Genomic DNA, 115247 nt, shown 5'->3' with positions numbered 1-115247 from the left:
TGGGGGGCCCCGCGTCGCCGCCCCCTCACGGCAGAGCCCGTCGCAGACCGCCCGGTCACGGGGCTGGGAGCCGCTGCAGTGGCCCTCGGGTGCTGGCTTGCCCGGCCGGGAGTCGGCGCCTCCCGCGGGGCCGCCCCGTCCGGGCGCCTCTCCGGCGGGTGGTCGCTCGGTCTGGTTCCGTTGCAGGCCAATACGGCTGCTCAGCAGGCGGGTGCACCCCTGGACGCCCCCCCGCCACCAATTCGTGCTCCTCAAGTAATGGTGCCGGCTCACCTCAGGGTCCTCTCCCTATTTTTCCATGTCGGTGTGTGCCTTCTTTAGGGTTCCAGGACGTTTCTTGATAAGCCGACTCTTTGCGAGCATCCCTCCGGGGTCCGCTGGGATCAGCTGCTTTGTTCAACCCCACTCCGTGTCCAGCTTTATGCGTGCAGCACTGCGTTAGTCATTGTGTTCGCGGGGAAAAGGCAGAGGGGAAACGTAGATCAGTTTATTTCCAACATAGTTTCCATAATCTGAATATGCCACCCTTGCACAGCCACTTTTCCTGTAACTTTAGCTTTCATCCCCTCTCCCGATGATGTGTATACCCTTCCTGTGAAACCTGCAGTCTGTGCTAATCACTCTCACTGTCTGGGGCTATGGTGGTACAAACAAGCTGCTCATAGCAGCATAAATTGTAACTTGCATAATCAGTGTTTCAAGCAGATACTGGTTGAAGCAATATGCTTTTCCTCTTAGCATTCTGGTTGCTGGAAAGAATCATTGATTATCTTTTAAATAGTTAACACTGCTGATATGCTGTCCTTCAAAATGTTACATTGATAACTGAACAGCCTGATGCCAGCTATCGGAATACAGCATTGATCCACAGCTGGGAACTTTTTTAACATGGGACTGTCTGCCGCATAATTTAAAGAGGTAATAGGTTAAGTGCTCTGAAAAAGGGGGTAGAATTGTGCAGAGAAAGCACAGAACTACCTTACCTTCCAGTAAATTACAGATGGTCCTCACTGGCAGTTACACTGCATGGTCTGTGTTTTCTGGGAGAACAACTGGTTGAATACATATCTTCTAAACACATTATGTGTTTAAGAGCCTCTTTGTTAAACGGTTAATTTGTAACTATGGTGTTAGTGTTTTATTTGGGCTAGCAATGGGAAAAGAGTGAGTACTGGTGTTTCTCAAGTGCATCTGAGCACTGCTATTTGTTTCCCCAGTAGAAGATAATCCTCAGGAAAGGAAACAGTTCCTTGGTTCAAATCACATGTGCAAGTAGAGAGATCTGACTTCATGTTCTTGTCAGCTCTGAGGCTTGTATTTAAAATCTTCCCCATGCACGGGTGTGTGTGTGATGTGTGGGAAACCTTCATAGCACTTTACATGAAAGGCAGCACGCAGTCTAAAGCAAAGGTTTTCTGCACATCAGCAGAAAGATGAGAGCTTGTGATCTGTGTTGAATTGGTTCAGATTTGCAAAGTGTAAGTGCCTTTACAAAGCTACTGCAAATATCAGCTCTTGTAATGGTTTCTCAAATTCAGATTATTCTCTAATAGTAAGTTATATGCAGGTGTGAATGATGATAATCCTTAAACAAATTCACAGAACTTAATGGGGGGGCTTGCAGCTTTGATGCTCTCTGGCTGCTCAATGTGAAATTGCTTTCACCTGGAGACTGATAGCCTGCAACATGATCTGTAATCAGCCCCTGGATCTTAAAGGCTGGGTTAGGTTCATTCTTTGCACGGTTTCTTGCTTTATTTTGTAGTAGAACATTTTCTGTTTGTAACAAATTCCAACTGATTTGTGTTAGTAGTTCTTACAGTTTGTTGATCTTGGAAATTCACAATTGCATCTTCTATTTAGTGTGATTGTATTAAAGTGATCAGATGAACTGAAGAGGTGGATTTGAGAGAAAACTAAGAACAGCTCTTTTGGAAGACTGTCATTGAAATTAGTTATAGTATATATTTGAGCAAGAGGGGCTGCCAGTTTGACAGACTGAGACAAAGGGACTTATTCTGAAAAATTTGTGTGGTTGAGGAAGAGGATTGGTTCTGCTGCTTTCATTGGTTCAGCTTAAGGAACAGGAAAAAATCCTGTATGGTGTGTGTGTTGGAAAGAATAGGGGCAGGGGAATATAAAGTAGACGGAGCAGTGGGATATAGAAATTACTCTTCTAAATTTTCATTTCCTCATGGAAGAAAACCATGTAAAGGTGGTTTGGGTATTAAGAGATGCACAGCTGCAAGTCACCAGGAGTGAGTCTCCTGGTACTGCTCAGAACTGGCCCACACTGTAGCACTTGGTGCTGGGGAAACATTGATAAATTTAGAGTCTTGAAGCACTATAAAATCCACTGTGATGGGTTTTGGCAGTTTGTAAGAACTTGCAAAGTACAGAAACAGTGTTATTGTTCCATTAGGCACATGGTTTGTAGTGGTGAATGTTAACAGGAAAACTGTTCTGAGTAAGAGGAGACTGTAAAAATAAAGGCATAGGATGTTAGAAAAACAGTAATTTCTTTCATCCTCATTCTTAAAAGTAAAGAAGGGAGCTAAAAATTGGTAGCCAGAATTCTCAGAGACTGAAAGAACAATCTGTAAACACTTAAGGGACTTGGCAGACACAGGAAGATAAGAGGGAACCCCCTTAACAGCCTTCATCAGAATTCCCTGATGGGGCTCCTTCTCTCTGGCTGCTTCTCCCTAGGGGTCTGCATCTTATCTCACTGGCTTCCTTTCGTCTGTTTGCCTCTGACTAAGAGGCTTTGTCTTCTGGTTACTGGAAGTCTAATAATTTCTTTTGTCTCTTTCCTTCTTCCTTTTAAAAATACTATATTAAATGACTGTAATGTTTTGCAGATTATCTACATTGGTGAGATGGATTAATTGTATACTTGACTCATAAGTTATTTAGCAATAATGACATAGTAACTTGACTTGAAACAATGGTAATTTCATGGCAAATGCTCAAGGCGAATGTTGCCTTCTGGTGAAGAGCCACCTGCAATTTACCCCCTGTAAACATATGACACAAGTAAACTGTCTGTGCTAGTTTTTTCTGTGTCTTCTGTACAGTAAGTTGTCTAAAGTGAGTCTTTCAAAACAGTCATCTACCTCTTCCCTTAGCCTCCCCCCCTTGACTCTAGTTTGAGTCAGGTAATTACAGATCTGGGTTGAAGCCGTTCCAGGGAGTGATCAGAAAAGCCAAGACTTGCAGACTTGCTCCCGTCGTTCACTTATACCTTCACTTGTACCTTCACCTCACCCTTTCATGGCAAGGCTTTGTGGAACTCCTCAGCTATTGGTAACTGGCTGTTGGTGAGGAGGTCTGAGAGCCCCAGGGGCAATGGTGGTTGATATCTGAAGGGGACCTCTGCTTTCCCTTGCACAAATGCCGCTGTTCTTTGTGGTGCTATAAGAACGTTCTTGTTACATGTGGCTTTGGTGTGACAGTTTGGTGACTTTTACATTTTGATTTTAGTGCTAATCAAAACAGAGCAAACGGGAAGAGCTGAATCAAAGCTTCTTGTCTAAAAGAAAATGTAAGAGCTAACCAGTTTAGGCTCATTATGTCTTCATTTTATCCATGTGTGTTGAGAGGCAGCTTTCTAGTCCAGTGGTGGGCATCTTGAAAGAAGCAGAAAATCTGGATTTCAGGTAAAGGTTATTTAATTGCAGTGTTTTGCTACTAAAAGAGTGATAGTTAGGGGACTGTTGAGAGGTAAGTATTAAAGAACTCTCACAGAAGTAGAAATACTGTAGAGAAACTGACAAAAGCATAGGTGGTGAGCCAGGATTCTGGTAAAGAGAATGAACTAATATAATCTTCTGGTGTCTCAGAAAGAATAGTTATAAATGCTGTTCTGTCTGTGACATCTGTTTTGTGAAAGACAAAACTTACTTAGCAAAATGTGAGAATGCTGTTACTGACCTCTTGTCACAGTTTGTTAGTCCCAGAAAGTCAGACTGCCAAAGACAGTATGACAGTCAGTTAGTTGTTGTCTCACTTTTCCTGTTTAGTGAACATGTGTTTTTTTTTAAACCAAAGGGATTATGTGTTCCTGAAAAACGCCAGTCTTGTTTTTGCATCCACGTAGTAGCAGAAAGTGACAGGTTTTAGTTCTTACTCTGAAATGTTTTAGTGTGATACAACTTCCTTCTGCAGCTTTGAAACATCTAATGCAGTCAGTTTTGCCCTTTTGTTTAAACATTGAAAGGGAGGGAGAAAAATCACCTTAATGCCAATGATTATGGGAGGCGTGTGTAGCTTAGTAATGGACTCACACAAATGTCCTAGAACTTGGTTTTAGACATGCTGACTGTTCAGTGTTTTCGTTGCAGATGAGTCTGTACTGTAAGCCTTGGGTAGTCTGGATCAGCACATAAGTGGGCGGTCTGGAAGTGCCAAAGGTCTGATGTATACCAGCTTCAAGCACAGTTACCTGTGAGTGGAGTTAGTGATTATGTCTTGTGAAGCACAGGATACATGCCTACACACCGTATGTCTCTTGAGACACAGGACATAAAATGAAATCTGGGAAATGTGAAAACTTGTGAAGAAAATGTGTGTGTTGGTTGAAGCTGCCACCAGATTTCTCAAGGAGAGCTGAGAGTCTATGTTATAACTGATGGCCTAAGTTCGAGTACTCGGAGGAGCTCCTTTGAAGCAGTTGATACGGTTAACATCTAAATATTGCAGCATCCTTTGTACAGTGTGAAGTGTTAGTATGATTCACTGTAATAGGGAAGTCAGGACTCTAATCAGTAGAGTGAACTGGGGTCTCTGCAGGTGGCATTGTGTATTTTCTGCTTTAAAAACTGCAGTCGACGTAAAAATCAAGCACGTTCTCTTAAAGCACTTTCAGATGTCAGCCCTTTCACTTAGAACAATTCTTTGTACATAACTAAATATGATTTGAGTATTTATGTGGTCAGAATGGTAATGAAGTTCCTACACAACTGCGTTAAATGAGTGATTCTTTTGGCTGACATCCTGTAAACCATGTTACACTTACTGAGATGGCTGTCAGGCCTTCTGTAAACTTATGAGCATCGGCTGCCAGCAGATCTTATGAGGTGGTCTGGCTCTTGTCTTTAGACTTGTCCCTTTGCTGCCCTGTGAGGTGGCTGTTTGGGTCACGGTTCTCACAGCTGCTTTGTGCTGGAGATGGGATGCTATTGACCAGAGCTGCTGGAAGGACTTTTTGTTTTGTGATTGGTGTATTTTCTTCATCGTTAAGAGGAGTAAGAAATATAAAGTTATTCACTTACTACAGTTAGTTTAAAGCATATCTTATTATATGAATGTAATTCAAGTAGATATCAAGGAATCACTTTATCTACCTGAATTATGTTCAGCTGGACATAATGGATGAAGGTGCCTCAGCTGCTTCAGGATAAAGCCTGCTGGCTGAACTTGGTGCAAAAGAAAATCCCTGTACATTTGGCTCAGTCTAAAAGTCAATGCATTTTTCCCCACTGCAGAGTGGATTGTAGAATGAGATGGTTTTCCAAAGTTATTCTGGTTTGGCTACAGGATAGTTACAGTTTTCTGTAGATTAATTTATGGAATTGACTGAGACAGGGTGAGGTAAATATTTGTAGCACAGCTACTTTCAGATGCTTACAGTGGAATGAATCTGTGTCAGATATCTGAGGGTCATGGTTTCTGTTGGTCCCATAACCTGCAGTTTTGCTGGTTGTGTTTGAGCACAAAGTGTCTCTTGCTCTGGTATGTGCTGCTTTAATTATTCATAATATATACTGAGGTGCTAAAGGTTATCGTGCTATGCAAAAGTTACAGTGTACCCTGGAAAAATACTGAAGGATTATTCTTTTACAACCCTTTGCATGTTAAAGGGAAAAACCCCACACACCTTCATTAGATGATAATTTGCTTTTTTGGAAGTGCTGGACCTTGAGCCTTGTGTGGCTTCATCTCAGGGCAGAGGGGGAAGGTTGATAGTTTTTAAATGGATAGAGATGAGTTGCGCACTGACTGAATCTTTGTTTTTTTTCAAAGTGATAGATTCGAACTCATCCAGGGATTGAGTTATGTGCAGTGAAATAAACGAGTTTGTTCATGTCTAAGTATGAATGAGGTAGGGCATTGTATGCAATCTGGTTGGGGTTCTGGTTTCAGCTTTACTGAAAACTGATGGTGTGATCTTGAAGAGCCATGCTGTTTGGCTGTCTTGATTTGCCCTCTGCCCATTGTCTTGCTCATACACCAGAAAGCCAACCATATCCTGGGCTGCATCAAAAGGAGTGTGACCAGTGGGTCGAAGGAGGTGATCCTGCCCCTTTATTCTGCTCTCGTGAGACCTCACTTGGAGTATTGTGTACAGTTCTGGTGTCCTCAACATAAAAAGGACATGGATCTGTTGGAAGAAGTCCAGAGGAGGGCCACGAGAATGATCAGGGGACTGGAGCACCTCCCATATAAAGATCGGCTGAGAAAGTTGGGGCTGTTCAGCCTGGAGAAGAGAAGGCTGCATGGAGACCTCATAGCAGCCTTCCAGTATCTGAAGGGGGCCTATAGGGATGCTGGGGATGGACTCTTCATTAGGGACTGTAGTGATAGGACAAGGGGTAATGGGTTAAAACTTAAACAGGGGAAGTTTAGATTTGCTATAAGGAGGAAATTCTTTCCTGTTAGGGTGGTGAGGCACTGGAATAGGTTGCCCAGGGAAGCTGTGAATGCTCCATCCCTCGCTGTGTTCCAGGCCAGGTTGGAAGAGGCCTTGGGTGATATGGTTTAGTGTGAGGTGTCCCTGCCCATGGCGGGGGGGTTCAAACTTAATGATCTTAAGGTCCTTTCCAACCCTAACTATTCTATGATTCTATAAGTACTGCTTCTGTATGAATTGGTTCATTAATTTATTTACATTACAGAAGCACCTGAAGGCACCCTTCTAAGATTATATGCTGTTTAGCTAACTGGACTTGGGTTTGCTCTGTGAAAATACAATAATCCTAACAAATCGTTCCACCCACCTAATAAAGTAGGATGAAGCACATAATAGGAAAGGATTTAAAACTTTTAAATGGGGCTAAGTGGCAAAACAGTCAGAAGTAATCAGTAAGTAAAGTTTTGTGCGGTTAGAGTGTGTAAAAGAAAGGGAGGAATTTAAGGATGATGCGTGTCTGTTGAAAAAGCTGCTTAAGGAATGCCTTTCATGGGAGAAAACAGTAAGGTGCCATTACTCTCCCTATGATTTTTCACATTATCTTAAGAAAAAAATGAATAATCTTGTAAAATTACTTCACACAGTGAGCTACAATTCCAAAACATCCATTTTGGTTTTTAAGACTACTAGTTGGACTTTGGACATAAAAAGTGGTGTCATGACCTGTGTCTTAGTAGGGTGCTTTCCAGAGTACAGAAAGCAGGTTTCTCCTGCCCAAGGTCTTGAATGGAAAAGTCTCCCTTGATGTCCCAGTCCTGGTCTTGAAGTGACAGCACACTGTATCGAGGAGCAGTTGTTAAGAGCTTTTTGCCTGCTTCTGGCAGCAGTGGGGCTGCTTCTAGGTAGAGGCTTGGTGATATCCCTGGTTCTTGGCACTTTGAGAGCTGGCCCAGCATTATGGACTGTATACATGATAAGGCAGTTTTTGAATATATTGTCACTGAAATAAAATATTTTTTAGGTGTTTTTGTATCTGCCCCTGTTTTTCTTTCCATGCTAGTTAAGCCTTTCTGGCATGGTCTTTCTCAAAGAAGTCCACATCTCATTTGATAAAGTAGTCAGGCTTCCAAGATACACATTGTCTGGCCTGGTTTTCCCACTGACTGCCATTTATTTAGCCTGCAGCCAAAACTCTGTATGGTCCCTTTTCAAGCCTCAGCATAACTGGCTTCTACTCTGATACAGGTATGTTCTATAGAGACAAACTTATTGAGTTTGATTGGATTTCTAAATCTAATTTGTTTCCAAAGCTCAAAGTGAGGTGAATTAGAGATAGCTTATTATCTCTGATTTGGAAGAGGTGGAGAGAGCTCCCATCTGTATGCTCCCAAAATCATTACCTGGCTGTAGTCCATTGAAAGGTGCTTGAACTGCAGGCAGCCTGACAGACTAATAATTCATTATAACTAATTGCAGCAGGACTTCCCTGCTTAAGACTTCCTCTTAAGTAACTTTGCATAAACATTTTTCTGCAGCAGAGGTGCAGAGCAGATGTGTGTGACAGAGTGGTGCTAGCACAGAGCTTGGGTAGGGATGTGGTGAGATGTCTTCTGGGCTAATGAAAGCCATAATATGCCAGTTGTGCTGGAGTCAGACTGCTTTTGCTGAGAAAGTTTAATTACAGGTTATGACTTGAAATAAGCAGTTTCCATATGTGATGGCTTTGCTGACTGAAGCTTTCTTGGTTCTTTAACACTTAATGCACCATGTGCAGAGTTGATCCTCTAAAATTCTGCTTGCTGAAGAGGAAAACAGTGTCACTAATTCTTCACTGATTCCCCACAGGAAAGCAAAGAAAGTTGCCTTTTGTGAGAATGCTGTCAGCTCTTACACCTGGAAAAACTGCTGAAGCCAAGTGTGGAGGGCAATAGCAGTTTTGGTGCTGCAATGTTCTATAGTGTGATCCTCTGTGCACCAGTGCTCAGGAAAGCCAAAGTCACAGCGTGGAGTCAGGCACAGGTGTAAAGAAAGGCAGGTGAGCAAAACAAAGGTCTCCATAATCCTGAGGGCACACACCCTTTATGTATTGTCCCAGTGGACTGCTGAGTGGGATTGCTAACCATGATACAGACTGTTTTCTGAGTTGCTGTAGTGTGACACTCCTACTGTGCCAGCAATGGGGGAATGCTTGGTGATCGTAGCATACAGCTATACCTTGCAAACCTGACCCAAGGACTGAATTGAAACCTGTGCCGTGTGTTTGATGCTTCTTTCCATCCCAGTCATCTTACATTATTTAGCATCAAGTCAGCCACAACACATTGCTGTGCTCTGAGAGCCTTTAAATGCAGGCTTGAAGAGCTTGGTTTCTTTACTGCTTATACTGGCTTTTCATTCCACATCCCATAATGGTATTGTCACAGAAGTTTCCACTTGCTACTACATTAAAATTAAAAAAAAAAAAAAAAAGGTGAACTAGACAACTTGGTAGAATAAAAGTAGTAAGAATGGGGGAAGAATCGTAGCTGGTGGTTGTAAGAGATGTTAAAGCTTCCAGCTCCCAGCTCTACAGTGTGTGTGCATACAGGTCAGCCAACCTGGAAACTACTTCAAACAACCTGAGAAAGTTTGGCTTTTGCTGGGTAGGGCTGAACACCATCAGATTCAGCTCCTTTTGAACTTTGAAATTAGGGTTTGCTTCCAGTAGTTAGGTGGAAATGTGGGTTTGGTGGATCATAGATTTCTTCTGAAGAAATACAGATGTGTTTGAAAAGTAGTTAGTTTGTTGCATAAAGTTGCCATGACAATGGATTTAAAATGTGAAGTATAAGGTGTTGCCTCTCCTCTATTTAAGCAGGCTCCTGGGAGAATGAGGCTCGACAGTGCCCTCGTGTCCCTCCCGTCGCTCCTTTCCTTCCCCAGTGATTTATAAAAGGAATTATTTGGTTGCAGGGGACCAAAAGGAATTGACACAGAAGTGCTAAATGTTACTTTTTCTTAAATTCTTGAAATTCATGAAGTGCTATGGTCAAATAGAAAGAAATCCAAGCTAGCGCTTCCACTGTGAGAAGGACAAGAACTCCTCTGTTCATATACGCATTTAAGTGGGCTGATGGCTGTGCACCCGCACAGGGTGGCCCTTTCAGCAGGAGTGCATGCTACAAGAGCTCTACAATAGCTGTGAAGCCGTGGAGTGGGTACAAAAGGGTTGTTGTTTTTGTGGAAGATGAGGTTTGGAAGCAGAGGATGTAAATCCAGACAGAAGTAGGCTTTTTGGACTATCCATCTCAAAAGTAAATGGCTAAAAACGGTACAGCCGAGATACACTTTTTGCTTTGTGTGTGTGGGTGACAGTATCAGTCCACAGTTTGTAGGGGTTTTGAAGTGTTTTGCATGCTGCTTCCTGGGCTTTTAAAAGCTTTGATCTGCACTAGGTTTTATTTGTTGTTCAGATTTGTCAGAAGACTTAAGCTTGCAGAAACTCAATTTGTGTGGAGACTGGCATGTGCAATATGAACTCATTTCATGGCAGTCTCTCTTCATCCATTGCCTACTTTTACTGAAGGAAGCATTGAACAAGCTAATGTTCTGACTTGTTTCCTCAGTAGTAGGTCTTATGCAAAAAGAAATATGCAGAAAGGCAGCTTTTGATCACCTGCTTTCTCATCAGATGTACTACGAGCTGTAAAAACAAGCCATTTCAGTGATTTAGTATGGTGGAGCTTTAGGAGAGCTGTCTTGTTTTTGTTTGGTGTTTTTGTTCCGTACCTTAGATACAAACAGAGGTGTTGACTAGGTGCTGTGGTTGTAACTTTTGCTACACAAACCACACATGTTTTTTCTGCCATCTTCAGAGCTTCATAGTTCCATAGCACAGCTGGGAATTTAAGAGAAGTGCAGTTGAGCCAGCTGAACTGAACATGGGAAAACAAACATGGAAAAGAATGTGCTAGAGAATGAAAAAAGAGAATTACTTTCTAGACCCAAATGATGCTTTGCTAGGAAGCAGCTGTCTGGCATTCACAGATTAAACAGCCGCTTAGCTAACATGCATTGACAATGATAGCGTGTGCTCTGTTGTGCTTTGAGTGCATGAAAGGAGGATTTAACTCTCCCATGCTGAAAGCCATAAAAGTATCTGAAAGTGTGTGTTTACTGCTAACAAACATTTGAGCTTGCGTGTTGAATTCAGTACCTGATCTATGCTTTAATGACAATGCAGAGTTAATGGTGTTAATGATACTTGATAAGTCAAAAAGTGAAATAGTTGTATAAAATGACTCTTTTAACAAATGGATTTTGGCTATGAAGGTTTTATTAAATGCGTAGTTGTTTTTGAGCAATGTGGTGTATTCTGTGCTTTCATAGCCTCTTCTGAACGTAAAGACTTGTGTGGTCTTTTGTCTTGCAGCATTTCATGTGGAAGCCAGGAAGCCTGAAGGAGGCTGTGAAGCTAGTGGAATGATTCCCCATGTAACTGAAGCTATGTGAGTATTAGATGTTTGCTTACAGGATCACTTATCCAGCATCAACTCTTAAAACAGCGATTGCTTCTGGTTCAGCAGTTGCAGTGATCCTTTCGTGCCTCCCCAGAGGAAATCTGTGTGTATCTGCTCAAAGCTGGAAAAAGACAGGGCACCTATGATACTTCCAGCTATTGAAGAAGTCATGTATCCCTGTCCACTAAAAGGCAGATAATGTGTAGTGAAAAGTTGAGGCTGAGTTACGCTCTAGCAATGTTGTCTTTGCCTTTACTAGTGAACTGCTACTTTGGAAGGGATTTAATGGTTGGCTGAGCTGCGTCCCCTTTTGTTACGAGAGTTCCTAAATTTGTCTTTGATGGGTTCTTGAATCTGTGGAGGGTTTTTTTCCTCTTCTTTCTATACTTAATGTGTTTTGAAACTCATTGTAAATACCTTCTGATGCAACGCTTTATTAAATGGCATACTGCTCGCCTGTGTTTTGTTGTTCTCTGGATGTATCTGATAATTTCTATTACTACAGTAATGTTGGTCATAAAGGAAAAATACAGGGTGACTTAAATATTTCCTTTGCATCTTCTCTCCTTCTGCCAGCTCTCCCCCACTGCAGTGCTGCTGTTTTCAGTTGTGCCATGGCATGCTTGTATGACAGCAAATTATTACTGAGTTATTCGGTGTTTTGCTCCCTTCCAATCTTGGGTTGCATGTGATCTGGTCACTTGAAAAGGAGAAAAACTAATTCCTTTACAGCACTTAAAAAAAACAAACAAACCCATCCCCCAAAAGCCCTAAAAAACCCCAACCCAAGAAGCAAACCAAAAAGCCCTCCCCAAGCATAGCAAGGTCTTTTCAATCTTCTCTGGGTTTTATGTTTAATATGTTGGGCAATATAGTTCTACACATCCTTTGGTCTTAGATGGAGGCTCTTCTTTTCCTTGCCTTCTAGAAAGGAGCAGAGAGCATCATTGTCGATCTCTGCTTTGCAGTTCCTGTTATGTGGAAGATGGCCTCATGGGCTTCTTGGTGATTCATATTTACTGTAGGTTATTGCTCAATGCTTTTCTGAGTAACTCTTTGGGAGTACTGTATCCTGTAGCACTATGTTCCAACCTTAGCCCTCAATTTTGATCTTTTTTAGCAGAATGGCAGAACTAGGGATGAGCACTGCATTTGTGTCTCACAGTTCATGTTGTACTGTTACAGTAGTTTTGCTCCTGGGACATGATCCGTTTGGGAATTAGTGTTTTGTCACCAATCCAGTACAACCTTTGGGTACACGAGAACTTTATACTTGTAGTTCCTGATCCAGCTGGGAGAAACAGCTCTGCACATCCTTGTGCTCACTTAGCTGCAGTCAGCATGACCTAGACATGATGTTTGTTTTGCTTTGCAGTTAAATGAGTCGCTTTGTTCGCTTTCCTAAGAGTGCTTTTTTCATATTCCTTGAATGCTGAGTTCCATGCAGCTCCCTATGCTGCAACTGGATCCTCTCTCCAGCCTCCCTTAACAAAAGGGCCGACTTCTCCCACTTGTTTCTATCTCCTTCCGAGGCTCTTGTTCCTTTCAAGCCTTGAAACCTGAGTCATGTAGGAAGCGGAGGTGACTAGTAAGTGAAGTGGATCCAGCTCAGTGAAGGCATTTTGTAAGAGGGGAACTGATGGAGCGCCAGAAGATTTTTCTCTTACAAAACCAGATACATGCACAAGCTGCCAGCGGATGCAGTCTGACCTTTAATTTTTTTTAAGCAGGTTTTGCTATTTTTGGGGTAGAATGTTTCAAAGTATCTGGCACATGGCATCAAGTTTCGTGTAGTAGAAAAGTGAGGAATTGCAGCAGTTGTACTTCAGTATCTTCTATAGTGCTTGTTCCTAATGAGTAGGATTGTACTCTGAAAGCCTCCTCGTCAAGAAGGCAAGAACTCCGTTACTGCAGGGAAGAGCAGTGCTTGCAGAGCCCAGGCCGTGGCTGTTCAGGGGCAGCAGCCCGTTACTTGTAAGGCAAGTAGGCTGAAGTACAGAAAACATGCTTGTTAGAGGGGTATGCTGCAGGGGATGTGGTTAACTTGCACTCTATAGGTTAATGTTGTGCTCTCCAGTGGTTTTTGGAAACAGCTGTTGGGACACTTCCTCATACAGGTGTGTAGTAATGCTGGCTTACCTTCCCTCTGTGTACTGTAATGTTGTCTTTTCATGACAGCAAATGACAGTAAACCCCATCTGTTTCACCAGATTGGTGATGTCACTTTGTAGACTCAGATGTTAGATCATCATTAATACAAGCCATTGCTTAGGAAACTTGACAGCATGAGTCTCTTGCATTAGGAAAACTTAGGGGCAGAGTATATAAGTTAGTCTTGCAAACTGTCTTTCTAACCTTAAATGTGGATTCTTGAAGTGAATTGGATTAATCTCTGTCCATTATGTTGTGTGTGATTTGACTGCTGCCAGCTATTTTAAAGGATAGTACCTTTCACTAATAGGCAGCTATTCTTTAGCCTGTCCATAGGGAAAAGCTTTTTCCGAATCCCCAACAGCTAATAACTGCTGTTAAGTGTTTGAGCAGAAAGCTTCATAAACTAGCTATACTCTACTTTAAATTCTGCTACTGGTTTTTACTCAGGATTTCTTCATTCTGTCCCTTTACTTGCATGCTTCTGTCTGAAGGAAAACTTAGCCAACACAGTGCTTGATGCCTTGGAGAAATGGATGGAAGAACAAGGATTAATATAGATGGAGCATTTGAATTCTGATGAATTTAAAGGGGAGAATAAAAGAAGGCTGGTATCTGGGAGTTAATCTCTAAGCAGTAATTTACACTGCCTAATAATATCCTGTTTGTTTTGTGGTGTAATGAAGAAATGGTATAGACTGGAGATGATGCTGTTGCTCAGACGCATGGCAGCACAGGAACCAGTGCCAGGCTGTACTCTGCAATTCACAAAGAGCTATGAAGTACTAAGGACTGATAAAATTGATTTGGGGGTTGTTTATGTGGAAATGCATATTTTAATGAATCCGTTAAAGTACAAGTGAATAAGAAATTATTCTTGAATACAGTAAATTGAACTTTATTTGCCTATAAAAAATGATGCTGCAAAGTTCATGGTTAAAGCAGTTTGATGAAGGGATATGCCAGATATTTGTTTCTTCTGCTGCTTAAAGCTAGTTTTTTGTTAGTTTTGTTTGTGGGCTATGGGCTTAAGAAAAGGAATCGGGGAGGGGAAGCCAGGTAGTTGAAACCAGCATCTTGACAAAAAATACCTTTTCTTTGCTCATGAAACTGCATACGTGCTGTTTTGACAAAGCGGGTATAATGGCTGAGAGAAGATTGATGTTTGTAATCCTAATATCTGGAGAATTCATCTGCACTTGGTGCTGCTGTTCCAAGTCGATTTACAGCTTAAAATGGGGGTTTGATCTCAGAAGAATACAGAAAACCTGAAGTCTATTTTATTTTTTCATTGGTAATTTTATTCTCCTTTCTTGTTTTAGTTCTGTAACCTGGGAGCAGTAAACAAAGACAAGGCAAACCCAATTCTTACGTTTGAGGCTTTTGCCTAACTGACAGCAGAGATGAAATGCAAATAAGTGGGTAAAGGAGGAATATGATAAGCAATTGCTTTCTTGGAGTTGATGTTTCTGAGAAATGGACTGTCCATGGCGTGGCTGCATGCTGATAGGATAGTGTCAGTGTGTTAGCTTGGTTTTAAAAGGGATCATTTAAGAAACCTTTTCTGTGGGAAAAAATTCTTTTCCAAATATGCAAGACTTTAACATTATGATTTATAAAAACAGAAAATGATGAAATCATTTGGCATTTTAATTTTTTTTTTTTTTTAACTGAACTGGAATTGCTACTTCTTATCTGCATGGGTGTCTGTCTGAAGAGGTTCATTACAAAGGCCCCCTCCCTCTGTCTGTCTCCTTACCTGAAGGGAGGAACCCACTTGAAACAATGAGTAATTCCTAAATGCTATCTTGCATGGAAAGTGGAAAAAATCTAGATTACAGACTCTGTTTAAAAAAACCCAAACAAACCTACAACTCCCATCATCCCTGCTCCCCCTTGTCCTTGTTCCCCCTTCTTCCCCCCAGTTAAAACCAAACCCAACCTTCTCCAAAAAAAACCCTTTTTTTCCCATTTGCTGAAGCTACAGTCTAATGCTTAACTCTGCCAGGTCGTCCCATCACTGTCTCCACCCTCCCTCCCCTGCCTCCTCCCCCCTTACTTTGTTTCAGTGTGTTATATTCTATATATGAAATGCGGGTATACTTTTAAAAACCATTTCCTTTAGAATATTTCTAGTTTAGAGTAGCCTGTCTTGATGAAGCCTGTACATGAATCAACCTCTTTGTAACCTATGTTACAGTAAGAATTTTAGGAATTTCCTTTATTAGGACCCGTTAGTATACTGCAGCCACTGAGTGAGCTGCATTGATTTCTAGGTAAAACAGCCTGAAATTGCCTGAAATTTATGGCATATGCCAACCTTCTCTACACTACTCCTTTTCAGTACGCAAAACTTAAATATCCTGAAGTCGGTCTCTTACTGCTGAATGTTATCCCACATTCAATACTTACAATATTCTTTGTGGAAAAAACAGCAATTTGACTCTGAAACTGCTTTTCAGGTCAGTTGACTACCGCTAATGGCATGGTGAGATGTGTTGAAGAGCAGCCGCGAGGGTGTCTGACGGTAAGGGGACTGCTCTAGAAGCTGGGCTTGCAACATCATGGGCCAGTGTGTCACGAAGTGCAAGAATCCTTCTTCTACCCTTGGCAGCAAAAATGGGGAAAGGGAATCCGGCAGCAAGTCACACAGTAAAAGAAGTGCAGTCCACAAAGATGACCATGGTTCAGCTTGTGGGAAGTCTCCAGGAGATATACTTGTGAATGGGACAAAGAAAGCAGATGCTGCTGTGGAGTGCAGTCAGCCTTCAACGTTTTCTGGAGATATAAAGAAAGACCCTGTTACCAGCGCAGAAGAATCTTCACTACAAAGGATCGGGGAGTTATTTAGGAGATATAAGGATGAACGGGAAGATGCCATACTGGAAGAAGGAATGGAACGATTTTGCAATGATCTCTGTGTTGATCCCACTGAATTTAAAGTGCTAGTTTTGGCTTGGAAATTCCAGGCTGCTACCATGTGCAAATTTACAAGGTTAGTTCTTGTCGAACTTGTAATTATTTTCATATGTTAAAGTGTATCCTGTCATCTGTGTGTTGGAGAGGCAGCCTCATTAGCTTCACTTACCTATTTTTTCTAACACTAGTGTTTTGATCACATTAATTCCTACTGCTGAGAAGGTAAGCTTTGTATTGTCCTCTTTTCCCCTTCCCCTCACAGTGGGTTTCAGAACCAGAAGTGGTTTTGGACATTATGCTGCTAAAGAACAGTGTAATGAACTTCTGTAGATATGAATTTCTTCTTAATTTACCAAAACCAATTTTACTGTTTCCAGCATTATTTGGTGATGAGATTGGACACAAAAAATAATTTTTGCTTTAAAGTAATGTGAGGGTCCTTAATAATTGGTACCAGCTCTGTTCTCATCCTGTGAAGAATGACAGACTACTTCCAAAGAATTGTTCCTGCCCAACCAGTATTATACTTAATGTCTTTTCCCAAGAATAATCCTGTTGAAGTATAGAGAGGGAAGGAAATTGCAAGGGTTTTGACACTTGTAGCTATTTCATACTGGCTGACAAGTGACTGGTATTTAAAGTGCTGTCTGTCCCGGGCAAGGGGGTCAGTCAGTTGGCTGATAGCACATGTGGTCCTTCAGGAAACAGCAGAATGGCTAAAATTTATCAATAAAAACTGAAAAAACCCCAAACAAAAACCCTTCCAAAACTACAGCAGCCTTCCCCAGCTTGATTGTCGATACCCGGGTAAGAGCAAGATTTCCTACAGGGACTTGCTGAGAGAGAATGAATCTTTTATTTTCAGTAACTCTTCCTATTTTTACTCAGCTTGTAACTTTCAAAACTACTTCGGTGTTCTGAGCCTTGAAACAAGCCTTTGCTGTGCACTAAACACAACTTTTCCAGCACCTTGAGGGTCTGTGTGGACCCAGGAGGGTGTCAAATGGGTGAGTTACTCTGGAATGCAAATGTGGATTTAATGACTGCTGATGGGACAGGTATTTGCTAACCTGAATTGCAGGTGTAGTGTCTGTGATCCTGCACAACCACCGTGAGTTTTATTAACGTCATTTTGATTTTCTTGGAGAGGGCAAGTGTAGTGGTGAGAGGCTACCTTTGTCCAAGGGCACAATTGATTGATGCTAATTGACTTCTTTCATCAAGGAAAACAATGCTGTCTTCTGTTGCCAGAAAGCCAGACAGCAAAATCTTTCAAACCCCACCAGATGTGAGGGGTGTATGTGATTCCCCAGGCCACGAGGAACTGCCTGGAAATGCATCTCTTTCCACCAGCTCCATTGCCAAAATCCTTGTCCTGCCTGGGTTTGAGAGTACACCTTGTCTTACCCAGACAACCCTCTTCTGATTTGGCATAGCTGAATGGAGATGGAAAGTGTTCAGCACGTGAGGTCAGGGTGAAGTGCTCACACTAATTTCTCTTCTCTTGCCCAATAGGAAGGAGTTTTTTGAAGGCTGCAAAGCAATAAACGCAGACAGCATTGATGGCATTTGTGCAAGGTTCCCCAGCCTCCTAAACGAAGCCAAGCAGGAAGATAAATTCAAGGATCTCTATCGTTTCACCTTCCAGTTTGGCCTGGACTCTGAAGAAGGACAGAGGTCGCTACATCGGGAAATAGCCATTGCCCTTTGGAAATTAGTCTTCACCCAAAACAAGCCCCCTATTTTGGACCAGTGGTTACACTTCCTAGTCGAGAACCCCTCAGGAATCAAGGGAATCTCCCGGGACACGTGGAACATGTTTCTAAATTTTACTCAGGTGATTGGACCGGACCTTAGCAATTACAGTGAAGATGAGGCCTGGCCGAGTCTCTTCGATACCTTTGTGGAGTGGGAAATGGAGCGAAGGAAAAAAGAAGAGGAAACCAAATGTATTCTGTCTTCGGACACAGAGGCGGAACAGACTTAGCGGTGTCGAAGCAGCAGTGATGGAAGCAGCCTCTTGCCCTTCATAAAATGTAAACTCTGGATGTTTCTGGAAATTACCAAGGCTCCAGATTTTTCTACTTTACACCTTGTTCTGCCTTGTCTTTGAAAGGGCTCTAAAATGCTGTATCATGTTTTAGGCACTTTCTTAATTTTGGTTATTCCTTTTACTCTTGCCCTGAAATATTTGACCCTGGCTCCAAGTTAAGCATTTTGGGGTTGTTTTTTGTTTTGGTTTTTTTTAAGACTTCAGATTAGTATAAGTAAATCTGATATTTCTTGCACAATGTAGATCTTTTTCGTTAGGTTAAATTAACATTGCTAAATTATACAGTGCCAGATTTAAGTTTTTCATACCACATCCGTCAGGGCAGGTCTGTACTGTGTGTAGTGCTGTTTACATTGTTGATGTTTTAGGCTGTAATAATTTTAAGGTTTTCTACCAAGATGAACAGCAGTGTTAACTACAAATGCATTAATCTCCCCCGGTATAAGGTTCCAAACAACCAACAAAACCAACAGCCTTTTGTAATACGGCTAATTCCCATTTGAGCTCTTAGTGAATGAGTCCAGATCATTCCTTTTTTTTCTTATTTTGGAGTTTCAAACTAAATGTTGGGATTGTTTTACAAAATTACTGTACCTGTCAGTCAACTGAGTGGTAGATGACGATTTGTACCTAAATCTCTTACACATTGCATAATAAAAGAGCAGTACTACCTCAGTTTTATTGAAAGTGGACTTCTTGATGGACTTCCATTTTTCTCTGGAAGTTGTATTTTTGTGGTTACCTGAGACTATTTTTACTTGACTAAAAGAACCAAAGGTTCTGCTTCTTAAGTTTGCTATACATTGGCAGAAGCAACACACAAACCCTAAGTCTTCAAGGAAAACTGTGGTATAATTCTGCTTTAATTTGTTTGATTTATACCTAAAGTATTACCTTACTTGTCTGGCAAGCACAGTACTTCTATGTAAGGAACTATATTTTGCATTAATATTGACGAACCAATTTTTTAAAGCCTCTGTTTAATTGCTAAGGCGCAGTTAATACTGCACACTTCCTGGAGCAACAATATCGGCATCTGATGACAAAGTGAATTCTTAATGTGTTCTTAATGACAGCAGTGTAGATGAGTCATTTTTAGACTGATTTGATAATCTTTGGATAGGAGTCAATATATTATTTTACAATGCCTGTATTGGGACTATTTGCCTGTTGAAACTTGTGACTTAAAGGGAGTTTTATTAACACTGGTTGAAACTTTTTTTGGTTATTGATGCTACCTTTTATAATTTTAGTATGACAAGTTTTTTACACCTTTTGGTAAAAGGGATGGTTGCCAAGGCTTTCTGCAGAGCTAAGTGCTGGCTTAATGAATTTGATACATTTCCATTACACACCTTTTATTTTCAGAGCTGCATTTCAGGATCATAGAATGGCGTCTATTTAGAAAACCAAACCAAACCAAAGCCTGGACAGTCATCCATAGCATCTAATGGCATTTGTGATACCAGGGTTTTAAAGTTAAAGGGAATCAGATTTTAGGTGATGAGCATGTCACTGGCATGCTTTGCATGTCTGCTGTGCCCCAGAGGGGGTAGCAGAGAGAGGAGGATCTGCCTTCTGTCACTGGCTTTGCTGGTGTGCAGCCTATGCAATAGCTTGGGTCTGAGATCATAAATCACCAACAAAATGTGGGTATTGAAAACTGTTAAAAACCAAACCCACAAGCCACAGATAGCATCTCTTCCATCTAATAAAAGGAGAGTTTGGTCCATGCTGCTTCTGCAAGCTCTTGCTGGGACATGCATTAAGCTGTAGAAAATAAATGCAGCTGAGTCTGTCCCTTTGCAGGAGGGGAGCCCCAAACTTGCTGTGTTACAGGTAAATACACCCAAAGCTTTGTCCTTGCTACTATAACCTTACAAGCTACCATGGCCTAAGCACAGTTTGGCAGCAGAACTTTATTCCAAGTCGGTGAACAAAGCAGACCAAAGCACTTGTGCTGCTATAGGTGCATTTATGGTGAGACTTTTGCTGGTGCTGTTGTTTAAAAAAAGAAAAGCTCCCCAACAGAGGCTGCTTTGTTAGCCAAAGTTCCATATGGAGCCTGATTTAGTAAATGAAAACTGTATTTATAAGTTTGAGACTTCTCATTCAGCTATTAAATGCTTTGTTCATCTCTATTTTTTTCCTCTAAAGGTAATTTAAAATGTCCAGAGTGTGAAAACTGAGTATTCAGATGAATAGGCAGTGCATGCACGCACACACACCAGATCATGGCAGCAGCTGCTACTGAGGCGTGTGCTAAACTGCAGCAGCTCCAAAGGATGAGGGATGGAGTGCTTTAAGGCTGGCACTTATCTTGTGGCCTGAATGTGGATAGCAGTGAGGAAATCAATCTGAAACACATCAAGGCTGAGCCATTTTAGTGTAACAAACATAATACAGCTTCTTAAAGATGGTAGTGGTGAATATAGAGGAAAGGAAAATCTGATTTCCTCTTAGGGAAAAGACATACGATTTTCAGTGACTCAAGTCCCATGTACATGAGGCCAGCCTTGCTTTTGTTCTGCTGCTTTCAGCCTAGCAAGAGCAGCTCCACCGAATGGGTAGAATACTTGCAAAAATAGCCAAATGCTCTATCTAGCAAAGTACCATTTATTTTTAGCCTAACTTCAATGTTTTAATTGCCATCTACAGAATGCAAACCAGATCTGTATCAGTTTTATGTTCCTGAACCAGGAGCTGAAGATCCAACTCTTTGGCAGTGCTAACAGTGAGAGAGGGAGTCAGACATCCCTTGAATTGCCTGGTGATTGTATGACCCTAAACAAGACAAGACCGTACTCTGTAATGCCATGTGGGAGTGGGGGTTCTATATGGTTCTGAGAATATGCTTGTTTAATGGTTAAACTGTGAATATCTATGGAACAGGCCAAATACTTTCACTCTTCATTTTTTCTATACTTTACATCCTCCTTGTATAGGCACAGGACTGTAGTGAGCAGCCAATGAAATCCTTGGAACCATTGCAACTATTTAACTTTTTAATTATAGTATGTGTTAGGAAACCTTATGCATGTAGTGAATCTGCTGCAACTTGGGGTAAATAACTATAGAATACTATATCGTTAATTATAGTAATGTACTGGAAAACTGGTCTGACATCCACACTCTGTGGCATCTTACTGCCTTCCCTGATATGCAAGGAAATACAACTCCTGTAAACTTCAGTCCCTAGTAATAAAACACTGACCACCTGCACCGCATTATAGTTTGCAACACCTTTAGAATTTGGCTCCCAGAATGACTGGAGGCTCAGTTGTGCTAATTTTTACTTGTGAGTATTGCTGAGGTCAAGGCTATTGATTCGAGTACAGATTTGGAAGATTCCGCCCATAGCTGGCCATAAACCATGACTGAGGAAATTGAATGCTGAATTGTGAGTTTACTTGTTGCTGGTGCTATTCTGTATGGAGAATTACAGCTTTTTAATACTGTGCAATTGTAATGAAAGAACCACAGGAAAAATACATGGAGGTGTGGCAGAAAACTGGACACCTGTGGCAGTTGGGTGTGCTGAGCACTGGCTGCCCCCGGCTGGTATGGCAGATCTGCTCATGCATCAGCCTCTGAACCGTGATGGCTTTTCAGCCAATACATTGAAGAGTGTGAAACGAGTTCACTCTGCTCTGCTGATGGGTGACTTGAGGCTGGTTGCACACAGATGCAGCCCCCCCACCCAGGCAGGGTGGCTCTGAGGTGAGGGTTCAGAGCACTGGGGGCACAGCAGCTTTGCCTGTGTGACTTTTATTTCTCTCCTTGCATGTCTGTCAGAGCCTGAAGAACCCATGGATCCCAGAGCTAGTCTGTCACCTGTGGTTCCCAGGCATGGCTATGCATTGACTGACGACCTTAGTATTTTCCTGACACAACACAAGTATCTTCCTTACAGTTCTAATCCTTGTTTCCAAATAAAGCCCAGCAAAGTTAAAGAAACACGTAGTTTAACAGCCACCTCAGTCATGATGTAATTTGTTGGCTGAGACTACATCATTCCCATTCATCAGAAAATAATAGTCATTGTGAGCTTCTGGGTCTTGCAGCCTTGTGTTCTGCAGCGTGATCCTTTTTTAGAAGACTCTTGGTGAATTGGGTGCCTGGTTCTTCCCTTGAGCTCACTGTGCTCAAACTGTGTGCATGTGAATTTAGCCTTTTGTATTAAAAAGGAAGACGTTTAACCTGAAACTCAAAACTCTTCAGGGTAGTGTTTCAATATACAGCAAAACATTACATGTTTTCTCCATTAAGTATTGAAAGCTGAGTGTCTGCTTAAATCTTGTTGTGTGCGAACAGAACCACCAGTGTTAAAATTTTCTCTCTGGACTATTGGAGATTGCAGCTTTGGCTTTATATTGTCAACTGCAGTGAAATACATGAGATTGTAAGACAGAGGGAAGGCTGTAACTCCTTCACCATGAAGTACATAGGTATCTCTACCTCTTGTTCTTAGACTTGAATTGTTTGAGGTTACCATCCTTCTCTCCCAGGATTTAATGCCTGGATGAGTACTCTATTTTAATTGACCCAAATTAAGTATTATCTCTCTGCCATCCTTTTTGGTAAACTGCTTTTAATCCGCATGCTCCCTTTGAAAGGGAGCCAAGTCAAGCTGCAAGCAAGTGTTAGTCCTCCTGGGTGCTAGCTTTGGAGTGCCACAGAGTGACCAGCTGGGAGCTACTCTGCATGTGGCTCAGGGGTTTTATCACACACCCTCTCCCCTGGCCTGTACTGACAATACATTGGTGATGGAGCAGCTGCTCCCCAAGAGGGAGCCATCAGCTTTTTCCTTTGCCCTTGGAAAACTGTAGGAACCCACCTGATGCAGTGCCATGAGTGTATTTTTCTTTTAATTGGAAATGACTGTGTGTTTGTTCCGTGTTGGACTGGACCTGTAACATCCAGCAAAGATGGGAGCTGCAGGAGGCTGCACGCATCCTTTTCATCCCCAAGGTCATAATCTTGCTCAGGACAAAACCCATACACATGAGCAAAGCTGGAGTGTTCTCAAGTGTATTGGAGGTGCCAGAGTGGCTCCGTTGTGCTCATTAGTGTGTTCAGGTGGTGTCTGTCATGCAACACACCTGTGTTCCTTGTGTTCTTCCCCCAAAGAGAACTACACCACAGTTATGGTCACTGCAGATCCCAAGCAGATGCTGTGCTGTAGCAACTGTTGCCACAGGATTCTTCTTCCCGTTTGGGGGCTGCTTTCGGGATGTGACCTCTTGCACTATCTGTACAGGCACGTATTTCAAGGGAATGGGGGCTGTGTGAGACACTGGGAGGCTGAAGGTCCTAGTCCTGCTAACAGCTTGCCTTAAATCACTGAGGTTAGAGCAGTTCCTCACTACTATAGCAATCCTCGGCCTGTCTGTAGTTAGGTTTTAAAATCCAACAGGTTCTGGAGGTTTTACAGAGTTTTTAAATTATTTTTGAAAAGTTTCTATCTTTGCATAATTGCACTCTTGAGATGAGCCCTTTCTGAATAGCATTCACTTCACACGCAGGCGGAGGAACCATCCAGCTCCAGTGTTCTTGCTGTAAAGCGTTTCTTTTCCTCCCTGTAAATTATATTTGGACTACAGGTTGCCTACTGTTGAACCAGTGTGTTTACTTGAATGTTGCCACTGTATGCAGTTACAACTGCTGAGTCTTGCTCTTCTCTGGGCCCATGAGAGGGGGAGATGTGTGACCAGAGGTGGCAATCCCACACAGGTGGAGCTGAGGAGGTCTGGCTGCTGTTTTTGTACTCCCACATGTATTACACATTAGAGGACTTCACAGAATAGTGCTTAATATTTTGAAGTTGTGACTTTTTAAATCACACTAAACATATGTTATCTTTAAAGTAAGCTTGCTTTCTTAGCTATGAGTTTGAGAGAGTCCTTACTAAGGAAATGGGCTGGTAGGAATGGTCGGGGGGCCTTGTGCTGTTAAGTTGTTGAGTAACTTGAGTTCCAAGAGCTGTGGATACAATGGGCAGGGTTAGGTCCTGTCCCTGCACTGTTGGGGTTTGTGCTGGCTGGTCTTGAGGACATGAAACAACTGCACATCACTGACAGGATGTGTGGAGAAGGGTCAGCCTGGGGGAACTCGTTGATGCAGCTGGGTTTCTTGGAGGACTTGTTTGTGGATTTTGCGACCCCAACTTAGTCTTGACTCACCCTTTATAGAAGGAATGCATTTTGATAGTGTTTGCTCCCAGAGAAATAACTAGTTCTAACTAAGGAAATAGAATCAATCTCCCCATCCCTCAGTAAAGCAGCAAGCATGGATAGGATCAGATCTGCTGTTCTCTGCTGGGAGTGGGTTTTGTCTTTTCAGACTCACCCAAGAGATGACTCTGTATGATCCAGTTTTCTTGCTCTGGGAAACAATGAATGTGTTGCTTGTTGTGGAGCAGACCCGTGCTTCCTCTTTAAGGCAGCAGTTTCAGAGGTGCTGTGTAAATGTAATGCTTGAAAATGGCTGGAGTAAATTCTGTTTCATGTAGGGCCTTTTTTAAAGAGATGTGGCCAAATCTGTAAACCATGATGTAAAGTGGGAGAAGTTCAAGCCGATGCATCTCCTGCATCCCTTTGGGTTTGTAGTTTTACAGTTACTTTTCTTATGTGAAATTCTGCTCACCATTGTTGTCTGGAACAGAATGGAAACAGCATCTTCTAGAATGTGCAATCTAAGGCACAACGCAAATAGGTTGTAATGAGAAGGTTGTCTTTACTTGATAGCAATCCTGAGTGCAATGTTTTTGTCGTGTCCCTTTTGGAAGAAGAGCATTAAGTGCAGTCTGAGGTTTTTCTTTTAAGCAAAGCATTGGTTTGTCCATTACTGACTTCTTGTGGAATTTGTGCCAGATGTGTATTAAATATTTTGGTGCTTTTTCTAATCCAAGTTGCCATTCATTTACCTGTGAGACTATTGAACTTCTGTATATTTAAATGACCAACCCCTCAAAGAAAACAAAATAACCCTTCAGTCACAATGTATCCTGCCTACTGTAGCTTTGTAAATGTTCCAAAGCTTCTGGGTTTCCTGTATTCCAGTAAGGTCTGAGGGGAGGGAGAACAGCTACAGCAGTCTAATCCACTGGAAGGGGCATGTGCACGTTGCTCTGTGCATTACTGAACAAATGAGTAATGTTTGTGGTGTTTACATGACACGTTGGTGTTCACTTTTTTGTGCTCAAGCTTTGTACAAAATGTCTTATTTAAAGCCGAAGTCCTTTTTACATTTTCAATTAAAAGGGGACAAATTAATTATTTTTTCATGCCTATAAATAGGACTCTTGCCAGTTTTATTTGTCATCTCCAGCGTTTCTCAAGCAGGAATCCTGGATGCTTACTAAATTCTGCCTAGTCTTTGCAAGGAAGTGATCCCATCGCTTCTCAGTGCATGGAATGAAAGCTAGCTGGGGTTTTCCAGCTTTGCAGTGCAGATGTCTACAAGAAGGAGATGCTGGATGTGAGAAGCCTTAACACAGACGCGTGCTCTCACAGAGGGTGAGTGCTGGGGCAGGCCGGCACTCGGCCCCTTCCATGGAGCAGGGAGCCAATGGGGTGGGCAGTGCTGGGTGAGGGACTGGCTCCTTTCACATCCTGTGGTAGCACATGTTGATGCTATTCCCAGTTTGACAGCTGCAGCCAGGCTCACCTGGAGGGCATAAAGTGCCTTTTTAAAAGAAAAAAAAAATGGCTGCATTCATCTTTGTTAAGATTTCATTTCAGGAATTTTGGAGCCTTTAAGTTTACATGGGAACAACACTGACGTGTGCATCCACTACCCACTCAGTAGTGCTGGGCTAGCACTACATTTGCCTTTCTCCTTTCTCTCTCTTACCTCTGTTTTTGTCTGCTTCTCCACACAGCAACTCGCAGCTTCCACTCCATAAACTGCCAACTTGTGGGTGAAAAGTAGGAGGGTGTAAATATTGTATCAGCTGTATTTAATAATTTCTGGAATAATAACTACTTCAACTTTATCTCAGCCCATTCTATTTCATATCAAGAAATTCTTTGTCTCCTGTTCAAACCTTGTAACAAGCATTTCCTTTTTTTTTCCTGAGTGCCAAAAGGTCTCCCAGGCATCTTCCTGCTTGGAAATTCCCCATGTTAACAAGAGATGCTCCAGCAGCCTTTATTTGAGGTGGCAATGGCTGTAAAGCATAGGTCTGAAGTTGTCAGGTTGCAAACACCTCATCCTGCAGCTGGTTGTGCACTGTTACTGCAACTGCAGTTCCAGCGCCCTGCTGAAAGCACTGATGTGTGAAGCTCCCACAGACTGTGCTGTCCTTAACACAGCCCTTGCAACTTCTTTTTTCTTTTTTTTTTTTGTGTGTGAAGGGTATAGGGAGTGATGAGGGAGGGAGGATTAAGTGGAGATTGTCCAAGAAGTATGAATCACCAATTCCTCCTTTCCATGGACTAAGTACAATGCTTTCCCAGAAAGGAGGCCGTGACTGCTTCAGAAGCTGGCACACTGTGTTGCCAGAAATCCACACAATTCCTGAGGACAGCTGTCAACACTGAGCAGCTGCTGCAGGTACTGCATGAACTGAGCTTGCTGGTTTGCAGCCTGCAATGATTCAGTGAATACAGCCCAGCCTGTAAGATGGGCTTTTAAGCAACACTCCCCCCTGGCTTGTCCCCAGCTCTTCCCATGCCCTTGCCTACCTCACCTACTGCCAAAGGAAATGGCCATAGCAGGAAGGGTTAATGGAAAAAAGTTTTGTGCTTTAAGATGTTTTGAATAGCTTTTATTTTTAGACTTTGTAAAAGATACAGAGTGGAAGCCTATTGTTCTTATGGTAGGACAGCTTTACAAAGACATCAATATTTAAAGTAATTAAAAATATCTTAACAAAAGACTTTGCTTAAAAACTTGGCAGTCAGTGAGCACTCCTCCCTCCATCATCTTTTACTGCCATCAGACCAAGGCCAGGCTGTGCTCCGTGCCTGCTGCAACATAAATGAGGGGCGTCATTTCTGCTCAGGGTAGCCTTGATGCACACAATAAGCTTGCTGGTCTTAGTGGTGGGAAGCTGCAACCCTCAGAGGCAGCAGACTGGAAAAGCTATGTTTTTTTCCCCACTCAATAATTATTTGGCATTCTTTTTGATCAAGAAACCTCCCCTGGGCTGCCAGTCCTCTGGGAAACAGTCCTGTAGATAAGAAGCCTCTTCCAAGCCTGGGATGAAGAAACCTCCAAACCAGCCCAGCCAAGCAAACAAACAAACCAAAACCATACTCTTTAAAAAACCAAAGTTATTGGAAACTGAATAATTGGAGCAAATCACCCTAAGAGCAGCCCTCGGCACGCAACCTTGCTCAAACGGCTTGTCATTGCTGTTAAGCCTAAATATTCCTGTGGCTTGGGATGAATCTCCCTTTTTGGGGACACTGGTGCAGAGGGTAATATAGTATCAACGTTCTTCTCAGGAAGCTTTACAAAAGAGGGGAACCTGGCCTGGCTGCCTGGCCAGGCAGAAGAGATGCTGCCGAGCAGCCCTGCCTCCCTGCTCCTATTTCAGGGCATGTCTTTTGTCTCCACAAGGAATGGTACCCCTTCTGTTGAAGGGAAACTGAAGAAAACCAAGGGTAGATGTGACCTTTACTTGGCTGTCTGACCAGTGACACAGTAAGAGAATAGAAGACTGCTGAAGTAAGTATGTACTCGGCAACTAGGGCCTTGTCTAGGCAAGCTTTAACCTTGATGGTTAATAATTAAGCAGTCAATGACTGGCAGTTTGGGCTCCAGAGTGTGAAATGCAGGAAGCCCACCCTAGCTGCAAGCATCCCCAATATTAGTGCTGAAGCCCAACTCAACTCCAGGGCTTGTCCCTTCCTACAGAAGCTTATGGACTCACTGAAAGTGTTCTTTTTTCCCAGCAGTGTCCCTCACCTAAGAATGAGGGCATAAACCATCAGCTGTGGCTGAAGCACATCAGGGTACCATAGCACAACAGCTGGTAGGTGGGGCCTCAGTTGCAGCACTTGGGTCATTTTAAAAAACAACCACTCAAAAAACTGGCTGCTGTGGAAACTGCTGGGTTCTGGTGTAAAACTTACCTTTGCTGTTTATAGGGATGGAACATACAGCTGGGAAAGGCAGGTGAACTGAGAAGACCCGTGTAATTAATCAACACTGTGTACTTCAGCCTTGCTAATCTGGCCCATCTGCGACAAAAGTGGTTTCAGCAGAACTTACTGCTGAGGTTTTACTGGCCAAACATGAAAGTCAGACTGAAGAAGTACAACAGCTTCTTCAGGCCTTCTCTTAGGCTTTCACTTCCTTGTGCAGGGTTTTAATAGATTAAGATAAAACTATTTGGCTATGTATTTTCCTTGGCACTTTGCAAAATCAGTGGCAAGTTACCTGTTCACTCCAGGAAAGAGAACAACACACAGGGTATTATTCTGAAGACTTCTATAAAGCGTTTTGATATGATGGTCTAACTTCTTCACCTTCTTCTTTAGATCCTGCTCCTGCATAACAGAATATGAGCATTAAAATCCCCAATTCATCTGCAGATCTGTAGCAATCACACTTAAAAGCAGGTGTGGTGAGACTGACCTCAGGCAGTGTTGAGAGCAAAGAGGTGAGGACAGCAGTGATTCGGTTACTGCAACTAGATCTGCCCCCCCACCCCCACCCATATGGCTACACGACTAGTCACCTCTCCCTCTGACTCCCATACCACCTGTTACACCTGTACATAACTCCATCTGCTCTCAAGTGATAGCTTCAGCTCCTGTGTAGCATCACAGCTATGCTGGTTTTAAGGTCATACAGTACCCTGTAATATCTCACATGATATTACCTCTCCAAACTGCCTTGTGGGAGCTGATCCTTGGCAGCCTTTCTGCTCTCCTCTCACAAGGAGCCCCTCCTGCCATATGCAGCTCTACACCTAAATCTGCTCAAATTTATCACTCCTAGTTCTCAGGGCAGTACCTCCTCACTAAATGCAACGAACATCAGCACAGCCTTAAACTCACAGAGTCAGACAGTTGCTCCATCTTCTCATATAAGATGTGTCTTCCTTGCTTCCCATTGCTGTGATTCATTTGCCAAATCCATCTCCAGAGGTGACCTGAAGCAAGAGCATTCCTACTTCTTAGTTTGCTACCCTTCACAGTCCATCCATTTATAATTTCAAGGGCATCTGCAGCACTCTGTGATTCCTGGAATTCTGAAACACAAAGAGAAGAGGATGTGCTTTGGCAGGGATGTTGCTGCCCTGTTCCTTGGCACTGCAGGGCAGGGCTACAGATGTGGAGAAAAAGGGAGATAAGAAACTGAAATCACTGCAGCAAACATCCTCATTTTGCTACAGGTAAACATCAGACCATAGAACTGCCAGTTAACCACAACAGCACTCACCCAGGTTTCTGAGGTGATTACTTGTCTGTGTGGAGCTGCATAGTGGCCAGCCCTCACGCTGAGGTACTGGAGCCAATAAGCTATCCTGGAACTTACTCTGAAGTAAAATTCTAGCAGGTTCACACCTCCCCTTAAAATATTTAGCTGTAAACTGCTCCTCCAAACAATACCCCCTTTCACTGGAGTATTTTAAATACCATCACTTTGAGGACATATGACTGGCAGTAGTTCTTGCTCTGTCTCTGCAAAGTCCCAAGGGCTGCTAAATAAGCTTACTTGAAGGAAATAAGCAGGCTGTATGCGATGCTACTTACTGAGGAAACAGCAGTTCCTGTGCTTGCCACTCTGGAGGTCCTTTGGCAGGAACAGTATTTCCAGGTCTTTTAACTGGCTGAATTCTTCTTGCAAGTCCATCTCTGTTAATGACTTCTTTAGCCCCGCCACATAAATCACACCTTCATTTTCTACATCCAGTTCTAGTTCCTTTATCAAATCATCACAGTCAAGCATTGCTGCAGTGACAGGTCTCTGGACCTGGGGTGGATCCAGCAGGCACAAACATCAGCCCCAGCAGCTCTGTGTTCTGAGCTTCTACAGCAAATTATTTCCCCCCATTACCAACAGTTGACAGGCTATTTTCTCTCTCTAGAAAAAAATATGACTAATGAAGGTTAACTTAATTAATCATGAAAAAAGGAAGAAAGATTATGTTTGTAATGCAGAACCACTATCATATTAAGAACTCCATAATTTGTATATGGCATTTTAACACCCTGTTACTTGGTTCTTCCTTTTGAAGCTGCAGCTAGAGGACAATGTTTTCTAACCCCCTTCTGCTGACAGGCAGAAAAGGAAGAAGGGAGCTATCACCATTTCCTTTCTGCCAGTGGCCCTAAATTGTCTAGGGACAGGGAGATTGTAACAGCACAAACAGCCAGCATTTGCCCAGATGCTAGGCTGGGAGTAGATGTTAAGAGACATACTGGATGCTGTTCCTGTGTTTTTGCTATTTGTGTTGTTTACCTTAATGCAGGATCCTGCTACCTCAGCTCCATTTAGGCTTTCCACAGCAAGCTGGGCAGCTTCTAGCACTTCATATTGGATACAGACATAAGGCTTGAAACAGAATGATAAGATACTTCAGGCTGATCAATAAGACACATTAGCCCTCCCTTTTTAAAAAGTGAGCTCTCAATAAAGTTGTGTTTTCTTTTTATAAAAAGGTTTAGTGGTAATATATCTAACACTTCATACACAGTATCTGTTACAAACAAGCTTCAGTTAGTTCATCAGTTAACAACTTTGTCCTCCCTTGCCACTAAAGGCCTCAGCATGTAAGTTCAAAAAGCATCTCAGCTCCATGCTCAAAGTACTCCTGTATTCAACAGCACAGTAAAGCCACATGAGCTCTGTTTATTCTTGTCATTCTGTGCAACAACTTTTAGATAACCTGAACTGTTGTAGCCGATGCCTCGACCACCAGGAAAAAAAAACAACCCAAAACCAAATGGAGTAACTGGTATTTCAGTGGTTCTAATCCATATTTTTCCAAGAGATTACTGGAGTCTACTCTGCCCTGCCCATCAGGAAGCTTAACGCTTTCAGCACTCCTTACCTTGTACGGTTCAGTTACCACTGTGAGGGACTGGATTGGTCCACACCTCCCAAATTCTTTTTTCACAGAGCGTAGGCAAAAGCCTTCTTCAAAAGGACCTGCATAAATTTTCAGCATGTCAGTCAGCTTGCTTCTCACCTGTAGGAACACAGAGTTCAGAAGGAACTTCACAAAGCAAAGGAACTAACCGCTTGGTGCCTCCAGATAAATAATGTCTCTTTCCAAGCTGAGCAGTGAAGACTATTCTCAAAAAAATAGTACCTGTTCACAAAGTGCAGGAAGATGAGATGCAATGTACTCTGGACCCAAACTGAACTGAATGATACTGAATGTGGACAGGGGAACATCTTCTAAGGCTCTCTGAAGAATCTGGAGGGAAAAGAGTATAAGGCTCAGACATACAAGAGAACTGTACTGCAAAGGAGCAGAAACAAAGCTACAGAACTGAATTCCCAACTTTAATTTTCATTATTGTTCAAGGAAGCCCTCAGGCAGAAATTCTTCTTTAGTGACTCATGAGAGGATGTAGAAGATCAAAGCTTAGTGCCAAAATGTTAAAATGGATTTAGCTAACCCGGTATTAACACTATTGCTAACAGTACTGTCAGTCAGCTTTTTAAAATAGGACTCATCTACCCACTCCCAGAACAAGAACTTTGAACTACTTTGATGCTTGCTTAGACCAACCCACTCACTAAGCCCATTCACCTGTTTGTTTGAAGTGCTCAGGTTACTCTGACACAGACCAGAAGAGTCTAGTCCCTGTCTGCCCAACAGGACAGGTTTTTGGCCAGTCACCTGCAAGCAGTCTAAAAAACTAGCAGAGAGAAGAATGCTGTGAATCACAGGATTTATTGATATCGTGAATTAAAAGCTTTTAAGAAGTGCTTGTCAGAGAAAAATGATACAGTTCATTGAAGATATTTGAAAAAAAATATGCTTGTCCTCAACATCAAAAGAAGCCTAGAAAAAGCTTTGTGAAATATAACATGCAACTTCTAAGTAAGTTTATCAGTGCTATGCTATAATTATTTGTGTCTCTCTGAAGATCCTGATGGCTTCTGCAAAACAGACTTCTTTGATTTTACTGAGAGTCTGACTGAAGAAAAAAACATGTATATTTGAGAATCTTATTACCATGGTTTGGATAAATGTGGAGGCTCATTCAACTGTTTCTCGACTCTACATCCTTGTGGCTGTAATGCAGCTTTGTTCTCTGGGTCCTCAGCCAGTTTTTCAGTTGTCAGAAGCATCTCCAAGTTTAGTTCTGCTACCTTGGGGAAGGAAGAAGATTAACAGTTGGCTTTCATCTCAGCTAATTGTAGCTAACCAAAAAGCATGTGCTTTCTTTATGAGTCACATAGGCACACTCCACAGCAGTGAACAAACATGGACATTAATTTCTTGCCTTATTATCTTCTGTTGTCATTTGAAGCATGCAGCACTCACAGCATCAACCAGCAATCAGCTCCAAAAAAGTTCTCTCAGAAATCAACAACACAAGCAAGAGACTCATAAAGCCAGCTGAATCACTACCACAACATGCAAGGTCTCTCATTTCTTTCATGTGGAAAAATGACAGGCATTCTTGTAGGCTGGAAGTGTCTCAATGCTTCTTTACTCAATACCCCTCTTCAAGATCAGCAGAATGCTGATTCACGTCAGTGTTGGGAGTACTGAAACACCGGTAATTCTCACGTTATTGAGATACCTGGATATATGCTGAAAGTAACAAGCTGTCAAAATTGAAGCCTCTACCACAGCTCCATTTTCTCTTTTAAATCAACAAAAGGATGGAGAGAAATGATTTTTTTTTTCCTTCACAACTTGTATGTTCTGCAATTAAGGACAGAAATCTAAATTAGATGTAGCTACCTTTGCTGGTCCTTGCTCAATAAAGAACTGAGCCAATTCCAATGCAGCTCTAGCATCTTCTGCAGGATCATGCCCAAGCTTCTGTTCACACTGAATCTCCTTCCTACGGCATCAAAATCAGGTGTACAGGCAGGTTATCTGTTTCCACACTGACCAACATCCTGTCTTTTCTAAACTGGGTCCTTTTCAGGCAAAATAGCTTCCCCTCTCCAAAACGGTTTTCAGTTCTGTGCAGCAGCATTCTTGTGAAATACTCCCCAAAGTTACTGCAAGAAATGTTTTTGCAATGTTGAGCAAAACACTGTTTACTGGGTTTGACACAAGCAGTGCTAATACTTGGTACTCTGATGCATGGCTATTTTTAATTGTACTTCTTTGACCAATGACCCAGCTCACAATTTGCACAAAGACAGGGAAGTAGCCAACAACTCACTGAAGTTTGGCACTGCAGAGTATTAATATTAATGTGAATAGTGAGAACTGTAGCACTAAGAGATACTATCCAGTGGTTGCTAGTACACCAAGGAATATAATTTATGTCAGTAAATCATACTTTCATACATTAGCCTTTCTTTCTTGCTAACTGCAACTAATTTCATTTGTGTGAGCCAGAGTGTTTTTGTTGCTCTGCAGTTCAATATGCTGGTACTGCTACAGGCCCACAGAAAAGGTCGTTTTGTTAGGACTCAAACCTGACTGGGTCACAGTGTCCCCGCTTGCTGAAACACAAGCCAATTTATTATGCTGCCTGATGTTTCCAGCAGGCAGTAAATTCCCCTTTACATGTCTATTTGCAGAGTCTGCTCTTTTCTTTCAAATTTCATTATGACCCACTATGACAATTTCTAGTATTTCTCATTACAAGGCAGCAATAATCTTACCCTAAAACAGCTTTGGCTAGAAATTTGAGCTTAAATCTTCGACCTTCATTTCTGGCAAACAGCAGTGAAGTGTCAATAACGCTGGGGTGGATCATCTGGAGGAGAAAAAACATAACCCACTTAAGAACAGCAGTCATACAAAATGGGGCAGTAACTCCATTATTATCTGTGCCTCTGCCTTCTCATTTCAGTTGCCAGTTTCTCGGAGACAGATAACTGATCCACAACAACAGAGCAAACGGGAATAATGAAACAAGCCCAGCTCTCCTATCAGCACTCTACTGGGAAGACCTAGATTGGGTTAGGAAGATTAATTATGATTCAAGCATTTTAGGTTGGTTAAATTAAATATAGGAAGGACTTCAGTTCTTCCCATGACAGAGGTATCAGAAGCATCTGGCTAAAGCAGAGACTTAAAGCTTCTGTTGCAACCGTATCTATGTCTGGACAGACTCCTCCCTTCCTTTTGTGTTCTGAACAGCCCATGCAAGTTTTACAGATGTAGAGAGTCTTTCTCTTTTAAATCCTTACAGACATAAGGCTATTCATAATAAAAAAAAAACAATTAACACATGTTCACTAACAAAAAGATTAATTGTTTGGAGTTTTCAGGTCTGAAATAAGTATCACAGGGTCGGGAAAAATACTCTTAAAAGCATACTCACTTCCAAAGCCTGAAGATCAGCATTTAGAGAATGACCCACCAATACTGCATCATGAGGAAGCATTTCTTTTAGTCTGGTTTGGATGTCTGACAGTCTTGTTTTCACTGGAAGCAGCATTTTCTTTGTGACCCCTGAGAATCTTCAAATCAAAAGTTGGATAAAGTAAAAGCAACATGTTAGCCTACTGAGCTATATTATGAGCAAGGCATGTAAAATATGAACTCAGTGTAAGTAATGACAGAACACTATTTACTGCCTTCTGTTCCAATGTAAGAGGATATACTACAGGTATAGTAAACTACTATGAGTGCTACCACATTGGTTTTGAAAGTTTCTTTCTCTCAAGTACAACCTATTCTTAAGTAATGCAGTTTTCAGAACCAGCTAGCACAGGTAAAGAAATGCTACAAGACTGATGGTGGAAAGAGATGCTTCCAAGAAACTTGAGGAAATGACACGTCACCTCCTGGATAAAGCCAGGCAAAGTTTTGGAAAAGACAAGGCTTGAGTTTTGCCTGCTTTTGTTATAATCCTGAGCCCAGCCCTAGAGGTGTATACAAGCTGATGAGCTGCTCTATTAATTTTGTACAGATAAGCAAACTTAACTATGGAGCAGAGAGATCCAGACTGCAATCCTGTACCCTTACCCTCCTTCTTATTTTATACCCAGCAGTAAAGAGTAACTTGCATTGTGTATCATTAATTTGTAACAGAACTTTTCCTACAACACTGCACAATGGTAATGCTTCTGCCTAGTAGCCATGCAGGCACTGTGTAGCAGAGTGTATACATAATGCTGGTTGTTCTAATCACACTGCAAGAACTCTGTTCTTAACAGGGAGTGAAATGCAATAGGCATCTGTGAAAATCAAAGCCTTCTGAAAGGTCCTGTGTAACAGGCTTAATTTGAAAGGGTTGCAGCTCTTAAAGATGACAAGATAAGAACCTTCTGTGCAAGTCACCTGGTAAGGTAGTTCATCACTCTGTTTTCAGGTTTGACTAGTTCGTTCAAGAGGCATTGACCCTGTGCATCCACCAAAGAGACACGAGTGACTTCATTCCCTTTTGCAGTCAGGCACTGTGAGGAAGAAGCAGAAACAACTGTTGAATCAGGATGATGCTGCTACTCAAAACCCTTTGCTAACATCTCTTTTGGCTGTGGACAGCATCACTACTAAGGAGTTAACTCAACTTGGAGATCTACCAGTCATAACTAGTTGTTTTATACTGTAGCATACTTCATTTTAATTGTTAAATGCCCACCATTAGCACAGCAAACACACAGGGAAGCACAACACAAAGAAAACCATTATAAAGAAGTACTGATTTCATAGAACCAGCCTGTGCTGTGCACGGCAGAGCTGTCACTGAGCGCATCTTCACCAAAGAAGATTTAAAAGCAGAGTCTAGGTTGTATCATTAATTACTCAGTGCTGATGCCAAAGAGGAAAGATGTGTGATAGGGAAGCATTTTTCCTTTCCCACACCTTGGGGAGGGCTGGGAGGAGGAATTCCACAGCAGTGTCAGGGGTTACTGCAACATTGTTGATGGGCCTGGCAGATCCAGCTGCTGCTCTGACAACCAACACAGAATTGAACTCTGCTGCACTGCTCAAGATATTTCTGTCTCATTGCAGAACCACTTCCTGAGTCCTTCTCATGCCTGCCTTAGCACTGGTACCATCAATGAAGGGGCTGGCAGCAGATACTAATGTATCAGAAGTGGTCTAGCAAATACACAGGGTGGAATAGCTGGTAGAAGTTTGGTTGATTGACTGCATTTTGTAAGGCCATACACATTTATTTTTACCATTTCACAATCCAGACCAAAGAGAGGGCTGCTGTCTGTCCTCTGCTGATCACACTCTGTATATATATAGCCCTTAGATCCTGGGGAGCCTGGAATGAAAAGACACCCATGAATAAGAAACAGACCTCTTTTCCAGAACTCATCACTGATCTTATATGACCAAACATATCACAACCGTCAAAATTAAAAACAAAAGAAAACACAAAAAAAAAAACCCTCAACAACCAACCAAAAGCCCCCCAAAACTGACCTTTTATGGGATAGTCATTTTTTCTCTGCTCTTCTAAAGTTAGAATATAGTTAGTAAGGCCTTGGGGTTTTATTCCGTATTTCCGAATGATGGGATCACATTGCAAGTCTGAGTTTTTTTGAATACATTCACTGCCAGTAGAAGTCAAACCTGTAAAATACAGAAGCATCCGTCAAGCTCAGATAGAACTACCTGCCTGCAGTTGGTTTTCTGCATTAATATGCACACTAACAGGCTACACCATTTCAAAGGAAAACACTGCCTGGAACAATAAACTGGAGAAATAGACTAGAGAGACAGATAGACAGCCAGACAGATAATAGTCTGTCTATCTCCAGTTTATTTTTCTCTCTTTTCCTCCAGTTTATATATTTTTGTATCTTCAGTTTACATCTCATTCATTGTGTGCCTATACATACATACACTATAGAAATGATATGTGAATAATTATATATACATAATACTATATATAATGTATACAGTATATATACTCTGTATATGTGAAAAATATACTTGATATTCAGGAAACCTGAATCATTTCCCACTTCAGCTACAGACTGCTGGCTGATTCAGAAGCATCACAAGTCTGTGTCTCACATTCCTTCCAGAGATGGAGAAAACAAACTTGCCTTGTAAGCGTGACAATGTAATCATCTGTTACTTCATGCACGCTGTAAAATAAGTTATCTTTTTTATTATTATTATTACCTCTTTGTGAAATTCTTTTCTGTAATATTAGCAGGAAAAAATGCGTTCTAAGTGTGGCTCACAAAGAAGCAAGCGTTGAACTGACACCAGAATCCACAGCTGTATAAACTTAAATAATCTGTAGATGACTCTCTGCAGATTGCACTTAAAAGAAAAATATACCTGACCTCTCAGATCTGTGAGGTTTACAGTCAGGGTGCTAGAGGACTTTGCCAATACACTGAAAGTAACAGCTGTCCATTCTCTCATTTAGGACTCCAATTCAAGATTCTTTGTTACACTTTAGCAATTTCAGTGAAGTTCACACTGTTGTATCTTGCAGGTTTTGTACAATCCTGATGGGTTACAACCACCTCTATAAAGAGCATAAAAATAGGAAATCAGTTGTCAACACACCCATCTTTTTAACTTGATTTGCTGCTCAGTATAATGAAGAAAACTAAGAAGAAATGAGTAACTACTTAACTTGAATCTGATTTATATCTCTGTATCTTTTATTAGATACATCTTAGAGCAAAATAATCACAAAATGGATAATAAAGCATCAGAATTTTGGATTAAACATGTTAAAAACTTTCTGCTTTTTGCATCTACTTCTGACAATAAGCCCCACAGAGTGTTACTGATTGAGTCAGGGTAACTAGTGTCATGGTTTAAGCCACTGTACATTTTTCTTTGTAAACAAGTTTACCACAGCAGCATTCTGGGATTGCGCAGGATGCAAAGGCATAAATTACTGTTGAAAGAGATGATGCAAAACCGAACAAGCTACCTTGTGCAGAGTTCTGAGGCTTCAGGTTTGCTCCCTCTCCATACAGGCTGGCGAAAAAGTTAGTTGAAGGTGTTAATATGAATCTCTGGAAAAAAACAGACATGTCAGACACTTTCAAACAGAAGCAGAAATATCGAGCAACTGAGATGTTTCTTGATGCCCAAACCATCCATACTTAGAGAAGGATGGATAAAAAGGTAGTGGAGATCTGTCTGGTGTTTTCCCAAGGAAGACAAAACACCCCAAAACCCACCAAACCTGTTTTAATGACAGATGATATAGGATTCTTTGTAGTAAGGGACAGATTTGCCTTGCCTGATACGATCAAGAAGGCAAATCTCAAGGCTTTGACAGAAACTAAAGCAAGTACCAGACTTTCCAGTTGAGTTGCGATCTGCATTTGCTGAAGTTCAGGGAGAATTCTCTGTAAGTCTGAATCAAAATGCTTTTTCTTTCTTTCTTCTTTCAAAAATGTTGCTTGTAACTCAGAAAACTGAAATAATCCCTTTCCTAATCTTTTGGGGAAATGGGAGAAACTTGTATGAAGTGAGACTACCATAATTCTACTGAGAGTCTCATCACTCACTCAGGAGTAAATTCCAAATTAACTGAGATATTTTTAACCTTGCTGGCATCCTGATGATGCGGGAAGCATAACAGTCAGAGGAATGAAACATCAATGCATGTTTCACCTGGTAAGGCTTCAAAGACCTAAGTCTCAAAAACCTGTTTCTAATATCAAAGTCTTGGCCTTTGTTCTGAGCTGACAATGGCTACAAATAGATCCTCTCAGTAGCTTGCTTTGAGAGTCAAAACATGGCCACTTCCTATTGGAGAAGGCAGTAATTTCACTGCAGTGATTAGTGCCTGGAACATGGTTTCAGGACTGGAAGAAGTTTAGAAGACAGTGATACAATCTGGGCACTTACATGCCGGAACACTTTCCTGAGGTGCTTGAATTGCAAATAGAATTTGTAGAAATGGAGTTGGCTCATTTCATGTAGAACAATAACCACGACCCCAGCCAGGTGGCTTTGGTTAGAAATACGGCACCAGCTGCAGTTGAAAAAGAAAAAAAAATCAAAGCAAAACAATTATCAAACACTCTTAAAAACAAACCTGGAACCAGCCCAGCTTTTAAGTCACTGAATGGCAAAGTGCCAAATGACTTCAATGAGAAGAGACTTTATAGCTTATCTCAAAGAACCACATATTCCTGAAAGCAAGAGAATATATGAGGCAAAGAAAGAATCAGTTGTAGCAAAATTGTGCTGCAGTACCGTTTCAAGACATTTATACCTCATTTATATGCATCAGAATGTGAATACACGAGTAACTTCAGCTGTAGTGATGCAGTCTAGTGAATTAATGCATGAAAAAGGTTTCACAAAATCATTTTCTATTCACTACTAAAAATCTAAAGTGGGATCATTTTTGCCTTGAGTTTCATTTCAAGAGTCATTACATTTGACCATACTTTGGTCATCCAAGGTTATATACCCTCCTCAGCCTTTCCCCTCCATTGCTGAGAAGTTGCCCTGAAAAAGGGCAAAGTGATTAAAATGATTTTTTCCAAAACACTCTAGAACACTGCTCAGATTTTCTGTGTTGTGTTAGTATCTTTACCATAGTATTTTACTTCTCAGTGTGAATTTCTCTGATTCTACAAAACTGTTTAGTTTTTTATAACTGCATGAAACAAAACTATTAAATGGTATCATTTTTTGTCAGAACAGGAATTCTGGTCTCTGGGCAAGTCTAATAGCACCTGTATCTACATAATACAGGCTGTCATTATGGCAAGTGCTTTGCAAGTATTCCAAAACCAGCACGGCCAATATGCCTTCAGCTACGTTTTCACAACATGTGGGAACGCACAGCTGATTCTCGAATGTGTTGTACCTGGGCTGTGTTGCATTGTGGCGTTTTCCCAGAGCTGCATACTTTAACAGCTCATACAGCTGGTCGCGGCTGATCTCACAGTCCTCACCAAACAGAGCTGCTGACAAGCGAGATGACTTTTCCTGTTAAAAGGGAAACGTTTGTTAAGAAAGATTTTATCTAATCACACAGGTTCACAAGACAGTTATAAAGTAAAAGGAAACCATTTGGATACAGTCAATGATATTTAAAATAACTCTTCCACTTGCTACAGGCAAGGTTCCCCTCAGATCACTCTTCAATATTAATTTTACTATTAATATTTCGGGTATTCTAACTTCAAGGATTCGATAAAGATTAATGTAAGTAGATGTATGTAGTAAGGAGACAAAGTTGTTTGATTTGCAAACACAGTGTTCTGCTTTCTCAACCCATTCACCCACTTGCTACTCTATAACTTTGGGCATTTGTATAAGTGTTATATGTAGCCACTTCAGGTAAGGTTTTGCTGAAACTCATTTACTTATGGTGATGTGATCTGTTTTGGCATGTGGGTTTGCTGACCCCTGCAGGAAAAGTTTCAGTAAAATCCAAGGAAACTGCAGAAAGAAAGCAAATAGATGAGATGGAGCCTGTACCACGCAGTTCAACACACCAATTTTTTAAGCCCAAATGCATGAATTCTAAAGCTAATCATCAAGTAAATGCATGATTTTGGAGCCCTCCACTGACTATACTGCCTGTTCCAATGGGGCTCCTTCAGACTGTAAAAATTTAAAGATGCTCTTATGCAACAAAAAGACATCACAGCTTACAGGGAAAAAGAAAAAAGACCACAGAACGCTACAGAATATTGAATCCCATAGGACAAACAACTACCAGAAGCTGTGTTTTCCCACCACGCTAAGATGCTTTGTGCTCGTTAATTTTGACAGTGCCGGCCCACCTGGGATTGAGCTGGTGCACTGTGAAAGCTATTTGCCATTGGGTGAGAAAGCTAAATAGAGGTGACAGTCCTCGAGGTTCAAGTGGTTAAAAATCATCTGGTAATAATAACAATAATAGGGTTGTATAATTGCCAGTCCCTCATCTCATGCTCAGACAAGTAACTAATGACACTGTTGTTTTCAATAGAGCCTAATTAGAGTTTGCCAAAAACCCAACCAAACAGCATGAGTTTCGTTTCACCAAGCAAAGGCTACCTGCAAGCCACAGGAATTTCAGTCTCTAATTGGGTACAAATAAGACTGATCTCACAGGTCAGACATGCTTACTCTTGTCCTATTTTCGGGCACTGAGTAAGTCACAACCTGGGTGAGCAAGGTGTTACCATCAGCCTGAAACTTGAACACAGTGTTTCTTCCACGATCTGTTTTGTTTAAGAATTGTAGATTCCCAGGCTGGGAGGGACCTTAAGGTCCAACCTCTCTATGCAAAGCATGACCCAGACCAGCTGTCCCAGCACCATGTTCAGTCAAATGTTAAAAAGTGCCCAGTGCTGGGGTGTCCACCACTTCCCTGGGGAGATTATTCCAATGGGGTGATTATTCTCATTGTCAGCAATTTCCTCTTGTGTCCAAGTATCTCCCCAGGAGTAACTTGTGCCCATTACCCATTGTCTTTTCCTCGTGACTCCTTGTAAAAAGGAGCAGCTTTTTCGTAGCCACCCTTTACCACGGAAGCGTAATGGAAAAAAATACATTAGAGACTGTCTTTATTTTGTAAAAAAACTCTTTAAATGTTAACGCCCAACGCTCCAAGTGAGTTCACTTCCATGTTTCTTTGCAGAAATGGCAGAAACCAAACCATTCTCCTCAGGGATTACCTTTAGCCAACCCTGTGCCAGTAAAACTCATTTTTGCTGAATTTCCAGCATCCCAGCGTGAACGCCATCACAGAATACCACGAGGGGACTGTGAGGGAAACGCCGCACAGCCGCAGGACGCGACGGGCCCTGCTGCTCACCTCAGGACCCCTGCCGCCGCCATCCACCTTCCTCCTCTTCCGAGCCGCCTGCCCCTCCGCGCTCCCGCCGGCGGGCCTCTTGCACCCGTTCAGGCAGCCAGCCTTCGCCATGGCCTAGACGAAACCACCGCAGGGTCATGGCGGCCGGGGCGACACTCCCCGGCCCCCTCACACTGGAGGGCTCCTCCAGCCCCTCACGCGGGAGGACGCCCCCAGCGCCCGCCCACCGCCGGGGCTCCCCGGGCAGCTCTGACGCCGTGGGTCCGATCCCCAGCCGCCCCGTGCTTCCCCGGCACCCCGAGAAGGGGCTTTAGCCGCGGATCCCACCTCAAACACAGAGTCCTCCCCAGACAGCAGGCCGTGTCGGCACGCAGCTGCCTGCGCCTGCCTGCGGGCAAGGCCAGAGTAGCCGATCGCCGACAGCGCAGATAGAGGCGGGCCGCTGCGGCTGGAGGGTGGTTTGAAATGGAAGCCGCGGCTCCGTGGGGTAGCCGCCGCTGCTGCTGAGGGACGGAATGGCCACCAAGCGCCTGGCCAGGTACGGGCATTGGCGACAGCTTCGGGGGAGGAGGTGGTGGTGCTGCTGCCCCAGTGAGGCTCCTGAAGGGATCGAGCTGGGGAGGAAGGGGTGAGGGTGGTGCCCGGGCGGGCGCTGATGGGTGCCGGTGCTGTCCGCAGGCAGCTGGGGCTGGCGCGGAGCAGCGCTCGGGCTCGGAGCAGCACGCGGGCGGCGCGGCAGCGGTTCGGGTACCTGATCGTCATCGACTTCGAGGCCACGTGCTGGCGGGACGCGGGGCGGCGCGCACCCGAGATCGGTGAGTGCGGGAGCGGCGGCGCGGGGGGCCGCTCCGAACGCTCGCTTGCGCGGCTGACAGGTCAACCCCCGACCAGAACAAGCTGGCTAGCCTCCCCGGCTTTAGGGTTGGTTGGTTAGCTTCTTTGCTTCCTTGTTTTCTTCCTTCTGGTTTGTCACAGTCGAGTTTCCAGCAGTCCTGTTAAACACATCAACAGGAGAGATTGAATCTGAATTCCACACCTACGTCCAGCCCCAGGAGCATCCTGTTCTCTCTGAATTTTGCACAGAACTGACTGGCATAACACAGGTATAATTACTATTTATTGTATTATTTAGAGATAAAAAGAAATACACCTCAAATGACTTTCAGTACATACTAACACATACTTCTTGTTCCGTTTCATAAAGAATCAGGTTGATGAAGGGGTCCCCCTAAGCATTTGTTTATCACAGTTTTTGAAATGGATTCAAAAGATACAAATGGAGAAGAAGATTGTATTCGGTAGAGATATCCTAAGCAATTATACTTCAGAAGCAAAAGCATGTACCTTTGTTACTTGGACAGGTAAATGAAGTTCTGCTTTTTCTGGGGAGTAATACACATAAAAAAAATTAACATTTGGTGGTGCTAGTGAGATTGTCTTCACTTCCAGGGAGCCAAACCCCTGTTATTATGTGTTAAAGATGTCCAATATTGGGGTAAGGCTGAAAATATGAAACCCACTCAATCCTGATATGTTCCCTACATCTTCACCTTCAGGGTCTGACCTTTGTTACATTTTTCTGCTTTACATAGAGCACTGTGTCACTATTCTCAATGTGTCTAAATGATTTTGAGGTGTTTGAGATCTTTACCCACATAAAGTGATTCTTTACTAACAACAGGCATTCACTAACCCTGATGTCCCATTGCAGCAACCCTGGTGCTTTTTATCTACAAACACTGCATTAGCCTATGCTTCCTGCCCAGCACTACAGGATGCTACTGTTATGTTGATGTTATGTCCCTTTACACATGCTTCAGGCCAGTTCTTTAGTGACAGATTATTTGTGGGTATTTTCCTTGCAGACTGGGACCTGGGTGTGTGTTTACATTATGAGTGTAAAAGGAAGCAGCTGCGAAAACCTGACATTTTAAATTCCTGGATTGATCTCAAAGCAACATACAGGGTGAGAAGATCCACAGACTGTGAAGCATTTATACTCACTTTATCATCTCAAAGGCTAACTGTATCTGAGGATGCAAGCCAATATTGTACAATCCAGTGACTGGGGGAACCCATTTGTTTTCTTTCCATGCTGTTATTGCTCAGTAACAAACTGCATGCCCTAGAACTGTCTGAATTTTAATAGAAATCTTGATGCTAGGAAAACAACTTGGTGTTACTGTTGGATAAATTAATTCTCTTGATAGATAAATGAATTCTCCTAGGAGAATTTTTCAAGCTCCTTTTACTTTTCTGACACCTTTTGTTCTGCTTGCTTCCTAACTTACCTCGTTTTGTGTGCTTTATGGCTGCCTTTCATTGCTGTGGAGAAGATAATCATCAGCATCTGTTTAGAAATACTTAAAGGCCTAGCATGTGAACTACACTTGGACCAGGAAGTATATTCTGAATAGCATTAATAATATTGAAAAAATGAATGTATATTAGATTACATAGTCTATGCTGCAACAGCGTTCCAGCCTGGGGGCTGACAGCACTGAAGGTCAAGTAAACTTTAGGAGGGTGATCTAGGAGTTCACCTGTTCTGACACTTGGAGCTTAGGCTCTTAATCTAGACAGTGGAGTTTAGGCTCTTAATCTAGACAGTAGAATTAGGTCTCTATTAAAGATAAATGGTGTGAATATTCCCCCTTTTTTTGTGATCAAACTAGTTGCTGGGAGTGAGTAGCAATATTTGCTGTTTCTCATTTAAAAAGAATTTATACCTATGCCAAATATGTTAATGTCTGTGCCTCTGCAATATGGAACGGCTTAAACATCTCAAGATATTATTTATAGTTGTATTTTTCAATGCTGCTCTGTTTAAGGCCTTCAAAGTGAGCCATAAAGTGCAAATGAATGACTCCAGAGCTAAGACAGAATGGATTAGTTTAAGACTGAGAGAAGGGATTCATGGTTCTTTCCATTCTAATCTGTTACAGGATAAGTCACTTACGGTTTTAGGCTTATTTATCCCAACTGTAAAAAGAAGATACCCAACTTGCACAATTGCCTTGTGAGATTTATAAGATGCTATTTCTGAAATGGTTTTCAGTTCGCTATGAAGAGGTTTTGAAGTGCTTTATGTTAAGCACCTGTGTTTCTTTCCTTAGGTCTTCTATAATAGAAAGCCAAAAGGGCTAAATGGTGCTTTGCAGGATTTGGGGATAGCTTTTACAGGACGGGAACATTCTGGTAAGTATGATAATGATGATGATCATTTTAATATATATATATATTTTATAAAGCTTAGTAGCTACTATTTAGCTTTATTCAGTGGAACTAAAGCAGCTAGTAATAGCTAGTCGTTAATCTAAATAGTAACTATTGTTACCAGGATATACAATGTTCTGTCCAACAAAAACATCAGAACAAGAACAGCTTGATGCTTCAAAGATACAAGTCTGTTATTGCTAAACTCCTGCTTCATTTCTGTAATTTCCCCTTGTGCATATTCAACAAGATCAATTTCTGAATCGGGGAGGATAAGGAAACTTGATTTTACCTGAGAAGTCTGGACAGCATGTTAGAGAATACCAGTACAATATGATTGGTTTTACATAATTAATAATACAGTAAGGATTTTAAAACTTGTGGATGTATATTCAGCTCAGTGAATTGGTCCTTCAGCCACTGCAACACAGGGAATTCTTTAGAATTTTTTACTTCTGCTTCCCTTTTTTGAACTGGGTAACTGTGTCAAGAGTTCTGTGAATCCCTGTCATTTATGTAAGGCTTAGCTAGACTACACTTTTCCTCTAATGAGAACATATCCCCAGCAGTAGTCTAAAAATAAGGTATTAATATAACCATACTTTTAAAGGGTTGGATGATTCCCGGAATACTGCCCATCTAGCTTGGAGGCTGATCTGTGATGGATGTGTGCTGAAGGTTACCAAATCTTTGGATAAGGTTAGTAACTACTTCATGTTTTCCCTTCTACTTGCTTTGTAGCCCTGGAATACAGATGAAAGGTGAGCTGTTCAAATAATAAAACCAGTATCTTAGAATCATAGAATAGTTAGGGTTGGAAAGGACCTTAAGATCATCTAGTTCCAAACCCCCTGCCATGGGCAGGGACACCTCACAGTAAACGATCTCACCCAAGGCTTCATCTAACCTGGCCTTGAACACTGCCAGGGATGGAGCATTCACAACCTCCCTGGGCAACCCATTCCAGTGCTTCACCACCCTTACGGTAAAGAATTTCTTCCTTATATCCAATCTAAACTTCCCCTGTTTAAGTTTTAACCCATTACCCCTTGTCCTGTCACTACAGTCCCTAATGAATAGTCCATCCCCAGCATTCTTGTAGGCCCCCTTCAGATACTGGAAGGCTGCTATGAGGTCTCCATGCAGCCTTCTCTTCTCCAGGCTGAACAGCCCCAACCTTCTCAGCCTATCTTCATACGGGAGGTGCTCCTTGACTATGAACTGAACAGAATATCCCTAGGATGATATGCTTATTCATTTTGTGCACTAATTCCTAAAACTGCTGGATGTTTACTTTCCAAAATCTCCTTTTGTTTACGGACTCCTTAGGCATGTCTGAAAAATAACTTAATTTCCAGAACACTGACTATAATCTCCACTGACAAGACTTCACTGGGAAGTAACAGCAGACCTGAAGCATCTAGAGATGGAATTTGCGAAACAAACTCTCTGGCTGAGAAAAACCATAACAGTATTGCTGGAATTAAGATAAATTCTACTGTACAAACTGAGGAACAACAGACCACTTGCATCGATTCCTCTGCAGCAGTCCTCTTTGTACCTACCAGAAACTCAAGGGCTGAGTTACCTGCTCAGTCCCAAAGCTTTTCAACAGCATGTACTGACAGATTTCCTGTTCCTCTTGAGCAGGCACAGCAAAATCCCAGCACTGTATCAACAGGCATTCAGCAAGGACTGAACAATGGGCAACCTCTGAGTACAGCCAGATACAGCCTTCCTGAACATGGATCAGGATTAGTGCTTGTCTCCACTACCATCTCCTCAGTCAATATCTCCAATGAGGATACCAGTACTAGTTCTGATTGCTTATCTCTGCTGACTGACTGGGAAGATGTTGCTTTAATACCAGAGTCTCAGTATGAACAGAATTCAGACTGTGTTCAATTCAAAGATGACTCCAGTACAGACATTTTACCATTGTCTGAAGAAAGAGCAATTTTGAAACCATCAGCTGTAATTAGTTTAGCTAATCAAAGTTTGCAGAAAACTGAAGTACCTCTGGGACCTCTGAAATCTGTAATTTACAAAAGTCCTGATACTACTGTCAATAAAGTAGGAGCAGTACAAAGGCAGACTTCAGATTTCTCAGCTTTTAAGTTACAGTTTGCAAGAGTAAATACTATTTCATCGCGATCAGCAGTAACTGGAAGTCATTCTACTCCTTCAGAAGTTCCTAAAAGAAAGCCAACTAGTCCTAAAATGTTCCCACCAGCGAAAAAGATGTCTTTTGCTATATATCAAGAGAAAACTGCCTTGTTTGATCATTCCTTACCTTTAAGAAGCTCAAATTTGCCTAAAGTGTCTCCTGCCATTCTGAACTCCACTGTCAATTTGAATCAGTCTGTAAGAGCTGTGAAAAATGGAAAACCAACTCCCCCTCTGTGTAACTGTGGCAGAAGAGCTAAAAAACTGTACGTGTCAAACACTGGTCCAAATCATGGCAAAGCATTTTTCTGTTGTCCTGTCGGCAAGCACGAAGGTAATAAGAAAGGTTGTGGATACTTCAAGTGGGAATATGTACTTCTAAAAGAGAAATCGAATGGTCCTGCTCAGAATGCAGATGCTTTGACCTCTCTCAGAAGTGTTGCTAATAATTCAGAAAATTCTTCCAACAAAAAGTGTTTGTGTCTTAGGCCCTCCATGCGAACTTAGAAATTGCTAAATTTTTTGGCCAAATCTTAAACTCTAAGCTGATCATCCTCAATATAATCAGGACAGTCAAATGATGTCAGATACGTATTCTAAGAATGGGGCAGAAATTACACTGCTTAGTTAACACAGAAATGGAAATCAGTCAAGCATAAAAAATATCAATATATCAAAGCATCTCTTTAGTGATGTGTAAGAGAACAGACAAAACTATTATTAACTGCTAAAATTAATGTATAAGCAGCTGTTGCTATAAATCTTAAATTTCTGTTTTATTAAGTATTTTAAATACTTTAAAATATTCTGTAAGGTCTAGACTAGTAATGATAGTATATTTATTTATAATTTTTTTTCTAAATACACTTGTTATGGTTATAACTAACTTTTAAAAATGTATTTAGAAGTTGTTGCACTTCTCAAAAGGGATTCTTGAAGCAGTAATGTTCTCTTAAACTCTTAATGGTTTTTATTTATCCTTTAAGTAACAATAAAGATAAAAGGCTGGTGGCATTTCATTAAATACTTTATTTACCCACCACCTTGACTCAGACTATATGAGTTTCCCATTTCATTTGTATACTCAATCCACCTCCTTCTGTACTATTTATGTACTATAAATATACCATATTGGACAGCCAAATGGTGGGAATCAGGTAAGAATTTATTCAAACCTAAAACTAATTCTCTTGCAGAATTTCTTCATAATTGCAGTAGAAAAACAAGTGAAATCATAAGGCTCTTTTTTTAGATGCTTTGTTGGTGTTACAACTGACTGTTCTTCAACACAGCCTAACATTAACAGGCAATTAATTAACATGGATATGATGATAAAGTCATTCCATGCAAAATGAAATATGGTAGTCTTATTCAAATTATGAAGAGCTGTGTGTGGAGGACGCAAGGGAGTATAATGTTAGTGCCTCTTTTAAAGAAATTCAACCTTGCTGCCTCTTCACTCCTTAACTTTGAATTACCTGGTGCAGGCAACTGAAATTCTCATTCATCTGCTATTGTCACTTACTCTAATAACAGCACTAATAAGTGCTTCACAAATCCCAGAACAATTTCTTGTGTGCTTCACTTTTAGGCCTAATAGTGGATGTTTGCAGGTGTTGTGTGGTCTAATCCAGAGCAGAGTGTACGATGAAACTCTCTGGATGGCAAATATGTTCTTGTTTGAGGGTACATATTTGCAGCACTCACTACTTAACTTACTGGTTGGCTGCTATGTGGTTGACGTTATAACTGTGCTGCATGCTGCCCCTGTGCAGTGCCAGGGGAAATGAAAACCTGGGCAAGAGCAGCCACAGAGAATAGAGCTGTTTGTTGCTGGGCTCTCCTCACTTAACTCAAAGGCTTGGGTCAAAGTGTGGTATCTTGCGTACAAATACATATGTCCCTTGAATCCATGGTGAAAAATGCTGCTCCGAGTTGACTTTGCTCAGCCAGTGTCTCGTGTATTCTAAAATGTATCTGAGAAAGTCAAGTCCAGCCAGTACCTGGTACAGAAGGAAATGTTCCACAGTCTCTATTTGGCAGGAATAAGGCAAATATTAAAATATCAACAAGGGATGTGCCAGTAAAGCAAATCCATCAGCGGTTGTCTTGGATAAATGGCAATTAGAAAAGTGAGCGGGAGTAAGTAACAGCATAGTGAGGATGTTATCAGGATAGACTGATGTTGCATTTTTCTAAGCGAAAAATTACACTTGCAGCCAAGCTAACACCAGCTCAGAACATGGTGTTGTATGAATATATGTATGAGATTGCTGGGGTTTCGTTGAACTTATTTTTAGGGATGAGGGGTTTTTGTTGTTGTTTATTTACTTCTAGTTTGGTATTTTCTCATTTGTTATTCTCTGCTTGTCAGAGTGAAGAGCTCTGCTATATCAATTTTATAAACATTACCTTATAAATTTAAAGACTTTGAACTATCAGTATTTTGTTTCTGCCGGAGCTGTGTCTAATCCAGACACATACAAATTCAGAAGCCTAACAGACTTTTTTCACTGTGCAGTCTTAACAGGGTGAAAATATATTGGTGTGTGCCAGCTTTTCTTATTCAAAACAAACCACTGTGCTTTTCTTTCATTATTACCATGGTGTTTCCACAGTGGTATTTACTCACTTCAGGAGTTCAGCCATCCTTCTCCATGGCACTCTGACACAAGCAATTTGAATTTCAGAGACTGGCATTCAGCCCCAACTGAGCCTACAGCTGGTGCCACAGAATCATCAGTGATGACACGCTTTGCCTTTGATTTCTGTAGTCGATGAAGAACTTCCTTCATCTGGAATTGGGCCTCTCTGCTACTTCTGCAAATTAAATCAACATTGCAAAAGCATAGGCCCATACAGTGTGACCTTTAGAAAGTATCTCACCTGCCTGATACGTGAAGTGATTTGAAACATATGCATGCAATGTGCTTTAAAGGGGGCTAATGCATTTAGCAGTAGCAATAAAGTCACCTCCTGAGCGAAAAATTCACTGGGGCAGCAAGAATATGTTACCTTATTATGTATTTGAAGGTACAGTAACACCAAGGTTCATTTTCAGAGGAGCAGATTTTAACAGTACACTTCAGAAGGTAAAGAATCTTCTCCAGAAGTTGTTTCTTGTTCTATCTACAGCCTGCCAAAACCAGTTTTTCCTGTAAAAGGAACAATTGTGTCAGGTAAGTGATACCTCTGCTCTGTCCTTGCTGCCAGGATAGTCATAACTGTGTTTAGCTCCTCATCATGAACAGCTTGAGACTACAAAAACAGTCCTACATCTATAGAGACAAGACCTATGTAGTAAGAAAGGTGATTGATAGGTTTCTGTGGAGCTCAGAGTGAAGGTAGAACATGAGTCCCAAATCTTTTCCTGTTTCCTTTTCCGTCTCTCTTCCCACCCACCAGCCCATGGAGGAACAGAGCCATAACACCTTGCTTCAGCCAGATTACATCTGCTGCACTCTGGCTGAGGCAACCCAGGAGCAACAGCCTTGTGACTGGTTTTGTGACTACACAGCTCAGGTGGTAGCTTGAGGCTCTGCACACACCACAGCAGTTCAGCCATGACAACAGTGTATCAATTCCTGGGATGCTGCAGCTGGCGCCAGGACTAGCTTTAATAGCTGGTAAATAGTGAGGTTTTGTAAGGGCTCTACCTCATGTTCAGAGAGCACATGTGGTGCTCCAGCACTGCTGCCTCCTCTGCTCTGCTCCCATGAGAGAGGTAGGAGGGAACATGTGCCATCCTCTTGGCCATTAAGGCCACAGCCCAGCATCACTGTGGGCGCAAGTGTGGCATTGATGTGTGCCTGTATCTTCAGCCTCTCCTGAGAGGATTTCACTCACTAGGGAGCTAGTGACAGCTGTAGCTTAAACTGGGGCATCATCATAAGAGTTTGGCTACCAGAGTCCTAAATATCTCCCACTGTATCTCCATCCTCAAATCATGATTCTAACATCAGCAGAGATCTTGCTAACATCCATTTACATTTTGGGAGCAGAATAGTCCTCTGGGTGCTGATCAGTGAGGGTCTGACTGGCAGTCCTTCCTGGTACATAAGCCCTGTAATTTGCCAGAACTCCCTCCTGGGGTTCTGTCCATGTCTGTAAACAACACGCTCCAAGGACATATTAACCACTTTCCTGCAACATTCACTGCAGCAGAAAGAAACTGACTCAAAACAGCTCCTCAAACAACAAACTTGCTCTCACAATCAGTCTGCACTAGTGATATTTTAAACAGCTTTTTGAAATGCATGCAATGGAAGTCTCCCAGAGGAATGGCAGAGGAACAGCCTTAAAGGGATTCCCTACCCAGATCACATCACTCCAGAGGAGGCATGAACATTAAGAGAAAATGACAGCAATGGCTTGTGATAAGAGTCAGGAAATGTGCCAGTAACACGCAGGCAAAAAGGTTCCCACTTCAGGAAGAAACCCGTAACTTCCACAGTGACCTAACCTGTAACCTATTCTTTTGGTAGGACATATAACTGATTTGCAGAGTACCAATGGGTATTTCCAAGTCCTCCAGCACTTTTAAACACTGAAGTATCCTAGTTACGTTCTGTATGGTTAATTGCATTTTCTCTGCACCTCTCATAGCTGCCTGTAGAACTTCTCCACTTTTCAAACATGTCCTGACATGCCCAACTCCAGAGACTATCACTGTACTTCACCACAACTTTGAGTCTTTCACACAACCCCAGCCCTGCAGAGACTGAGTGACTTTTAATTTATGTGTGGTCAGTAATCCCACTGATGTCTAACAATTGCTGTAGAATTATATGAACCTCAAAGGCTTTGCAGGAACAAAGCTTCAGATAAGATATTAATGCCACCTCCTGTTGTGGTTGTAATTTGCATCAATTCATGAAGTTTCCTTTTTTCCTACTTCCATAAAATCAAAGAATGGTTTGTGTTGGAATAGACCTTGAGCTCATCCAGTCCTGCCATGGGCAGGGACACCTTCCACTAGACCAGGTTGCTCCAGGCTCCATCCAGCCTGGTCTTGAACACTGCCAGGGATGGGGCAGCCACAGCTTCTCTGGGCACAGCTTCCCTGTGCCAGGGCCTCACCACCCTCACAGTGAACTTAATGTTTTTTTTAACTTTCCCCTACACACACAGGACAGCATTTTAGCCCACCTGGATTCTCTGCAGGTCAATGATAGTCCTGCTCCTAGGGAGGCCTCCTTACCTGACTCCTCTACCTGTTTTCACAAAATGAGGAGGGCCTTAATTCTCCCCTATTAATTGTCCAAGAAACTCAAGAGTTACCACAGGCAGAGAAGGCTCTTATGGACAGGGAAGCACAGAGACACCTTCCTATAGGATCCATGCTGTGGCCCATGCTTTTTCTCTCAACAAATGTTCTCTAGTATCTCCCACCTAAATTTACCTGTATAATGAGTTTCTGTTTCAGCTGGTGCCTCTACACCATGACACTTCCAGGAGTTAGATATGAAGACACAGAAGCAGCTGTCCCGTCTCTTCCCCTGTTGGGGTGTATGGGTCAGTGTGCCATGCTCCAGTGCTGAGCTGGACTGAGGTCTCCTTGCTCCCCTGCACTTCAGTGACCATTCATCCACTCCTGCCCTGTCCCACTCATCATCTGCTCTGGAATCATTAACACAAACCCAGACTTTAACCCTGGAACTGAAGTTCGGCAGAAGAGAAGGCATGAAGGGCTACGAGTGACAGGCAGAGCCTGGCCACAGCCGAGTGCACCGAGTCCGGAGTACCTGCCTGGGGAGTGCTCAACCTCCCCTTGCACGTGTAATCCCTGAGGTGAGCCGTAGTTTTAGAGGGAGCGGGTTTGTTTCTTCTTTTTCCAAGCGCAATGCACTGCCCACAGCAACACCGGCTGGGAGAGCAGCCTGGCAGCGGCTTGAGGGGATCACTGGGGATTCCACCCGGGGCCGCGGCTCGGCTCCCCCACAGTTGCGACGGGAGGTGCCGCGCCCGCCTTCCTCAACGCTCCCCCGCAGGGCCGTAATGTGCCGCGGGACGGCGCTCTCCCCGGCGGGCTGGCGGCGCGGCGCGGCGCTGACGCCATCGCAGTGCGCGGCGACAGCAGCGAGTGGTGGTCAATGGCCGCAGCGGAGCCGGCGGCGAGGAAGCGGCGGCCCAAGGGGCACTTCGCGGCAGGGCGGGCCAAGAGGCCCCGCGGCGGCGGGAGGCAGCTGGAGGCCGGCATGCGCGGCATCCTCATCACCTGCAACATGAACGAGCGCAAGTGCGTGGGGGAGGCCTACAGCCTCCTCGGCGAGTACGGGGACCTGCTGTACGGGCCTGAACAGGTGCGTGCGGGCGGGACCGGCCGGGCCGTCGGGGCTGGGAGGGAGATGGCCCTGACACCGGGGAGTGCGGCATCGGCCGCTCCGCTGCTGCCCGCGGCCTGGCAGCGATGACCCTGCGGGGCGGGGAGGGCAGTGCCTGGAGCCTTCTCTGTGTAAACCCCCATGTTTGTGTTCACCGCACACGAAAACGCCGGTTTCTGGCATCAACCCCCAGTGCAGCCCCTCGGGTTGAGAGGATAAAAAGTCCTTGCTCATCACCTCCAGGCCCCAGGCCATGCTGGCGGCTTTTGTGTGCGCTGCTGCTCAGTACTCACCAAACGAGACGTGCGGTGTGTTGTGAAGTTTTCAGATCACGAGGAGCGGCTGTCTGGGAGTGAGAGGGAGGAGGATGAGGATGATGTTGAGGCAGCCCTGAAGAAGGAGGTCGGCCAGATCCGTGCCTCGACAGAGCAGAAACTGCGGCGGTTCCAGTCGGTGGAGAGTGGTGCTAATAACGTGGTCTTCATCAGAACCCAGGGCATTGGTAGGACATCAGCTGATCATATGTAATGCTGTGGGGCAAACTACACTGAACAGTGCTAGTAAAAAGCCACAGAGCATGACTTCCAAGAAACCAAACACAGGGTTTCCCTCTCCTTTTCGCATAGCCCCTGACTTTTGTCACTAGCAGAGTTGCTAAAGGTAGAGGAATCTACATTGACAAAATAATCCCTGATTATCCAGTTTTGGTATAGTAAAAAAACTACACAAAAGGGTTTGAGACTGACAGCAACGCAGCTTAGTGTTTCCCCAGTTTGTTACTTAGAGGGGTCAGGAAGGGAGAAAATGCCTTCAATTTGTTTCTCATACCTAGCTGTTTTTCTTGTAGAACCTGAGAACCTGGTGCACCATATATTAAAGGATATGCATGCCACTAAAAAGAAGAAAACAAGAGTCATCCTGAGGATGCTGCCCATTTCTGGGACTTGCAAGGCTTTTATGGAGGATATGAAAAAGTATACTGAAACATTTTTTGAGCCTTGGTTTAAAGCCCCTAATAAGGGTACTTTTCAGATTGTTTACAAAGCTCGTAATAACAGTCACATGAGTAGGGAAGAAGTAATTAAGGAATTAGCAGGTATGTATGGATTTCTCACAAAACTGAGAACAAGTACATAAGCAGTCCACAACTGCATGCATAACATAGGTCAGATTATTACAAGTGGTCTTAATGGGCACACACACTTGTTGCTTAAAATCTTTATGTTGAATTACAAAAGCTTCTCTAAGACTTTAAAAAAAAAAAACTTGACATCAGTATTCCTTGCTGGTGTTAATGTCTCAAGAGACAACAAGCAGAAACAAGTCCAGTGTTTGGAGTGTTAGTTACATGTGCTCGGAAATGAATGCTGTCAGGCTTTCTCTCTGAATGCTATGTTGAAATAATGTGTTACTATTTCCATTGAATATGTGACTCATAAAATAGCTCCACCTTACTCTAGTATTTTGTTTGTTGGTAATTGCAGTGGGACAGTTTTTCAATTATGCTGGTATATTCTAAGTCCTGCTCCATTCGGCTATTTTAAGCAATTACAAAAACAAGTAGTTGGTTACAATTAAGGGGCATGTTGCTTTCTCTCAGCTTTTCTCTTTTCATTAGGGTGTGTTTACTGAAACAGTTTTCCCAGCATCCTTTAAACTACATCTTGTTTTACAGGAATTGTGGGCAGCCTCAATCCAGAAAACAAAGTCGACCTTAATAACCCACAATATACAATTGTGGTGGAAATAATAAAAACCGTCTGTTGCTTGAGTGTGGTGAGAGACTATGTCCTGTTCAGAAAATACAATCTACAGGAGGTGGTGAAGAGCAACAAAGAAGACAAACAACAAAACCCATCAAGTCTGACAGAAGAACAGAACTCCAAGGTAGTAAAATCAGAAGCTGAGGGGGAGGAGAAAAGCTCAGAAGAAGTAAAACTAGAGAACAAGAATCAAGGTGAAACAGAAGCTGAGCCCAAGGGGAATGATACGCTGGCAGTGTAAAAAGAGTGACAGAAGGGAAAGATAAACACAATCCAAAATAAGAGTTGCCCTAGAGTTCTGAAAGGGTGTTTTTAAAGAGGAGAGTGGTTTTGTTTTGAAGTCTTGTTTTTAAAATCCACATGTGTAAGAATTCAATGCTTGTTGCAGGTGGAGCTGACATTACAACATATGCAAGAGTGCTCACCTTCCTGGTGAAGCTTGCTGTCATTCTTTTACAGCTTTGTTCTGCAATGCCTTTACGTAGTACAAAAAGCAGGAGTGTGTGCATGGCATATGTAAATGTGGCCATCCTGACATACATTGACTCTCCTTTGTTATATCTGATGGCTACAGAAGTGAAAAGGCAGTGCAGAGTCAGCTCTATCAGGAAGTATTGATGAAAGTGAGAGATCTGAAAAAGACAGTTGATTACAGAGTGGTTTTAAGGATGTGGTCTGACAACTTGTGTGACTGCAGAACTCATACAGTTTTCTGTGTGAACAACAGAATGAGCTAAATCTGATCATTTCTGGTATGATGGAGGGTTATATACATATATATGTATATATACAGACACATTGATCTACAAGGATATGCTAAGTCTTGAAAGTAAATGGGAAGAACTGCTATCATCAAAATACTTGAATATTATGAGACTATTTACAGTAATAGATTTGACTGTTCTAGGACAGTAGAAGTATAGTGCAGGCATTGCAGATGGTTTTAGCAAAAACTACATGTGTTTACATTAGCTGTGTATACAGCAGTTACTGGTTTGTAAGAAATGTTGTAGTCGCTGAACAGACTCCTGAGTAATTTCCTGCAGCAGCCTTTGCTGCTCTTTCCAAAGGCTTAATCCTTGGGGGTGTTTATGAAGTCTTTTTTTGTTTTGTTTTTATTTTTTATTTACGTCTCAAAACTCGAATTTAAATACTGCTTGGGAACTTCTTATGAAAGAAGCTTCCATTCGACTATACTGGATAAAGGGAATTAAGCTTATTTTTTGGTACAGTTTTAGCCTTACGGTATTAATTTTGTTTCAGATTGAAAGTAATGTTAGTGAGTCTGTCTGTTGCCTGTTTGTTACAGCAGCTCTTTTGATATCCCAGTGACTTAAAAAACAACCAAAGCCAGTGCATCTATAACTTGCTTTCCAATAGGGTTCTGAGTATGCTTCCTGTACAACTGTCTAGCTTCAGTATTTAATTTCTGGCATAAAAGCTTGTGGGTTGCCAGTGGGAAAAGACTCATCTTGAAGAACACGGCTTGTTACTTGTCTTGGTTTAATGAAAAGGATTTGTAAAAGTCTCTCAACAGTGTTGAATTTGTATTTTCCTCTTCTCAAAATTCTTTCAGAAGCTGGAAAATTAAGACAGCTCTTTTCCCCAGTCCTCTTTCCCTTACCACCCATTTATTAAAACTCTGCTTTCTTACCTCCATCAGTGTTTTCTTTAAATTTTAAAGCTGCTTTTATGTGAATTAAAACTAGCAATGTTTGGATAACACAGAGGAAGGAACCATTTGAGACCAGATATGAAGGTCAGCTGTGAATGTTTATTGGTGGCTCATATTGATGATCATGATTCAAGACAGCTGCTTACCTTACTTACTAAGGACAAGGATAGACTCGTGGATAGTTTGTAGATTTTTGATTGTTGGGTTTGGTTTTGTTTTTTTTTTTACCGTTCTCACTCATATATGTCTACAGGACCTACAGTTCTTCAGAAGACACTGCTGAATAGCTGCTGTCTGTTTGTCAAGGGCATGTCTGTCTGACATTTACATGCTGCAGTCTTAAAAGATGCTGTCCTTTTACTTTTTTTTATAACTTGCACTTGCTGAACATTCACTGTTAACACATTAATTCCTAAATTTATTTAGATTCATACAAGCAGGGTGTTTAATTTGGATGCGTGCAAGATCTGTGGCCATTTCTGGGAACTCATTGTATACTATCACAATTTCCTTGTTAGTAAGCCTCTTGTGAATTAAGTTATATGGTCTCAAAAGAATGAACACACTCCTTCATTTGGAATCACTTCTGCTTGTACTGTGATTCTGAAGTGCTAGGTGGCTGGAAGTTGTGTTTGCATCTGCCTTGCCAAAGTAGGCTTGATTTTGTTAAGAACACAAGCATTTAAAAAACATACAGTTGGGAGTTTTTAAACCTTGTGCATTCTTACACAGTCACTGCTCAGTGGGTGAAATATAATCCTGTGTTGGTGCTTACAGTTGTTAGAAGAGCTCCATTATGAATGAAATTGATAGGGCTAGGCCTTTTTAGATTGCTTATCAAAATTAAGTCTTTCTCCATTCCTTGTTCCTCAGTTCATTCCGCCTGATTTTCCCAGTAATTGTCTTTGGCAGCTGCTGGACAAATTCAATCTGATTCAACAGAGGAAGAAACTAAAATGAGTATATGCCATTTACATTTATTTTTTCAGAACAGCTCCATCCTACTTAAAGTCTTCATCCTACTTAATTGAAATAAGTATTAGGGGACTGTGGAAATAACTCCTAATTTCATTTTAGATTGTGTTGGATCTTTTCTTTTCCAAGAGGTTCTTTAAATAATAATGCTTGTTATTTTTCTTGCACAGCAAATGTGTGGGCTTTTTCTGTTACTGCATTTGAACTGAGTCTGTTTTTTCTGTTTGTAGCCTCCCCATGGTTCAAATAGTTCCCCTCAGTTTAAAAAGGACAGGGACCTGCTGGAGAGAGTCCAGCGCAGGGCAACTAAGATGATTAAGGGAGTGGAGCATCTCCCTTATGAGGAAAGACTGAGGGAGCTGGGTCTCTATAGTTTGGAGAAGAGGAGATTGAGGGGTGACCTTATTAGTGTATATAAATATATAAAGGGGGAGTGTCACGAGGATGGAGCCAGGCTCTTCTCAGTGGCAAACAATGAAAGGACAAGGGGTAATGGGTACAAATTGGAGCACAAGAGGTTCCACTTAAACCTGAGAAGAAACTTCTTCTCAGTGAGGGTGACAGAACACTGGAACAGGCTGCCCAGGGGGGTTGTGGAATCTCCTTCTTTGGAGACATTCAAAACCCGCCTGGACACGTTCCTGTGTAACCTTATCTAGGTGTTCCTGCTCCGGCAGGGGGATTGGACTAGATGATCTTTTGAGGTCCCTTCCAATCTCTAACATACTGTGAAATAGGTGTTTGGGATTTTATTCGTTTAATTTTTTTAATACACTTGTGTTTACTTGCCTTCCTGGGGTACTTGTATGGAGCAGTGACTTTCCTGACATAATCTTGCAATTCACGGGCCAGTTTCTTTGGATCATGTGACTTAAAGGAAGGAGATAAGACCACAAAAGCTTTTACCACCTACAAAGGGAAAAACGATAAAAATGCAGCATTAGTTAAACCAGAGCAACCTAAGAAATGAGGCAGTTAATTGAGAGTGAGTACTGCCTGCACTACAGGCTTATTCTGTCACACCTCTGCAGTACAGCAGATCTTGCTTTTGTGTAAGCAAATATAAAATTAGGACAAAAGACTGATTCTACCTTACATTAGTAAAGGTCCTAAGTGATACATGATACAAGTTTTAAACTCTGCTTGAAATACAGAGTTCTCTAAAGCACTGCTTAAAGCAGTTTTTAGATGCTACAGCCTTTTCTGTAAATGTATGTTGCTAAAGAATGTAGTTCCCCAGGCAGTGGGTCAAAGTGTACATCAGTTCTTACCAGAGTCACCTTTATACTCAGTGTCATATTCTTTAGGAAACCAAGTATTATATTTTAATTTTTAAGACAGAAAAAAAGGGGTACACACAGACTACTGCTCCCCTTGCTTTGGGTGAAGTGATGGAGAGAAGTTTGTGTAGCTGTATTAAAAATCTTACAAGTTCAGTGGAAGCTTGAGTGTGAGCTCTGTCACACAAGGCAGTTTATGAACAGGAGAGTGATCACTAATTACCTCCCCTCTGACGGGATCTGGGCTGCTAACCACAGCTGACTCAGCGACAGCTGGGTGCTCTATCAGGGCACTCTCTATTTCAAATGGTCCAATACGATACCTGGGAGAAAGAAACGAAATGCTTAGTAAGTAAAAGGTATATGCTTATTTTTTAGACATTTCTTGGCATTTTAACTGAAATCTACAAACCCAGAGGAGATGATGACATCATCAGATCTCCCCATAAACCATATGTATCCATCCTCATCCATGCTCCCTCTGTCTCCAGTGATGTAGAAGTTCCCACGGATTGTGGAAGCAGTTTTCACTGGATCATCCTGTTAAACAAGCAACATTTATTCTGAATATTGAGAAGCCTGAACCTTAGAGATGAGTTTTGCCTCTTTGGGCACTACCCAGATATTTTTCACTGCTTGTTTTTTGTCTCAAGTATGCAATAGTTTGTGCTTGCTTCTTCCAGAGGGCCAGATAGGGAACCTAAGGTCACGTAATAGGTCTGCAGAATACTGGTGTAGAGAATTGAAGTGTTGTAAGTCAAAACACTGAGGTCAAGATGAGCCAAAGTTCTTTGGTGCTGCACCTGCTCCTCTTGGTATAAATACATACCATGCTACAGGGCCTCAGCTGGCTCTCTGGAAATTCACTTTAGCCTTACCACATATCGAGTGAAAAAAGTAAATGGCCACTTGGCATCTACTTTGATAGCAATGTCTCCTTCTTTCCCAGGAGGCAGAACAGTGCCATTTTCATCTATAATCTGCAATAGAAAAGGCAAATGGGTGATTACAACTGGCTTAAGAAAGCCATGTTCTAAAACTAACCAATGGCCAACAGCTCAACCAAAAAAGTCAGCCTGCTGTGAATACCACTGTATGGTACTGAAACTTGTACAGTATCTTGCACTCTTATGTTCTACTTCCTATGAAATCAACAGTAAGCAGAAAATGGGACCACCTACCCGAATATCATAGGGGGGAGCTGCCTTTCCCAAGGAACCTGGCTTAATTTTCATTCCTTTTGTATTGGCACATACCATTCCCTGTTGGAAAAGACAGACAATCTGCCCAGGTATTTTTCACTGTTATTTCTGAGTCTCTTCCTATTGTTGTACTATGCCCATTGTTGAGCTAGTGTAAGATGTAAACTTTGCATTTGTGTGAGCCAAAACACTGAATTTCACTGAGAGTCTTGGACAAATAGTTCAAGATACTTTACAGCTTAAGTAGTCTTAGAAGCAGTATCATAACCAAGCCATAATTCTAAAACCCATAAACCCTCCTGTAGGCAATTGCCACATATTATAATGCCATCTTTCTTTTTAATCAAATATGTATGGCCCAGTTCCATATTTACGAAGAGGAATGAGATAGAATCTAAGGCCCCAAGTGACAGCTGAGCTTTACAAAAAACGTACAATTTCGGTTTGGCCGTAGCCTTCATAGATACTCAGTCCTGTTTGGCTTTTCCACTGTGCCATGACATCTGGGTTGAGTGGTTCACCTGCAGTCACACAGTGCTTCAGTGTCTTGAATGCATACCTTCATAAGCAGAGGACATTACTGAGTATCAGAGGGCAGAAAGGGACAAATGCTCTCCCTGGCAGTTGTTATGTCCAACCCAATGACTTCAGGACACACCGGACTCTCTTAGAGTAAGGGTTAGGGTTGAGTGAAAATCTAGAGCTCTAATTGGAGTGGGACTGGAAAGGAACTGCGTAAGCAGTGAAGTGCAAAGATGCACAGGAGTGACAGCAATGCAGCCACACCTGTGCCTTCAAGGGCTGAATACCAGCCTCTGTATTCACTATCCCTAATACCTCAGGGCAAAACTTGCTCTGCGTTGGAGGTGCCTGAGGGGTGGATTTCATCACCTCTCTCTGCAGTGCTAAAGAAAAGGCTCTGCCTCCAACAAATCTCCACCACTCTAAGAGTTTAAATGTCTATGAGGTCCTGTAGGAAACACTGTTAAGAGCCAGACAATAGCTTGCAGACACAGCAATGGCCACTTAACAGACGTGCAGTACCTGGTGAGGTCGTGCTGTACCAGCATGCGGTAGGCAGTTGGTGGGCTGCACAGAGTGGTCACTGGATATCTGCACAAGGTCTAACAAATAAAAAGAAGATTAAATAATACTGGTTTGGGAAAAAAAAAAAACCTGCTGCAAACTATTACTTTCTATTGTATACTACAGCACAAAATACCAGACATGATTGTATCACTTACACAGAAAGCAAAGTAATTGGTGTCACTTTCAGCATTCAGGAAAGATGTTACAGGGCTCAAACATCAGCTGCAGAGGTGATAACACTGACTGTGATAAGTCACTGGTGTACCTGATTCGTCCTGATGCCTACTTGAAGCACAAGGACTACCCCTTGGTATGAAAACCTGGCCCTGGAGGAGCAACCTAAGTTTTGCAGAGATCATTATACTGTAAAACCCACCTCTCACCCTAGGATGAAGTCAGACACCTCAGAATAGAGGCAACTAGCATTGCACGTTTCTTTTGAACGTTTTGCTTGCCTTTTATCTAGCCCCACGCTTTCTGAAAAGGACTGTCACTAATCTTTAGACATATTCTAATTCCCTCAGCTGTCCTAACAGAAGGCCTGACATGCAGAGCAAAGTCTCCACGAGCTCTGGCTGAGTTGTGAGTAATGCTGTATTAAAAGGTTGTTTTGGACTAGTAGATTTATATATCCTCCTTTACATGGGCCAGGACAGGAGCAGCTTGCTAGCAAAATAAAGATCTTAGTCAAGCCTCTATTTTCTGACACAACTTTAATTTGCACCCACGCCACCAGCAGATGATGCGCAGCCACTCAGCCAGAGCTAAGCCTTACTTCTTTTTTCTTTAAACTCCTTTCTGCTTGCAATGCAAGTCTGCTCACAAAGGGGAAAGACCTCACCCTCAGCAGCTTTCACTCCAGCCACGCCGTGGGTAAAGCAGCCAAGAAATTCATGCAAAAAAGAACACCAAACCAGCAACTACAATTTTAAAATGGAAATGAAACAGTATTCAAATCCCCAAATAACCCCCATGTTAGGAACATACACTTTTCCACATAGGTGCTTTGAGCCATTTGGGAACAGCAGTGTTCCTCTTTTGTGTTAGATTAAAACTCAGATTGCTTTGCGAAGCTTGAAAATAATTTCTTTTAAGAACAATTTCTTTCAAGTCCATCTCACAGCTTCAGTGCTTTCCAGTACCGACTTGACTTCCTTAATGGTCACAACAGTGTAATTAAAATATTAATTTACATGTAAGCCAGCTCATTGATCATCTCAGTAGTGAAATACAGTAGGGAAGAGGCTTAAGTAATACCAGTAACTCCTGCTGATCGGAAGCAGCTGGTAATATCCCGTGCCCAAAAGACTCACGCTGCAAAATCCTTCCTGTATTATATTCCTATCAAAGAATAATCACCTTATGGTTACGCCATCTTAAAACGGCTAATCCCATAAACCTGAGAAGCTTAGGTTTGTGGCCTGCTTGGAAAACAACATGAAATATGAGTAACTGTTCATTACGAACATGGTGTTCTTACATTTAAGGTTTCTCTTGCATCAAACTGTGGCATGGCATGTATGAAAACACACGAGCCCTGGAACCATGGCCCAAAAACGCTCCCAGCAGCTGCCTTTACCCAAGCAGTGTCTGATATGTTCCACAAGATGTCTGAGGGAGTCAAATTCATCCAGTAGCTGTTGAAGACAAAGGAGCCTATAAGAAAGTCTGCAAGTGGAAATCAGGAATGTGAGGTGGGCAGGGGTTTTTGTGGGTTCTTTTTGTTTGTTTGGTGTTCTTTTGGTTGTTGTTTTGTTTTTATTTTTCCTTAGAAAGGAACGGTAAATTTGATCTGAAACTCAGGAGCTCAAATAAATGCCTTTTGCACAGCCATTGTACTGATAAAAGAAAATCAAACAATATCCTAATTCATTATTTAGCCTAACAGACAAGTAGTTTCTAAAATGGAGCCACAGATCATATCGAAATAGATCCTTGCTTCCTGGGTACAATTCAGCTGAGGAGACTGAAAGAAATGACATGTACGGTATTGCTGGCACCTCATCATCTATCCTAATTCTATCACACACAAAGAAACTCTCTGATCTGGTGCAACCCTCTGACTACTATCTGCTGCTGGTTTTTCAGCTTGGTGGTGATGAAATTATTACAAGGAGGGCAAGGGCAATGAAGAGAGACTTCAGAGCCCTGGGACGGCTGGTTAAAGGGTCGTGCGCAAGTGATGTTTGCCTCTATACCTGTTACAAGCAAGGGTGAAGAGATAAATAGGAAGTCTGCAGATGAATGTATGGCTACGTGACTGGTGCCAAAGGCAGGGGTTTGGGTTTTTCAACCACGGGCTGCTGTATGAGACACCTGGTTTGCTGGTGGCAGGTGGGATACACCAGTCCCAGAGAGGGAAAAGAGTTTTGGGGCAGGAGTTAGCAGGGCTTATTGACAGGGCTTTAAACTAGATATGAAGGGGGGAGGGGATTTATCTGGGCCTGTTAGGGACAAGCCCATGAGAAACATGCTAGGGCTTAAAGGATGGTGGACTAGGGAGGACTATTGTTCTAGTATTAATGAAGACCAGAAGGCTTCCTGCCTCCCGAGGGAGCCATCAGCATGCTCTGCTCGCTCCCTGAAATGCCTGTACACCAATGCACGCAGCATGGGGAATAAACAGGAGGAGTTAGAAGTCTGTGTGCAGTCTAAAGGCTATGATCTAGTGGCAATTACAGAGACATGGTGGGACAGCTCACAAGACTGGAATGTGGTCATGGATGGCTATGTCCTTTTTAGGAAAGATAGGTCAGCAAAGCGAGGTGGTGGAGTTGCTCTTTATGTGAGAGAGCAACTAGATTGTATTGAGCTCTGTCCGGGGCCAGATGAGGAGCAAGTGGAATGTCTGTGGGTACGAATTAAGGGACAGACTGGTACGGGTGATACAGTTGTGGGGGTCTATTATAGATCTCCTGATCAGGATGAAGGAGTTGATGAGGCTTTCTACAGGCAACTGGAAGTAGCCTCGTGACTACATGCCTTAGTCCTCACGGGGGGATTTTAACTATCCCGATATTTGCTGGAAGACTTCACAGAGCCAATCATTCACAGTCTAGGAGGTTCCTCCAGTGCATTGATGATAACTTCTTAATGCAAATGGTGGACAAACCAACTAGGAGAGGAGCACTGCTAGATTTAGTACTCACCAGCAAGGAGGGTTTGGTTGAAGGGGTGGTGACCAATGGCAGCCTTGGCTGCAGTGACCATGAGATGGTGGAGTTTAGGATCCTGTGTGGGAGGAAGGCCACAGTTCTAGATTTCCGAAGGGCCAACTTTGGCCTGTTCAATCAACTGCTAAGAGAATTCTCATGGGAAAGGGTACTAGGCGGTAAAGGGGCTCAAGAAAGTTGGTCAGCATTCAAGGACCGCTTCTTCCAAGCTCAGGATCTGAGCATCCCAATAGTCAGGAAATCAAGTAAGGGAGCTAGGAGACTGGCGTGGTTAAACAAGGAGCTGCTGGGCAAACTCAAGTGGAAAAGGAGAATCTATGGATTATGGAAAGAGGGTCTGGCCACTTGGGACGAATATAGGACAGTTGTTAGAGGATGTAGGGAGGCAATTAGGACAGCTAAGGCCTCCTTGGAACTTAATCTTGCTAGTCGGGTTAAGGACAATAGAAAGGGCTTCTTCAAATACATAGCAAATAAAACTAACACAAGAGGCAATATAGGCCCACTGCTGAACGAGGTGGGTGCCCTGGAGACAGAGGATATAAAGAAGGCAAAGGTGCTGAACTTTCTGAACTCTCCCCGGGGGCCCCAGATTCCTATTGCCCCAGAAGGAGTCAGGACAAAGGAGGAGTTTGCTTTGGTAGATGAGGACTGGGTTAGGGATCAGCTATGCAATCTGGACATCTATAAATCGATGGGTCTGGATGGAATACACCCACGGGTGCTGAGGGAGCTGGTGGAGGTCATTGCTAGGCCACTCTCCATCATCTTTGGTGAGTCGTGGGAAACGGGAGAGGTGCCTGAAGATTGGAGGATGGCAAATGTCACGCCAGTCTATAAGAAGGGCAAGAAGGAGGACCCTGGTAATTATAGACCGGTCAGCCTTACCTCCGTCCCTGGAAAGGTGATGGAACAACTTATTCTTGACTCCATTTCTAGGCATATCAAGGATGAGGGGGTTATTAAGAACAGCCAACATGGTTTTATGAGGGGGAAGTCATGTTTGACCAACCTTATAGCCTTCTATGAGGAAGTGACTAGGTGGAGGAATGATGGTAGAGCAGTAGATGTGGTTTTTCTTGATTTCAGTAAGGCATTTGATACTGTCTCCCACAGCATTCTCATAGATAAGCTAAGGAAGTGTGGGCTTGACAATCAGGTAGTGAGGTGGATCAAGAACTGGTTGGAAGGAAGAAGGCAGAGAGTTGTGGTCAATGGTGCAGAATCTAGCTGGAGGTCTGTGACTAGTGGAGTGCCTCAGGGGTCGGTGCTGGGACCAGTGCTGTTTAATATTTTCATCAACGACCTGGATGAGGGAACCGAGTGTACTCTCAGCAAGTTCGCTGATGACACTAAACTGGGAGGAATGGCTGACACACCAGAAGGCTGTGCTGCCATTCAGTGAGACCTGGACAGGCTGGAGAGTTGGGCGGGGAGAAATTTGATGAAATTCAACAAGGGCAAGTGTAGAGTCTTGCATCTGGGGAAGAACAACCCCGTGTACCAGTACAGGTTGGGGACTGACCTGCTGGAAAGTAGCGAAGGGGAAAGGGACCTGGGGGTCCTGGTGGATAGGAGGATGAACATGAGCCAGCAGTGTGCCCTTGTGGCCAAGAAGGCAAATGGCATCCTGGGGTGCATTAGAAAGGGTGTGGTTAGTAGGTCAAGAGAGGTTCTCCTCCCCCTCTATTCTGCCTTGGTTAGGCTGCATCTGGAATATTGCGTCCAGGTCTGGGCCCCTCAGTTCAAGAAGGACAGGGAACTGCTTGAAAGAGTCCAGCACAGAGCCACAAAGATGATTAAGGGAGTGGAGCATCTCCCTTATGAGGAGAGGCTGAGGGAGCTGGGTCTCTTCAGCTTGGAGAAGAGGAGACTGAGGGGTGACCTCATCAGTGTTTACAAATATGTAACGGGTGGGTGTCATGATGATGGAGCTAGGCTTTTTTCAGTGATATCCAGTGATAGGACAAGGGGCAATGGGTGTAAACTGGAGCATAGAAGGTTCCACGTTAACATCAGGAAGAACTTCTTTACTGTGAGAGTGACAGAGCACTGGAACAGGTTGCCCAGGGGGTTGTGGAGTCTCCCACATTGGAGATATTCAAGGCTTGCCTGGACAAGTTCCTGTGTGATGTACTCTAGGTTACCCTGCTCTTGCAGGGGGGTTGGACCAGATGATCTCTTGAGGTCCCTTCCAACCCTTGGGATTCTGTGATTCTGTGATTCCAGAGCTGTAAAGATATAATTAGCTGAATACCTTCCTGAGAGAAAAAAACCCAGACCAAAGCTTCCATAGGAATGTTCAACCATTTTGGGATAGCCTGTAGTACCACTGGTAAAATAGATTGCCATTGGATCCTGGCTTTTTGTCTTCACACAGTTATGGATAGCAGAGGCAGCCCTTAGAAGAAAAAACAGGTTATTGAAAAAGTGGCTGGCATTATTCAGCACACTAAACTTCTATCCTCTGTACCCAATATATGCAGGACTTTGTATAGTGAGATGTGAGGGATAAGAAACTACTGAGATTCCCTCACTCTTGCACTGCTAGTTCTGTATTAAAGCATTGTTGATGTTGGTCTTTAACTATTCTGTATGTCCACCTTCTCCACAGTAAAAATGCCAACTGGCTGACCTTTATTTGCCTCCCTTAACAGCCACCAAAAGGGCCCAGCACCTTGTGTTTGACCCAAGTGCCCTCCAAAAGCGTATCTTCCATCCTTAATGTAATAAGCTGAGGGAGGACCCACCATTTCTTTGGGTCCTACTAGTTAATTATCCCTGCCATGTTTGGGAAGTACGAAGAGGCACAAACTCTCAGTCGTTTGGCATGTGACAGGGAAACAGTTCTCATCACTTTCTAGGATAAGAAAGCAAAACCCTTCCTCTGCCAGGACTGATGTTCAAAAACCTTTTACTTGGCATGCAAACACTGTCCATGCCTGCAAGGTTGAGCATAGGAAGTCTGTCTGCCCAGGCCAGCCGTCTCCCTGTGCTGGCTGCCAGGCAGACCTGCTGTCCAGGAGCCCTCACTCCAGAGCCTCACAGCCTCCTGGCTGGTTTAGCAGCCGAGGACATGGGGAACTGGGCAGACTGGGCAAGTATCCCAGCAGACAGGCAGGCTGCCAGTGATCTGGTGAGACAGTGAGCCAGGCAGGACAGCAGCCCAGCACTCTAGAAAGACTGTGAGCCTGACAGCTGAGCAACCCTGGAGCCAGCCAGCCAGCACTTCACAAAGCAGCCATCCTGGGAAACCAGACAGTGTACCTGCCTGACCGCCAGGCACAGCCTCTGCAGGACTGATGCAGTTCCAGACAATATTTAGGTTTTATCAAAATCAGTTTTACTCTCTGCCATGGAACTGAGAATGGAATATTAGCCCAGCATGAAAGAGGATTCATCAAATCGACTTGACAATGTTTTAGTAGCTCTAGGAGGTTTGACAATGCAGTGTTACTGCTTTCCCGGTCTTTCATTTTAGTGACATTGAAATGGGCCATTGCTCAGAAGAGCAGATGCAAATACAGTCAGGCTGTACAGTGAGCTGCACATGCAATACTAGTTCAGACACCTGTAGTCGTGAGAACATTGGTACATCTTATGAAGCTCTTAAAGTGACTGAAGAGCTTGGATCCCACCTTGAAATAGTGGTTTTAGCTACTCTGATTTTAGCAGGGTACTTGCTTTTCTTCTCCACTCTACCTTTCCACCCCTTCTACAGTCCCATGCACTGCAGTGAAGAGCTGTCTGTTGGGTGCTGTTTTAGTAGCTACTTTTCAGTCATGAGGCAGGTTGTTTCCTAAACACATTAGGTTAATTTTGCAGTGCCCTTTGTTTAGCCTTTCATACTGAAAAGCTATTCCTACTGACCTTATTATAATAGAGTTTTACAAACATGGATTGGAATAATTGGCATAGAATATTTTTCTTTGAGCTTTAGAGCGTAAACAGGCCACAGTTGTCAGTAAGAGAGGCTTTCCTGTCCATGATTCTGTATTATTTCATAGTCACATATAAAAAACCTAGTCGTTGTAAGACTGTAGTTATTTTTTAATTTGGCTATTTCCAAATGCTCTGTAGAAAAGAGACTTAATTGCCTTCTCTCACACCCTCTCAAAGGTATCTGTCTCATATCTAGACACAAGTGCACAAGTGTATTTAAACAACATCAGAATGTTCCACTAGAGGTAACAATGATGGAGTTATGGTAGAAAGCACTTACTTGAGCAAATCACTGAAGTTCAGCCACTCGGCCCTTCTGCTTTCAGACACGATTACCTTCATTTTCAGAAACTGGGATTTGGATGCAACTGAGTCCACCACAGGAGCAAGCACATCAGTTGTAATAATGCACTTAGCTTTGGAAGCCAGCAATCTATAGCAGATGTCTTGTGCTGTCAGTTGTGTGGTCCCTGGGATGATGATAACACCTGAAAGTGCAGTAAGATTGGGAATTTATTAGGTATTTGTCACTTTCAGCCCTGATAACTTCATAGCTTTTCCTGAATTGCTGAATATCAGCACCACTCAGTCCAGAAATGAGAAGAAGATAAAACAAGTGCCACACACATGAACTTGAATACAGATGTGCCGATCTGCAGTACAATATAGATTTGCTTTTATGAGTTTCTTTGCTCCAGGCACAATGTAAGTAGAAAGTATAACTTTGGGGCAGTAAACACTAGCAGCTTTAACTTAACTCTATTGAAGTTAAATTGATTTAACACAACCAAATCTATTTAACACAATCAACGCAAGCCACAGAGAGCAAAGCAAAATGATGAAGGTAATTCCATCAGTCATAAGAGAGTACACTGTCAGCCTCTTTGATTGTCAAATGTTTGCTACACAGTCAAATAAGAAATGTAATTGTTAAATGAACTGCTAACCAACTTTGGGCATAGAAGGTAACAACCTGTCGTGGTTTAAACCCACCCAGACAGCTTGTTACCCACTTCCCCCCCCCCCCCTTCTTGCCCTCCCCCTACTCTCAGAGGGATGGAGAGGAGAATCAAAAAGAATGCAACTCCCACGGGTTGAGATAAGAACAGTTTAGTAACTAAGGTATAACACAAATCACTACTGCTACCACCAATAATAGTAATGATAAAGGAAATAACAAGGGAAGAAAATACAACACCCCATCACCAGGCAACTGATAACTCGCCCACCCCCAGCCCGACCAAGCACCGACCCATACCTCCTCCAACCCTGCAGTCCACTCTCTATCCCCCTTCCGGGTCACTCTCCCAGTTACATCCAGGGCATGACGTGCTGTGGTATGGAACACCTCTTTGGTCAGTTTGGGTCAGGTGTCCTGTCTCTGCTTCCTCCCAGCTTCCCTCCTCCCTTGCAGAGCATGAGGCCCACAAAGTCCTTGGCCAAACCAAAACATTATTGTTTTTCAGCTCTGTTCCCAGCTGAAAGTCAAAACACAGCACTGCACCAGCTACCAAGAAGGAGAAAAATGACTGCTACTGCTGAACCCAGGACACAACCAACCTACAGACCATTAGCAATGATACAATTCACCTGTTCGCATACAAGCCACACTCAGCAGCCACCACTCTGGGATTCGGGGGAGAATCACTAAAACTCGGTCTCCCCTTTCCAGCCTGCATGGCCCAGAGAGCATGTTGGCCACTTTTTGGGACAGGAAGCACAGCTCCTCAAAGCTCCATTTAATTTCCTCTCCTTTTCCATTTATCCACCATAGAGCTGGATTCGATGGTCCTTTTCGTTCCTGTACACAAGCGTAAAGAGCATGTTGGTTACTTCTGATACACCTGCAGTTCCATGTAAAGTTTTTGGGATGGTCCAGGAAGTGGAATCTGATAGTGTGACATATTCTAGGGCAGGGATATTATGCATGTGGTTTAAAAGAGACCTTTTTCAAGGCAACTATAAGTTGGTGAGTATATCTACCTAATTTGCAATGCTCATAAATTACTTAGAGGCTTATACAACCCCAACACTGCACACACTGCTGAATCAGAGTCACAGAGACAAAGCACTATGTCCCTTCTGATGCCAAGCAAATTGCCTCTCCTTTCTCTGCAGTGTCAATATTATGCTAAAATAGAAACAGGGGAAGAAATTCTGGACTCACTGAAGCCAGTGATGGTTTTAGGCTTGATTTTGGGGATAGGGGCACAGTTTTACTGAAAATACTGAATCTACAGGGTCAGAAATGTTACCTTTTCGATTTGAGACCACTTGTCCAGCACATCACTTGCAAAATTAAAGTACTCAGGTACTTCCTGTTCACAACGACTGATAGCTTCATAATATGAGAAATTCAAAGGTGCAAAAGTCTTGTGATACTGGTGGAATAATCTGCGGAGTGTGTGGGTGCTCCATGAGGACTGCAACACTTGAAATACAAGTAAAATCTTCGTGGCAGAAAAGCAGATGTAGGGGGGCTTTTGGCTACAATAACCATCAGAACTGTTTTTTTAATGATTATTTCCCTCCTACAAAAGGCTGAAAAGTCAATAATAGTATTATGGTGTGCACATTCCCAGATGTGCTGTTGGCTCCAAATGGAACAGATGTATATAGATCAGCAAGTCCATCTTTGTATGACATTTTATCCCACCTCTCCTTATGGGTAAGCTAGAGCTCTGGTACCACTTTTAAGTCTCCTGCTTTTTCATCAGCGCACAGATTTCTCAGAGAATTCCCCCTGGAGCTGAAAATTTCTACTCTTTCCAACCAAAGTAGGGGCTAAGATGAGTATTCTACATTGTACCATTTACTCTGCCTTCCTTACTGTCCACATAAAAAACTGTGTTCCCTCCCACCACTGGCATTTGCCTTTTATTAGTTGGATAGCAAGGTCTTATGAATAACTCTGAGCTAGCTTTCCACATTCTATTATTGATTTGTTTACCAGACTAATGCTTTTGCCACATCTGCAATTTGTCCTTAAATATACAGAGGTGCATTTGGTTTTACAGAATACCATTTGTAGTTTTGCATTACCATGAAAAGAGTTTGCAAAAGAGTGAATTACAGCCATATGTATGGGAACATGGTGCTCAGGATACATCAGCTTCAGAGACTAATAAAAGAGGATTTTTCTTTTTTTCACATAGTTTGCTTATAACACATTATTTCTTATCTCTATCCCTAAGAGGTCATTAAAAAAGCCAGATTCCAGAACTCACGGTTAATCAGTGACATCTTTGTGGAAACGGCTGCTGGTTTATTTTTCCCTTAGATCTGAGCCAGTGATTGCAGACTCAGACCTAGAAGATGTTCTTGCAGAAAGAAGCTACTTCTTCAGTCTGAGACAAAACAGAGGAGTAGTCCACCCTCTTTCATAAAAGTGAGAATCATGTGAAGAAAGAGGAATAAAACACAGCACTGTAGAGTTATATTTTTTTACGTTAGTCAATGGCATCTTTCATTTCAGAAGACATCTGAACAACTATTGAATGAAAACTAATTTCTCAGGGTGTCTGTGCTTACCTGGAGTTGTTATCTGTGATCAGGTGAGACTTCTTTCAACTCCTCCTCATGTATCTTGCCTAGTACTTAATTGGTGAGTACTGCCTTCTGGCTTCTCTGTAGTTCTTTGGGCAGCTGTGGCCCTTTATTAGGATCACACATCACATTCCGTGGTGGGGATTATTTCCCCTGAGAGCACAGAATTCATTTCTCCAATCTCCTTCTGGAGAAAGGCACAATCACTGAGAAAGCTGAGACAAGATAGAAAGAGCGCTGAGTACGAATGATTGTGTTTCTGGTTCACTGCCTTTGGAAAATGGATAATCTACCATACATTACTGTATAACTATTTTATGGCACCAATGACTTTGGAAATAGCAACAATGGGGCTTTATTCTCAGATTCTGGAGTTAAACATAGTATGAGAATTGGTATGATAAAGATAAGATTTTCAGGAGCCTGTTGCCAATAAATATCACCTATATCTGCCATCAGATACTTCTGTGGACAAAATACATGCAGTTCTGACATCAGCTCTGAGGACAATGAAAACTCAAACTACAGCCATTGTTATGAAAGGGGCAACAAAGGGCTGAGACACAAAATCCATGCTCTGAAAGACATGATACAGTATCTCCAGGTATTCAATTATGGTGAGCTTGGTAAAAATGGACTAGGTGAATTCTACTGCAGTCGCAGTAATGTCTGTTAGTATTGCTACCACAGGCAATAAGCTCTGCAAAGGGAAAAATATTTTTAAACTAAGACGTAGATAAATAAAAGCTATACATAAGCATACAGATAGACTATGTGATATATACAGACTGTGTATAAATATAGGTATTTAAAAGATGTGCAGATATAGCACTTAGGGACATGGTTTAGTGGTGGACTTGGCAGAGTTGGGTTTATTGTTGGACTTGATCTTAAAGGTCTTTTCCAAACTAAATTATTCTGTGATTCTATATAGAGGTATAATTAAGGATCAGAGTCAGGGAACAGAGATGCTGCTAGAAACAACAAGCACAAAGAGCAGCCATGGAAATAAAGGACTACGAAGAGGCAGAACCAGGCTGCTGGAGACCACATGCAGAATCCCTGCAGGCATCAATGCATGGCCAGTCTTCCAAGAAAACCATTGAATTGCTGTGTGTTACGGATATTGGAAAGCTTTCAAGCCACTTTTGCAAACTGAATGTAAGCTCTGAAATTACTCAGAAGTAAACTATCCAATTTGGCATCAGTGTCTTCACACAAGTCACGTACAACCTCTCTCCCTGTCTCCTGTGTCTTGTAGACTTGGAGCCAGCTCTCCCAACCTACTGCTGTTGTGTTAGTAGATGACCCTCCCCAGCTTGGTAAATCACATATGATATTCTGAAAATGCAGATACCCAAAGCTAAAGTAATTGCAGGCTACCTGTCTCTTTTAACACTTAAAAAAGGGCATGCAGCAAACTGCCTCAAGTGACAGTGTTTACTGATGTTAAGATGATCTGAAAAGAGAATTGACTCATTTTTCTGATCTGACTGCTATTTAACTGGTTCTGCTTCTCCTCTTACCATTTTTTAGTCAAGACTAGGAGCAAAGATAACTATGTCTTATGATGCCTGGTAGCTCATGTATTCAGAGAAATTAAAATGGACAGAGCAATGGCAACCACATGAAATTCCCAGTGAAACGTGGAGAAAAGCCACAGTGCAGTGCTCAGTTATTTGAATGTACACTTCAGGAGCACCCACAGTGAGATTCAGAGCAAGCAGGTCAGGGTTTGAGGAACTTCAGGCCTCTGTAACAGAGCACAGAATTTTCCATCTGCTCTCCCCATGTTAAAATTACTCCTCCCAGTCCTCATTTTATTGTGGTTGTTAAGTGGCTTTTGAGCTGTGCAATGCACACATGGAGAGCCATTCCAAACACACTGTGTTTCTAATGTACATACAGGAGAAGGCATTGAGCCCATCTTCAACCCGTGTGGAGAGACTGAAATCAATGATTGAGTTTGGTCACAGATTTTCAGGGCAGACAGATTTGGCCTTTTTCCCAGGGTAAATCAGGGTAAATTTCTATGAGCACTCAGGGGTTTACAGCAACAACTCCAGTGACATCCCTCGTGCTGCCTTCACCATGTAAATACATTTGGAGATACACAACACAGCTGCTACTGTCTGTAAATGTCATAAACCATTATTTGGTGCAATAATTATGGACCATACGCACATGGATGGGTCAGCCCAACTTGTCCACAAAATCCTAGAACAAACAAAAAGGGTGACAGCTCCCAAACAGTGAATATACTGCAGCAGTCTTCCACTAGCACACATGGAAAAAAACCCAGCTGACCAATGCTTTTTATGGTAGTTGCAATGAAATCCAGAGAAGTTTCTCATTTGCTCACCAAATTAACTACCTGCTCCCAGGAAGCAGAATTTACAGCAGCTGTTGATGCAAATGTAGTAGAGAACCATTCAAGGTAGATGATACAATTCCTCTCTGTATGTCTGTTACTTCAAGTACATTTTGGACAGTCTAAAGACTTTCTGTGGAATGAATCTCCAAAGGACTGGTTAATAAAATATACCAAACCACCTCCTTTCAGTCACTTCTGTAATTTCCCTAAAATATTTAATGCTCACAGCATGCAAATACTCTAGAGAGTAGGGTTTATTTTTCATCTGAGGTCTAATTCTGCTCCTAAAGAAAGAAATTTTCATCTATTCCCTGGGTAGTGCAAGCTCAGATACATTTAGATGGATGTAATCTACACAGACATACCATTTTGTGCATTTGCTTTCTCTTTGGTTTTGACCTCAGGCAATTACGTGCTTTCTAAGTGGAAAGCAAAGCAATATCCGTTTCAGAGCTTAAGAGTATGAAAGAGGTGAGATCCACCTGCAGAACCCTCCTGGCAGAGCCTCTCCTGGGACTTGTCTTTGTTAGCCAGTTCATAACTCAATTAGTTGTCCTCAAAGGTCATCAACAGCTTTACTACACAGCACGTTTGCTGTTTTCCCAGGCTCTTGGTACAACAGCAGATGGGTTCATGGGTACTGCATAGTGGCTATACAGCAGAACAAGGAAATTCTGAGGTAAACAACCCTGGGCTTGGTGGTTTTGTGCACTTCGTGCACTGGTGTTTTTGTGCTTCTAGTAAATACAGCGCTGGTCGTAGAGTTCAACTACTACTTACATCTTCTGAAGCAAGAATAAAGAGTACACAGCCTGTGCTCTAGCAGCACTGTGTGAGGTGCAAGCACTACAGAGGGGTCACAAGAAATGTGAGATGTGACCTAACAGGGATGATCTAAACCTCTGCTGCAGCCACAGCCACGTAACTCTGCTTGACTGTTATGGAAATTTCTCACAGCCTGAACTGACTACTTAGTCCAGGAAATCCTTGATTATGTTTAAACCTGAAACTACTTGTGACCCAGCAGTGTCTAAAGCGTGAAGTCTGATCATCAACAATTATTAAAAACCATTCTCGCAAAATAGGATTTGACTTGCGTACTTTGTGGCTTTCAGTGAAACAGCGCACATACAAACATAAAAGCAAAAGCTGAAGGCAAGTCTGATTTCCCCTTGTTTATCATGATTTTCAAACCAGCTTCTCCCATATAAATTATAAATTATAGGGAAAATATTGCTTTAGAAATACCCAAAAGCACAAGACCAAAACCTGGTATCATCTTCTACTCTTACTCAGAAGGTTCTGGAGAACCTTCTGGTGCTGGAGCACCTCTTGAGACTGTTAGGGAACAGGATGCCAGAAAGCAGAAAAGCGGTCATGTTCAGCACATTCTGGCCAGTAGCTCAGCAGCAAAACTCAGCTCTTCCCCAGTCTTCCTTTCTTAGATTCTTCCTTTGTGTTTTCCCAGAGACCATCTTTGGCAGTTGTTGCACAAACTCCAACTTGTCTGTAAAGAAATAACAATACCCGGCAGTTTGACAGAACTTCCAGCTTCATTCCAAGCTGTGTTCCTTTTCTGTAGCAAACCTGTGATTTTTCAAAGCTACAAGCTCTTCTGAGGATGAAGCAGGCAGGCAGCACACCCAGTGCCCAGTAAAAAGAGTGAGTTTTTAAAGAAGTAGAGTTCATCACTTGGGTCGCTCAGCAATTCTTCAAACCAGTTGTGTGGGACAATTGCACCCCACTGAATTGGAGCACAACTTAGGAAAGGGGGCTACTAAGAGGCTTTATTTGCTTGCTGGAAACCCTGGCCAGTGAGGCAGAGCTCACTGGACACTCCTGCACACACCCCCAGTGGAAATGTTTTGATTCACCTGTTTGTTTCTTCTTTTATTTTTCTGGTCAGGTTCAGGTTTTGACAGGATTTAGTGGTGGACTTGGCAGTGCTGGGGTGGGTAATGCTTGCACTTGATGATCCTAAAGGTCTTTTTCAATCTAGTTGGATCCATGATTACAAAATTGCACTAACATGTTGGTGAGTCTGACAGACCCAGACTGAGAAGTCTGTGACTGCACCAGAGAGGAAATCTCCTGAGTGAGACCTTCCCTGCTGTAATGAGCAATTTAAAACACTAGAACAGGGCTCAGAGGAAAATCTTGCCATACCCATTTAAAACCCAACACAGACCAGCACCAAAGCCCAAGAATCTCTTCCAGGATTACAGTTTTAAGATTGCTTTTAAAAAAATTGATTTCCAGGGTCATAATTAGGTTATGTTAAAAAAGTTATTACTGACCTAGAATAAATGGATTATGATTACTTCACTTAAAAATGGATTACTTTGCCAAAAAGTACTGACATTTGAAATCTGAATGTGCTTAAAAAGAGTCGGATTCTGAAATGGTGACTGGATTACATTTTTCAACATGTTTTTATGATTGCACTTAACAGTCTAATCCTGTTTCTAGTTATTCTGCTAAAAAAATGTGATTATATTTAAAATATCCAGTGTGTTTTCCCTCTGTTCCAACTGAATCAAGGAGAGAAAAATTAATCTCCTAGAGCAAAACTGCTACTCAGGAAAAGAGAAGGGAAATTTAAAACCCTCCATCATGGCTGTGGAACCCTGTGCAGAAACTGAGGGAAGCCAAAGGCAGACAGTGAAGTCTTTTCTGAAGACTTTTGGTGGGACCTGGCGCATCATTGCTTAGCCAGGTGGGGCTTATCCTTCTCCTGATGAACTATTCATGTTAACTGTGATAACTGCTGAGGAACTTGACAGACCCATTGATTGTTGCCAGCTGAGGCTTTCAACCCTCTGTTATTATAACATCCACGAATTATCTGTCTCTGTTCAGTTAGTCGTTCAAGATGTATAGAAATGCATTTAATATCTTGTATTGAATTTGTAGGCTCTGATTCTTTTGTTTAAAATAATCAGGATGAATTTATACTCGTAGACACAATTTGATTAGGGAAAGGAACATTTCATTTCCCTGCATATAATCACAGTGAAATCTAATATAAGTTCCTCTGTAGTTTAAATGTAAGAAGAAAACATCAGATCCTATCAGGATAGGCCTATGATGTTCAGCTAAGCAGTGTTTGCTCATGTAAAGGATGTGTGTTGCTGTCAGATTCTCATTGTTGCATTTCAAAACCTGATTAAAAGAAGTTCCAGGAGAAAAAAAGCAAAATTCTACTATTCTAAAACATAACCTGATTGTATTTCTTATCTGATTATTAGGTTTGATTAGAGGAGTTCTAATTTTAGAGTGTATTGCCAGAAACTACTTGTATATTGAGAACTCTGTGGTACTTGCCTTTCTTGGGTATTTGTAAGGTGCAGTACCTTTTTTTCACATGCTGAAGAAGTAATTTTTCAGGATCTTGAGATGTAAATTCAGGAGACAGAACAATAAAAGCTTTTACCACCTAAAGGGGAGAGCTAGAGTAAGGCAAAATTCAGCAATCACTAACTTGATGAATAATGTTCAATAGAAAGACTAAGACCAATAACAGAATTTTATACAATCAAATCTCTTTCAAACCCATAGAAATACAAGTTTCCAAGCCAGATGCTGGATAACTTACTGGTCTTTATCATTTATTGAGTTCCAGAAATGGGCTTTAAAACAGCACAGTGGCATTCCCAGCAGACAGGAATCCTTCACTGGTGGTTAGGCAGGCATGTCATGTCCTCAGTGTTAAAGAAGAGGGGTGACTTAGATAAGCCATATTTACTTAATGATCTTCCTAAGAATAGCTAGGGTACTTTGCTTCAAGCTATAGGATCTCACTGGAATACAGAGAAGCCATTGGTGTAGGTGCCCCTAATTTTTCTGAAATCAAAAGGAAGTTAGAGTCCTCTTTTGTATGTATGTTAAATACATACAAAAATGTATTTGTAAATGCCAGTCTACATCTTTACAATGTTTATACAAGCCAATATTTCCCTCATGGACACAGCTATTTCTCAACACACATATATGTTAGATGTTTTATGTAGCTCCAACAAGCAAACACTAAGCAAAAATCAGAGAGACAGTGACACCATTATTTGGTGGAGGCAGAACATGCCTCAGGATAGTTTACAGTGCAGAAGGAGATTTCATTACTCATTTTTGATGAAAAAGAATCTGTGGTGTTACAGAGAGATGTGGCTTGCCCTAGATCAATCCTCATGTCTGTGCATGGTACAAAAAACTGAATGTGTTTTTGAATTTTCACTCTCCTAAGAGCACAACAGATTTTGCTCTTGATAACACACTTTTTATTCTTACATCAAAAATAGTTTCTGTGTCATCTGTAGCTAGCCACGTGAAAAGAGGCATGATCCCTGAATCTATGGAGAAAATGAGGTAGAAGGGTCAAACTTTATCCAGCCTGTATCAGACCCCATAGTGTATCAGAAGAATACAAATTCACCCAAAGCTTAGCAATTATGAGAAAATTATAAACAAAGCATTTAATAGGAAAAAAAGAATTTACAAATGGGGCTAAGCAGATGTAGATGTTGTCAATTTACATAATCCTCTTTCCATTCATTAACAGGCCTGATTCTTTAACGGATCTCTCAGTAGTGTAGCTTCATGTCACTGAGTAGAAGCGGTTTACCTTTAATGTCATTTTCCTGCAGATCATAAACATGGAAGGGAAAAAAACCTGTGGAAGTATTTAAAATGATTAAAGGAAGCATACAAAGTCCTGTCTGCTTCCTTCAAATTGCTGTTATTTCATTTACTAAGAAAATAATGCTTTCTATCCAGAACTAGCCAGTCTGACCATAATAACAGGCAATGAGGTTTAAACAATCTAGCTATGAATGCCTGGCCCCCTGCCCAACAAATAACCTCACCTCTGCACTTGACTGCACTTGCCTAGGAGGTATCACAGGGAAACAAATACTGATCTTTTATGAAAGCATCATAAAGGGCTAAGATAAGCATTTTTTGTAAACATACCCGTATGCTGTATCACCCACTGGAAGCAAGTGAAATAAAAACCTGAATTAAAGAGGTGAACTGTGTTACATTCTCTGAGAATAAGCCCATTTATCTGAAACGTGTGGCACTCACAGAGGGCTTAAAAAAGGAGAGGTCTGGTGCTTGCAGCTTCCCTCTCTCTAGGGGAACCTGATTCAGAGTACAGAGCCGTTCAGAGCATAGGCTCCTTGGCAGACAGAGCTGCTAGAGCCAGATTTGACCACAAGCTTATTTTGTTCACTTTTCTTCTGGTAGAATCCCATTAAACAATTTTTTTCTCTTATGGTGGATTTTATTTTCTATGCTCACTAGAAGTGTGTGAGATTGTGCTTGAAGATAACTTTGGTTTGGATTTTAGGACTGCAAAGGAATCCCTTAAGAAACAAGCAGCTCCTGGACTCTGTTGCTCTGCCACAGCTGATGAAGCTCAGACACTGATGATGAGTTCTGATCTGCATCTTAAATCTAACACTTGAATGTAATGGCCAAACTTGGCTAATTACCCCTGCTGTAATTGATTTTTTCAATAATGACCCCTTCTCACACAGATGATAACACCCATTTCATTTATAAATTGTGTTCTTTTTTATTCTTACAGGGGGACAGATCAAGTATTAGCATAATAATTGCCTTATGAATAACTAAACCCAAACTCACTTCATGGCTGCACCTTTATTCCAACTTTTTGTATTGCTGGAAAGGAGATGAAGTTGTAGATCACTTATAAAACGCTCCTGCTCAATGGACTGGCTAAAAGTCACTCAGGTAAAGGGCATGCGAAGTCATAAGATCACCATCCAGCAAGTCTGCAGGACCAGGTTCCAAACACATTCTGGAAATGTATAAAGGATCTCTAGGCATAAAACTAAATATTAACTTTTTTACTAATGCAAGCAGAACAATTTTATGTGCCAAAATACATGCACCCAACATATACACACACACACACAGAGTATATATATACATGCAACTTTAAGCTTGTACTATGAAGGTGGGCTGTAAGAGGGAAGGAGAGGAGGTCTCAAAGGGAAAGGCTAGTCTATTGAAAATTATATTTTTCAGCCAGGATGATACAATCCAGTCAAGTTTCAAACTTTGTGGCTCCATAAGAAAGACACTCTACAGAGATTTACTTTGCTTTCAATTGCTTGTAGCTGCAAGCCTGTGTCTCTGAAATCATTCTGCATGGATCAGAGGAAATATATTGGTAATTCTCTTATTCTGGGCATAGGAGAAGAAGTAAACAAACCATCTACCTTAAACACGAGGCAGAACAGTGTACTGAATATTGCTAATAAGAGGTTGCTGTAGCATGGAGCAGAGCACCTCACAGCCTTAGAGTCACAGCACGTGGCATGAATAAGCTTTCAGTCTGCTTGACTTTGACCCTGGACTGTTCATGCAAAAACCTGGGCACTACAGCACAATAGAAACCCAGTTTCTACGGTCAGATAAGGAAGGGATTATCATGGATGACAGTTCCAGCACTGAAGCCTGGAGCACATTATTCCAATGAGACACACTAGAATTTAGAGAGTCATGACCCCACTGAAATCAGTGGTAAAACTCCAGTCTTCAGTGTGGTAGTTTGATTCAGACCTTTTCTTTTAAGGTTCTGAATCCCAGCTCTGAATTCAGTTGCTTGATTTTAGGTCCTTAAATTTGGTAAGGGGGAAAAAAACACAAAACTTCCTAATTCTCAGACATCACTGCAGTTTAACTGCCCAAACAGCTAACTGCAGGTACAAGGGGAGTTTCCAGGTGCTCTGAATTCCAGTTTGTACACTTGTTCATCATTCCACTTTTTGCAGTCTTTTTGTTCTTTTGTCTACTTTTTGTTGTTTTAAAACACTTCTCTGTTTAAAATCAAGCAGAAAGATCTACAAGATGTAGAGTCCTTGGGAGGCCCAGGAGTACAGGGCTGTTAAAGGAAACTGAACTGGGTACCAAAAAGACCTTGAGGCAGCAACAAGAGTTGCTTGTTTTTCACTGGTTTCACCTCTAAGTGACTGCAGAAATAGACTGGTACTGTAGCAAGTGTCTACTATGGCAAAGAACCATGGTTTGTTTTACAAATCAGGTCACCTGCCCAACAACAAGGGCAACAATGCACTTGTCAAACAAGTGCATTGAAGAAACTAATGATCAGTTTTATAATAATATAATCTAATGCTCCTAGAAAACTCAGGAGTGAAAGAGTGTTTTAAGACTTCTCTGTAATATTAAGAATTCAAAAAAATGAAGCTACTGTCAAAAAGTGTCGTAAATGTATTTATTGACAATTACTTTTATTTCAAGCACTTACTAGTACAGAAATTGTTCTAGTGACAGAAGTGTTTACTCTCAAGAAATAAAATATTTTCATTTCTCAAGATTAGAATGCTCCAAATCCCACTTTACAGCTGCAGCAGACACAGAACTCCAGGCAGTGAGATACAACTGTAAAAGCCCTTCTTTCTTGCCTAAAGATGCTATTGTTATCCAGCAATTTGTTCTTACTTAATGAACATAAGAGGACTCTAAGGCTGGAGATGCTTTTGTTAAATAATGAAAATTTGTGCCAGAAAATTAAATTAAAAAAAAACCCAAACAAAAAAAAAGTACCCCACAAACCCCCAGGATGAATAGGTAAGAACTGATACTACCTTGAAATCTGTACCACTATTGCGTGTGCCACTGTAAGAAGTAAGGGTGTGCACACTTTGTACATGCTTCTTCATGAAGCTCAGAGTTAAATGTTAAAAACTGATGGGATCATCCAAACCAGACCAAGGAATGTTTTTCACTGGTTTCACCTCTAAGTGACTCCAGAAATAGACTGGTACTGTAGCAAGTGTCTACTATGGCAAAGAACCATGGTTTGTTTTACAAATCAGGTCACCTGCCCAACAACAAGGGCATCACTTGTCAAGCAGTTGCAGGCATAACATAGCCTGACCTATACCAATTCTGTTCTAGTCTAGTTTAGTGTAGTCCATTTCATTTGGTTCCATTCCATTCCATTCCCTATGCTCAACCTGAGCTGAATAACAGTGACACTGATTTCTCTTCAATGTCAGGGGTTTTCAGATAAAAAGCACTTTCAAGGACACAAATCCTTGTGGAAACAAGATTTTATTTTATTATTCCATTTGATTTTGGTTTGGTTTCTTATATTTTATGTTCTTTTAGAAACATTACACCCTAGAATCATAGACTAGTTAGGGTTGGAGAAGACTTCAAGAGCACCTAGTTCCAACTGCCCTGCCGTTTTCAGGGATGCCTCACATGAGAAACATGTCACCCAAGGCTCGGTGCAGCCTGGTTTTATATCTCACCAGGAGATGTCACCCAAGGGTCTGTACAACACGGTGGTGGTGTACATCACCTTGGGAAGGAGCACACACAGCTTCTTTAGGCAACCTGTTCCAGTGCCTCAGCACCCTGACAGCACCCTGACACTTCTTCCTTACATCCAGCCTGAAAGTTTTATGTTATTATTTATGAGCAACATCACCGACCACGCACAAATGTGCAAGAAGAAGAAGGTGTGTGGTAGCATGGGGTATTTCCCAAAGCATGACACCTATAGATGATAAGCACACAATTGACTTCCAACACTTGTTCGTTCACTGTGCTTCCTGGCCAGAGATGCATGAAAAGTGCTCTCGTGCCTGCCTGGCACTGGTGTTGCAAGCAGGGAGAGCTGGAGAGTAGCAGCTGCTGATGTGGCAGCAAGGTTGGAGCCCTCCCAGGCACAGGCTGCTGTGCAGAAGCAAGAACCCCTCGGGGAGATGGAGCTAAGGGAAGAGCAGAGCTCGCTCCCACTCCGAGCTTGCACTGGGCAATGGAGCCAAAGAGAGCCAGGAAACGAGAGTGCCTTGGAGGTGCAAGAGCAGCGGGCAAGAACCAAGGCCAAAGGGAAGCCTGATGAGGGGATGTGCTCAATGCTACAGAGGACAAGCAGCAACTCCCGGGGAATACCCTAGGAGGCCAGAAAGCTTCCTCTCCCTGGATGCAGGGCACAAGGGCCACCTGCACGGAGTATGAGCAGCAGCCTTTGGGCCCAACAGCCCAAAGGAGCCCCATGAAGGGGCTGTGCTCGGCTGTGGAGGAAGGCAAAAAATCCCTGGGGACACTTGCAGGTCTTCCGTGGGGAAAAAAAAGCCTTCCCCCCTCAGCTGCAGGACACAAGGGGCCACCTTCGTGGTGCATGAGCAGCAGGCAGTAACCCATCTGAATGGACCACAGGAGCCCTGACAAGTGCTCCTGCTCGATGCTCAGAGGAAGGCAAAAAGCCCCTGGGGACCAGTGCCAATCTGCTCCGGGGGAAAATTCCTTCCAGACCCCAGTGCTGGCAATCAGCTATCCCTGAGCATGTGAGCAAGACCTGCTCTTGGTCCACAGGCTGGTCACGCCTCGCAGGAGATACACAAGCCCAATTCTCCCTCAACTTGCAGTCACCTCACGGGTTTCTGAGAGAAGCATCAGGATCCCTGGAAACACCTCTGCATCCTATTGCTTATGGCTGCTGCCCCTGGCTCTGTGGCAGATGAGGATGGTGAGCTCTACAGTGCTCCTCAAGAACACATTCCTATGCTCTGGCCATGGCTATCCAGATGAAAAGGACTGCTATTCCTCCCATGAGCTAAGAAGCTGTTCCAGCCAGGAGCTGGCCTTGCAGCTGAGAACCTCCAGCAGCCTCCACCAGCAGCTGCCCTTCCTGCCTGAGCCCCCTGTAGCTAACTCCAGAAACTCAAGGGCTTCCTCTGGGATGTCTTAGGGCTGACCCGTCCCACCTCTGCCCAGGGGACACAGGAGGCTGCTCTATTCTATCCTGTCCTGGGGCATTGTGACTGCTGCATTGCCAGGTGCTGGCACAGAATGGAATGGAATGGAGAGGCATGGAAGGGAATGGAAAGGAACAGAAAGGAACGGAATGGAGTGGAGAGGGGGCAGAAGTGGTACAGGAGTTTTGTCCATTGTATGCAAATATTGGAACAGAGGGGAACAATGAAGCTACTTCTGCATAGACATTATTTGTGGATAAAGCACAGGAGAAGCTAGCACTGCTTATCAAGACATGTATTAATCAGGAAAGGTTTATGAAGATCATATGATGGTATCAATAAAGAGGAGTCTTTCCATCTTTAATAAGTAATAGGAGGGCTGCATTCAGATTAAACACACTGCATTTAAGTACAGAGCATTTGAACCACTCGAATCCATTCCTGCCTTTTCTGCAGCTTCGAGCTAGACAACTGACAATCAGCAATATCTCTTCATTCATCCTGAATACTATCTAAAAGAGATGGGTCACCAGCCAAATTCTGCTGAACCTGTGGACATTTGGGACTAGAATAGAGTTGGATCATTTGTTCCCTTTTCCAGCAGTGCTTTAGGAACTGAAATGGTGGTACTGACACTTTGGAAGCAGGTGCAAACATCACATCTTGGTGTTATCTATAGCTTTTGATACTCAGGCATTTAACAAAAAAGAGGAAGGCAATTACGTCAGAGAAACGTGTAATTCATTAATGGAATGAAAGAAGTTCTGTTAATTTCCAAACAATGCTACATCTGTCCCCACTCTTTCTTTCTCAATTCATTCCTCTTGATCTTCCCAGTGACTGTTTTTGGCAGCTCTTGGACAAATTCCACCTAAATAAAAAAAGACAGACAACAATGTAGCAAGTTCCACAGAGTCGATTTTCCAAGACTAGCTCTTAGCTGATGTGGAAAACTAAGAGGACTCCTATCAGTAAGACCAGCTTGCCTAAAGGATCAGTTCCAAGCCAAATCAAAGCAGGGTACTGTGCCATTTGTCAAACAGTTTATTTGGCTGCCTATAAGGCCAAAGACCTGTATAGCTGCCTCCCAGCTAACCAAACTGAGTACTGTAGCATCAGTACTGTAACAGAAGGATGAATACCTAAATGGTATCAGAAGTCAGAGACAAATGATAAAAAAGAAGGAGATGTTATGGTCCTTAGTTCCTATGAGTTCTACACAAGTGAACTAGGGCACTGCTAGTAGCTCTTCTTCTGTAGGGCTGGGATTACTGAGAAACACCAAGTGTATCCTCCTGGGCTTTTATCTTATGTATTAACTGTGAGAAGCAGTAGATAAAAACTTATTCAGACTCAGTCAGATACTACCCTAAAGTCCCTCGAGAGTGCTCAGTTGAAGATTAAATACAAAATGAAGAATTATAATTGTGAGTCTGACTTAAATACGCAGAGCTAACTAGGATATTATATGAAGCTTAGAAATTTTTGAGAGGTTTAAGCAAACACTTAACTTTCAGGTCAATCATGAAAATCCAAATAGTAATTCTGTGAGATTTATGGAAGGGTGACCTGGTTGACCACCTCAGAAGCATTTACCTTTCTGGGGTATTTATATGGAGCAGTAGTTTTCTTGACATGCTCCTGCAAGTCCCAGGTTAAGCTCTCTAAATCACTGGATGAAAAAGCTGGGGACAGGACCACAAATGCTTTCACAACCTGTAAGGAAATGTCAACAGAAGTGATCTAACACCATGCATTTTTAAAAGCTGATACACGAGTTACCAGTGAATAGTACTGCTCAGTCTCATGACATGCAAATGGGAGGAGCAGAGAAACCAGCACGATGTAAGAAATGACTGTGCCCAGCTTCTGCACATGTCTCACAGAAGCAAAAGTTGAAAGCAGAGTTTTTCTTCCCTCATTACAAAGCAAGAGCATTTGCTCTATCTTATCAGTAGTCATCAAGAAGGAGGAGTAATAAGAAGTGTCTCTGCAGAGTTCTCCCTGAAGCTGAGGGGCATTTTGTTTCTCTCTGAAGTTCACACTGAGGAGAGAAGGCTCATATCATCTCAGCGCAGCACTGTGCTTTCTAATGCCAGTTACAGTATGCTATTACATATATATAACTAGCTAATGCTAGTACAAAATAACTTTGGTTGGTTACACTAAGACAGCCAAAAAAGACAATTTCAGTGTACAGACAGGTGCTTAACACCAAGAGGAAAGTAAACATCCCTGTAATATTCTCCAGAGAAGATCCTGGGATGAAAATAAACTAAGAGCAAAGGCATGTAAATAAGAAGGGATTTTGCCTGTCATCCCAAGCAGGATTATCTGTGATGACATGACTGCCCTAAAGCTGTACGTTATTCAGTAAGGTAAGAACTGCTTTATAAAATTATATATTTAAACAAACATACTACTTCCCCCACCACTGCTCAGCCATCATTACCTCTCCTCTGAGGGGATCTGGGCTGCTGACAACAGCTGTTTCTGCTACTGCTGGGTGTTCTATCAGGGCATTCTCTACTTCAAAAGGCCCAATGCGATATCTAGGTAAGGAAAAAAAAAAAGTAGAATTTGTCTTTATGAGCTGGAAAACCAGTACCAAATGTTTTTTTAATGTTCATATTGCAGAAGAAACCCAAAGCAAACCAACAACCAACTACAGAAACCTCAGGCAGAATGGGAAGGTTGGCTGTGTTAAAAGGTAGGAGCATTTCATGGTGGTCATGTGGTAGAGGACTGCTGAGGCTCTCCCATCTCTCCCCTTTCCTTGCAGCTCCTACACCAGAGCTCCATCTCAGCCTGATAGCTGGGGTCTGTACTACCAGCTGATGTCATGTTATGGCATCACATCATACAACATAAAATTATTTCATTCCACCACGTTAAAAATAAAACATTTCAAATGCTCTTTTGATAGCGATGTCCTTCAATTTTAGTTAAAAACCCAAACTAGATTAAAATCCCTCCTCTGTCAATGGCAGTCTTCACTTTTTGTTGAAACAGACAAGTTGTTGCAGGTGAAATTGACACAGAGATGCCACTGACATCACCAAGATGGTACTGCAAGTCTATGAAAAACTAATAATAAAAGCAAGTATTCCTAAATCAAAGGTCAATATATTCATCACAGAATTATCATGTCAGAAGCTCACCAGGAATGCAACACGTAAGATTATACAATGGCAGATTTTGAAAGGAAGTGTGCAAACTGACCCTGAAGAAATGATGATGTCGTCATCTCTTCCAATGAACTGAAAATATCCATCTTCGTCCACAGTCCCTCTGTCCCCAGTGACATAAAAATCCCCACGTTCAGTTTCTGCGGTTTTCTTAGGGTTATCCTCAAAGTGGTTTACAAACAGTAGTTTAGGTTTTGAACATGCACTACCTATACGTTGTGCTATAACACACATAACATTAAATGCACTGAAACTTAATTTTTCAGTCAAGAATGTTCAAGAATTGTACTGGCATTGCTATAAAATTTTAACTCAATCTTCAGCAAACTCTTCCATTTTCTAACGTCCACCAATCCAAACAAACAAATTACTCTGGTGATAAATAATAAACTGGTGAAAAATGTTCAGTTTTTCATAGTGACTTTTGAGTCACTATGCTCAACTGGAGAGATCAGTGGTGGTGTGAATAAAATAAAGTCCTTACCACATATCCAGAGAAAAAACCAAGTGGTTTTATAGGTTTGCTTCTGACAGCAATTTCCCCCTGTTGTCCTGGAGGCAGAATATTAGCATTTTTGTCTACAATCTAGAATGAGAAACAACACGTTTTAGTCCAAGGGGAAAATCAAACCGAAAACAAACCCAAACCCAACCAAACAAAAAACTTGATGAAAGAATTAAAGAGCAGCCAACAAACCTGAACATCATAAAGGGGAGCTGCCTTCCCCATTGATCCAGGTTTAACCTTCATTCCTTTAAAACCAGAGCAGATTATTCCCTGAAAAAATCAAAATTAAATCAATGTTTTACAATAGAAAACTGCTACATTTATATTCAATTCCTTAAATGCACTTTCTAAAGTAATTCCAAAGTAAGGAATTAAGATTCGTAGGATCCTCTATGTCAGAGCTATGTGGTACAGATAAGCAAAATCAAGAAACTCCCTGAAAGGATACTTTTCCATTATGCAAAGAATTAATGCCCTCTCCTAAGCAGTCCCCTTCCTTAAGAGTCAGAATCTGCCCTCTTGTCTGTTCCTGTCTCTTGGAATTTGCTGAAGGATGTTTATGGAAATTAGCACATTTCCTCCCAGCAATCCATGTTTCTGGCAGGTTCTGTGAAGAGAGCCATGAAATTGTTTCTGTCAGAGGTTATCACAGCGAGGGTCTGAGACACCCACAGAAACATCAAGGAAGAAATAGGCTGTGTTCTTTCAAAACAAACCGTAAAACATCATGCAACAAAAAGGAATTATAAAGATTTAACAGAACATTGACCCTACAGATGTACCGTTTCAGTCTGCCCATATATTTCATGGATGTCCAGCCCAGTCTTGCTTTTCCACTGCTCCAGAACTTCTGGGTTGAGTGGCTCTCCTCCACTCACACAGTGCTTCAGGTTCATGAATTTGTAGCTTCACAGGAGTTAAAAGGAGTTAAAAACCAAAAGAAGCAGTATTTCAATCTAGTGGCAAGACAAGGAGCATGCAACTACAAACAAATAATATTGAGAGCTGTTTACTGGGAGAGTTAGTCCCATGAAGTGGGGAAATCAGAGGATTCCTGATCCTTCAGCTCCTGATACAGCAAGGCTATCAATCTGTGCTCAACACTCTTAGTAGTCAGAATTAAACACACATGAAAAACAAAGTAAATTTTTTTGCTGAAGTCAGCTGGGATTTAAGGACATGTCTATAACAAATCACAGAGCAATTTGCTGAGCCAGGGCCCTGACTGCTGACCCTCTGCAGCAGCCCAAGTGAGAAAATGCAAGAGGGGAGGCAGGAACAGTGGCAGGCAGTGGGAAGTGGAGCAGGGGATGATGTAGAACTGCCACAAGAAGTCACTCCCTCACAGATATGCTGACACTCACTTTCTAGGATGACAGTGCTTCCCAAGGCATGGAAAATTAATTTGGTAATTGAAAATTATGACATTTTCTATGCCAGCCTTGTCATGAAGGGTATTTTAAACTAAACTACTACCCTATTTTTGGTCAAGCAGCTAGATCTGGGAGATAACTAGAGTTTGGTCTGGATAAATTCAATATGAGTAAATAATTCCTTGACATACCTGGAAACATCATTTTGTACCAGCATGCGGAACAATGTTGGAGCACTAACCAGTGTGTCAATAGGGAATCTGCAGAGAGTCTAGTGAGTTAAACAAGACAGACATATGAAGCTGAGAAAAAAACTGCCTTTTGAATGTATATAGGTAATAGGTAATCTAGAAGGAAAATGTATGCTCCCCTTTCTATGGAAAAGCACCATATGCTCTCTGTTGGGTAAGAAACCCTCCTGCAGTTAGTGTAATATGCAGAGATTCACAGGATATTTGGCAGGACAAACTCCCATTCTAACATGTTGATGTGTCACCCAGACTACATCGCTTGGAGCATGGCCAGCATAAGCTTCTCTTTGTCAACATTATAGGTAAGGTTTTCACTTTCATCTTGGTCAGCATGTGCTGCTTTTGGATGATTTTCATTTACGTGCTCACCAGCTATAAGCAAAATGTGTGAATGAAGGGCAGGTTTGGCCTGTTCTGTGTACATCAAAGATGCAAGTAGAGGCTTTATACAACAGATACAGCATCTCAAACCCAACACTCATGAGATCTATAGATGCTGCTAAGAATATATATTTTTTTTGTGCCCTTTCTGCAAACTGACACATCTCCATGAGTTTTTCCTTACATTTAAGATGGCTGCTGATTCAATCCGTGGTAGCTTATGTACAAAGACGCACGATCCAAAAACCCAGGGATCAAAAACAGATGCCAGTGAAGCTACTACCCATCCTGTGTCTGCTGTGCTCCATATCACATCTGAGGGAGTCAAATCCAACCAATACCTGATAGAACAGAAAAAAATGGTCAAAAAGATAACGAAAAGTTTATGCTTAACACCTTCACCTAAACCACAAAACTAAAAGAACCCCAAAACCGAAAAGAAAAAACCCAAACCAAAAACCAACAAGCACAAGATTTCTCACAAGATACATACGCATTGTGCACTCTGAGCTTAAGAGCTAGCCCTAGCATAAAAGGGCACCTAACTATATGTTTGCATAAGTACATATTCACATGTATATCATACATATATGATGTCATTTATAAGACAGAGTAAGGGGAAGAGAGTAGTCTGAATTTCTTTCAATAAAGTGACTTTTCACTAGGTAGGAAGATAGGGTTGAAGCAGCAGCATTGACGGATGCTCCATTGGACACCAGGTATTTCAGTTCTAAGGCTCAGGGACAGGATGATCTGTGTAACCAATTTAGACTCTGCCTCTGCTCATCACCAAGAATTTCTCAGCCCTAACAGCACAGTATATATTGGTTCTTTGCACTAAACTATTTCCAGCTGATGGCTGTTCTTTGAACCACTCCAAAGAAAGGATAACATATATTCATTGAAAAATGGGAACACTGGGGGTGATCCTACTGCCCTAGAAATCTGCTGGAGTTTCTACTCTGATTTTGGAGAGAGAAGGGCTAGAGCCATACATTGGTATTTCTTATTCAGTTATTTTTCATCAGTTCTACTATGCAGCTTCAGTTGCCCCAAGTTCAACCAGGCTCAGACCTTTCATACCTTTCACTTAAAAGGGGTCTGAAACCAAGACTGCCCTGGGAATGTTCAGTCATCTTTGGAGAACCTGTGGTTCCACTGGTAAAGAAGATAATCATTGAGTCTTGAATCCTTGTTTTGACACAGGAATGGTCAGCAGATTGGTTTCTTTAAAACAGAGAATGCAATAATCAATAATGCAAATAATTCAATGGTTACTTTACATAGGCTTCAGAATGTAATTAAGTTATTGCATGTTGAAGAACTCCTACCCCAAATAAGCTTCACAGAAGCTTTTCACCAAATCAGACTAAAATAATTTGGAGTTACACTTCCTCAAAGACAGACTTCCCCTTAAGAACGGGACAGAAACTGCCCAGAATAAGACCACTGTTGGTAAACAATTCTCATGTGTATCAGCAATCAAGATGTCACAATTAACACCTTAAGGCTGGCATTTGGTGTTACAATGAATACTTGTAAATGAGTACTTGTGAAGAACAGGTCTGCCTTCTGCATCATGACTGCAGTCTCTAACTCATACTCACTTGTAGAGGTCAGTGAAGTTGAGCCATCCCTCCCTACTGCCTTTGGACACAATTAGCTTGGTTTTCAGAAACTGACACTCAGATGCCACTGAGTCCACAGCAGGAGTCAGTGTGTCATCGGTAATGATGCATGTGGCTTTTGACATCTGGAGTCGATATAATATGTCTTTGGCTGACAATTGGGATATTCCCGGTATTAAGACAATTCCTGGAAGAGCAGTAAAGTTAGTTAGGGATAGCATTTTTTACATCTGATCCTTTTCTGAGAACCTAAACCATTAACTAATCCTAAACTGACCTCTGAGATTAATTTGCCCTGGCATTCCCAAGCCAAACAGTTACAGTGGAATAATGGAGCTGCTTGTGCTCTCCTGTAAGGAATGAAACATGGACCTGCCTGGTGACTTCCATGGCTCTTCCCCTGACTCCTTTCACCTCCATGCCTGCTGTACAGGCCACTTTTCCCACAGCATCTAGTGAAAATCGTCCAAGACTGCCTGCATATCTAGGACACTCCCTAGTTTATTACATTGCTTTTTCTTTACAAGCCATATTAAATTCTTGATCTTCTCAACCAATTTGCATTAGCCAGTTTTACCAGTCTCAGATATGCTCACTGACCTGCTCGCATGCAAGCCACAATTATCAGCCACCATTCTGGAACTCGTGGCAGGATCACAACAATTCTGTCCCCCTTCTGCAGTCCACATACTTTAGTCAGTACATTTGCCACTTTCCGAGACAGGAACACCAGCTCCTCAAAACTCCACTTCACTTCTTCACCTTCTCCATTTATCCACCAAAAGGCAGGGTTTGATGGTCTCTTTCCAGCCTATAAAACATAGGGATCCAAACCCAAAACATTTCTTCTGAAAAAAACCCCCATGAAATTATAATGCACAAATATCTGCAAATAATTAGTATCTGCAAGTTTTGAGTATTTCACAACTGGTATACAAACTATTATTTTTTCCTTTGTCCTTAATGGATCAAGCTCAGATATTTCCAATCAATTCTCCTTTTCTGAACCAGAAATGTTTACCAGTTAAACTGTTTCCAGCCTCAAGGCCTAGTCTAGACCCTCTTTCAGTTTAAACCTTATGCTCAGCATTAATGCTCCTACAAAACAACAGATAATAGGAAATAACTTCACATACTACTCCTGATATTCTGGGAGGAGTTGTGGAACAGTGTTAAACAGAAGCAGCACAGACAGAGGACAAAATAAAACAACAGGATGACACAGTGCCAGGAACAGGAGAGTTAAGTGGTCTTTAACTATAGGGCATCTGGACAAATGCAGAATTCACTTTGGGACAGACAATTAAAATATTTGTGTGAGAGTTTTCCCTAGCATGCAATGCTATTGTTATGTTACCTGTATTTTTATGATGCAAATATCTCATATTATAGTATGCAGAAGGAATAAACACAGCCATTCCGAAGTTAAATCAAAGTCAAAAGGGACTTACCACTGCTTTTTCTACCTATATAGGAAGCACCAAGAGTCAGGGACACTTAAAATAAAGCAAGAAAGAATGAGATTTTGTATCATTTCCTAATGCAAATGGGTTTAGACACCTGATTTTTCTGATAAAAGAAATACCCAGCTTATTTCAAGCAAGATTTCAAGTTAAAGTATCTCATCTGCACACCAAAAGATCGTCTACCTTTTCTATCTCAGACCATTTGTCCAGTACATCATTTGCAAAGTTGAAGTATTTTGGTATTTCCTGTTTGCCCCGCCTGACAGGCTCATATTGTGAATATACATCAGATGCGAGCAGCCTGGGGTGTCCATGGAAAGTCCTATTAGGAGGCTTCAAAGTCCACAAAGATTTTAGAGTCTGTAATTTGAACAACTTCATGGCAGAAGAGGATGTATGTAGATGCTATAGACTATATAAAAATTAGGAGAATCGTTGCAGTGAATCCTGCAGCAACAACAAAAGAAAAAAGAACCTTAAGATTTTCCAAAGACAAGTCAGTTTGAAGTTATTATTTGAAGTCACTTAGGCTAGTCACAGCCAAACTGATGTTTTTATCAGTTCAATCAGATGTGAACTTCTCCATCCTGCTTTCTTCCATTTTTTACCATCAACTTTTTAAGGATTTAATGTAGTGTACTGATCTGGCATCTTCCCTGTAACTCAGCAGACCCTTATGGATCTTTGGGGCTGCTAATTGCCCACAACTCTCCTTAGTCAAACGCAACATCAGAGGTTATTTTTTGCACTGCAAGAAGGTTACTGATTCTTACTCCAAAGCATTCAGTAGCTGATTCTCTATTCCTTTTCCTTCACATGGAGCTGAAGGATGTTTCCAGACTATGCCATCAAGATTCTCACTGCTTTAGCTTGAACAATTGCTGACTGATATATCCATTCATCACCACATATCTCTGAGAACCTTTGCTTCAGTAATCCCTTACATAGGTTCCCAAATTTTATTTAGACACTTCTATATTTGCTTGCTGTAAATGCCCTCTTCTATCTATACTACCCATAATGACTCTAAAAGCTCTCAAGTCAAATTATTTTCTTCCTTTCCATTGCACTTTTTTCTTTCTTTTATATTACTACTATCATTTTCAGCAGTCTAGAAGATTGCTTCAGAACTGTGCTCAACTCCAAACATTTCAAAGCTATCAAGATGTTTCTTGTATATGCGCATGAAGATTATCAAACATATCTGGGAGAGCCTGCAGTCAGAGCAGGAGCCAATTGATGATCCTAAAACCTAGGTCTAGCTATTCCTTTTTTAACCACAAGCACAAGTTACTAAGGTTAAGGTGAGTTACTGTTGAAATACAGGTTAATTTTCTGTTCCTACAAAGGATGAAGCTATTCACAAACTAGGAACCAAATTATAGCTAAACACTCAGCTAGGTTCCTTTCCATGTGGGAAGTTCTGTGGCTTGAACAAAGCTGCCAAGTTTTGCCCTTTGCCCCAAGGTTTAAAATTTTTTCTGTATTTCTTTACCTTTTGTCCTGTGTCTTCAACTGTAACCACTTATTATTACATCTCTGATGCCTGGAGCTCAGTTCTGGTCAAATTTTAACCCCTGAGAAAAAGTAAACTATTTAACAGCTCCTTATTGCTTAGCAGAAGCTTTCAGAATAATATTTAATCTGCCTACCAGGTGAATGAACTCGAATATCTAGAACTTGGACAACTTAATCTTTTCAGTGATATCTGACAGCATAGTTTTTCCCCCAGACCAGATATGTTGTTAAATCAACAGTAATTCACAGTGTTCTGCATGCTACATTGAGATTGGGGTAGAGAAATACTGACCAGCTGTAAATAAACCTATAAGGTATAATTTGCTCCTGAAAAACAATCACAGGACATGGATATAAAACTAAGCGTTGTGTCCCTAAGTGTCACCCACTTCAGAATGATGATTATAGAGCAGAAACTTACTTAGATAGTACTTACATTTTACATAGAGTTTTAAAATCAAAACTCTATTAATAGCATGTGGAAGAAAAAATTAATCTAAAAGGATTTTACTGGTGAAAAAAAGGTATTTGAAGTATTCCCTAATTACATTAATAGAAAATCGACATTAATTCAGGGGGTTTATATCATATTTTGGGATATACATTCATTTTTATTCAGGTGGTTTTTTTTTTCTTACATGAGGCAACAACTGTCAGTAAAAAGGTAAGATTTTTGTTAAATGTAACCTTTCTTCGAAGTCATGACCTCTACTGTTAATGCTAAAAACAAATGGATCCACTTTAATTCCCTTAAGAGAAGAACCTAATAACTCTGATTATTCTTTTTAATAACACAAGTATTTCTTATTTCTTAGTCTGCTCTGGTTCTATGGTTTAGCTCTAATCTGCAGATTTAAGACCATTGCAATGACAAAATTTACACAATAGCCTGTGAAGAAAATAGGAGAGAAAGAACATTGAGGAACAGTATTCAAGATAGGAAATGGTATTCAGGATGGGTAGAATGATAAACATTTTAAATCCAGGATTCCCTAATGGTCTATATAAAAATGTCATCATAGTTTTGCTGTGACAGCCTTCAGTTTTTAGCATTTTTTCACCTGCAAGCTTACAGGTGAAAATGAAGTGAAAAAATTGAGGAAAAGACCCGGTAATGGCACAGACCTCTGAACTGCTGCAAGAATCAGACATTATTTTTCCTAATTTAGTATCATCTGCTGTTTCTCAACCATTGGCAACACTAGGAATTCAAACAATGTTTTCCTGACCTGTTAGTTGTGGACAGTATAGATGGAAAGCTGGCTGGGTAAATCCTCTTCATTCAGTTCATTCTGCTTTCAGGACATATGTTTCCCAAACAAGGCACTGTAAAGATTAGCTTTTATCTAAACGTGACAAACATGACATTCTGCCAAAAAGGATTTGGAGTGAAACCCTTTATACTCTTTCACTTGCTTCTTTTGCAGTAATGAGAACAGGACATAGCACAAAACAGACCAGGCAGCATGATTCTTCCTGTGGAGCAACCTTTTTCATGTAATCATTTACCCTGTTGTCAATTGTGCGTAAATTGCACCTTTACCTAAAGTACTTTGTATCTTCTTTTTTCCCCCACTTTAACCACTTAAGCAGATCACAGATTCATGAAGAGGAAGGTGTTAAAGAGTATGTCTTTTTCCTACCAGACAGAAAGAAAATGGGAATGCTACAGTGGTAGGTTTTGAAGAGAGAATATCACTTCACTGCTGATACCCACTACAGGAGAAAGATAATTTTTATTAATTTCTCATTTATTTGTAAACATTATTAAAATGTTGCCATTGCACTTTTTTTTTTTTTTTAAGAAAGCTGTTCATACAAATTCCAGTAAAATAATTAAACCTGTGTAATCACACTTTTCTCTTAATTACTTGCACCTTCTGTCTCCTGGAAATCTGTAGGCCGATAGCATCCTCAAGCCACGTGAGTGTTACTTCCCCCTTTTTTTTTCTATGGCTTGTTTTTTCCTAAGTTCTCCTAGTGCTCTGGGTCATGACCACATGCCAAGTGTGATGTGCTATGGCTGGTACAGATGATGGGAATCTTCTCTCCTCAGTTTCCAGACCATGTTAAACTTTTCCCCACTCTTTGTTCCTTAGAACCTTTCTCTTGATTTTCCCAGTAGCCGTCTTTGGCAGATCCTGAACAAATTCCACCTGAAAGACAAAAAAGCTCACTTTTAGCGAAACAACATTCTGATTAAACTCCCGGGTGCAAGGAAGGGACACTTTAATTATGGCTGGAGTAAAAAGATGGGAAGCTGCACAGCTTGGGGCTGGGATGATGAAACTCCTTACCACACATCTTATCTGACTGCACAGGCAGTATCTGCAGGGACACAGTCCTGAAGAGGTAAGCTGTCAGGACAGGGAGTTACTGATGTTTTTTTCTGGTTATAAGGGATGGATTCCAACTCACCTGATGCCAACAGGAACTTCCCCTTTGCTTTGGGTGAGAGTCTGAACAGAGCTCCAGGGAGGAATTTGTAAGAGCTGAAGGCCTTGCCCTCGAGTTGCTATGAAAACCTCAGTATTTTATGAAAGGACTCTGATAAAAGCAATTTACACTACCATTTCCTCCCTATGGGTTCTTTGCAGCACATATAGTGAACCCAAGGCCACAGCTGCAACAGACCCTGTAATTTATTTTGAGTTTATTTAACTATGGTTGGGGTGTTTGTCAGAATGCAGCTGAAAAGAAGCCAAAGCAGGACAAAGACTGTTCAGTGTTTGATGCCATTAGAAGACCTGTCTTTCTGTGGTATACTTACCTTCCTCGGATACTTGTAAGGTGCAGTCACCTTCTTGACATATTGCTGAAGCTCATGAGTTAATTTTTCTGGATCGTGTGACACATAAGCAGGAGCTAAAACAATGAAGGCTTTGACTACCTGTACCACAAAAGTTAAGGGAATCCATTACCTTCCAGACATGGGAATAAAGGGATATATTTCTTGCCAGAACTGAGTATCAAAATTCAGAATGCAAAGATTTGAGCTTTTGCTCTAATTTCTCTTCTCATTGGCTGTTTATTATAGAATGCAATATTACGAGGGAAATACTCTGCAGCTATTTTTTCCAGTTCATACACACTACTAAACTTTCAGAAAGTTGCAGAACAACAAAAAAAACAATAACCAGCTGAAAAATCTCACCCTGGAGCTCAAAGCTTCTATATTGTCAACTTTGAAACATAAAGACAAATTAGATACTCTGCATATAATTGCCACCAGGTGCTTAGTGACAAAAAGAGAAATAATCTGATTCCTAGTTCTTAGACAGAAAGATGCCAAAGTAAGTCTTAAGAGGCAAACTTTTCTTTCCCCAGATAAAACCCTGCAAAGAAGGAAATAATAACGAAATTCTAAGATTTGTCAAGGTGTGGGTTTAAAGTTTTTTTGACCGATTTTAATCTTGTAAATTAGCAACATCTTAATTCCAAAGCAGCCTAGTACATACAAGGAACTTGATGCTCAGAATAAAGTGCATTTCTCTCTATATCTTCTTTTTTTCTATTTACCTCCCCTCGAACTGGATCAGGACTGCTGACAACAGCTACCTCTGAGACTCCAGGGTGCTGCATTAACGCACTTTCAACTTCAAATGGGCCAATGCGATACCTGGGAGAAAATGCAGATATGACAGCTGCAGCAAGGCAGCCACTCAACTGGTGTTTCAGATTGACTTCTAACAGACAAATGAGCACTGCTAATAGCAACTGACTTACCCAGAAGAATTAATTATATCATCAGCTCTTCCAACAAACCAGACATATCCTTCTTCACACATAATCCCTCTGTCCCCAGTGACATAAAAATTTCCACGCACAGAGGCAGCAGTTTTCTCTGGATTATCCTGACAACAATCAAACATGTAAAAAAAAAATGTATCTGATTGTTAGTGAAAAGGTAATGTATGTAATGAAATGTAATGCATTTATTCACAGTGATGCTAAAAATAATCAAGACAATTTTTAAGTTGTTCTCAACGTAAGTATTATTTTATGTCTTCAATTAAGAAAACCAGCAATTTTGTGGTGGAAACTTGTGAGAGGTGAAAAACATCATTTGTGTAGATATGGTTTCATGTTCTACAGAAAAAGACTGTGTTAAATCAAAATGCTCATCCATCACAGCAAATTACTAAACTAAATAACCCACTGTCTTCAGGGAAATGATTTATCACTGCAGGAGGTTGCCACAATAACCTCCTGTCAGTGGAAACCGTTTACCCCCAGCCTTCAAGATCAAAACACAAATGAGGTGACCTACAGGAAAAACTTCACTATCTAAACTGATATCTGCACCTATCAGGTGCAGATTACACAGGAAAAACACCTTGACAACAGAAGACAAAATGAAAAGTTGAAATAATAGTACCGAACCAAAAGAAGCTTTTTAACACATAGTAATTACTCTGAGCCAGTTGTTGTTTGAGGATGCTAAAAATATCCAAATATTATGGGGTTTCAGAGGAGGTTTAAACACACAGATAGGTTCCCAAAGCATACACAACATGATAGTTCAAATGCGGTGAAGAGTACCTTTGTATCTGCCTGATTCTAGTGTTTTCTTAAGTACGTACTACAACTCAGCACCATTGCAGACTGAATACTACCTTAGATGGACCTTTGATCTGAATCAAGATGGCCATTTTTCTGAATTTTGTTAAATGTGTTCTGCTTTCAGTGGGTAGAGCATTCCCATTTGAATAGTGATGTTAGATTACATATGCCACTACCACAAACCCATGGGATCATGACTGTACAGAGGGTTTCTCTAACACCAGATAAATGTGCATGCTGGTAACTTTTAAAGATGTACGAGAGAAATCTGTGGATACCTCTGACAGTGGTATGAGGTCATAAGATACTTGTGCTCTTTGGAAAGTCTTCCTGAACTTTTGATGTATTAAAGTAGCCTTTATGAGCCTCCATTAATCCTTAGCCAACGATGGGAGTAGAATGGAAGGGAGTGATGCATTGAGTGTGAAGTTTGTGCCAACTGCCAGGTACAGGTCTGGAACAAGGTAGCACCTGGTTTATGTTGCATCTTGAAGTTATACTCTGCCAGTCAGTCTGTTCCAGGATTATCAGATCAGATAACAGATCAGATCAGATAACAGATCAGGCTCAAAGTCCTCAAGCAGCCTAGGGAGACTTTGTGAAAATCCTAGATGAAATTCTGTTTCTTGAATAAGTCAGAACTTTGCCCTGGATCTCTCTTGAGCTTCTTGGAAGGCACAGACAGACCAACTCAGACTTACCAAGTACTCAGAGAACATGCAGAATGGTCGCGTTGGTTTAACACGGACGGCAATGTTGCCTTCTTCTCCTGCAGGCAGAATAGCCCCATGGTCATCTACTATCTGCAGAAAGGACACATCATTACTGCTTTGATTAGCTCAATGAAATATCTGCTACAGCACAGTGCAGGGCAGAGAAGGGACACAGACAGCGTTCCCTTACTCTTGTACCCACAACTGCAGCTGAGCTCAGATGAGACGTATCAACATACCTGGACATCATAAGGGGGAACAGGTTTTCCCAAAGAGCCAGGTTTAATTTTCATCCCTTTCATATTGGCACAAATTGTTACCTGGAAATAGATTTTATTTTTAATTTGTGCAACATCTTGTAGACTTTATTATTGTTTCCATTAGGCATGACACCTCTTCATGACTTTGTCGTGACAAGGGCTGAATCAGGACTAACACACTGTGGTTCTCAAGCACATCAGAGAGGGCTGAGAGGCATTCTAGTTCAGCCTTATGGAATGAGGTTGGCTGTGTTCAGTCTGAGCCACTGGGTTTGTCTGAAAACACTTGATTTTGCAAGACAGCAGATGTGAAATTATTACAGATTTTATTTCACTAATGGGACAATTAATTTGGGACCATACCAAGGGTAAGAGGAGAGAGAGAATGCCTGAAATCCGACTCTTAATAGCTTTATTAATGTTCACTTGCAGAGAAGTCTGGATGTGAACTGATTTAATATTTTTCATTAAAACCTCAGACAGGCCAAATTGATATCCAGAGCAAATAATTTATTTTATTTCTTTTTAGTTCTGCCTTTTAAGTAAAGGTGATGGAAGGGATCTACTACAAGTTATTTGATCTGAGATAATCTCTGGCACAGCTTTTGCAGGGGGCTGAACTCCACAGTCACAGTACTTCCTATAAACATTAAAACATGCTGCTAGTTGATTTTGGGACTATATAAGCATAATTATATATTGCCTATAATTAATTTAAGTGATTCTCACCTTTTCCATTGATTTATCAAGCACAATGTGCCTCTGGTATTGTTACCTTTGAAAAGGCATACTGAAAGAATTAATGCAAACATACGGTTTCTGTCTGGCCATAACCTTCATGGATATCCACCCCTGTCTGGATTTTCCACTTCGCCATCACTTCAGGATTGAGCGGTTCCCCTCCAGTTACACAGTGTTTCAGGCTCATGAACTTATACCTTGAGAGAAATAGCAAATTAAATATTTATTTCTTTAAACTCCTGAAAAGAGCAGTGAATGGTCTTAACTGAACAGCCTCCCTCAACTTTCAGAGCTAGTATGCTTAAAATTTCAAAAGCTACTTTGGAAATTACAATAATCATCCTGCTACACAGATCTGGATTGAACTCCTAGATTGCTCATGTTACCACTGAGGACAATGGGGTTTATACCTGTGTCACTGGAAGTGTTACCATAAATGTTGGTCAGAGAAACTCTTTATAAAGACTCAATTTGGAGTTTCAGCAAGCAGGCATTCTTTATTGCAGCGCTGGGTGCACACTTGAATAGTGTTGCAAAGGTGAGCGCGCTCGTTACTTGTTGGCAACAGTTACATATTTAGCATGTTCATGAATATTTACAGCTTTTCCAGGAAATGGTTTACATATTCATGATATTTCCATGAACTAATTATAATATTTGCATTCTAATTATGCATGCGCTTTCTTGCTGAGTGGGGGTCTCTGGTGGTCACTGATACTCTTCCTCACTGTGTTTACTGAATGACTTCAGTGCTTGCACATGCTCAGAAGGTCCTACTATTGAGCAGTTGGTATGTCCTTGCTTCTGTTCTCTTCCAGTCTCGCCTCACATTGGACACCACTCTGCTTTCTTTAAGGCTAGCATCCTTGGGTCTCCTTAGTTGTTATCAGTCCCATGATGTTTCTTCCCCCATCAACTGCACATTCCTTTCTCTCTACGTGTTAGCAAGTTAGAACAGTTTGCTGTACTATGTTAGTTTAAAGCCACACGAGCTATTGTTAGTTTAAACCTATAATTTAAGCCTACAGAAGTAGCTTTTTTTTTTTTTTTCCTCTGGAAGAGGGAGTAAAGGTGTTTTCCTGGACGAGCTAACAAGAAAGGAGAAGTCTGAGAAGTCTGAGCAAGAACATCAGATATTTGTGGAAAGCTGAGTTACGTGCCAACATCCTAGATCAAATAAGACACTGAGAATTATCTAGAGCAATTTCAATTATATTCCTTCTAATAGAAAAAAAATAAAAAAAATAAGCAACATAAGGAACTAAACAGCCAGAGCTGTCACAGCGTTGTATCCCAGCCTCTCTCTGCTACCCCTGTAATGGACGGATGCTCAGATGTACCTGCTCAGATCATGTTGGACCAGCATGCTGTAGGCGGTGGGAACAGTACAAAAGGTAGTGATGGGGTATCTTGAGAGAGTCTAGGAAACATAGAAAGTTATTTTGCTGAAAAGAGAATGCAATGTTGGGTCTGACCCTGCAAATGTGAAGGTGATTAACACAAGTTATGTGCTCAAATGTCTGCAAAATGAAAACTATAAAAATGCAACATACATTCGACACAGAGAAGACCTATGCATTAGTGACTATGAATCCTGACTTCGGAGTGGCTGTAACTGTCAGTCCTACTGCTGTCGGAAATACCATTATCATGCAAACGAACATCCACCAAGAGTAGTAGTTCCTGTTAAGATTGGTTTCTGCTTTCCAGGCAACTGTGTCCTAGGCTCAAGACTAAGTGACAACAGTGAACTAGATCAAAGCTTTTCAAATTTTATTCTTGGAAGGTCTGGGTCTCCTCTCCACACAAGAGACCAATGTTGGGGAAATAGGCCAGCTGACTGGTTTTGTGAAATGGCAGAGCAGAGGAACAGGCATTTTGGCAACTCACTGAAAATTCAGGATAAGAAGGCCCTGATTCACATGTATGCCGTACTCTGATCACTGGCCTATGTTCATCCTGAACCCAAAGCAACTGAAGTGAACTTTGGCTAAATATGGGACAAGACAGCAGTGATCCTGAGTTCTTTTTATCCTGCATCTTTCACCACATCCTCTCTACACTGTAGCCATGTCACGTGGCCTAACCAGGATGGAAAACACTTGTTCCTTTAGGTTTCTGGACACCAAAAGGAGGGACGATTGCTTGGGATGTGGGAATTATTATCTCTTCTGCTCCAGAACAGTGGGTACCCATGCTCTGTATGGGCTTTGTTCCTGTTATGCAAAATGGAAATAAAACTCAGTTATAAATGTTACACTTACTTGTGCGATAACTTCTGGTTTAAACTGTGGCATACTGTGTACAAAGACACAGGATCCACAGATCCATGGTGCAAAAACACTGCTCCAAGCTGATTTTACCCAGCCAGTATCAGAAGTATTCCACATTATATCTGAAGGAGTCAAGTTCATCCAGTACCTGGTGATAAAACAGAGAGAAAAAAAATGCTTCGTAGAGTGTAAAAGGCTCAGGCATAGCATAATTAAAGAGCAAGAGGCTCCCATTAAAAGATGCTATGTCAGCAAGTAGGGCTCTTTAGAAAGTTTCTAAGAGTAGAAATATCTTAAACACTCTCTTATTTTCCATCAATCCCTCCTGTTTAACATTTCCAGCATTTGTTTTCCTCCTGAACAGTGCAGAACATCCTTGGCTTGAGTTGCATAATCTGGATCTAGATGAAAAACCAAACAGCTCACTTGGAGTAGGCCTTCCCCACCTTGTGGATTAGTGACATCAGCTAAATCACATTTTATTTCTATACGAAACTAATCATATTACTTCTATGGATTATATATCATCAACTTCAGCCTCAGTGTTCCTTGGGAAATGTATCCTTGATTTTAATGAAATTTATCACTCCTTCAAAGCATAAACAAAAGATGTTAAATGAAAGCAAATCAGTACCAAAACACAGATTCAGAATAAACTGTAACTTTTAAGATATAATGCTATGGTCCAAGGTTGCTTTCATTCTCAAGGAAGGTTTACACAATACTAAAGCACTTTATCTGGTTTTGATACAAGGACGCTACCCTTACTGCTACTCTGCAGTCAGTCCTCTGAGTGCCAGGACACTGTGTTTGATGTTGTAAACTGAGTCTTCAAGAAGCTTTTTATAGTAAGGATTCAGTGTGAGAGGGGAAAGGCGAAGAAGAAGCAAGAACTTACACTTCTGAAATGCCTACATTTACTGGAGTTTTTACAGTCACATTTTAAATTTAACTGCGATCATGTCACTTAACCAGGACACTGGGAGCAATTGCAAGGTTTACCTGCCACTAGTTGCAAATCCAATGCCGTAACTGCTGTGGGACTGCACCACCATCTTTGGAAAGCCCGTACTTCCACTAGTAAAACCGATTATCATTGGGTCTTGACTCCTTGTCTTCACACATTTATGGTCAGCAGATGCCACCCTTCAGAAGAAACAGTATATGACAGTTACTGCATGTAGTTTTTCACGAAGGAAGCAGTACTTCTTAGGGTTTATGAAATAAACAGAAAAACAGCCCCCAACTGTATGATCTCACTAAATAAATAGTTGCATCAGACACCACAGGTAAGAGTTAGAGAGCACATTTTGCTGTCACAATTGTGCTCTGTATGCTGTAACTTTCAAGATGTGAGCACCTACAGCATATTCCAGTGACTTTGTTTACAACTATTTTGCAAGGGCAGTCGGGGTGCTTGTTACAGAACAAAACCAACTTCTATGTCAACACATATTGTCTCACAATATGAAGTCAATGGGGGCCAAATTCAGTCTATCATGCCAGGTCCTAGACATGTACTATACATGTTCAAGAGAGTGATGAGCAATTCAGATTGTCTAGACTACCAACATAGCAAAGGGAAGAAATAACTGATCCCAGGTTAGCTGAGCTCTAAGAGTTGGCAATGGGCATCTTCTCATTGAATTCAAGAGGCATTAGGCTGGACTCTAGAAGACAAGCGTGAAAAAATTGCAAGATTAGTACTCTGCTTGCTTGTCCTGTGATCACAGTAAAAGCAAAGAGCTTTTACAAACTGGCAGGCTGCTGAATAAAAAGAAGCAGAAAGATCTGAATGTAGCTCCCAAGAAGTGTGTTAAGGGCTTTTGTACTTCACGCAGCGATTACAGCAAGTTGGCAGGGGGGTGCAAAATTGTATTTCATTTGCATTCTGGAAATTAATTAAAAATTTCAGCAATGTCACCTGATACAGCTTCTCACCTCACAGGAGTGATGGTGTAACAGCTGGATACTCACGCAAAGAGTTCTTTGAGGTTCAGCCACCCATCTCTTCTCCCTTTGGCTACAATTAGTTTGCTTTTCAGAAACTGGCAGTCAGGTATGACTGATTCCACTGCAGGTGCCAGTGTGTCATTGGTAATGATGCACTTGGCCTTCGAAGTCTGGAGTCGGTATAAGATGTCTTTGGCTGTTAATTGAGATGTTCCTGAAATAAAGACAATTCCTGGAAAAAAGCAACAAGCAATTTAGAAAATTGACCATTTGTCTTTATTACATTCACAGGACATGACCCCAGACATAGAAAAGCTGAGCTATTCCTTATTCTCTGAGAAACGGGAGTCAAGTACAATTCATGTTTGAAGGCAGAGCTTAGGTGAATTTGTGTTCTACAAATGACCTGGGATTATCTGGCTCTAAAAGACCTTCAAACGTTGAAGCACTGATGTTAAGGTTTGTGTCATCCATATTAAAGGTATCTAGATAGTGAGTCAGATGTAGATTTAGAGTGGGTTTGAGCATTTCCCTCATGATTTATAACTCAGGAAGGAAGTGTTATCATCCCCTTTAACAAGTATATGAAGATGACCAGCACATGGATTATATTTACATCTGGAATAAAGCCATTATTCATTTCAATAAGGAATTAATATGTCTTGATATGGGATAAACAGATTGAGTCAGGCAGTTTACAGATGCTGCTCAGTCAACAAATCCCTCAAGCTTGGATTCATTTTGTAATGTGAACAAACCTAAGTTTGGATACTGACTACAGTGTGACTGAAATCCCATTGAGAGTGGTTGAATGTCAATTTAGTGCACTTCTCTGCGCTTTAGTGCATTTCTACATCCTCCTTTTCCCAAGGATTTCAACAGAATTGACCTATACTGATTGCAGTCTTCATGCACCTTCAGAGATGTCTACCATATTTTACAACTGGGAAATGGAGACACTGAGATACTGAATGCTACTCCCACATCATAGTCCAAGAAAATCTTGGATAAGATAGAACTGGATTCTCTGAGCCTTAACCCCATTTACAATCCGCCAAAATCACAGAGCTTATAAGTAGGACAAAAATACTTGATCATGTCCCTGTTGATGCTAAATTGTTCTGTGATGGGTGCTTAGCGCTCTAAAAATGCAATGGGTTAAATTTTGCCAAAGAATTCGCAAAACCTTAATAGCAGAGCAAAAAAATATTGTGATGAATTCTTAACCAGTCTGGTCATATAACTTACTGCATTAAAACTGTTCATACTGACAATGTATCCGGTCAAACCTGGCCTTAGATTATAAGCATTCAACCTTCAATGGCTTCAACTAAGAAGGTGTTTAACTGGACCATGTCTGTTCACCACCTAGTACAGTGTTGCTTTGGTTCCAGTGTGGGTGCTGCCAATTCTCCCTCTATGCAAAAGCTGAACTTTACAGGGCACAGCAGCATATTCCTGCTTACATTTTTTTTTTCAATTTAATTTAGTGTACTTTTAATATCTTCTATTTATTCTTTCTGCATCCAAGAGATCAGTAAAGTCACTCACCTGTTCGCATACAGGCTACATACAGTAGCCACCATTCAGGAACACGAGGCAGCACTACTATAACTCTGTCTCCTCTCTGCAAACCACATGCCTCAGAAAGTATATTAGCTGCTTTCCTAGAAAGAAATCCCAGCTCTTCAAAGCTCCACTTTACCTCTTCTCCCTCATCATTTACCCACCAAAAAGCTGGATTTGCTGTTTGTCTTCCAACCTAGAATGCAACAGAAGACAAACCTTAAAATGTTTCATTTCTATCCAAAATAACTCCAGATAACCGATTCACCCTAGCAACTAGTGTCTTAAAGTGACACCCATATTTCTGACACAGAAAATAAAGCAGTGCATTCTACTCTGCAGCTTTTACTACCCAGTATCAATCAGGAAAATTGATTTGTATCATCTAAGATTTGTTTCAATGTCTATGAAGTCAAAGAAAAATACTACCTTTTCCAGTCGTGACCACTCATCTAAGACATCACTTGCAAAGTTGAAATATTCTGGCATTTCCTTTTTACACTGGTTTATAGAGTCATAATAAGAGAGAAGCTGAGATGTAAAAAGCCTGTTGCATCCATGGAATAACCTGCAAGGTGACCCAAGAATCCGCAAACACTGAGGAATCCATGATTTAATAAATGTCCTCATGATCAATGATGTTTTATCAGACAGTGGGTTAAAAAATCAGATGCACACCTGCAGGAATCAGTCATCTGAAATGAAAGAAAACACATTTAAAATCAGCCACGTATTGGATACTGCCTACCTTGCAGCGCTGGACAAATTAATGCAAGCCAGCTTCAATAAATAGGTTGGTTGTGTCTGTCCCCATTTTTCCCCGTTATTTGATGTGATTTGTAAAATAAGTGTTTCTCCGTTTCTGGAAAGAGATACTGTGCTGTTTTTGTCATTATAATTATCGTGGTTTGAACCCAGTCAAACAGCTTGTCCACTCACTCCCCCCCCTTTCTTGCCCTCCCTCTACTCCTGGAGGGACGGAGAGCAGAATCAGAAAGAATGCAACTCCCACGGGTTGAGATAAGAACAGTTTAGTAACTCAGCTATAACACAAATCACTACTGCTACCACCAATAATAGTAATGATAAAGGAAATAACAAGGGAAGGGAATACAACACCCCATCACCAGGCGACCGATAACTTGCCCCCCCCCAGCCCGACCAAGCACCGACTGATACCTCCTCCAACCCTGCAGTCCCACCTAGCGCCTCCGGGTAACTCCCAGTTACATCCAGGGCATGACGTGCTGTGGTATGGAATACCTCTTTGGTCAGTTTGGGTCAGGTGTCCTGTCTCTGCTTCCTCCCGGCTTCCCTCCTCCCTGGCAGAGCATGAGGCTCACAAAGTCCTTGGCCAAACCAAAACATCATTTTTATCAGCTCTGTTCCCAGCTGAAAGTCAAAACACAGCACTGCACCAGCTACCAAGAAGGAGAAAAATGACTGCTACTGCTAAACCCAGGACAATAATCTTTGCCCTCTACTTGGCCAGCTGATGAATGAAACTCATACCTCTAAACTTTCACCTGCCAGACCTTTTCTGAATATCTATCTCTTGATTCCTGTAGATTTCAGATTTTATTTTACCTGCATACAGAAATAAAATGCCACTAGCTATAGAAAGTGTTTTGAGGACATTTTATGACCTTGTCTCTGTAATTATGCAGTGTCTTAAATATACGCTAGATGGCGATTCACACTGATCTGAGACACCAGTAAAACTGATGAATCTATTTCCTTGTGAGTTCTATTTTCATTTGAGGCATGGAATAAATACAAAATAAACACTAGTCAATGAAAGGTGAAATGTCAAAGACTTCCATTTGCTTTGCACTTCAGCTGAAGTGTGCAACTTGGAAAACGATACGTACTGTAAAACAAACTTGCAAAGAAAATTCCAGCATTTTCAGTTCCTCTTAGTCTTTCCTACACACCATACAGGTACATGTGGAAGAGACAAAACTGATGATACTGCAGTTACTTAAAGCCCAGCCCTGTAAGTCAATAAAACTGGATCTTTACTCACAAATGAAGAATCTTCTGATAAACTTGTTTTGAGTGTAACCAATTTCTTGATGTTTTTAAACCCTTCTGTAGCATTACCTTCTCCTTATTTAATAGCACAAAGCTTTCTAACATGGATACTGCAGTTACTTTCATTATGTATTGCAAGTGTAGATCTCGTAACAGGTTAAAGTGTTTAATGACAATAAATAACAGTGTCAAAACTCTAAAATCACTGTATTTGTGAGGCAAAACAGAAATGCAAATAGAAGGTGCTCACATGTGAGGCATTTGTCAATGGCTTTCGATCGTACAATGATTTCCAGGGTGTGGGCAGTAACTGACCAAAAGGCCCAAGAATTGTACTTATTCTGCATTCAGTGTTTCCTGCTGAGCAGCCTGTGACTTCTGCAAATGGCAGATTTTCCATATACCTCTCAAAAACTGTAAAGCACACAATGAAGGAGCCAGAACTAGTCAGCACTGATAAAGAAATCTGCAGAAATGTGACCTAATCTGCTGTATGCCCAAACCAAAACACCGTACTACATCAGTTTCAATTTTCGGTTCAGCTCTGCTTAATCCCACTCCTTTCTTCATTGTAAATATGATGGAAACTGCAGTTTCCTTCCAGGACATAGAGGTTAGAAGTCCTATCAAAAATAGTGCCCATTTCCTAGTAGGGGGTTTCCAAAAGGCTTTTGTGTTGACTGTTACTTGTTTTAGTGGCAGAAAGAGGAAAACCAGCTTTTGAAGCAAATGGTTTTGTCATCCTACCAATGTTCTGGGAGACTCAGGCTGTGCACTGGAACAGGTTGCCCAGGGGGGTTGTGGAATCTCCCACATTGGAGATATTCAAGGCCCGCCTGGACAACTTCCTGTGTGATGTACTCTAGGTTACCCTGCTCTTGCAGGGGGGTTGGACCAGATGATCTCTTGAGGTCCCTTCCAACCCTTGGGATTCTGTGATTCTGAGCTTACAACACAGCCTGTTCAGGTAAGACAGGCCTTGTTAGGTTTTCCCTGTACTTCCAGAAGATGCTTTTTAACAGTCCCAGAATGTTACTTGGAAGGCATCTTTGGAAAGGAGCCGGTTGGGAAGAGAAAAAGACCACAAAGTCAAACAGGAGACTCTTATCTTTCTGCCCTTTTGTTTAGTACCTGATTACTGCATCTATATTTACGTGTGATCTTATCTTGCAAGCAGCCTGAATATACAGCTCCATCTGATTTCATTATGCACCCTCTGCAATTGCTCACAGGACACATCTCAAGGTACAGCCTTTGAGATTGAGAGGAAAGAGTTCACTTAAGGCCCAACCCCACTCATACCAGGCATGAAAATAACCTTAATTGAAGCTATATGCCACCCAGCATTCTTCACCCCCAATAAATGGGAGCTACCACATCAAACACCCTTAGGAACACTCCATCTTTTAGCCTAAGGGCATGAAGGAACAAAGCAACACTTAACTGCTCCAGAAGAGAAAGCAAGAGTCATTATTGGAGGCAATCTCTTCAACTATCAGTTTGGTTCTACTAATCCAGACCCACCTGTCCTTGTCTGTGCCAACAAAACCACCACCAGAATACCCGGTCCCCTCTTGAGAGGCTACTGCTTTGGGTGTACAGTTCACAAATTTCAGCACAGTTTAAGGGTTAAAGAAAGGGTTTCTGCTACAATTACAGACCGGCATGGATTTACAGAAATAACTATTTCTTAGTAAATGGTGCCTCAATATTTTTTGTAAGATACTTCTTAAAATGTTCAGAAAAGACCAACCAGGGCGGCCTCATAGTTCAAAGACACAGCTGATGACTATCCTAAGAATGAAATATCTACCTAAGAATGAAAAGACCATTTAGCACCTTCAGCTTACTCTACAGGTATTAGCTGCATGAAATCATGCTATCACTGAAAACCAGTGGCAAAATCTCTGGTTTAACCCACAAAGTCATACCTTACTTGAGCTACAACTTGCCACTTCCCATCCTTAGCAGAGATGGGAGCCTCACAGACAAGGCACTGAAGAAACATAGACATTAAAATTACACATGCAAAGCAACGTGAGTTTTTCCCTGACTGCAGCATGCTCTGAAAAAGATCCATAATCAGATAGCTCTGTAAGTGCAACAGACATCCAAATATTCAGTGGAGTAGCAGCCCTCAAATACTGCCCCAGGTACCCCATTTACTGTTTTGTCTGCAGCTCTGCACGAGGTAATGGTGGCACAAGCAGGCTGTCTAATTAGAGAAGTGCACTACAAATCAAATGCTGCTTCTGCAGGCAAGGAACAGTAAATCCACCCTCCCCACACATACTTCTTTTCCAAACACTGCTTAAGTCATTAACTATATTAATCTTCCAGTGGAAAGGTGCAGTTGGCTTCAGTGGTGATAGACTCCATTATCAACCTTATCAGCCTCTTTGGCTGATAGAACAGCAGACATTTAAGCAGCAAACCCTACTGCTTAGCGCTCCTTTGCTTTCTTTCTCAGTAACTGGACAAATAAAGCCACATCAGTTTTTCCTTCTGCCATTATTGCTTCTCACAGGCTTCCTGGCAGCAGACATCATAAGCCCAAATGAAAAGCCAAAGACAGCCAAACTCCTCAAAATGAAAAGAGAGAACAATACCCTCTTGCTGAAAAAGAGCAGCTTTGGTTGAGCACTGAAGGAAACTAAGTACTTGGCTGGTGGAGTTCTGTATCAGTTTCTGCTCTCTTACCCTGATGGCTGTGCAGAGCATGACTGACACTGTGGCACTTCGGTATACTTTACCACTGCTTTGTCCCCCAGCAGTCTTCATTTCTTTTATTTTTCTCCATGTCTCTATTTCTGACCATAACTACAGTAACTTATTCCCTTTTGGGGTGGGTAAATACCAGTCTGCTACGTAAGATGGATACTGTAAGATGGGCCTGTGCATACAATACTGAGTTGGCACTCTCTGCTTCCACTGCCTGATTTTGCAAGTAGGTGTTTCACAGCAGTGATGGATATTAAAAAAAATAATCAGAGAAGGCTTTTCTCCCTCTTACATTTTCATTAGTGCTTTGTGTGAGGTTTTTGCTGGTTGGCACATCTCCTCTGTGAGAGCCTGGGCTTCAGGGAGTGTCTTTTCCAATATTCTGGTGTCTCTAATTGCCTTATGTTGGACTCTTTACCTGAAATTAGCACTTGATAAGGTGGAAGTCAGTTTTTTGGTTTTTCTATTTAGTTCGTGTTCATTCCTCATGGGGAGGAAAGTAGTGGGTGCTTTCAAGTAACTAACTTTGTTAGAAGATCTGAACCTTACAGAAAGCGTATCATGAAAGCAAAAGCCAAAAGGTACATTCTCGTGATGTTACCCATGTAAAAGCTCAGACACTGCATAATTCTGTCTTCACAAACATGGAACTGTATTTCCCAGCAGTCTGCTGGTAGGAGAAATTCTTCATGTGAATAAGAGAGCAAAAGCTTTGTCTCCATTGCTTCGCCTTGATGTTGCTTCACTGTGCCATACTCACTGAGCTCAGCGCATGCATCCACACAGCCTTAAATTATACCAACACCTTGCAAAGCAGCACACCTTTGGAAACAGGCATCAGAGCAGGTACAAGCTAAAAACCCCCACCTACTTCATATTTAGAAGGGATATTTGAAATTAAGGTGGCAATATTCCAACTTTGCAGAAGTGCACATAAATTGTTCTTTTGTCTCACTATCAAACCTGGATGATTATGATAATAAATAGTATTAGCAGTGTAGGTCAATCTGAACTGAAAACACTTGTATTTTTACAACAACAAAACCTAAATATACAGTAAGAGATTAACTAAGCTAAAAATATGCTTGGAACATGCCAAACATTTCATTAATCCTGAAATAATGTTATAAAATTTTAAATATTTTGAAAACTTTCAGAACAATCACATCAGAAATATCTATAAAACTTAATGGTTAAGACTTCCGAACACTTTTGAAAGTGTTGAAAGTTAGCAAGATTTTATTTTTTAGTCGTGGAGGCCTAAAGCTATTTGCCAAATCCAGTCTGCACCTGTGAACTGTTCTGATCCCTCGGAAGATGCGTTATTTTGGTGAAAAAATAATTTAGCAGAAAACCCTCAGTCAAACTCCATTCTCAGCTTTGTAAGAGCTGATTCAAAGCACAGAACCTAAACATCCAGATCAGAGAAGAGTTTGCAGCCAAAGCTCCTTAGTACTGGCAGAGCTGATCAACAATGAGATATTGCAACACACTCCGTGATTTCAACCTAACACTGAATGGAAAGATACGAAAATTTTCATGAAGAGAGAAGAAAGTATTGTTCAGAATATATTAACCCACGGACTTTGGCACTCAAAGGATGCAGGAGATCTAAATCAGGATTTCTTCCCCCCTACTTCAGAGCAGAACCTTGGACTTCTCTCATATCCCACTATCCTCACAACTGGCCTTCGTCAGAAGGGAAGGAGAAACACTCTTCCATTCCATGCATCTTCCAAAAAAGTCAGCGATGAAACACTGCTCCCCAACCATACTTTGCTCCAGTGATTCTCACTGCCTTCTGGTTTGGATTCAAGGTCAAGAGGTTACTGAAAACTCATGGACTGCCTTTTCCCCATAAACCATAAAGGCATCTACAGACTCTGTGGAGAATTACAGAATCACTCATGAAAGTGATGAGCTCCACAGCTCACACACATTATCTGGAAATCACTGACCTCAATCTCAATAGCTCTCTTTGGAGACATGCCACTAAACAGCCTCTGGGGCAGTGAAAAACTATCCTGCAGCAAGGCATTGCCCCGGGATGTAGGAAACCTGACTCCACAATGCTGAGCCAGATGGTTCATTTTCTGTAATCATTTTCACTGCCACAACAGAAAGAGACTAAAGACAGGACACATACATGCACCTGCACACAGAAACCATAAAGCCCTAATATTTTATGTCCTACTCCTTAAAACAGGCTATATAAATAAACAGTCTGTGTGAATATGGAACTATTAAGGGAATTTATATAATGAGAGACAAAGCAATATTCCCCAGAGACACAGGAAGTCTGTGGGCCTGTCAGGAGTTAGCGTCAGAAACCCAGAATGAATGGAGTACCTGAGACTGTTCTCTTCTTGACCCTCAATCACAAAGACACAGTCAGAGAATGGGAAGGAATCCCATATTTCCCAGAAAGAGGGATTGCTGTAGCACTGAACTAACACAGGAAAATGATTGAGCACTCCAGTATCTGCCCTAGGCCTATCTTTTGTGTGAAAATCCCAACGCTTTCCCTGTTGCATACCATTATGTACTTACCAATCCCACAATTTTTATCAGGAGAGCTGGCTCTGATGTCTTCTGCCCAGTGACTCACAAGTCCTCCTAATGTCCTTCAGTTTCACCCTCACAGTGTTCCAGATCTGCCTTCTTTCAGGCAAGGTTTACTACTAAAATGTATGCTGACTTTCTGCCAAGCAGCATGAGGCTACCCTCAGAGTCTGAGCAAAGTACACTGGGCAGGTACCCAGCATGGAAATAAAGTAGTGACCCAGAAATCTACACTCTTCTGTCAACTTCTGTTGAACAACTGCATTCAACAAAAGAGTAGCTAAAGGGGCAGCATAAAGAGGGTGAGGAAAAGAGGTTCCAGCTTCACTTTTTTGGGGAAGGCACAGGGAACAATGTCTGAAACCAATGCAAGCAGCACACAGCAATGTGCCTACCCTCCTATACAGATGCAAGTCCTCCTGCCTGCCCAGTTGCGTTGTATGTCCTGCATGTTCTAGGAGGACCTAATCTAAATGCTCAATTGGAAACTCTCCTCTGCTGCAGTTTGTGGCATCTCCCTATCCATGTTAAACTGATCTGAATATCACACAAATGCCTACCAGCACAGGGAATATAGAGCACTTGCCACCAGCAGAAGGTAGATACTACACCAGGGTTGTCTGCGTGGGAGAGTTTTATGCTTTACACTATGCATTAGATAGATGTAAGTTCCTAAGTTAGCTTTCACTGCAGAATACTGATGCTTTCAAAAAACCCCAAAAAAAACCAAATCCCAAGCACTTCACAAATATCTTCATCACAGGGAAAATAAGCTTTGTACTCTTAAACCCACAAACACTAAAAGCACTGCTGCCCACCATTGCTAACTGTAACCAGCTGAAGTCATGCATTATTCTGATTTTCCCAGGGGCAGCAACTATCAGAACACAGTGAGGCACATCTTCTGTTTTGTTTCTCTTCAAAAGCCTTCTGTAAACCCTTCCAATTTTCTGTTGTCAGAATTGTTTTCACAGGACTCTGCAATTGTTTCATATTT

The 115247-nt window shown here is 41.8% G+C and overlaps 7 protein-coding genes across 11 annotated transcripts; 3 read left to right on the top strand and 4 right to left on the bottom strand.

Annotated features, from left to right (window-relative positions):
* Positions 1-11042: 11042 nt before the first annotated feature.
* DCUN1D3 (defective in cullin neddylation 1 domain containing 3) lies at positions 11043-25157 on the top strand. The gene is made up of 3 exons (XM_061367226.1): positions 11043-11118; positions 15744-16276; positions 17716-25157. Exons 2-3 carry the CDS (start codon positions 15846-15848, stop codon positions 18185-18187), a joined length of 903 nt encoding a protein of 300 aa, XP_061223210.1. The 5' UTR covers positions 11043-11118; positions 15744-15845; the 3' UTR covers positions 18188-25157.
* Positions 25158-27008: 1851 nt separating this feature from the next.
* On the bottom strand, positions 27009-42910 carry REXO5 (RNA exonuclease 5). Of its 2 annotated transcripts, XM_061367146.1 has the most exons (20): positions 42824-42910; positions 42073-42186; positions 40129-40250; positions 39156-39282; positions 38227-38311; positions 36747-36896; positions 36497-36585; positions 35649-35764; positions 34687-34825; positions 34022-34116; positions 33141-33243; positions 32403-32539; positions 31974-32082; positions 31527-31634; positions 31266-31403; positions 30674-30766; positions 29965-30184; positions 29266-29459; positions 28643-28752; positions 27009-27225 (listed from the first exon to the last, which is right to left on the bottom strand). In XM_061367146.1, the coding sequence occupies exons 2-20, from the start codon at positions 42181-42183 to the stop codon at positions 27156-27158; spliced, it is 2316 nt and encodes a 771-aa protein (XP_061223130.1). In that variant the 5' UTR covers positions 42184-42186; positions 42824-42910; the 3' UTR covers positions 27009-27155. The 2 variants fall into 2 exon arrangements, with proteins under 2 accessions (XP_061223130.1, XP_061223137.1); XM_061367153.1 differs by lacking the exon at positions 42824-42910 and having other exon boundaries at positions 27009-27222; positions 42073-42216.
* Positions 42578-48506, top strand: ERI2 (ERI1 exoribonuclease family member 2). The gene is made up of 8 exons (XM_061367166.1): positions 42578-42610; positions 42751-42887; positions 43048-43175; positions 43277-43433; positions 43938-44038; positions 45189-45270; positions 45899-45987; positions 46618-48506. The coding sequence occupies exons 1-8, from the start codon at positions 42588-42590 to the stop codon at positions 47959-47961; spliced, it is 2061 nt and encodes a 686-aa protein (XP_061223150.1). The 5' UTR covers positions 42578-42587; the 3' UTR covers positions 47962-48506.
* A 5000-nt stretch (positions 48507-53506) lies between these two features.
* Positions 53507-57199, top strand: THUMPD1 (THUMP domain containing 1). The gene is made up of 4 exons (XM_061367132.1): positions 53507-53756; positions 54099-54279; positions 54625-54873; positions 55453-57199. The coding sequence occupies exons 1-4, from the start codon at positions 53547-53549 to the stop codon at positions 55779-55781; spliced, it is 969 nt and encodes a 322-aa protein (XP_061223116.1). The 5' UTR covers positions 53507-53546; the 3' UTR covers positions 55782-57199.
* A 628-nt stretch (positions 57200-57827) lies between these two features.
* LOC133220010 (acyl-coenzyme A synthetase ACSM4, mitochondrial-like) lies at positions 57828-71389 on the bottom strand (the record flags this gene model as incomplete). The annotated part of the gene is made up of 13 exons (XM_061367739.1): positions 57828-58145; positions 58980-59099; positions 59694-59793; positions 59883-60010; positions 60349-60450; positions 60652-60732; positions 61108-61231; positions 61717-61796; positions 63242-63398; positions 67192-67335; positions 69157-69364; positions 70467-70677; positions 71132-71389. Coding segments are annotated over 13 exons (1800 nt in total), but the record flags the coding sequence as incomplete, so codon positions are not given.
* A 13447-nt stretch (positions 71390-84836) lies between these two features.
* Positions 84837-96720, bottom strand: LOC133219648 (acyl-coenzyme A synthetase ACSM3, mitochondrial-like). 3 transcript variants are annotated; one of them, XM_061367110.1, is made up of 15 exons: positions 96094-96720; positions 94842-94923; positions 93530-93793; positions 92481-92691; positions 91860-92067; positions 91336-91479; positions 90437-90593; positions 89812-89891; positions 89030-89153; positions 88437-88517; positions 88224-88325; positions 87774-87901; positions 87004-87103; positions 86148-86267; positions 84837-85422 (listed from the first exon to the last, which is right to left on the bottom strand). In XM_061367110.1, the coding sequence occupies exons 3-15, from the start codon at positions 93725-93727 to the stop codon at positions 85336-85338; spliced, it is 1740 nt and encodes a 579-aa protein (XP_061223094.1). In that variant the 5' UTR covers positions 93728-93793; positions 94842-94923; positions 96094-96720; the 3' UTR covers positions 84837-85335. The 3 variants fall into 3 exon arrangements, with proteins under 3 accessions (XP_061223094.1, XP_061223084.1, XP_061223104.1); XM_061367100.1 differs by lacking the exon at positions 94842-94923; XM_061367120.1 differs by lacking the exons at positions 94842-94923; positions 96094-96720 and having other exon boundaries at positions 93530-94787.
* Positions 96721-96730: 10 nt separating this feature from the next.
* LOC133219636 (acyl-coenzyme A synthetase ACSM3, mitochondrial-like) lies at positions 96731-107724 on the bottom strand. 2 transcript variants are annotated; one of them, XM_061367082.1, is made up of 13 exons: positions 107363-107710; positions 106919-107129; positions 105392-105599; positions 104417-104560; positions 103406-103562; positions 102482-102561; positions 101215-101338; positions 100380-100460; positions 100129-100230; positions 98591-98718; positions 98384-98483; positions 97635-97754; positions 96731-97020 (listed from the first exon to the last, which is right to left on the bottom strand). In XM_061367082.1, exons 1-13 carry the CDS (start codon positions 107561-107563, stop codon positions 96934-96936), a joined length of 1743 nt encoding a protein of 580 aa, XP_061223066.1. In that variant the 5' UTR covers positions 107564-107710; the 3' UTR covers positions 96731-96933. The 2 variants fall into 2 exon arrangements, with proteins under 2 accessions (XP_061223066.1, XP_061223075.1); XM_061367091.1 differs by lacking the exons at positions 96731-97020; positions 97635-97754; positions 98384-98483; ... (2 more) ...; positions 100380-100460; positions 102482-102561 and having other exon boundaries at positions 101196-101338; positions 107363-107724.
* Positions 107725-115247: the final 7523 nt, after the last annotated feature.

Source organism: Neopsephotus bourkii, unplaced genomic scaffold (genome assembly GCF_033783945.1).
Source record: "Neopsephotus bourkii isolate Nb327-2 ecotype Australia unplaced genomic scaffold, CSIRO-AGI_Nbou_v1 NB_126, whole genome shotgun sequence".
NCBI classification, from domain to species: Eukaryota; Metazoa; Chordata; class Aves; order Psittaciformes; family Psittacidae; genus Neopsephotus; species Neopsephotus bourkii.
The sequence above is the reverse complement of the archived record's forward strand: the minus strand, read 5'-3'. Positions and strand labels throughout refer to the sequence as shown.

Bases quoted from the DNA above. Each gene is read 5' to 3' on its own strand.
- THUMPD1 (XM_061367132.1), top strand. From the start codon at position 53,547: ATGGCCGCAGCGGAGCCGGCGGCGAGGAAGCGGCGGCCCAAGGGGCAC. The intron at 54,280-54,624 runs GTAGGACATCAG...TTTTTCTTGTAG, and splicing joins CATCAGAACCCAGGGCATTG to AACCTGAGAACCTGGTGCAC. The intron at 54,874-55,452 runs GTATGTATGGAT...CTTGTTTTACAG, and splicing joins AGTAATTAAGGAATTAGCAG to GAATTGTGGGCAGCCTCAAT.
- ERI2 (XM_061367166.1), top strand. From the start codon at position 42,588: ATGGCCACCAAGCGCCTGGCCAG. The intron at 45,271-45,898 runs GTAAGTATGATA...ATACTTTTAAAG, and splicing joins TACAGGACGGGAACATTCTG to GGTTGGATGATTCCCGGAAT. The intron at 45,988-46,617 runs GTTAGTAACTAC...CGGACTCCTTAG, and splicing joins TTACCAAATCTTTGGATAAG to GCATGTCTGAAAAATAACTT.
- REXO5 (XM_061367146.1), bottom strand. From the start codon at position 42,183: ATGGCGAAGGCTGGCTGCCTGAACGGGTGCAAGAGGCCCGCCGGCGGG. The intron at 36,586-36,746 runs GTCAGTTTTGGG...TTTTCATTCCAG, and splicing joins AAATGACTATCCCATAAAAG to GCTCCCCAGGATCTAAGGGC. The intron at 32,540-33,140 runs GTAGCTACATCT...TCCTTCCCCAAG, and splicing joins TTGAGCAAGGACCAGCAAAG to GTAGCAGAACTAAACTTGGA.
- LOC133219648 (XM_061367110.1), bottom strand. From the start codon at position 93,727: ATGAAGTTGTTCAAATTACAGACTCTAAAATCTTTGTGGACTTTGAAG. The intron at 91,480-91,859 runs GTGAGTATGAGT...TCTGTTTTAAAG, and splicing joins AACTTCACTGACCTCTACAA to AAACCAATCTGCTGACCATT. The intron at 89,892-90,436 runs GTAAGGAAAAAC...TTAACTCACTAG, and splicing joins AATCAGCAGCCATCTTAAAT to ACTCTCTGCAGATTCCCTAT.
- LOC133219636 (XM_061367082.1), bottom strand. From the start codon at position 107,563: ATGAGGACATTTATTAAATCATGGATTCCTCAGTGTTTGCGGATTCTT. The intron at 104,561-105,391 runs GTGAGTATCCAG...TTTCTTCTGAAG, and splicing joins AACCTCAAAGAACTCTTTGC to GGTGGCATCTGCTGACCATA. The intron at 98,719-100,128 runs GTAAGTCTGAGT...GATTGTTGTCAG, and splicing joins GCATGTTCTCTGAGTACTTG to GATAATCCAGAGAAAACTGC.
- DCUN1D3 (XM_061367226.1), top strand. From the start codon at position 15,846: ATGGGCCAGTGTGTCACGAAGTGCAAGAATCCTTCTTCTACCCTTGGC. The intron at 16,277-17,715 runs GTTAGTTCTTGT...CTTGCCCAATAG, and splicing joins ACCATGTGCAAATTTACAAG to GAAGGAGTTTTTTGAAGGCT.